At 43.7% G+C, this 112582-nt stretch overlaps 5 protein-coding genes and 1 long non-coding RNA gene across 16 annotated transcripts; 2 read left to right on the top strand and 4 right to left on the bottom strand.

Moving 5' to 3' along the window:
* The first annotated feature begins 2627 nt into the window (after positions 1-2627).
* On the top strand, positions 2628-10311 carry AP3M2 (adaptor related protein complex 3 subunit mu 2). The gene is made up of 8 exons (XM_066337361.1): positions 2628-2959; positions 4255-4426; positions 4956-5093; positions 5632-5717; positions 6253-6386; positions 7214-7421; positions 8127-8271; positions 8705-10311. Exons 1-8 carry the CDS (start codon positions 2687-2689, stop codon positions 8803-8805), a joined length of 1257 nt encoding a protein of 418 aa, XP_066193458.1. The 5' UTR covers positions 2628-2686; the 3' UTR covers positions 8806-10311.
* A 2366-nt stretch (positions 10312-12677) lies between these two features.
* PLAT (plasminogen activator, tissue type) lies at positions 12678-26033 on the bottom strand. Of its 3 annotated transcripts, XM_066337358.1 has the most exons (15): positions 25859-26033; positions 21608-21709; positions 20547-20586; positions 20019-20150; positions 19530-19643; positions 19009-19183; positions 18349-18440; positions 17927-18101; positions 17484-17569; positions 16847-17042; positions 16242-16378; positions 16014-16154; positions 14454-14602; positions 13475-13588; positions 12678-13238 (listed from the first exon to the last, which is right to left on the bottom strand). In XM_066337358.1, exons 2-15 carry the CDS (start codon positions 21668-21670, stop codon positions 13224-13226), a joined length of 1629 nt encoding a protein of 542 aa, XP_066193455.1. In that variant the 5' UTR covers positions 21671-21709; positions 25859-26033; the 3' UTR covers positions 12678-13223. The 3 variants fall into 3 exon arrangements, with proteins under 3 accessions (XP_066193455.1, XP_066193454.1, XP_066193456.1); XM_066337357.1 differs by having other exon boundaries at positions 12678-13588; positions 25859-26031; XM_066337359.1 differs by lacking the exon at positions 20019-20150 and having other exon boundaries at positions 12678-13588; positions 25859-26029.
* A 3427-nt stretch (positions 26034-29460) lies between these two features.
* IKBKB (inhibitor of nuclear factor kappa B kinase subunit beta) lies at positions 29461-39864 on the top strand. 4 transcript variants are annotated; one of them, XM_066337354.1, is made up of 21 exons: positions 29502-29623; positions 29696-29790; positions 30435-30552; positions 31302-31371; positions 31809-31897; positions 32365-32454; positions 32786-32910; positions 33221-33328; positions 33648-33777; positions 34216-34410; positions 34665-34779; positions 35130-35253; positions 35507-35658; positions 35772-35833; positions 36287-36396; positions 36638-36687; positions 37199-37298; positions 37481-37628; positions 37828-37955; positions 38674-38764; positions 39291-39864. In XM_066337354.1, exons 1-21 carry the CDS (start codon positions 29519-29521, stop codon positions 39351-39353), a joined length of 2268 nt encoding a protein of 755 aa, XP_066193451.1. In that variant the 5' UTR covers positions 29502-29518; the 3' UTR covers positions 39354-39864. The 4 variants fall into 4 exon arrangements, with proteins under 4 accessions (XP_066193452.1, XP_066193451.1, XP_066193450.1 ...); XM_066337353.1 differs by having other exon boundaries at positions 29504-29790; positions 39298-39864; XM_066337352.1 differs by having other exon boundaries at positions 29504-29790.
* A 263-nt stretch (positions 39865-40127) lies between these two features.
* Positions 40128-53518, bottom strand: VDAC3 (voltage dependent anion channel 3). 5 transcript variants are annotated; one of them, XM_066337367.1, is made up of 9 exons: positions 53459-53518; positions 50707-50778; positions 49531-49580; positions 45447-45599; positions 44324-44376; positions 42801-43028; positions 41761-41911; positions 40840-40897; positions 40128-40621 (listed from the first exon to the last, which is right to left on the bottom strand). In XM_066337367.1, the coding sequence occupies exons 2-9, from the start codon at positions 50771-50773 to the stop codon at positions 40530-40532; spliced, it is 852 nt and encodes a 283-aa protein (XP_066193464.1). In that variant the 5' UTR covers positions 50774-50778; positions 53459-53518; the 3' UTR covers positions 40128-40529. The 5 variants fall into 5 exon arrangements, with proteins under 5 accessions (XP_066193464.1, XP_066193465.1, XP_066193466.1 ...); XM_066337368.1 differs by lacking the exons at positions 49531-49580; positions 50707-50778; positions 53459-53518 and adding an exon at positions 48432-48461; XM_066337369.1 differs by lacking the exons at positions 49531-49580; positions 50707-50778; positions 53459-53518 and adding an exon at positions 47718-47859.
* On the bottom strand, positions 45753-47709 carry LOC136372653 (uncharacterized). The gene is made up of 2 exons (XR_010745520.1): positions 47314-47709; positions 45753-45876 (listed from the first exon to the last, which is right to left on the bottom strand). It is a non-coding gene; the product is annotated as an uncharacterized lncRNA (long non-coding RNA).
* A 593-nt stretch (positions 53519-54111) lies between the features above and the next one.
* On the bottom strand, positions 54112-63702 carry POLB (DNA polymerase beta). Of its 2 annotated transcripts, XM_066337364.1 has the most exons (15): positions 63554-63702; positions 63419-63476; positions 63278-63344; positions 62687-62761; positions 62119-62177; positions 61353-61402; positions 60861-60912; positions 59860-59914; positions 59705-59777; positions 59139-59209; positions 58347-58433; positions 57356-57420; positions 56722-56861; positions 56027-56137; positions 54112-54529 (listed from the first exon to the last, which is right to left on the bottom strand). In XM_066337364.1, the coding sequence occupies exons 1-14, from the start codon at positions 63612-63614 to the stop codon at positions 56043-56045; spliced, it is 1008 nt and encodes a 335-aa protein (XP_066193461.1). In that variant the 5' UTR covers positions 63615-63702; the 3' UTR covers positions 54112-54529; positions 56027-56042. The 2 variants fall into 2 exon arrangements, with proteins under 2 accessions (XP_066193461.1, XP_066193460.1); XM_066337363.1 differs by lacking the exon at positions 54112-54529 and having other exon boundaries at positions 54592-56137.
* Between the last annotated feature and the right edge of the window lie 48880 nt (positions 63703-112582).

Genomic DNA, 112582 nt, shown 5'->3' with positions numbered 1-112582 from the left:
GATATTCCTCTTTTGAGCAAGAGGAGTTATTTTGATGCTTTAACAGGAAGTTTTTCAGTGTGAAAATTAAATGTTCCCAGTGAGTTGCTTATTAGTTGAAGCAAATGGAGTTTGAGGTGCTGTTTTGCAAAGTATTGTACAGTTCAGTTTCTACCATGTAGATGGCAGAGATCTGACCTTGTCTTGTCAGACTTGGATTCTCCCAATACATTAATCTTCTCATTCCTCTTTGGATGTCTTCAAGTCTGCAAGGCTTCCAAATTATGGGGCTGTTTTAAATTACAAGGCTGTGGTGCTGTATTCAGAAAAGCTAACGGAGACAGAAATGCAATTTCCAGATGAGAAAGTAAAGCAAGACTAAGAGGATGCAGTACAGAACAGTGAAACCCAATTGCAGTCCTACAACAGTGTCAATATATAAACTATTCTGTTTCAAAATTAGCAGTAGGTTGTTATTAGCAACCTCACAAAACTAATTTGTTTTGTAGACTACTATAACTAAAAAATGGCCTCTTTTCATCAACTCTGTCTTGTATTTTCACAGCACAGGCTAATAGTTAAATCATCAGAGTTCCTGCATGTGGCAAACTACAGACGGTAAGGAATTGTTTTATCGTAAAAACATTGATGTTAATGGCAGCACCATTTTGTAGCACTTTGACTATGCATAGTTTTCTTTTGAGGTTCACATAATGAAAGTAAAGTTTTCAGGCTGTCCTTAAGTTAACCAAAATTAAAGTCTCTTCTGGCAGCATATTCTGTCATGTTTCCTTTTAAGTTCCAGTTTCTGTAAGTTTCTGAAGCTTTGTGCAGACTTTCAGAACAAAGTGTGATCTGATGGTTTGGAAGCAGCTAGGCTTCCCTCAACAACCTTTTCCACTGGTCTGCAGAAATAGTTACCATATGGTTGCTTTTGTATCAGCACCAATGTTCTTGATGGCTAAGAAAGCTGAAGCAGCTGTAGAAATAATAGGAAAGCAATAATATAATAACCCTGATAAAATAAAACTTTGATGATGGGTACAGGCAGTCAGAGGGAAATGGCAGTATTTAAATAACATAATATACTTTCAAAAACAAATTGCATTTTGTGAGACAAGAAAGAAATGCCTTTATTGAAAAGACATACCCCATGACTGTTGATTTTAAAGCTCAGGTTAAAAACTGGTGTTGCCAGTTTAACTATGTTCTGCTGCTTTCTGTATGTGATACCTATATGATTCCCAACAATACAATCTCCTCATGGACTGATATGATAATCTTTACAATGCCTTTGTGTTAAAAACTGATTATATTAAAATAGTAATTACTTTAAATTTAGAAGTGATCTAATTAAATGACAATTTGCTGCCTCTGTGTTGCTCTCAAATGTGTAATTCATCACCGTAATTTAAGTTAGATGTTAAAAAATGTAATTTGTTATTAAAAAAATTGCATTTGATAAAATAATGACCATAAAAGAAAAATTAATATATAGGTAATTTCTCCTTCATTATTGTACTTCTATAGCATAAAGCTCATCTAACCCATATAGAATTACCTAATGTTTTAAATAAGGATGTATGCATACAGTAGTATTGAAAGGTAGTGTCAAGAGTAAGTGAACTGACCTGTGCCCCATTTTGGGGAAAAAACAGCTACAATGAATCAACAGAAATGAAAGATGCCAACTTTGAACTGGGCTTTTGTTTGCGCCTGACATAATTTGTCACAACTTCCAGACTTGGGGATATCACCACTTAAAAGGTTTGCCCAGTCCTGAATCACAGTAGGGTGTGAAATCTCTGACCTCAGTCTCTCTGTGCTGGTGCAACAGTCCAATCTTCCTTGTAGGACAGGCTGTGTGCTCAGAAAGCTGTTTTAATGGCCTACAAAGGACTGCTTTTCTGTTGTTTTCATCTATTCCCAGCAGTGTAGTAGGAAAATTATTTGTCATGACATATCTTACTCAGAAGTCTAGGGATCTACTATATGAACATGAAACGCGAGTTCTAATTGTGCAAAGGAATAATTCGCTAGAGAATTTAGGTAAATTCGACATGACAATTGTTTTCACGCCAGCTGGATGTTTTCTGAGGTTTTACTCCACGGTGAACAAACGAGCAAAATAATGTAGTGAAAAACGTTCCCCTAGCTGCTCCTCCCTGCAAAAGCCAGGTTATTTTCCCATTTCACAGACTATACTCAAGTCCTCTGGCGAAGGGACTGAAGGCCGGTGAGGAGCAGGCGGGTGAGCGGCACCGCGAGCGCACCCTGCCGAATGACGGGGACCGTGCGGTGGCCTTGTGTGTGACATCCCCGAGGCGCCATGGTGCCGCCTGCCGGGGCCGCCCCGCCTAGCTGCGGGCCTGAGGGCCGGCACCGCGCCGCTCTCTGCCGTGTCAGGTGTGTAACGCGGGGGAGCGGCACACAAACATGGGCCGCGCGGTGCTCTGCCGGCCTCGGTGCGGTCCCCGCCGGGAGCCCCGTGCCGCCGCTAACGGGATGGGCGCGGAGCGGGAGCGCGCCTTTCCGCCGCGTCACGAGGCGCGGGGCCGAGTCCCGAGCGCGCCGGGGGCGGTGCTGGCGGCGGCCGTGCTGCGCGCGCGGGGGGCGGGGCCAGCGCGGGAGGGGCTGGGGGCGGGGCCTGTGTGTGGGGAGCGCTCTCGGGGGTTTCGCTCCGCCGCAGCCCGGCCCCGCTGCAGTCATGATCCACAGTCTGTTCCTGATCAACGCCTCGGGGGACATCTTCCTGGAGAAGCACTGGAAGAGCGTTGTCAGCCGCTCCGTCTGTGACTACTTCTTTGAGGCGCAGGAGCGGGCCTCGGAGGCGGAGAACGTGCCGCCGGTGATCCCCACGCCGCACCACTATCTCCTTAGTGTCTACCGCCACAAGATCTTCTTCGTTGCCGTCATCCAGAGTGAGGTGCCGCCGCTCTTCGTCATCGAGTTCCTGCACCGCGTCGTGGACACGTTCCAGGTACGGCCGAGGGGCGCGGGCCCCGCTGCCCGCAGCGCCGGCAGCAGCGGGGAAGAACGGGCGGAGAGCTCCTCTCGTTTGCAGCTGTTAGGGTTTTTTCGTTTGTTTCCTGTCACGTAATTATCAGTCCGCGTTTGTGAGGATGTAGACAGGGCTTGCCAAAGTCGGGAATTTACTGCTTAGGATTATGATGGATTCGGGATCTACCTGTGCTCACAGGATGAACCTTTCAGCAGTCAGTATTTCTGTTCTACAGGCTTGCCTGCTCTGGGAACTGTGAACTAAGACCAAGCTGGCCTTGTTGTCACAAGGAGCTTTTGCAATTCCTACCCACGTGCTTTAATAAATTAGGGACAGCCTACCCGTGCGTTTACGTCTGGTGATGCTTCTTGGAAGCTTCCTAAAGCAGTGAGTGAGTGAGCAGGGCAGGAGTTGCCCCAGAGTAGTTGTATTCCCTCTGTACTACGGTTGGCACATCTGATCAGTTCAGGAAAATGGTAAAGATGTCTGTCTTCCGCCTGCCAACAATAGGATTCTGTTGTCTGGATTTGAAATGTCTTGTGACCAGCATCTTGCCAGCATACAGGAAGTGTGTGCTTGGCCAAACAAGTAGCATGAGAGCTTTTGCTTCCAAGATGTCAGTCAGAACCTGGCTGTATTCTGAGTTATGTTTCTCTGTCTTCAGGGAGTGGATTAGCCGTTCAGGCCAGCAGTGGATCGTGTCAGACCCTTGGGTGTTGTTTTTTGTTGAGGATATGAGGCATGAGTGGGTCGTCATTGGCTTAGCTGTATATTAAAATCTGATGTGTCTGAAAAAGAGTGTTTATAAAGCACAACTAGGATTTCTCTACTGTCACAGGGTACATATACTCATTCTTTATGCAAAATGCCTGATCTCTTTAATTGCTGTAACTAGAAGCTCAGGTTTGTGTACGTGCAAGTGCACTTGCCCTCTCCTGAAAGATGCTTGAAGCCCACATAGAATAAGACTAAATAAATTAAATGTTCAGTTTTAAAATTGCTGAATTAGTTGGGGCTGCTGATACAGGAATTTGCCACCTTACTGGAGCAGTGGCTGAGGTGCACTTAGAGTTGTACATGTCTCTGTACATGTCTCTTGTACATGTGGGAGTGGTGTGTGTGGAATTTATGCTTGTTGTAATACAGGGAGTTTCAGTGGTTTTTTGCCTCCTCCAAGAAGAGGCTCAATTTATTCCTGTGTGAAAGAGCACTGGACTGAATGATCACTAAGATTCTCTTTCAGAGATCATTGAGTAATTCTTTCTTTTGCACAGGATTATTTTGGCGTCTGTTCAGAGGTGATAATCAAGGACAATGTTGTTGTGGTTTATGAGGTGCTGGAGGAGATGCTGGACAATGGCTTTCCACTGGCAACAGAGTCTAATATTCTTAAGGAACTGATAAAGCCTCCTACTATTCTGCGAACAGTCGTCAACACCATCACAGGTACAGGGCAACAAGAAGATAAACTCGGGAGTCCAGGTGGTAATACTCCTGCATAAGTAAATAAGGACATGGGTGAAGAAAATGTATGTTGTCCCATCTCATTTATGCAGCACAGTTTATTGAGGGAGTCATGTGTTAGTGCTTTGCTTTGAGGTTACTTCCAATCTCAGCACCAGCTGCACTGTGGTTTTGCATTTGGTTTTGATCTGCTTTTGGGGTTTTTAACCTAAAAGAGTCAGATTACATTTTAAGTTACAGACATGACATGACTTCCAGGATAAATGAGTTTGATGTGAGTTTACATATCCATATGTGTAGACACTTCCCCATGCATTACTGTGGTATGTTTTAGAGCTGGGTGTAAGAGAGATGTACATTTTTGAAGTACAGGGAGTCTGGGAGAGTAATTGCTCTCCTACAAAGAAACAGATATTCTCGGGCATTAATTACAATTAAGCTCTGTAAGGTGAAGGGCTGTTCTGCAGCATTGCCTAACTTCTGTGGTTGTTGATTCCTTTCCTTTTTCCAGGAAGCACTAATGTGGGTGACCAGCTTCCCACTGGACAGCTCTCAGTGGTGCCTTGGAGACGTACTGGTGTAAAATATACCAACAATGAGGCCTATTTTGATGTGATTGAGGAGATAGATGCAATCATCGACAAATCAGGTACAGAAGTTGCTCCTGGCTAAGAATAGCATAACTTGTCCTGATGGTGCCTGAAGAGAGAGTTAGGTTTTGAAATAGGTGCACCTTCATCCAAGTGTGGGAAGCTGTGTCCCTATTTGTACTTTGGAATGTTGCTAATTTGTATGTGCTATTCAGTCAAAAATTCTACAGAGGCACCAAGATTTTAATTTGTCCTTGTTCTTGAGGTCTCATAAGCAATTCTGTACTGGGAAATTAGAAGATGAGTAAAAACCGTGCATAGCATTTTCTCTTTAGTATTTGTGCTTCTTAGTCCCGTTAGAATTGGGAGCTATTGCCATTGGCCATTAAAATGGACATTGCTGGTGTCCATGGTTCTTAAATGAATGAGTCTTCTAGAGGAGTCATTGAGAATGATACCAATATTGAGCAGGCAACACAGTGAGCCATGGCATTTCATTAAGAAAATAGATTTCATTCCTCCTCACTGACAGTTTTTCCACTTTGGCATTTTTTGACCAGGTTCATCTAACCACCTGTGTTTACTTTATTGTTACAGGTTCCACGATTACTGCTGAAATCCAAGGAGTGATTGATGCTTGTGTGAAGCTGACTGGGATGCCAGACCTTACTCTCTCCTTTATGGTAAAGCTCAAAGAATGTATCTTTATTTAAGTATTTTGAAGGGGGTTTTCCCAGCCTTGCTGCTAAGATTGTGGTTTTGTGATGAGGGACCCTAGGACATCAGAAACTGGGTTTGCCAGATGAAAAGAGAAATGACAATAGGAACTTCAGCAGCTTAGAGCCTAAAAGGGCTTTTTCAGATTCTGTGTTTAAAAACACAGGTAATGTGTGCTGTGACTAAGTTTTTGAGATACAGCAGTGCTTTAAGCAGATATCCTGAAGGGCTACGTCTTTCATGAGTATGCACAAATGCAATTATGTGACGTGACTAAGTTTTCTAAAACAGGATTAAAACTATCCAAAGAAAGGAGAGAGGTTATTGAGTACTGCTTTGACATGGATATAATACCATCAGATGTGTCTGAATGTAGACATCTTCAAATGGTCTAAAGTGTGTCACATGGTAGGCTCTTCATGGATAGAAGATTTCTAAGAGGAGGAGGTCATTTTAAGTTGTGCTGCCTACACAAACCTTGTGACTTCCTTTTTGTTTCAGAACCCTCGGTTATTGGACGATGTCAGCTTTCATCCGTGTGTGCGTTTTAAGCGCTGGGAGTCAGAGAGAATACTCTCCTTCATTCCACCAGACGGAAATTTCCGCTTGCTGTCCTACCATGTCAGTGCTCAAAAGTAGGTGATGAGTCTGGTGCTGTGAATTGTGGAATTTGGATCTGTCTGGCTAGGAAGAGGATAAAAGAAGGAACTTTTAAAGATGAGGAGGCATGTTGAGCCAAGTAAAGCAGAGGTGCATGGTGACTTGGATTTTTCTTTTTTTTAAATTACATGTTGTCTCCTTGTTTGGAGCAGTGATTCTGTAATTTCTTTCTGGCCAGCCAGCATTTTTGAAATACTACTAGCAGATAAACAAACTAGATAGGGAAAGAAGTAGACAATGTGGAGTTATCAAGCTATTAATTTAATATGTTCATAAAAACGTTTTAGAATAAAACAAGATAGCTCCTGTTTGACATCTCTCTTAATGGAACCATAAGTTCTTGTCCATGTTTACACTCTTTTCGAGAAGCAGCTTGCCAAGTACTATTTGGGGTTACAGATGCTAAAGAATTTTGCTAGACCTTTGTCAGATTCATCTCTAGCAGGTGAAAAGGAGTGGCAAATGCAACCAAAAATGCAACCAAAAGTGCAACCAAAAATGCAACAAACGTGAAGTTCAAGTGCTGCTGCACTGCCAGGAGCTACTTGTCAGCCTGGTTGTGACAGGCAAAGCCATTTCTTATCTTTTGCTTGGGCCTCCTGTTTTATTGGATGTAGTTCCTTGTTCTGATAAAGAAAATTGGATACAGCAAGCTTGATTACAAAAAATGTAATTAAGACTTGAGAATGGAATCCTGACTTTCCTCTTAGGTTAAACAAATGGGTGTAGCAGTTCCTTCTCTTTTAAGCAAATATGAAGGCAAGAGATCAACAAGGACTTTCTGTTTGTGTCTTTATTCTAGTCTTGTGGCAATTCCTGTCTATGTCAAGCACAACATCAGTTTTCGTGATAGCAGCTCACTGGGACGGTTTGAGATCACAGTGGGGCCAAAGCAGACTATGGGGAAGACTGTAGAGGGAGTGATGGTCACTAGCCAGATGCCAAAAAGTGTCTTAAATATGACCCTTACACCCTCCCAGGGAACACATGTCTTCGATCCAGTTACAAAGGTAAGAGCAAAGAGAGAAATCAGATAATTTTTTTTAAAATCTTTCTTATCTATGAGAAAATGCAGTCAACCTGTTCATGCCTACATGAACACTTCCATGAACACTGCTTTGCTGAAGGCAGTATGTTGGGGTAGAACTTTTTCTGAACAACTGCATACTAGGAGTTTTCTTAATCCCCAGAACAAATACCTTGGTATCTGAGGGGACTGTAGTTCTGGCCACTTGCTGTGTGAAAATCCAAGCAGTGGTCTTGTATGATGGGACATCAGTCTGGTGGGTGGCTTACAAACTTCTGCATATTTAGTTGTCATGCCCAGTGCTGCATGTTGGTCTTTTGCAAACACTGAGGGTTGGTTAATGGTTTTGATTTGGTTTGGGAGGTTCTAATTTTATTGTTTGAACTTGAGGAGTTAACTTTTTTGTCTTCTTGCAAACTTTAATCTGATGGGCTTAGCCATGTGGCCTTTAGCAAAAATAGTGGAAATACCATTCATGGTAGGCTTTTGGGGAACCTCATGGAAAGAGAGGGAGAACAAAGGTTGTGAGGTATCTGCTCCTTAATCCTGTGTCTGGCCAATATGAAAGGCAAGGTACTAAGAAAAAGACATTTTTCATGTAGAAACATTAAAACTGTCATTGGAAGGTGAGTCTTCTTCAGGGGGTGCAGCCTTTGAGTTTCACTGCTGCATTTTCTGCTCCTTACAGTTACTGTCCTGGGATGTTGGGAAAATAAACCCCCAGAAACTGCCAAGTCTGAAGGGGAGCATGAGCCTGCAAGCCGGGACATCAAAACCAGACGAAAACCCCACCATTAACCTGCAGTTTAAAATCCAGCAGCTGGCTATATCTGGTAAGCAACTGTGAGGGAAAGAAGGGGAATGTTCTCTGCTGTGCTGGTGCTCATTCTGCATGTAGGTGAAGTAACTCTGCAAACCTTCTGAAGTACATTCCACCTGAAACATGTTCTTCGAGCACAAAAGTTGTCTGCTTTGACTAGAGATACATGGATCTGTTCTTTCTGGTGGTCTGTGAAACAACTTACCTACGTTTCTTTGCATTTTGTGCTTCCAGACCTGTGAAGACATTTAGGGTGTGGATGTGCTTGTAAAGAATCAGTCTAACAATTAGCAGTTGTCAGCTTTCCTCCATTCTGTCTACTGCTTGCTAAAACTTTGCCTGTGCTTTCTGCATCACTAGTATGATCTTCTGTCCCTTTATCCCAAAGGTCTGTCAGCTTTGTTTGTGGCAGCAGGCAGTCTTATGCTGTGTTTGTTTGCCTCTAGGACTGAAAGTGAATCGCCTGGACATGTATGGGGAGAAGTACAAGCCATTCAAGGGGATAAAATACATGACAAAGGCTGGCAAGTTCCAAGTCCGGACCTAGAGGCTCCTGATAGTGAGGAAGAGCACTTTTCCTGTTTCCCCTGTCCCTGGCTGTTGGATGCAGCCTCTTATCCCATTCATCTCTTTAGGGTTGCACCCTTGTCTGTAGTAGCATAAGCAGGAAAGCCAGTGCTTGGAGTGCTGGAAAGCAGGGAAAAGTAAGGTTGACCTGAAACCACCTCATCCCTACCTGAGTCTGAAGTATTTGGAACAATGGCAAATAGAGTTGCTCAGGTCCCCTAGGATTAGTGAGTCAGTTATCTAAGCTTGTACCACCTTCATTTTGCTGTCTTAGAGGAAATTCTAGAGATTTATGACCTTTGTAGCTCCTCTTCCTTGTATTTTGTTTGGCTTTTGTCCCTTTGTAGATGATTCAAAGTTGAATTTCCAGAACCTTCAGTGTGATGATCCAGCATCTGCCCTTCTGGAGAGCTGTGTAGTTCTTGCCAGCAGGAAGAACATCTAGCTGTTCTGCCTCAAAAGGACTGGAAGAAGTAGAAGGGTAGAGTTTTCCACCCAGGATGGGAAGTTGAGAAGCCTGAGATTGGGAATGGTGCCACAAAGGGAAGAAGGGAAGAAGTACATTGTTTCTCTAGATATGTTATAAGGATCTTGAGTCTCTGAATACAGGAAGAAATACGTTCAGATCTTTTAACTGATGGGCAGTGGTATCTCCATGTAACTCTGCTTCTCCTCTTATTTCATCAGTGTTTGAAGGTAGGATTTCTCCTACCTTCTCCTACCTATTTGGGGAATCAGAAGAGACAGATGGAGGAATTTTTGTGGAGACAGCACTGATGGAATTTGAAGCTATGGCTACATGAAGATAACCACTGTCCTAGTAACTTGTAATCTTTTTGTTTCTCCTTGCCAATTGCAAATGAAGGTGATACTGCTGTTTTCCTGCTCACTGATGTCTTTCTTTGAGATAATTGTGACCTGGTACCTTTGTAGTGTTCCTCCTGTCCTACCTCATTTTAGTTCCTGTACCAGTCAGGTGCTGTGCAGATGAATCCAAAACTATGCCAGATTTTTCACTGGGATCCTCTCTTCCTCAGGAGCTGTTGCTATATCTGCCCATTCCAGCCTGTGGTACATCCCTCTGTACAGCAGAAATAGGAAATGAGAGACTCCTGCACTGTTTATGTTGTCTGTACTAGGCTCTTTGTCCACTACATGCAAATGTGTTTTCTCTTGGTAGCAGAACTTGCACCTAAGCTTATGTACATGTGACCACATGCGTGTGGCTGTGGAGTCCAGCATGTACAGTTCATGCCTGTGAACAGAACAGGGTGACCCTCAAAGAAGGATAGCATTCATTCCACCTTGCATGTGGTGGACACTTGCAGTGGATGAGTGGCATCTTGCTTGTGGGATTGCAAGTTCCAGTGCAGCTGAAGAAGCCCACAGCAGGTGGCATTCTGCTGAGGTGACATTACTGCTGAGCATGTTCAATGCAAACAAAACCTTCAACAAGGGCATCAATAAAATTAATTTTTACATGTCATCTGTGTCCTTTCAGAGTGGTTTGTGCAGGCTTTACAAGAAATAAAGTTGGTATTTGAGGAGGAAGGTATAAATTATGCCAGTCGGGTTGTGTGTAATGGGCACCTTAGGGAGATAAATGTCTTTATGCAGTTGGCATTGTAAACTTGTGACTAAGTTGCTGTCTGAAAAACTAAAATTGCTTTCTTGGTAATTTCTCTTAGTGTTTCCCAAAAGGAGTGCTGAGCATTTCCTAGAACATCAAGTGAAAATGTCCTTAGGAGTGCAGCTGAACTATTTTTATTTACTGTGTTCAGTAGTATGTTAAGAAGCAGTGCTTTGATTATGAAGACAATTAAATACCTCATCACCCCTCTGCTCCTCAAGTATTGATACTGTCCTTTGGCTTTGTAGCTTTGATTTTTAAAGGATCTTTTATTTACTGCTGAAGTGATTCATGTTACTTGAGAGATTGAAAGGTTTCTTATATACATAAGGGTATCAGGCCCTTAAGACATACCAGTCTGAGATGGCTGCAAGTTCCTATGGAAGATGAAGCAGGGCAGAAAGGGGAAGTAGGGAATAACATCAATGATGTAAGTTGGACATAAGAAAGACTTTGGGGAGGAAACATGAAGTGCAGCCGTGCACTTCAGTTACAAAAGATGCTGATGTCGACTGGAGTTCTGAAACAACTTGAGTATGACAATATTAGCTGCTAAGTCAGATGAAAGCAAGCAGGCAGATGGCAGTCGTTATTCTAAGGCCTTGTCTCAAGATGGTGCTACTGTGTGCTAGAAGAGGACAAACAGGGATAAACTGTAAGAAGTGGAAAAGTTAATGTAAAGGTGGAAACCATCTCAGGGTTTTTTTTTTAATCAGGGAAAAATGTAATGGGTTAAGAAGCCAGAGAAAGGCAGTTAAATGCACTGAGCTAGGTGGCAGCAACTTCTGAGAAATGAAATGCAAGTTAAAGTAAGATTGGAGAATACCAGATGCTAGCTATGGGATAAGGATTTGGTAAATATCCCAGATTAAGGATCTATTACAAAATGAAGGTTAAAGAAGCATTTGTAAAACTTTGGGGTTGATTCTGGGCCATTCTTTTAGTCAGCTACAGAGAAGATGTCTCAGAAGACAGACCAGGATGACAGGAATGAACAAGTGCAGAGATGGCAGCTAGGGGTTATCCAGCATTCTTTGTCAACTTGAATATTTCATGTAATGGTATTTTCCAAGAATTGGTAATAGCTGTGAGGTAAAACTCCTCTCAGCAGCTTACCCTTTTGTAGGTTCTATTTTTCTAAAAGAAATCTGTGTTAGGTGTGGTTCAGTTACATTTTATTGGTGGCTGTTAGATCACATTTTGCTCAAATACTGTATTTAATAGACTGTTTGAAGTGCAAAACAAAAGTTGCCTTCCTGGAGACTCTGACTTGCGTTACTCAGTGAAATAATTTAGACTGTTTTACAGGCTGCAGGTATTTGGCAGGCTGGGGAATGCCAGGATAGTGAGGCACAAGAGCACCTGGAAGTGAGCTTAGGGGAAATGAAGGGAAATTATTTTGTATTTTTCTCAAGGTTAATAATAAAATAAAACTAGCAACAGCAACCAAAAAAAAAAAAATCACCAAAAACCTGAACTGTGACTTTTCATTAAAAATCATTTTCTCCTCTCACTGGCTGGAATATGAGACTTGTTGCTGAAGCTAACTGGACTTTCATCACTGTTTCTCTGAGGCCATTAGTCAAGATCTCTAAGGTCAATTTCTAAGCCAGCAGCTAGAAACAGCACCTGGACCATTTGTAAAGTTGCTATTTACAAAACCCCTTTGAGAGAGTAATGGCCATCTTGGCAAATCTCTCTTTCTATACCTGCTTAGATTCTTTATCTGAGTAGTTGTGCTAGTACCTTATCAGAGAGCTCCATTAAAAACAGAGTAAACATTTTGAGTTACAATGTTTTGAATTTCCCAAATACAACAGGCTAGTTTTCTAGCTACTGATTCATGCTAGAACTACATTCCTTTTGTACCCTCAGTACAAGGGTTTCCTTCTGTAAAGTAGTAGTTACACCTATTTTCTCTTTACAAAGCAATGGGAGAAAAGAGAAGCTCTCGGAGTGGCTTCTCTCTTAGGATGTGCACAGCTGGCACTTGGCATCATGTGGCAGTTGCAGTGCAAGGAAGTCATGCTGATTACTGGGATTCTGGTTCATGGTGACTTGGTTGTACCCTGCCCCATCTTCTGTTAAAGGACAAAGGCAGCCTTGTGATATCTGACTTGGCCTTTACTTGTGGATATAAATCTAGCAGGCACTTAAAACAGCTACCAATACACTTGTCCTTTGTTTTGCCCTGCTGCAGAGAAGAGACAGCTTTTGCATCATAGCAGATGATAATGCATAGAAATTTAATATTTGGAAATATGCATTGATTCTGTGGTAGATCAGGCAGGTGTTAAAATTCTTACACATTCCATTACCAGGAGCAAAAACAAGTGAAGGAATAAGATGTCCTAATAAGCACGACATCCTGAATTTGCTCAGAGAGTTTAAGCTCAAACTCAATTAATTGGTTCCAAACTGAAGAAGCAAGTAGTATATTAATCTGGAAATAAGCAGTCCATGCTTACAGCTTTTGTTCTTTCTATTGGAAACCAGCTTCTGTTGAAACCGACTTAAATTAGCAAAGTCAAATCGTATAAGGACAGAGCTTGATGTCTTCAATGGTACAGCCAAATAAGGAGGGAGATGAAGTTTTCAGGAAATTTAACATCCCCATCAGTTCACACTCATTCCTAAAACAATACAGCTGCTAAAGAGATGCATGATGTTCTCTCTTAGTTTATTCACTCAGGGCCAGAATTATTTTTTATTGTACTTATGTGATTTGATGCAAGGTGAAAATTTGGTATTGTTGGGGAAAAGGATGATTAGCTTCTAATAACCTGTAATAAGGAAAGGAGATTATTTTAAGAACATTCCCTTCTCACACACTGCAGTTTGTCTTCCTGTTGTACTACAAGTAACAAGCATCTGGCCAAACGGGAAGCCCTGTCAGCATACTTAAACACTCAGAAGGAAGCTGTGAGGGCATGGTCACAAGATTGCAAAAGGTTCATCTTTCTTTCTTTCTTTCTCAGAGTTTCATGGTGTCCTGAATCCAGTCAAGATAACGACTCACATTTGTATAAACACCAGGCACGTCTTTGCGGCCACAGCCTATTCCCCAGCTGATGATTCCAATCAGATACATACGATCATCCTTCATACAGATCAGAGGCCCTCCAGAGTCGCCCTACAGAGAAGCAGCAGATTAGTAACAATCTCTTTGTTTGGTTTGGCATTGCTTTTCCCACTCCCACTGGCTTTAGGGACGCACTAGTGTTTACAGAAATACCCTATGCAGTATGCTCACGAATCAAGAGCTCTTAGTAACAGTACTTTTACCTAAGTCACTTTCATGTTCCAGGCTCCCTCAATGCTCATCTTATGGGGAGAGATATAGAAAAATGTAACACTAAGGTGTCTAACTTTGTAAGGAACTAATTTATGAAATGCAGGTAAAGTGTTGAAAAGAACAAAGGGAGGAAAGCCCTTATTCAAGCTATAAAGATCCAAGGGGTTTTATACTGTTGTGTGTAACAGTAAAGCAAAATTATTAAATAGCTGTTTAAAGAGAAAGGTTGTGGATTGAATGCATGCCTTCCTTTTTCCTCATGTCATAGCTGCTTGTTCTCCACCATCTTTCAGCCTTTATTCTTCTTTTCACTACTTTTCAGTAGAGGGGCACCCCCTTCCTTCTACAGAACCTCCTGCTGAGTTTTGCATGCTCACATAACAGTAAATACTAGGAAATGCTGGGGTGGGTTTTCCTGCTCAGTTTCGTGGTATTTCCTGTATTTGGGATTTTCAGTCTGTGTTGCTCTGGTTTGATTACTTAAGTGTTCTTTGCCTTCCCCTCCATGAGGAGTGGGGGAAGAGAAATTAAAGAGGAGCCACCAGTTCTGTTCTGTTCTGTTCATCAAAAGCCTACTAGGACTGCCATGTACACAAAAAACTTATTTAAACAATTTTCTGAAGCTTTTTTGGTTAGTTAGCTCAAAGTACAGAGAAAAGAAAAGAGACAAGAAAAGTAAAAAGAAGAACAGAATAGGGTTTACCTTGCAGGCATCATCAAGGTTCCTTGTGTCTCCTGCACATAACATATTGTCTGTAACTGTCCGGTTGTCTAGATACTGTGCTGTGCACCGACTGGCTGGGAACAATCTGACATGGCCTTCCTTCAGGTGCTCTGAATAGAATGGAGAAACTGGAATAAAAATGACAATATAAATACATACATATGTCTTTGTATGTGCATATATATGTGTTTGAAAAGTTGCAATTCGGTTTCCGTAGTTTAGGGGAGAGTGAACTCAAGTAGCTCCGTGGCTAAACTAAAATTTCCTTGTGAAAGGGTCTTTTTATATCTTGGGTGTTCCACTTCAATAATCAGAACAGCTTAAATCTAGTTGAGAAAGAATATTTTTTCTTAAGCAAGTTAGAGAGGTTTTATGCAGGCTCCAAATTAAGGACTGCTGGGCTTCTTGGGTGGATAAGTCATCTTCACATAGTTACATCAATCAAAATGAAGTAACAGGAAATGTCTATGAAAATGCCTTAACTGTATGAAACAGGATCCTAACTTTTTAACATTAGACTTGTACTAACAAAAGTTAGATACTTTGTCCTACATAATACTGAGTAACTCCTATACTTATGTTGGAATAGAAGAGATTTGGGTGGTTGATTTGGACATGGGTTTTATTCTCCCTGTATAGCTGCAATTTCACAAAAACTGAAAGTTGGCAGGATTGTTGTTATTCAGTAGAGTTTTGAATTACAGTTGCAGCATCTTTTCCCTCTCAGAATTTATCTGTACTCCCTGTAAGCAATGCTGAGGACAAGCTTTAAAAGCACTTTAAAAACACTTAATGCCACACTTACATGTTTTGTCTTTAGGTCTGCTCCAAAACCCCTGTGGGTCCAAAATGTGATATTAGGTCTTGTATGATGGATGCTTCACATTTTTTCTCTTACTAAGTTTACAAGTTAGTGAATTTAAAGAAAATGGAAAAGGAAGAAAGTAAAATAAGGACTGGGTTTTTTTTTTTTGTTTGCTTTTAATACAGGTCTGCCTGTGTACACTTTCACACAGCTTTTATTTCTGTTTGTTACAGCTCACTTTAAAAGCAATTTAACCAGCCTTTTAATGTATATCTGTGATTGTTATTTCTTTAGCTTTTTTTTTTCTGCTCTCTGCATCTCTTAGAATAATGCATCAATCTGCAACTGTATGGTATATCAAGCCTTGACAGAAATGGACTTCTGTCCAAATTACAGTATCTAAATGTATTGAGTACAGCAGATGTGGCAGCCCTGATTGCAAATCTTATGTCTTTCCTACCTTACTCATTGTGCCTTTTATTTTATTTTTTATTTTTTTAGTTTTGTACTGTGGAGAGTATCAAGGAAGACTCTACTAGCCCATAGAGCTGACAGAACTAGATGAATAACTTACAGCAAAACTTGGTTTTGAGCAACTCCTACTTCTACATACATTTTGTAGTGCTTATATATGCCGATATGATACATCACACATTCTGTGATGCTAAAGGCTTGAATGCTTTGAGGGTGGAGGACTCAAGGTCTGGACATATAGACATGTATCTTCTACTTACATTCTTCATTTTTGCCATAACCAGAGATCTCACATTCAGTCCAGTCAGGCAGCTGCAGCCCTGGCATGGGGAGGCAGGCAGCACGTACAGTGCCTGTTTCAACAGCACAGTCTTCTGCATCTGACTTCAACTGCAACAGAGCTGAACAAGGAAAAATATCCCCACTTCATTAAGCACAAACTTGAGCCAACCACGACCTTCCAGTCACAAAGTCAGAAAAGTTCTTACCAATATCATTGTTGAAATTTTCTGAGTCAAATCTCTGATGCACAATGTAGTTCTTTACTTGGAAGTTCTGTTCATTTTCCTCAGGAGTTGCTCGGGAAGTCCTACCCAGTACAATCTTCAGCTGATTTGTACTAAAGCTGAAGAAAAAGAGAGTCTCTATTCCTGTGTTAACTAGAGCGGACCTTTCCCTTGAAGATGTGCTGTTGGAAAGTCTGCTCTTTTTTTTTTTTTATCTCTACTACTTTGTTACCCAGGCAGTTTGACTTCAAAGTGACCTATTTGCCTTCTTTTTTGTTCTATAGCTTGCAGCCATCAGGGCAAAGCTCCTCTGCCAGCCCCTTGCTGTTCTCAAGTTTCAGATGGTTCTGCATGTGTATTGACAACTTTGTTCTTAAGGTATCTGATACTTTCCTGTGGTACCTTAATGCCATCCTGCTAGTTTGCCCAATTAAATGCCTCTCTGCAATGCTCAGCACAATTAACTATAATCTTTACTGCAGACTTACTGGGATAAAGAGGGGTTTTTCCAAGTCTTATACCCTTCCAGTAAAGCTATACTGGATGCTTCTGTTTTCCAGACCCTTTCCCCCCAGTCCTCAACTTACCCTTCCTCAAAACAGTGAGCAGCTGACAAAACCCAGCAGGAACTGATCAGGATTCCTCCACAGAGGAAATGCTCTCCAGGTATTCGGTGATACTTCACGAAGATGGCAGCTTGCCAGGGGTGAGATGCAATGTCTGTGTAGGAACCACCTTTAATCCTGTACTGGCGTACTCTGCGCTGCCGGAGTCCGCAGGTGGCTGTGGGTGACAAACCCAGAAACAGGCTTTTTGCTCGGGCACTCTTGCTTTGAGTTAAGGTTAAGAGCCTGCTAGTCACCAGTCCATGTTGAGGCAGCTGGCCACAAACTGTTTAGTATTTGACTCATCATTGTTTCCTAGGAAACTTGTATTCTGATTTGAAAAATACAGTAAGGAAACCCTGCCTTTCCTGTCCTCCATTTCTATAATCTTCCCTTCTGGCAGAGCAAAAGGCATTTCCATGAGAGTGGAGCTACAGAATCTCTTCTCGCTCCAAACACTTTTTTTTTTGTTTGTTTGTTTAACTCCAGCTCTTTTTTTACTGGAAGATGCTTGAGTGTAATACAGCTTTTTTTCTACACATCTTATTTTAATACAGACGACATGCAGGACAGTAATGCTTCAAAGAAAGAGTAGAACCAAGAGTGCTGGTATCCTTACAGCAAGTAGACACATTGCAGTACTCCCATGTGAGCTGATTTCCTTTCAGGACGTGGCACCAGGGCATGCTGTCATTATCAGGATTCCTGCAGCATAGGAAAGAGAAGAGCTATTTGTATTATTGGATCTGCAGAGAGTTTGCAGAGACCTCAAGGTGTCAAACTGTAACCTGAGGGCATTCTTTTTGATGGTGGGGTGTGGGGGGAGGCCTAAGGGGCACTCCCTAAGTGCAAATGAAATTCCAGCTTGTGGAGTCTGATCTTGGAGAAGTACAAATAGGCCAGGTAGAATAAAATTACTATCGGAAGTGAGTTTCATTGTCACCAGTAATGTGCTTTATTAATCTGTGTAAAAGATTAGAGCCTTGCCTTAAGAGTTCTGCAAGACAATTCAGTGGGTTGGTTTTTTGGGTTTTTTTTGTTACTCTATAATCAACTACATACCTGCAGAAATTGTGACTACCAAGGCCCAGCTGGGGAGCATCTTTTCTCCAAGCAGTATATAGCCTGTTGGCAAGGATTAGAGAATTCCACTTCAAACAGGTAACTCCAGACTTGGTAACACTGTGGCTGCCACGGTAATCTGTGCCTCTTCCAGATCTGCAGTTGATGTTCCTAGCTTCAATAAGAAAGCTGCACATTAACTGATTGATGCGAAACTGTTGGTTGTTCCTAGGTGTGATTTCTGTCAAGGCATCTATATATTACCTCTGTGTATCTCATTCTCTCAGTGTCATAAATACTAAAAGCCTAAATATGAGATAACATGACAGCTTCAACTTTTTATGCTACAGAAATAGCCCAAGTTCACAGAGAACCCTTATATATGCAGCAAACAATGGAAAATCCAACGTCCCTACATATACCTTTTGAACAGGAGGGCACACTGCAGTGTTCCCAGGTGTACATTCCCCCCTTGTAGATATAGCACCAAGGTCTGGAATCCTCATCTGGGTTTCTGAAAGAGATACAGTATTATGTGTCATTATAAAGCTATTGTCAACAGTGTCATGTAGGCCATCTAATTCGCTTAGTCCTGCTCTGCACTGAAGATGTGGACTGACCCATCAGAAGTTGCTAGAATTCCTATTTTAATTATAAAACTGTGGAGTACATCGAGGTGAAGATGAGATGGCCAGTAGCTAGCAGGAGTGGACAGCATCTTTGTGCAGTTTAGGTCATGTACAGGAAGCACTATATTCTTACAGTTTTGATCAGGATTTGAAGCTGTAGAAAGCTGAGTTACAAATGATGTTTGGGGAGGACTGAGAAGGGGCAAGAGAAAGACTAGGGGGTGAGAGACTTGCGTTTTGTAGTCTGCCATAGACATCCAGTTTAGGAAGATCTGAAGTGTAGACATGTCTACAGATGTTGCAATTTCTGCTCACAGGCTGCACAGTATCTGCACCCATGCAGAGTGCTCCCTGCTTGGTCTCAGACTACGGCAAGCAGCCATTCTTTTGCTCCAGGCTCTTAGAATGGGCTAGTTCCTGTGGCTCTGACCCTGTGTGCCCACAGCCCCTCACCTGCAGTAGTTGTGATTGCCCAATCCCAGCTCTGCAGCACCCTCTCTTTGGCCACTGTACTTCCAGTCCACCAGGCCATTGCTATTCCAATTCAAACATTCAGTTCCTCTCTCTGTCATGCTCCAGGTACCCCTATATGTTACTCCAGTGTCTTCGTAGCATTTAACTTCAGTATCTGAAAAAAAGGGAACAAAATCTAAGGATGGCATCTCAATTCTTTCCCAGACAGTTTCCCCAGTCTCTGCTCTGTTTAAACTTGGCTCTCAGACGTCTTGTCTAGTAAGTCAGTGAAAATGCCCTGACAGTCTAAGTGTACATGAAGGTCTTCAGGTACAAAATTTAGACTTTTATTTAGAGACACCTAGAACAACCAAGGTGTGCTTAAAAGTTCTGTGTAGTATTAGCTTTAGAATAAAAAAAGACAACTTATTAGAAAGCCTAGCCCTACCACAGGAGCTCCTTGTGTACTGCATAGTTAACCCAAATAGCATTGTTCACAGCAGTGGATGTGGAATACTCACCTATTTCACACTGCTTCCCTGAGAAACCTTGGTGGCACTGGCAGACAAAGAGCTGTGGGGAATAATATGCCTGTGAACACCGGCCCCCATTGTAGCATTTATTTCTAGTGCAGGCTGTGGAATAAGCAAAAGCCAGTAAATACTGTTAGATTTCACAGAAGCAAGAAGCTAGCAATGTATACACATCTTTCATTTTCCTGTCAGTCTCTTTTAGCCTGTTCTTCTTTCCCTACCCATCTGTTATTGCCATGTGCTTACAGCCTTTTTGTGTAGTGCTTCAATTCTTTCTCTGTTTCATTCTCTCCACATATTCTATTAGACTTTCTCAGCCCCATGCCCACTCCCACTTAGTCCTGCCCATGACAGTGTACACTGGTATTTTCCTTTCCATCCTCCTCTATTCCCAGACTAATTTTCTGTGCAATAACTCTGGCCCTGACAGTGGATGATTAGATGGACAACCTCTCACCTTTTCTTTGTCATACTCACCTCTGACAGGCACAGTGTGGCAGCGACTCTGACCACTGTTGCACCTACAGTATTCTATTCTGCTCCCTGAAAGCCTCAGCCAGGCTCCCCTGTGTTGGTAAATTTCTGTAGATGAATTATCTGTGCAAATGGCTGCAATTGGAGAAAGGAAATCCTCTTTTAGAGATTCAGGGAAAAAACCTGGCTGAGCAAAAGGACTCCCTTCTATTTCCAGGAGAAAATTATCTGTGATGGGAGCATCTGCCTAATGGGTTGCCCTTTTTCCTTTTCAGAGCACAACTGTCCCATCTCTCTCACTGCTGTGCTGCCAAATGTAATATTCCACTATTGACTCTCTTTCCAGAAGAGCAGAGGGAGGGGAAAACTTTGTTGTGGATGATATTAACTCTCTGGTATTTTGCCTTCTGAATCTCTCATCCACATAACCATGACAAAAAGCTTTCAGGCTCTGTTTCTTCAGCATAATTTGCTTTCCCCTCCCATGTTCATAATGCTCCAGCTAACATGGTTTTAGTTAGCCTGGCTTACCTCTAGATCTGGCTCCTCGTTTGAAACGCAAGTGTAAGCCCTGCAAGCAAAGAAGGTTAATTTTGTGAGTAACTGCTCTCTTAAAAACGATGAGAGAACAAGTACCTTCGAAGAATCACTCCTTTTCTTGAGGGCATGTAAATCAGGGAAGCTCTGAGGAACTGTCTGCCCTCTTGTCAGACAGTACAGTGAAAAGTGCCTCTAGTACCTCAGCACAGGTTCCTAAGAATTGTAAATCATTTTCTAGCACGGATTACCAGGCTTGTCCTCTGAGTGAGGTGAATTTGGGATGTGCTGTACTCACGTTGTGTGTGAAGTCATTATGTGCTCTTGGGGCATTGCAAATGCTAACTAAAGCTTGTCAGCTTTCTGCTATTTGAAGGAGGTTCAAGCAAATAATTTCCAAGGTAGGTACAGTCAACAAGCAGTTACTTTTGCTCACTGACGTGCAATTTCCCCATAAGACTTTGTAGCTTGATTATCTTTAAGAGATATATCTCCTGCAGCCAATTAAGTGAAATATTTTGGATAAACTTTAATGGAGGAAACCAATTTCGAAAGCTTCTTTAATTAGGCCACAAGAGAAAGAAGATAAGAAGGAGGAAGGGTGGGATAGCAATTTTTTGAGAAAGGGAATAAACATTTTAGAATTGTGTAGCATTTACTCAAGCTGTGTGTGGTGTGAGGCTTAAAGTGAGGGCACAAGGGAACCATTGATGTGCATTTTTAAGTGAGAATAGTGATGAAGATGATGACCATAGAAAACGGAAGGCTGGTTACAGTGGAATTCTTATTAACAGTGAAAGGTGACAGTGAACAGATGCACCAAGAATACCCGGTGAAGACTTGTTTACTTGCAAGTCTTGAAATGAAAACCAGCCAGGATAACACAAAACACATCCACAATGATAAACTACTTTGTAACATTTTTCTTCCTCTGATTTGTAGTGAGCTAAGCAGATTCTTCTGTCCGATGCAGACAGCTGGAGTCAATGGTAAGGAAGTGCTGCTGAAAATACAGGAAGATGGCAAGAGAATTATTTGATGCATCAGCCTCTTACCTGGCTCTGGGCAGTCATGATTGCTCCCACCAGTGCAAGGAGACATGGAAGCTTGCCTTCCATTCTGAGTGTTTTTCACATCAGCTCTAAATATCAAATTATCTGTAGAGACAAAAATTAGATGTTGAACAAAGGAAGTTTACAGTGTGAATGGAGTTCAAGGTGTAACTTTTTAAATGAAAGTTTTAAATTATGAAAATTCTTTTTATGCATTTTCAACCTGTCTCTTCTCAGCTCTCTGGTCTAACTGTCCTGGTCTTCCTAGGGAAACTGCCAGGCTGGAGCTAGATATGCTTTTTCTTGATAAACTTAGAAACTTGATAAGCTAAAGCACACTCATTTACGTCCAGAGGGAACTGAGAGAGTGCTTCCTGGGGAATAATAGAGAAGTAAATTCCAAGTACTTTTTCCCTAAACTGCAGGATGCCAACAGTACCATGGGCACTATTAGAGAGATGGGCATATCTGATGATGCAATGTAATGGTGATTTGAATGCATTAATTGAGATTCAGATTACTGGCACCTACTTAAGAGATCTCTTGTGGAGGGTCTGCTGAAGGGTCAGTTTGTGTTAACAGTGGTTTAAGAGGATTTGCATTTCTTGTAGACCACTGCTTTGGGTGAGAGTGAAGTCTTTTCTCTTGTGTAGAGAATGTGTAGGCAAAATGACTTTGCTTGATGATAGGTGAGGTCTTATTTTCAATATTTCTACTGATTCTTCCCAACTAAGCCTTTGGTTTTTACTATTATCATATGCTTTTGTTAAAAAGGCAGAGTATGGCAATGGTCTGGCAGCCTAGCTTTTTTTCTGATAGTCTCATTTATTTGTTGCAGCATCTTTCTGTATGTCCCTTCTATGGAGTCACAACTATACATTATTCCCTCTAATGTCTTCAGCAGCTGTACACTTCAAAGCCCTCTTCAATCCACCAGGAAGAGTTTCTACTTTCTCCAAATCGATTTACATAGTCTGACTCTTCTATCAGTACTCTTGGGAGAGAATCTCCATTGATCCCTAGTGGGAGATTGTAAGGTGTAATGTAAATGTGGTGGACCCCACCTGCTTTGAACAAATCCTGCACTAAAAGTCCATTTTCTCTCTTCCTTTTAAAATATAATACCTCCTATACAAACCAAGAGCTGGGAGTAAGATGAAGTAGCAGGCACAAGATACAGGCAAGAAGATACATTTTAATTTCCAGTCTCTAGGATTGCCCTGAAGTTCCAAATACTTGAAATAATATTCAGGCACCGTTGCCCACACTATCACCTTTTTATCATCTATGTTATATGCAGACAGCTAACCCAATTATTTGAGAAAACTACTACTTCCAGAAATCATGAGCTCAGACTCTGTTTATATAAAGCCAAAGAAGGCAGCTGGATAACAGCTGGTGAAACTGGAGTATGAGAGATGAGTCATAAATTGGGATTCAAGGCTAATAGGGAGAAAGCCTGTGGTTTTTTAGTAGTTTGTCACTGGGGTTTGTTTGTTTTAAAATTTGTTCAAAGCAAAAGGTACAAATAGTCCAGTTTCTGAAGCAGAACCAGGAGTGCAGGCGGATAACTTAGGATGTGATTTCTCATCATTAGGCTGCAAAAAGAAGAGACTTGAGTTGCGAGTCAGACTGAAAATATTCACAAGAACATCTTCCAAGAACCTTAATTACTCCACGCTTTATCTCTGGGTCACATCTTGATGATAAAATCCTTATGATTCAGAGCATCTCTCAGTGACTTGTATTGGTCCATAGATTTCACAGTACACTTTTTATATACTTTCAAGTCATTTTTCAACTCTTAGGAAACATTGTATAGTGAGCCTTTTTAAAAGTGGTACAAGCGATTCTTTGTTCCTTGTTGAGGACCTAACATAGAATTTAACTTCAATTGCATCTGAACTAAATCAGCAGTGTTCCCAAAGCCAAAGTGAGTGATCTGAACCACTATCCAGTCTCATGATTTCTGCTGTAACCCTGTGTTACAGTATCCTTACTCCCTGCAGCTGTGGCTCATTATTACAGCTATGCAGGCTTGTGTTCTGAATCCCACAGTGGCAATGTTTCAACAGGCTAATTGTTGGTATCACTGGTGAACTTTGTTATCTGTGGAGAAGGCTTGAAGTTGTTAAAACTGTTAGAAACAAGATTCTGGTAGCTAAGACGCTTACAAAGAAAGCTTTGTTCAGTGAAACTACTTAGATCTGAGTTGAGCTGCCTCATTAGAATTTCTGCCTGGGAAGCTCCATAAAGAACTGTTGAGACCTTATTTCTGAGGTACCTGCTGAGATGCCCCAAAACCAAGGCAACACCAGTGAATTTTTTGGGTTTTTTTTTTTCTGGCCTAACTGATAGCTTGGAAGAAGTCCTAGCTACCTGAATCCAGCAGGAAACTGCAGATCATTTTCAGAGGGTAGCTGAATGTCCTTTTTACTTTTTCTTTGCCTGGAAGACTGTCATGAGGAGTCTCTATTTAAAAAGCACCTGCATGGCTTAATCAAGTTTATCTCATACATTCTTCTGTACAAGTAGATTCTAGCCTCACACAGCATGTGTTTATACTGCAAATGCTGTAGATAGGCTCTCTAAAGTTGTTTTGCATCAGAAGCCACATCCTGTCTTCCTGTCTTCCATGGAATTCTGCTGCCCCTCTTCAGGCTATCTTAGCTTTTAATGCTGCAGCCTTTCCCCCATCTCTCCCCTGCTCCTTATGGGCTCCCTGTCCATCCACTGATGGCTGCTGTCCCACTATGCATGGAAGACTGGTAACAGATGTTACCTTATAATTATTTTCAGTTTTGGGAAAGGTACAACTCAAGCCAGTCAACTGGAATATCTTGAATGGTAAGCCCTGTCAAATTGGAATTATATGTCTGTTTGAAAAGCAGGTTTACAAAGCTCCAAGCAGAAACCTGCAAGCAATGTGCATCTGGCAGGGCTCTCATAAACAGTGTGTGCCTTCTGATCTCAGCCTGTGCTTCCTTTTCTATCAAAAATAGTAGACAATAAGTCAAAACCCTGGATGTGATGTTCTGCCATTTTGATTCTACACTTTTAAGTACATTAGGACATAACAATGTGTGACTCCCTACATTTGTCTCTTTGTGCTGAAGCATCATCAACAGGAATGCTTAAAATCCCACATATTAACCTATTATTACTAACAGCCTCTCTAAGCAGTAATGATGTGTGCATTATCTTACCAATGTGGAATAAGACCCAAAAAAGAGCTGTAACTTACCAAGTGTGAACAAAAAGTTCTTAATCATAGAATCATTTAGGTTGGAAAAGACCTTTACGATCATTGAGTCCAGCTGTAAAACTAACATTGCCAAATCCACTAAACCATGTCCCTAAGTGCGACATCTACAGATGCAGAAATTAAAAGTAGCTCTCCTTCCTCCCAATGACATAATGCATCCATTCCAAAATACATTGTTTCTGAATCTATAGCACTAATAGCTTTCTTGATGATGATCAGCTATCCTGACTTAGTTGAAGCAACAGACAGCCTTCTGGATAAACTGTTTTTGCAATCCTTTTCTGAACTGAGCAGATGAATAGCAGATTTGAACTATTTCTCCTTAAAAATATAACAGACAGACCTCTGTTTTTGGGGAAAAGAGCTTAAAGCCCAAAATAAAACAATACTAAGATGCTGTAGTCTTTTAAGACATTGGAGGAAATGAATATTTTGAAGTCTTTGTTTTTGGAATCATTCTCAGTATTTCCTGTTGTTTTGGCCACATTAAAGGAGAAGCATATTTAGGGAGGACTGAAGATGACCCACCCTCCTCCTCCTCTGTGTCCCTCCATTATCATGCTTTGGAACTTGGGGTGAAAGGCACAGTCTGATCTCCTCCTGGGAAGATCAGATCAATTCTCCTTTTCCAGCTAGTTCTCTGTGTCTCCTTACCTTACCATCAAGATATTTGTCCACAACTCTTCTTTTAAGTTCTTCTGCTAATGTCCTTTGTGCAGGAGACTCCTCCTTGCTTAACTGGTCAGGGCCCGAGGCTGTCAGCCCTTTCCCCGGAAAGCTTCAGCTTTCCTGAAACTACTGAAAGGTAGCAGCTTTACCCACACTATGCATCTCTTCAAAAACTGGAAGGCAATAGCTCAGTTAGTTAACTATCATGGTGCTTCAGTGGGATTTATGAAATAATAATATTTAATAGTACTTAATGACAATGCCATTCATGTTGAAAAGAGGAAATGCCATTTTTGAAACAGGTGCAGAGTAGTGCCTACCTTTTTGCTTCTTCTCTTCTGTATTCTCTTGATGATTTGCTTTCCAGACCAGCCTGGGTTTGTGTTTCCTGTGTCTCTGCTCTGATCTCTGTCCTACTTGTAGCGCCGCTCGAGGGGGTGGAGACTCCCTGGACCGTGGGGCGTGCTGTCCACATCCCACCCCTTCCCGAGCATCTAGGGGATGGTCCAGGAGAGGCGGCGGGCTGGGAGGGAGCCTGTGCGGGACAGGAGGAAAGCTGCTTTGCTGCCATGCTGCTGGATTTTACAGCCAGATTGTTTTGTTCTTTCTCTTTTCCGGTCAGAGAGCAGATTCAGTCTTCAAAACAATTTTTTCCCCATTGAACACCTTACTGTTCAATGACAGAATAGTACTTAACCCTCACAATGAACTGTCCTGTCCCCTATGCTTCTAGGTGTGTGAGTGAATGCACACTGTATTATTTCTAATATAATTGGAAGTCTGCAGTATGTAGACTTAGTACTAATAACGAGAAACTCCTGTTTTACACACAAGTGTAGTGTGCTGTACTCCCAGTGAAGATGTTTGGCAGAGAGGCCCTGACCTGCCTGTGGAGCAAAGCATGCCCTGAACACAGCCATGGGAGAAGAAACAGTCAGGGGAGCTTGCAAGTTAAATGAACAAAACTTCTAATTAACTTTAGGTACAAATAAGGAACACCATGTTGAGGACCAGAGCTAAATGTTCACCGATACTGCTCATCCTAGAAAATGGGGATCTGCTAAGCAGGATGTGGTCATGAGGTATTCAGTTATCAAAGTGTGGCAGACAAACGTGATGATCAGTTTTAGAGCTGATCTTAGGGCACTGTTATGAAAACAGTCATGGTGCAATTGTTACAGTGATGAATGTGTCCTACCTACTTGGAACTGATTCACTAGCAATCAGGCTCCTGACAGAACTTAGTGTAAGACATAGGAACTAGTATGTGAGGGACTTCCATTTTCAGGAAGAAGCTGCATGGAGACCTCATTTGGAAAGCACAGCACTGGTTATTTTGCATAATGGTAAAGATGAAACACTATGTACTCTATACATTTAGCTCTTCTCTGCATGGAGATCTATGTCAAGATTATCAAATGTATTTTCCCAAGAGTCACAGTGTTGGTGATAACATTACTGCCATAAATCTGATTTAAGTGTAGCTGCATTTGACCATTTCCAGAATGGACTTCCAGTTGTTGAGATGGAACACTGCTGAGCAAACAGGGGCTAATTTATTTTATTTTTAAAGATAGCAGCCTAGATTAAAGATGCTAACAAACTAATGGCCTTGGGGGAAGATTTAAAAAAATTATTTCCTGGCTTTTCACAGCTTAAGGACAACTATAATTGTCCGCAGAGTGTGGTGCCATTTGTAGGGCTTAACATATTTTAGAAAAGCCAGCAATAAAAGTGTCTGCTTTCTCAAGCACCATCTACTGGCTTTTCCCTAAGCTGTTCCTCGGGATCATTTCAGCAGGTCTGTTTAATGTCAGTGACGAAGTGTGACATCATGACATCCCACAGCAGCCCCATGTCACCCAGACGGGACCCTCTGTGCCCGGTGGCTTTGGCAGGTCCAGTGCAGGAGATTTCAGCTGTGGTAGGTCTTGGAGCGCATTTTCCATCCCCGTACTGCTGTGCGTCTTTGCAGTGCCATTAAAGCATCTCACGCCAAGCCAGCCCAGGAGGAAGAAGTATCCAAACCCGATGTAATGCCCGGAATAGCGCTTTGGTTCGGGCGGTGCGGTGGGAAACGCAAATGATGCATCCCGGATTGGCAACTTTTGGAGATGCTGTGGGAAGAAACGGCAACTCTGCAATTTTACTTACGCAGCCCACGAGCAGTACTCTCCTCTCATCCCGAGACCCTGACTTCACGGGGTATCGCGGCCACGAAGGTCACGACTCTGCCACTCCTCGGGGAGGCGGCCCGGAGCAGGGCCAGCGCCCGCCCCGCGCGTCCCCTTTAAGGGCGGGCAGCGCTGGGCGGTCACGGTCCCTGGGCGGTCACGGTCCCTGGGCGGGCAGTAGCAGTCCCTGGGCGGGCAGTAGCAATCTTTGGGCGGGCAGTAGCAGTCCCTGGGCGGGCAGTAGCAGTCCCTGGGCGGGCAGTAGCAGTCCCTGGGCGGGCAGTAGCAGTCCCTGGGCGGGCAGTAGCAGTCGCTGGGCGGGCAGTAGCAGTCCCTGGGCGGGCAGTAGCGGTCCCTGGGCGGGCAGTAGCAGTCCCTGGGCGGGCAGTAGCAGTCCCTGGGCGGGCAGTAGCAATCTTTGGGCGGGCAGTAGCAGTCCCTGGGCGGGCAGTAGCAATCTTTGGGCGGGCAGTAGCAGTCGCTGGGCGGGCAGTAGCAATCTTTGGGCGGGCAGTAGCAGTCCCTGGGCGGGCAGTAGCAGTCGCTGGGCGGGCAGTAGCAATCTTTGGGCGGGCAGTAGCCGTCCCTGGGCGGGCAGTAGCAGGCCCTGGGCGGGCAGTAGCAGTCGCTGGGCGGGCAGTAGCAGTCGCTGGGCGGGCAGTAGCAGTCCCTGGGCGGGCAGTAGCAGTCCCTGGGCGGGCAGTAGCAATCCCTGGGCGGGCAGTAGCGGTCCCTGGGCGGGCAGTAGCAATCTTTGGGCGGGCAGTAGCAATCTTTGGGCGGGCAGTAGCAGTCCCTGGGCGGGCAGTAGCAATCTTTGGGCGGGCAGTAGCAGTCGCTGGGCGGGCAGTAGCAGTCGCTGGGCGGGCAGTAGCAGTCCCTGGGCGGGCAGTAGCAGTCCCTGGGCGGGCAGTAGCAATCTTTGGGCGGGCAGTAGCAATCTTTGGGCGGGCAGTAGCAGTCCCTGGGCGGGCAGTAGCGGTCCCTGGGCGGGCAGTAGCAGTCCCTGGGCGGGCAGTAGCAATCTTTGGGCGGGCAGTAGCAGTCACTGGGCGGGCAGTAGCAATCTTTGGGCGGGCAGTAGCAGTCCCTGGGCGGGCAGTAGCAGTCCCTGGGCGGGCAGTAGCAATCTTTGGGCGGGCAGTAGCAATCTTTGGGCGGGCAGTAGCAGTCCCTGGGCGGGCAGTAGCAATCTTTGGGCGGGCAGTAGCAGTCCCTGGGCGGGCAGTAGCAGTCCCTGGGCGGGCAGTAGCAGTCCCTGGGCGGGCAGTAGCAGTCCCTGGGCGGGCAGTAGCAATCTTTGGGCGGGCAGTAGCAGTCCCTGGGCGGGCAGTAGCAGTCCCTGGGCGGGCAGTAGCAGTCGCTGGGCGGGCAGTAGCAGTCTCTGGGCGGTCGCTGGGCGGGCAGTAGCAATCTTTGGGCGGGCAGTAGCAGTCGCTGGGCGGGCAGTAGCAATCTTTGGGCGGGCAGTAGCAGTCGCTGGGCGGGCAGTAGCAATCTTTGGGCGGGCAGTAGCAGTCGCTGGGCGGGCAGTAGCAATCTTTGGGCGGGCAGTAGCAGTCCCTGGGCGGGCAGTAGCAATCTTTGGGCGGGCAGTAGCGGTCCCTGGGCGGGCAGTAGCAATCTTTGGGCGGGCAGTAGCAGTCCCTGGGCGGGCAGTAGCAATCTTTGGGCGGGCAGTAGCGGTCCCTGGGCGGGCAGTAGCGGTCCCTGGGCGGGCAGTAGCAGTCGCCGGGCGGTCCCTGGGCGGTCGCGGCCCCGCCGGAGCCGGAAGCGCAGGGCGCACGGAGCGGAGCCGGGCCCGCCATGAGCCGCCCGCCCGCGCTGCAGGCGCTGACCTGCGGGCCCTGGGAGATGCGGGAGCGCCTCGGCACCGGCGGCTTCGGCAACGTCATCCGCTGGCACAACAAGGTAAGCGGCGGCCGGGCCCGCGGAGCCCCGACTCGGGAGCCGCGCTCAGCCCAACCTTCGCTGTGTCCGCAGGAAACCGGCGAGCAGGTGGCCATCAAGCAGTGCCGGCAGGAGCTGAGCCCGCGCAACCGCGACCGCTGGGCGCTGGAAATACAGATCATGAAGAGGTGAGGTGGGGCCGGGCCGAGGGGTCGCTGCTCGGTGTCCCGTCAGTGCCCGGGGACGGCCCTGGAGCGCTGAGGAAACGCTGGGAGAGGCTTTGGGCCGCTGGCCGCCCAGGGTTCCCCTTCCGGGAGCTGCCCGCTCGGCTGCGCCGGCGAGGGCATCGAAATTCACGCGTAAGAAAACTTCGCGTTGTGCTGCGTGAGATTCTTTGGGTCTCACACTCCTCTGCCGTGCCCTCAGCGCTACAACAATGCTGCTACCTAGCCGCTACTTTGCCTGATTTATCGTCTGTGCTGCGGCAGCCCCTTGGGGTGTTGGATTAACATTTTCGGGTGTAGCAGTCTCATTGCAGTTTGGGTCTTTTCTGGACGGTGACAACAAGACTCCCTTGCACTGCTGTGCAGGGCTCGTTGCTGTACCTTCTAGACAGATTTGTAATGTATACGTGTTGAAGAAACACACTGTCTTGCGTGTGAAGTGCCAGGAGCTAGAATGAGTCTAGATCCGTGAAAGATGGAAACCTTTATAATTCACTAATTCGGTTTCTAAAAGGATTTGTGACCATGTTGGGCTTTGAGTGATGGCCACGAGCACTGCATAGCAGTTGCAGAACACCATGTGTACTTGCCTAATTTTTGTTCTGCAGACTGAACCATCCCAACGTGGTGGCTGCCCGCGATGTCCCTGAAGGGATGCAGAAGCTTGCACCAAATGACTTGCCCTTGTTGGCCATGGAGTACTGCCAAGGTGGAGACCTCCGCAAGGTGAGGTGTCTAGGGTGGTCACCTAGGGATGGATCAGCTTCTGATCTGATCCTAGGTTTTATACTGAAGTTTTCCCTTCAAACCTTTGCTTTCACACTCTGATGTTTCCTGTTTCCAGTCATGACATCAACAAGTGTTGGTGGCTTGGTCCTTGGTATTATGTTCAGCTTTTGAAGACTTAAGTGCTTTGTGAAACTTTGTATTTTTTTAGATGCAAGTGACACTGTGAGGAGTTTGTACCTAAAGAATGAGGGCAAGTGTAGGGGATGTGCAACAGTATGGGAGTATGGCCAAGACCATTGTAGGGTAGGTGCATCTGTAGGCTGTACCCTTCCTGAAAGTGATTAACTCCTGTCTGTCATAGGAAGAGATAACACATGGTAGTTCTAATCCTAAGGCTTTTCTGACCTTTGCTATAATCTGCCCATAGCTAAAACACAGACCTTAGGCCTCAGATTGGAGTTGATACTGTCAGGCACAGGGGAAATGGCAAAGAGGGATGGAACAAATAGAAGGATGAAAATGGGCTGCCAGTGACTTCTTTCACCTGCTCCTTTATCCTCCTATGCAATTAAACCAAGGCACAAAGCTGTAATTGCTGCTACCACAGGTCAGAGTCTATAGAGTTTTGTGCTTCTGGAGAATTTAATTGCTGTTGCTGAAGCTTCTTGCATCCCTGAGAACTTGTGGGACTCAGGGCTTCACTCAGGATAGAGGGAAAGACTACAATCTGTGTTGCTTATTTGCAGTACCTGAACCAGCTGGAGAATTGCTGTGGCTTGCGGGAAGAAGCTATTCTTATCTTGTTGTCTGACATTGGTAAGTGGTGGCAGTACCTTCAGTTGTCTCAACTATGGAAACCCTTTTAGTCCTGAAACCACTCTCCAAATACAGAGTAGTGACCTTAGTGAATATACAGTAGTGACCTTAGTGACTCCATTTTAGACTGACCTTTTGTGATCTTGATCATCTACCAAAAGTGTTGGGAGTCTGGGGAGGTCCTTGCCTACTGGAAGCTAGCCAGCATTACTGCAGTTTACAGGAAGGATGTGAGGAAACACTCAGAGAGAGAACTCAATTTGTGTCCAGAGTTCTATGATGCTGACTTTACCCCTTTCACTCAGTGTTTCATTGTATGTTTGCTTGTTCAAGGTTTGATGTGAAGGCCACGCTTATTACTAGATAGAACTGAATCCTTACTGAGCTCATGCTGGGTACTGTTACTTAGCTCTAACAACTGGCTTTTTCTGTCTCAGCTTCTGCTCTCAGATACCTTCATGAGAACAGGATCATCCACAGAGACTTGAAACCAGAGAACATTGTGCTGCAGCAAGGAGAGCAAAGGGTAAGCAGGAAGCAGTTGTCTCTACCTGCACAGACAAGTAAACTTACAAGGAACATGCACGTGCTTCATGCAGTTACATGGTCCCTCTGCAAGAGCACTCAGCCCAGGATAACACCTGTCTCAGGTCACTGTGCCAGATGGTATTCTGTGTGCAGCTGAGGTGAGACACTGTGTTAGATATCTGTTAACACCTGACATTTTGACTTTCAACTATTAAGGAAAGAACCAGACTGTACTGATTGGCCAAAGATCGGAAGGAGGTAGACGCGTAACTGCTAAGTGTGCTACAACACCTTCAAATTCATTGTGGTTTTAGAAATATACAGTAGCCTCCCATTTCTGCTTCTGTCTCTTCACTGGCACCTTTCCTGAGTAGCTTTGAAGAGCTGAACCTTTTCTTTCTGCTGTATGATGTGCTTTTAACAGGACTTCAGTCTAGCATTCTTATTCTCTGTTGTGTGTTTCAGTTAATACACAAAATCATTGACCTTGGTTATGCTAAGGAGTTGGATCAAGGTAGCCTATGCACATCCTTTGTTGGGACTCTGCAGTACTTGGTAAGAAAGGAATTCAGCTAGAAGAGCAGCTACTGCTTTCTAGTGGGGTAGAATTAAGTGTTACCAAGCTTTGGGCTGGGATTAACTACTTGTGCAGTAATAGGGTGCGTTTGTGGTGCTGAAGCTACCAAAGGTGACTGCTTTTTTTGCTGACATTGGGTTTTCTGCTACCTATATCTGTTATAAATGAGCAGGAGTGCCAGTAACCTATGCTGCTCACTCCAAGAGACTTCAGTAATGTCTTTAATCACTTGTACAAATGTTGAGATGTTAAGGGATAGAGAAAACTAAGAGCTAGATGGCTTTGTCTCATGTGTGTAAACTGTATCAGGCTCCAGAGCTGCTGGAACAGCAGAAGTACACAGTGACAGTGGATTACTGGAGCTTTGGCACACTTGCCTTTGAGTGCATTACAGGCTTCCGACCATTCCTACCCAACTGGCAGCCAGTGCAGTGGTGAGTGAACCGTGGCTGGGTGGGTGATAAGTGGGCATGATGTGACTTTCCTGTTTACAGGAAGTACAAGTGTGGTCCCTTGATTCGGAGGATAATACCCCAATGTTTCTTGTCGGGTGCTTGACTCACCTGAGCAAATTCAGCATTCCTTATACGTGCTCTATGGGATAAGGGCTCACTCCTGCAGGGCAGATAACAGAAACCAAAGTGGCATCTGTATAATATCTGTCAAGAGTAGCTTTAAGAGCCTACTAGCATGCAGGCTGGCAAAGGCAGGCAATTTTTTCACCATTGTACTTGCTTATATCAGGCATACAAAAGTGCGTCAGAAGAGTGAGCTGGATATTGTTGTTTCAGAAGACTTATCCGGAGAAGTCAAGTTTTCTAGCAGTTTGCCCTGCCCCAACAATCTAAACAGGTGAGTACTAGAAATTGCTGTGCTGAGGTAAACTGACTCTTCTGCAAAAGGACCAGGTTTATATTATATGCCTTTACTGTGTTAATCTGTGAATAAACTGAGTGCATGACACAGGCAGTACTATTGTCCCTTGTCAGACTTGTGTAGTGTAGTCTTGGTTTCTGCCTTCTAAACACTGCATTTGTGATGGGGAGAGGTGGAGTGTTGGAGGGAGAAGGAGGGGGGCAGTTTTGTCAGTCCTCCCACACAGAACAGGCCATATCAGTACTGCAAATGAACTTTTACCTTTTCTGATCTCCTTCTGGTTTTTGTTGCTCAGTGTTTTGTCTGAGAGACTGGAGAAATGGCTGCAACTCATGTTAATGTGGCACCCTCGTCAGAGAGGTACAGATCCTACATATGGACCCAATGGGTGTTTCAAAGCATTGGATGACATTTTGAACCTGAAGGTAAGCAATAGATCTGTATTACCCTGAAAAGTTTTCCAGAGAGCAGTTGCCTGAGCCTATGAATAGACTTAGGAGGAAGAATGAGGCAGAAACTTGCAGAACTGTCTCCTGATAGTTAGTGACAGGTGCTTTCCTCTTCCTTCTTTGAAGACAAACACTCCCTGAGCTTGTTGGGAGTAGTGAATAGCTTCTGTGCATGCTTAGTTCCATATCCTGATAGAGGATTCTACAGCTGAAGGTATTTAACTGCCATGTGGCCTCTCTTCCACTTGATGGAGGACAAGAACTTTACCATAATGTTAGGAAGTAGCTGCAAAGTGACTTCTTGAGTCCACTTTGAACAGTTTCTTGGTGGTCATTTTATCAGTCCCTCAATCTGTGCTCTAACATGACCAGTATATTTTCAGCCTTTCTCATGCCACGCTACTCCTCTTGTAGTTGCTTCATGTTTTGAACATGGTTACGGGAACTGTGCACACCTACCCTGTGACAGAGGAAGAGACTCTGCAGAGTGTGAAGGCCAGGATTCAGTCAGATACAGGAATTCCAGAACAGGACCAGGAACTACTGCAGGAAGCAGGACTTGAACTGTTTTCTCAGAAGCTGGTCACTAAACATACAGCTGATAGCAAGGTGAGTCTCAATACTCCCTTTCTTACATTTGAGATGTAATCAGAAGATGCTGCAGTCACTTTGGGATCACAGCACTCCCTGCTGTTGTGGCATGCTTTTGTCATGGTAACTTCACAGACCTAACAGCCATTGTAGCATAGGCACCCTATTGCCTTTGGTGTTCTGTGTTTGGTTGAGCAGGACTGTTCTGTTTATGGTCTTACCAAGGCTTGCTTTTCCTGAGAAAAACTAGTTGGGTCTTTTGTCTTCTGCAGGTGAATGATACTGCAGCTGCAGACACAGACCTTCTCTTCCTCTTTGATAACAAGAAAGTTTCCTATGAGGCTCAGGTGGCCTTGCGTCCGCATCCAGAAAGTGTCGACTGCATCCGTAAGGACTTTCTCTGGCATGAACATAAAGGGGAGTGGTCTGTGCTGAGAGGGTTTTGTGTTTTGTGGTCTGTGTCATGTACAAAGAGTAGAGGGAGCTTCTGCATATTGGGACTGAAGAAGCAGTAAAATGGACTGTCATTCATTCAGTTTATCAGAATAGCTAAAAAAAAGGAAGTGTTTGATTTTGACATACTGAAGGAACTGCACGGGGGTTACGCAGCTCTAGGCTTTGCAGGCAGTAACATGCCCCTCAAAGCAGCAATGTTTTGGTCTGTTTTGTGATAACACAACTTTCCTGCTGCATGTTGATATGTACATTTCCCTTTCTCCCGCCTCTTCTGTTTTCAGTTCAGGATCCAAAGAAGAATCTCCACTTTTTCCAGCTGCGGAAAGTGTGGGGCCAGATCTGGCACACGATCCGGATGCTGAAAGAGGACTGCAACCGGCTCCAGCAGGGCCAGCGAGCAGCCATGTATGGTGCAGTTTCTCTACAATACTCATCTCTGCCTTTGTGCTCTGCTGAAAAGGAAGACAGAAATGGGACCCTGTTGGAAGGGGGAGGCCCATGATTGGAGCTTTAAGCAATTAATGAAAAGCTGAGATTTAGCCCCTTGGCACAACTACATTTGTCCTCAGCGCTATCTCAAGTATCTGCCTTTGGATGTAAATGGAAGCCTGGTGGATTTTTACTTTTGGAGGCTAATAGGACCTTCTTGTCCTTGCAGGATGAATCTGCTGCGTTACAATAGTACCCTCTCAAAGATGAAGAATTCTATGGCCTCCCTTTCTCAGCAGCTGAAAGCAAAGCTGGACTTCTTTAAAACAAGCATCCAAATCGATCTGGAAAAGTATAAAGAGCAGATTGAATTTGGAATTAGTGAGTATAGCATCTGGCAAACGGGTCTTTTCATGACTCTTATCATCACAAAAACACCTACCTCTTTCTCTGTGAACCTGAGAAAGCCAGTCACTCTTTTTTGTTTCCTGTAGCTTCTGAGAAGCTGCTGTTTGCCTGGAAAGAGATGGAGCAAGCTGTGGAACTTTGTGGGCGGGTATGTTTCTAAATCTAACTGCTAATCATAAAGAGGCTTCTTTTTATTATCTTTCTCCTCCTCCTCCTTCAGCTTCATTGTCCCTGCCTTAAATAGAAACTCCTTGTGTCTGCACTGATGCCAGATTTCACACTGCCTTGGTTTGCATGGCACATTTTTTGTCCATTATTACTACTACATGAAGCTGAAGCTCGTTCTGTTGTAAGACTTAGGGGGAAAAGAGAGATCTTGGCAAAGCCCCCAAAAATGTCTTGGAAGTTGTTCTATCCAAGAGCACCAACCTAATTTCCTTGAATTGAAATGACTCATGCTCTCATTTGTCTTTGGCCAAGGATGCTGTTTGCACCTCGTTGGTGTGTTTAGAAATACGAATGAGAAAGCAAGAACCAGTGTGAGTGGTAGTGTCTCTGAGTGTGAGACCCTTCTGTTGCTTATGTTGTACCCGGCTTTCAGGAGGATGATGTGGAGCAGTTAGTGAAGAGGATGATGGCCCTGCAGACAGACATCGTGGACCTGCAGAGAAGCCCACTAGGTCGTAAACAAGGAGGAACACTGGAGGATTTGTGAGTTGAACTACCCTGAGCTTCAGATGCAGATGTTTCTAGCTAAGCTTACTCACTAGAGGACAGTGAAAGAGCTGTTTCTTCCACCCAAATTGGGGAGCACTTTAAAGATGGTTTTTGACTCATCTGCCATTGTTCTGAAATGGCAGACAGGTATTGAAAAGATACGAGTTCTCAAACTGTTTGTTTTTTATTTTGGTTCTTTGGAAATCCTTTTTTTCCCCGTGCTTTTTTCTTCTAGAGAAGAACAAGCCAGAGAGCTGTACCGAAGACTGAGAGAGAAGCCAAGAGGTAAAAGACACTTTAGCTCAAGGTCAACTTGCTTTGTGTCTAACTTTGGAGATGTAGTAATGATCACTGAGAAAACTATGTGACTTGTAGGCCTGCCCAGACACTAGCAGCACGTGGCCTCTCCTGAATTTGCCTTTTTTTCGAGAGGGGAGTCAGGGAGTCAGTTTCACACAAGGCCAGCCTTCTTTTCTTGGTGCTTTGTAAGCTGTTCTCAAAACTTCTCTGGAGCTCTTCTCAGAGCAGGCTGTTGCCCCAAGCCCATGCTGCTGCTTCCATGAAGAAAGGATGAAAGACATGGCTGTTCCTTTGATACAGTCCCAACTCTCCTTTTCAAGTTCTTTAAATTTTGAAGAATGTGGCTAAAATTCAGTGTAATTCATCCCACTCAAACTCACGTATCCTGAACTTTGGATGTTTCAGGATTGAAGCAATAGTAGAAATGAGCCACTAAGAACCTTCTCACTCTGTCCTATAAACCTACCTTTCTGCATAATATTGACTCTCATTCCAGATCAGAGGACAAGTGGTGACAGCCAGGAAATAGTACGACTGCTTCTACAGGCAATCCAGACCTTTGAAAAGAAAGTTCGAGTCATTTATGCTCAGCTCAGGTGAGCTTCATAGATTTTATTCAGAGTTGAGAGAAGGCATTTTCTCTTCCAGCAAGAGAAAGTTTGAAACTCAGTGCATATGGCTAATGAGATCTTGCAGTGTTACAGAAAACAACTTCAGAAATGTTCTCCTACTGCAGTGGCCCGTGTGTGATCTGATTAGTTTTTTATTTTTTTCATAGTAAAACTGTAGTTTGCAAAAAGAAGGCATTGGAATTGTTCCCCAGAGTGGAGAAAGTGATGAATCTGATGAGTGAAGATGAGGAAACAGTTGTTAGGCTTCAGGAGAAACGACAGAAAGAACTGTGGAACTTGCTGAAAATTGCTTGTGTAAGTAAATAAGAACTCCCCTTTAATCTGAGAATATGGTTTGTCACACAGGCTACTAAAACAATAGTCAATTGAGTGTATCCTATGGTTCTTTTTATTTTGAATTTGTATGAAGGCCAAGTTCCAGGTTGTCTCATATTCCTGGCTGCTGAAAACTACTGGAAACAATTGCACTCTGAATATTCTGTTTTTTCTTCAGAGTAAAGTGCGTGGTCCTGTTACTGGCAGTCCAGAGAGCATGAACACATCACGTCTTGGTAGCTCAGGTCAACTGCTGCTGCAGGTCCCTTCTGGAACATTCAATTTATCAGAATCTGTAAGAAAAAGGTGAGACAAAGTCTGGAGTTCTTTGGCTGCTAATGCCACCACTACAAAGCTGGTTTCCTGCTTTGTGAAATAATGGCACACAGGGTTTCTCATATTTGACACTTTGTGTTCAGCTTGCATTGTCAGTTTTGATTTACTTAGTAGTTAGACTTCCTGGGTCCTTCAGACCTTCCATATGAAAAATGGGATATTATGTAGAGTTTCACTCCCCCCTGCCTCAGTAACAAAGGTGGTTTCCTTCCTTTAATCTGAGGTGGTTGGGCTGACTTGGAAGTACACTGCCAGCAAGAACTGTTGAAGTATTGTCATGTAAGGTTATAGTAGCTGAGCTGTGTCATTGAAACTGCTGTAACCAAGCATGTGTAGTTCTGGGTGGCTTAAATCAACTGGGTTACCACTTGGAATGAAAGACCTTGGTTTGGTTTTTTTGCATGTTACCCCATCCTTAACTTTATAGGCTTCTCAGCTTTTTCTCTAGCAACAGTGGTTCCACCTAATCAGAACCCAATTCCATCTTGGAATACATTTCCTTTCCCTTGTCCAGTAAATCAGGGGCTGCAACCAACTTTTCCAGTTGCAGTATGAATGACAAGCCTATGACCTGACTAATTTCAGTGTTCTGCAGCATATCTGCCAGAAATACTTCTTAATGATAGAGGAAGCATCTCTTCTAAACTGCCATAGAAATTATTAATAGTGTCATAATTGCCTCTTTCAGTGAGGAGCTGCTGCTGGAATCTCAGAAACTTTGTAGCCAACTAGAAAATGTGATGCATGACACAATGAAGGATCAAGAGCAGAGTTTCTTGGTAATGTATTCACTCTTCTATAAATGGACTGGGGAAGTGCATAGCTTCAAAGTTCTGCCTGTGCAACTTTGCTACCACTAACATAGCTAATTGAAATCTGCAATTTACTCTTGGACAAGGGGGAGAGTAGGAGCTGCAGAGAGCTAGGAAGCACCTAGTTCCCTCATAATCTGCCAACTGACATAACTCTGCTTGCCAGGACTGGGAGCCACATGCTGGGAACTTGATGCACTGCACAGGAAAGGATGGGGCAAAGCACTTGGCTGTTGTACAAAAATACTGCAAAACTGCACACAAATTTGGGGTGAGCGGGTGGCAGGGATGCTTAATTTAACAATGCAGAATATTAAAAAGAGAGTAAAATACTGGAGAGTGCAAGTAGGTTAAGTGTTTCCTTGACAGCAGTCATGTGGCTCATCATAAAACTGCCCAACACAGTAAATTTTTTAAAACTCTTAACATACTTGACCTTTATTCTAAAGAAAGCTCAACTGTAAGCTACTGTTGAATTTCATTTCTTCTTTAGGCTCTAGACTGGAGCTGGCTGCAGCTTCAGGTAGAAGAAACAAACAGTCCAGAACAAACCTAGATGTAAAATCACTCTGGATGCCTCTGAAGCCATGCTACTTTGGGAAGCCAACTGTGAAAAACTGCTGCCTCTGAGAAGGGAATATCAACTGCCTTCTACTGTCACCAACTGCCTTCTACTGTCACCAACTGCTTATGTGATACATATGGCTTAGCTTTTAGTATCCACTTCTCAGACACTTTTTCACAAAGATACAGTAGGGAATGCCTAACTGCTTGGAAAATGTTCTTAATTGTGCCTTAAGACAGCAGATACTCTGTCCTGATAAGTCTTCCCTTAGGCATCACCTGTGGCTGTTTTGCTGCATTTTAGGCAATTGTTCTGATTGTGTATTGTTCTAATGAACAGTGGACAAGGTATACCCAGTCACTGGTAGATGTCACCTTCCTAAGAACTGTGAACTGAATTTCTTAACTTTGCTGATTTGCACTTTTTTTTCTTTAAGTGTAATGGTTGTACTTACCTAATACTTGTTTCCTGTATGGGAACGAAATTATCGAAAACACGTAAACTTTTGGTTTGCTCTTTTTGATGCGCTCAATAACACTATAATGGAAAAAGCTGCTTTCACTGTGCAGGTCTCTAAAACATGAGAGGTGTAAGAATGTTATCCCAGACACCAAAGGAGAAGGAAATCTTCAGTGTACAGGTATGATGTAACAAAGCAGTTGCAGATTATCTATTAACCATGCTTAAAGTTGCATGAAAAGATGAAAAAAAAGACCAAAAAACCCAACTGGATGGAACCTTGGTGAGAGTCAACACACATCAACCTTGTGTTCTGACCGTGACCAATTTATTTCATTCTGTTGTAACCCCAAATTTTCACTACAGCACAGAGACCTCCTTTTATAAAAGGCTGTGAAGTATAGGACATGCAAAATGCAATACAATAATGGGGAGAGGTTGGATTTTCTTCTGGTTTTTTTGGAACAGATTTAAAATACAGGAAACTGAAATGTGGCACAAACATCACAACTTCCATGCATGCCTTCAAGTGTCTTCCTTCGTTGTGCTGGCACACTCTGGACTTCAGCATTGAGTTAAAGTCATTCTTGGGAAGAGTAGAAAATTCACACTTCTTCAAATTTCAGAGTAATATTAAGGCTGAAATGCACTGGGTACACTTTTCCTTCATCTTCCAGAGCACCACCAGTGGTTTTACTTAAAGCTGTGTTAGGCTTCCAGCTCAAATCCCAGCCCAATTTTGTGACCTCCAGCACTGAAATTCTTGCCGTCAATCAAGCCTGAGAGGGTCAGCTTCACACCTACAAAAGCAAGTCATGAGAACCATCACACACTGAGATCCCTGCACAGTGCTCTCCCTCAGGTCCTAGTTACCACAGGAATTTTCACACATAGACATCCTTTAGTTCTGAGTCTGTTCTAGCTCCTCTGTTCACCTATTCTGTTCTTGAGATGACTGTGAATTAAACCATAGTGTAGTACTTAACACTGTTTGCTGCTAGCAGTGAGAACTACTTACCAGACCGAAGGGCATGAGTATAACCAATTCCAATGAGGCTGGCATTGTTCACTTTAGCCTACAAGAAAAAAAAAAATCACAGTATTTATAAACTGTGTAAGTATTCATACAGAAGTGTCCCAGTCCCCTGAGAAGGTGGCTTATACATTAACACTCTTGAGCTACTTGGAGACCAGCCTCTATTAGAAGCACATTCCCATCTTTTCCTTTTCTCAGGAGTTTTCAGCTTAAGCAAATGGTGCAAATTCTGCCCTCACAGAATGCCATGCTGTTTTTCACTGCCTCCTCTATTATGTCTTTATAGCCTTTAAAGAGCTACTTACTGCAGTCCCTCAGGAATGATTTTCTTTTTTCTTCTAATGAGCAAGAAATACATGAAAATGCAACCCCCTTTGTGCATTACTAAGTTTTGAGCTCTTAACAATAGTATTTCTCATTTTTAATTTTGGTTCAGTGGTTCTGGAACTAACTAATTGTTGTTTGGAAACATAAATGCTTGCTACTTCAGTAGTCCTTAGTATTAAAACACACACATCAGCTGACTTTCAGGGGTTAACTTACTGTTAGGAGGCTGTGTGCTCAGGTAAACTTCCACCATTTTAATCACAATATGGTTTTATATTATGGATTTAAGAATTAAGAGGACACTTTCATTGTCTTTTAAAATACATTTTGCAGCACACTAGCATGCTATTCCAAGCACACTAGTCAGACTATTTCACTATGGACAAAATTATATTTAAGATTTCTTTTCCTCCATAATTTCACAAGTATGATGGGGAGGTTGCAATTTAAATTTGAACCACGACAGAAGCCACAGTTTCCAATCTACCATACTTCCTCTGTAACTAGTTAAAGGAACTGCTTCATTACGAATTTTAGGGGAGCTTGAAATACTCATTTCTATAACAAAATTCTTACCACAACAGAAGTCTTCTCATCCATTTGATACTTTCCAGCAATACCAAAACGTGTGTTGTTACTGCCAGCAGTCCATGCAAGATTGACTGATGTCTCAACCTTACTAGTAACCTTCTGATAAATAGACCCACCAAACTCAGTGCCATCATTCCTGTTTGTAATAGATGCAAGTGTGTCAGGCCTTGGCTTTGTTTAGTAACTCTAGATTAACCCTTCCCCACAATGATTTCACCATTATCTTCTAAAATGAACCGAGAGATCCAATACTTCCCTGAACCCAGGCTCACTACTTCCTAGCTGGAGCTGGCAGACTCCTGCTCATATATTTTTTTTACACAAAACATTTTGCTTGCAGAATGGAGTAAGACTTTCCAACAGCCAGAGAACTACAGTTTAAGGTTCTGAGAAAAAAAACAAACCCAAAACCAAAACAAACCCACCCAGATAACCTGGTTGCTTGTCTCAAGGAAGACAGTGTGCAGTAACACATAAAGGAGACTTCAGTTATGGGAATAAGACTAAAACAATGCTGTTGCATGACAATTGTTTAAACACATGATCTTCAAAGCATCTCAGGCCATCTGAATGCCAAGACTAGAGCAGTGATGACAGCTGGAAACAAACAATGCTACACATGCCTTTCTCCTTCATCTTGGGCATTCTGAGGGAGAAACTTTCTGTCTGATGGAGAGGGGAGAAGGTGCAGTAGTTTAATGGAAGGCTTTTTTTTTTTGTCTCGTGCCATAACAGAAGTTTAAGCTCAGAGCTTTTAATTACAAATTACCATAAAGTGCCTTTACATCACCATCTTACATATACAAACCCCAAAATTTCTCTAAAACAAGGGATCAAGACAGCCAAGAGCTGGGAAGTTGCACCTTATTTAGTTGTACTGGAAATGAAAACACTGAATATAAATTAATTGGAAACAAAGCAGTCTCCCCTTCCCTCCACCCACCTTTGACCTAAGGCCATTACTGCTAACTATTCCTATTTTTGACTCCTCTGATAATGTTTTTCTAGGCTCAGGTAATACTTACACATTAGTGTGCAGCTGAAAGTCTCCTGCCTTATATCCCAAGGCAAAATTATTTTGTGTAAGCTTATACTTGGCTGTATCAAAAGCCATCTGGTAGCCAGCAAGCCAGCCTTCAAAGCCCAACACTGCCCAGCCATGAATGATTGGTCCAGAGAGATCAATGTCTACGCTGCAGCCTGCATGTACATAATCCCTTTTGTAGGAAACCTTCAACTTTCCACTCTTCTTCCTGCAGACAGAAACATGCAGCTTTATCCACAATAGTATACAAGCATGCAATATATGGAGTTTTATTCCAATATGTAGGTCCCTTAAGGCCAGTTAATGAAACTACTGTAATCCCTCCTCAAAACTTAACAGCTGCTGAAGAGGGCACAGGATAACAGCAACTGTGTTACACATATTCACACGGTGCCACTTTTTCTCCCTACCATCTCAAAGTCTGTACAATCCTCAAGAAGCAAGAAAGACAAAATTCTTTTTCCTTAAACGCTTTAAAATCCATCTGGTTTCAAATTTTTTTTTTCTCTGCGAGTGTAACGCATTATGGCATCATTGTTTTCTTCCAGGAGCATCCATAACCCTGCAGCAAGAGCTGTCTTCCAATGAATTTTTGTCTGTTTGGTTCTCCTCTGTTCCTTCCTTGTGCAGTGCTTGCTTTCCTTTCTTCACTGTGGGGTACCAGTCTCGTCTACCAAAACCAGATTTCTTCATCCTCCAGGCATCACCCACTTAGTCTGCCTTTTTCTGTCCCTCTTGTGATACCTCTTCCTCTCTCCAGTGCATGCCTCTGTTGATTTTGCTACCACTTCAAACACAACTACAACAAAACTCTACCACCTCTAATTCTCTCCTCAGCCTCCTTTCTCTTCCACTCGAGACACAGCAGAACACTTTTGCTGCCTGTTGCTCACACCTAGCCCTCAGGGTCTCATCTGTCACTTAGCTTTTAATTCCTCATATCCAAGCAGTATTTCAAATGCAAGACTCTCCTGACAGGCTCTCCCCAGCAATAAATTAATACCAGTCATTATACCAGAGCAGTCTCAATCTTTGTGCATTATTCAGACATAAACACCCCTCCTTTGCTCTCCTACTTACCAAATTTAAGTACATGAGAATTGAGAAAGACATCTAAGTGCTATTCCACTGCCCTTCCTATCTCCTCAACCAACTGTGCACAGACATCTGGCCAAAAGCATCAGCAAAAAAAAATAAAATAAATTGGTTTACAGAATTGACAGCCTTAGGACTGTCAGCACCATGAAGACTAATTGTTTAAGGGGAGAGTTAGAGATCGAGTACCTACTGCAAAACAATAAATTTGCCAGTAGCCAAAAAGCTGAAGAATGCTTTCAAGCAGAACTTGTCCTCCTGAGTTAAATATTATCCACTGCTTGCAGAAGATTCTAGAGCAACTGCAGAATCTTCTGCAGTAAATGCTGAGCTTTATCACAATAAGTATATTTAGAAGTTATGGGAAATTCTGGCATTCCTTAGATAAAGGTAATAAAAAATGTTTACCCTGTGTTTGGTACAAATGTCGTGTCAACAGCCAGCTTTAACCCTTGAGCCACCTGCAAAGAAAAATACAAGTCTGCTCAAAAATCAGGTGAATCATAATTTGTTAATAATAGACCTCTACATCCTGTCTAATGAGAAAACAAAATACGACTGTAACGTCTCCCTCGTGATTTACAACGAAATCTGAAGATGCTGCATGATGAGGGATTAAAACAGGACCTTTTCTTCCCACAATGAAGGCCTTTAACAGCATAAACTTTGTAGGTATGTTTTTACATACAGGAAAATGACACATCTAGTGCTGACAACAAGAAAATTATTCACAGAATAATGACAGGAAGAAAACTACTCAGTTCACATTTACTTCTTTATAGTTTGAACAATCCACACAGTAGCTCAAAAATCTCTCACATAATCTACAGATACTCTGTTAAGACACAGTACTTCTCACAGGCTAAAGCACATACCCATCTCATTTTCCTCCACCTTTGTTATCAGCTAGACAGCCATTTCCCATTTTAAAGCACAGGTAAAAGTACAGTATAAATGGCTACACATGGCAGCAGCACCACAGCATTTTTTACTTTGAATTTTATCTTTGGCATCGTTACCTTATACTTGAGGCATTAAGTGAAAGGCATGAACTTATTAATGTCAAAAAGAACTGTGCTTTGAGAGTGCTGTATGCTAGCAACCCTTTGTGTAAGCAGTGCCAAGCTGCAAACACTCATCTTTCTCTTCAACCTCACAAAATATATTCGGTCTCAAGGCAGCCAAACTCGAGTTCTTACACATTAAAGCGTTTAAAATGATGAGACCCATCTTTGGTATCCCTGCCTGACTGCAGCAGTGACAGTTCTACAGAGCTAGGTTCATTCAACCAGCTAAGTAACTGCACATACCTGTAACTGCAGTAACTGTACCCTCAGAGGATAACCTAGCAGCACATGGCTCTGAGAATGCCAGCACCCCCCACTCCCAGCCTGTGTGCTTAGCAAATATATGTAAATTCTGATATTCCAGACACTTCCCTGCAGTTTTCATTCTCCCATGTTTCCTGTTCCAACTCAATAGTGTCTATACCATTTACAGAAACAGTTCCAAAGTTTCTCCTTGGTCTTACCTGATCCTCGACAGAAACTTCTGTTCCCAGTGTGTTATCTGTGTTCCACTTCTGGGTGAATGTAAGTCCATGGCATTTGTCCTTGTATTTGGTCTCTAGACTGCCTGAAGACTTGCCTGTGTCCGTGTTGGAAGAACCGGTTGCAGTGAATTCCTGTCAAGGAATCACAAAACAGTCTGAGTTGGGAGTGACCCCCAAGGATTATCGAGTCCAATTCTGATGTGAATGGCCCATACACAGACTGAACCCTCAACCCTGGCATTATCAGCACCATGCTCTGATCAACTGAGCTAATCACAGGGTCACGAGTTTCAGCACTCTTTATATTTAATTACACTCAGTTTTTCCACTTGTCAAGTGCCAGCACTCACACCCTTAGGCCTTTTGACAGAACCCTCAAAATCATCATCCTCCTCTTCCTTAAATCCACCTTCAATAATTTCTTTTGTGTCACAAAATGCTACTCCTTCTGGCAGCTCTGTCCTGGATGTTTCTTTTATTGAGGTGCACTGATAGAGCCTTGGAACTTGCCTAGACACAAAGACCTGACACCTTGATTTACTTTTTATCAGGAGGTTTGATTACTTGCTACCCTTCATCTTAACTTTACCACACTTTTTCCCAGGCTTATGCATTAAGAAAATATTTTTTCTGACTTCCATTGCCAAAATGGCAGTTATTTCAACATCCCACAATTTGCTCTGTACCTTCACATGACTCCATACCCAGATATAAAAAGATACTTGCTTGGGATACAAAGCTGTATATATTCCTGGATTTTTCTTCACAATCTCCTCTAATTCCCTTTATCATCTTACTACTACTGTCCCAGCTGTGGATAAAAAAGCACCTATTGCAGTCCTGGGAATCCTCTCCCCCTTAGGAAAAGCAGTCTTACATTCAAGTTAAGTGAATAACAAAAAGAAAAAAAGAATTTTTTCTCACATTTCTCCAAACATCTCGTGTGTTTCTTCATTGTAATATTTTTTTCCCCGTGTTTCAGCAGTGAAAATGTTTTCTGGAGAACTGATGCTTTTCCTACTGACTGCTGCACCCCAACATTGTGCTTCCTGCTACCATTTATGCTATTGTCACTTAGACTCTTCATAGACTGTGGTGATGACTTCAGTACCTTCCCCCACAACTTGTCTTTCATTCCCTCAGCCAGTAACCCCACTTCAGAAGGAAAGTCACCCTTCAAAAGGCACCTTTTCTCCAGAAAGTAACCTGACCTCAGCACCTTGACATCTCTCTGTCAGGCTGGTCCTTCACTGAGTAGTGTAAAGGAACTAACAACACTGAATTTTGTATAACATGTATTTTGTAATATGCTATTTGGTCAGTTCTTCACACATCAGAGCTGCCTGTTATTTAGTGGACTTGAAGTCTCAATATACATCTCTTCTGGAATAACTCAAGAGGTAATCTACTCAGTGTTTCATGCTGAATATTAAGCAGTGAACACAGTAGTAAGCTCAAGATGTATGAGTTAGGTTTTAAGAAGCATCTGAGAATTGCTCTCATTTGTTATCCTCATCTCTCAAATATTTCCCTTGAAGTAGGATAAATAATCTGTCACTACATTTACAAGTTTTGTCTCTATTGAAGTTTAAAAATTAAAAGATACAGTGCTTAAGAGATAGCAGGATCCATTCCCAACATATCCAAGCTTTGGAACCCTGACTTTGCAGATACTTCCAGGCTTGTAACCCTGGATGTACATTACTTTGACAATTCTGGTCTTTGCAGAGCATACAAGGATACAAAGACTGTAAAAATGGTTGTAAAGTGCTAGGGGCCAAGTCACACTCCTTATGCACAGTTTGGGGCAGTGAGGGATGCTGCTGGGGCAGGATGGGACACTTACTTAAGCAAATGCACTGCTGCAACTCCACAGCAGTTATAACACATCTAACCAGCTAACAAAAACACGTGGCAGAAGTCAGGATGTGTTAAGACTGCTTTAAGACATAATTGCTACACCATGTTCTAATGTCACTTCCACAAATTCAGGGTAAAGACATCTCAAACGTGCATCAGAATTCTGAAGTAACTTTCTTCTAATCTTAGCAAAGGTAACTGATTAAAAAAGCTCAGTTTCTTTCTCAGATCAAGCAAAGGACAGATTGTAAACACTTGTCTCAAAGCCAAAGGAAATAAAAACCCCTGCTCTGTCATAAGATCCAAAGCATTCTGTCAGGCATCAAGAACTCAAATCTGCTTCTGGAAGCAGAAGTCACAGAGACAGAAGTCTGCTGCATCAGTCTTTACCTGTGTAAACCAGAACATCTCACCAAATCATAATTTCTTGAATTTTTTGCTGTAAAATCAAACTCATTCTGGCTCCATGTCACACACCAGTCTTCATCAGCAGTTAAGCAGAGCTTCTCATCATCCTTTCTAGTTTATGGTGCCCGGTATCTACAGGAATGCCATGCACTTAGTTGGCAAAACCATTTGCAATCTATGAAACAGTTATAATCAACAGACACCATCATTGTGGTTTTCTAAGTGTACAGGTATCACTGCTGTTTTCTAAGTCCACGGGAAAAACCACCCAAGCATTTTGTGTCCTAACAATCAGAGGTACTGTTAGTGTCCATGCATGAATTAGATCTCATGCTTTGTTCCTAACTTCATCTCCTTCCCTGAAACTATTTTGTTGCATCAGAATCCTCATCAGAAACACTAACACGCTCAAAACCCGAAGCAACAGACAACAGCACCAATACCATATCTATCTTGTTTTCCCTCTTGCTGTTTTTACAGTGTTCTTGTTGTGGATTGGACAAAGATTGCAAATGGCTTTACATACATGGATCATAGAGCAGATCTAGTTATGGACACGGTCAAACTGTACAATGTGAATAATAACACGATTAAAGACAATTCAGCGGTTTACAAATGACTTAGCAGGCAGCACAGAAAGCCTTGTCAGACAAAGCAATAAAGGGCTAACACATCACAACAAGTCACTGTTCTTACCAACTGGATAAACATCCAAAGAAAATGGCATGGAAAAAGAAAAAAGCCCATTTTTAGAACTTCATACAGTTGTTCATGTTCCATCACAATCAGAAGACAGCATAATTGACTATTAGTGTGTTATTTGAGAATCAAAACTTCCAGCCAGGAAAACTGCCTGTCAAGAGATGTCAGTAAACAGAGGCAGCCATAGGATGGAGACCACATAGTTCCTCGTGCCCACACATTCCTGGTGCACAATGCAAGTGCTCATCAAAAACTCAACTGAGACAGAATACAGTAACACAGAAGTAATGACTTACACCATTTCACAATAAGAATGCAAGAAGAGGTGGGAGCTCAGGCAGAGTTACAAAATAGGTTGAAAAGCAGCTCATCTTACTAATCACAACAGCATTGAGAGGTATGATGTGCAGAACTCAAGAGTCTATGTAAGAAAAATATTATCTAGCAAGTAATATATGCCTGTGGTTAAAGATCAAAATTATGACACACATTCCTGGTTTTGCCACCTCTCCTGTGAAATTGTGAGGAAGCTCCACTTCTCCATCATTAAAATGGGAATCATAGGATACTCTTGTTACTTGGAATGCTGAAGTTTACTCAAACTCTCAAATTCTACATATAGGGTACTGCAGAAGGACTGTTTTCAGTTTTAATTAAGTCTTGAACTTTAAGCACAGTGGGAAATGAATGAAAACACAGTTAAATTAAACTCTGGTGCTTATTTGTCCCTGGACCTTTTGGATAAAAGTCCCTCTGGACTAAAAATCCGATGAAAACTAGTAACAGCAGGGAAATTCAACTGCATTCATGAGCAGAAATGAGAGTTATGTAAGGTGAAGAAACTTATGTGTGGAATGTGTGAATGGAACAGGGAGGAAAGGAACAACACGGCATGTGAAAATTCTTGTGCACCACAGGAAAAGAAGTACTGCTACATCAGCTTCATCCTCCTGCAGACATATCTCAGTCAGCTATGGGTTTTAAAATAAGAAATAAAAGAGAGAAGCAGCACTTGCTAGCCAATTAATGCTTGTTACCAGTTCAGGAATTTGTCCTTCCATTGCTGGTGATGCTGAAAGCCCCCAATACTTACCACCCCACTTGAAGACTTGGTCTTCAGCTCTAACTTGACCATTCCAAATCCTGAAAATAAAATAGCACACAGCACTTGTTTTACTGAAAGATACAAACAAGGCTTATTTTCAATATACCCAAGGCATGCCAGGTAGGGTATGCTGACCTGAAACAGCATATTTTCATGTTTAAACAGTTGTTGATCATACTGAGGGTTACAAGGATTGTGAGAAGAATGACTGAAGGAATTCTGATGACTCAGAGTACATTGCCTCATAATTTAGTCATAACAGACACCAACCATCAAGTATCTCCACTTTCTGTAGGTACCTGCACTCTTGGACTCATCAATACAGTTAACCATCTCTTCTGATTTACTTTGTTTAAATTTTATTTCTAATTGCAGGGCAGGAAATTTTTTTCTCCTCTACTCCAAGAAACATGTATTTCAACTTACTTCAGTCAGTGCCATATAAAGAAATACTATTGCATTCTTCCTTTTCTGTCTGCTCTGAAGCTAGAGAAATATCCAGGCCTTGCACTAAGTAGAAAAGCTTCAAGTAACTGACACTAAAGCAGAGAATTTGAGTTGATTTTTAGTAAAGGCTGAACTTCAGGATGGGAGAAACCAGACCACAGTGCATTTTAGTGTTATGTAGCATATAGATTTGGAATACAAATGAAATCTTTATTGCACACAAAATCAGATTTTAAAAAAATCAACACTTTCTAGTACTGTTTCCAGAAAAGGGACAAATGCAAATACTGTGAAAATATTTGCACTCCAGCTTTAACAAGAAGCTGTTCTGATTAACATAAAGATCACTCTTCCTCAGGAACCTGTTTACTGCCCACATATGGTCTCCTACAGCAATCTACATCAGTATCCCTGATCTAATGACCCTAAATAGAAAAATCAGAAGGTAAAAGAAGGGCACAGCATTTTTCAGAGACTGTTCTGGAGTGCATATTAAAGTCAAACTTATAACCTTTCCCTCCAACTCTTTGCCACTGCATTACTATCATAACACATGTCCAAAATTCAGAATCAGAAGGGGATAGATGGTCCAGGGCTCTGCTGATTTTCTGCCATAAGGTGTTAGGGAATCTCTGAGGTACTCATGTTCTTACAGGCATTCTCAAGATGCCTAAGGGAAATAATGAAAGGTGATCAAACCATCCTCATCTTACTTACCATATCCCTTGTTGAAAACATCCCTGGCAGACTTCCCCAAGTCACTGTATGACGGTGGGACAGCCATTGGATCTGAAACATATGGGAAGCTGTAAGAATCTTAGCTGTAACAGCATGAAGTCTAAACTTAGACTTAGTCAAAGCATTAATAGTCAAAGCATCAATAAATGCCTATGATTAGTAGTCACCAAGTACATCACCACTACAGAGCTGTCAGATCTTTGAACAGTGTTCATCAGAGTCATCCTCACAGCCTTGTTGCTTTTTCAAAAACAAGCTTTGATTCAAAGAATTTATGAAAGCTAATCCATTATTCAGAATCTCTGAATCAACTATATATGCTGGCCTCATGGTATTACGTTGCAAAAAGAACTCATGGGAAACTTAGGAGGAAACATTGCTTTTGTGACAGAACACTGTAAAAGGGTCTCCAAGTGACAAATGATGTCAACACTTAACAATCCCAAAGGAAAACAGGTCTCACTTCCATCTGCACTTGTGACTTCATAGAAAGCTTTTTCAGAGATGTGAAAAATGTAAAAGAGATCTGTGTATACTGTCCAGCAGCCATCAGTGAGTATTTCTGCACCCAGAGAGCAGCAAAACCCAAATTTGCTAAAAGAGGTACGTTTCCTAATGCTCTTACAACTACATCTGAGGATACAGCTCAAAAGGATGGGTATGTAATATTGCAGCATAGACAATACATTTTATTAGTTACCACAATTTAGGGATTTTGCATCAGAAAGCCCACAGTAAAGAAGTAGGCAAACTCTTCCCTAGTGGAAAATTAGCCTTCCTCTTCTAAAATAAGCTTGCATAAATGTAGAGGGACACTTGGTCCAGAAGAGAAGAGCTATCAAAGATGCTCCTTGCATTTGATTTTAAGGGCAATTCTTTGCCATTCCTACTGCTGATGCATTTGTTCATATTCTTCTCTGCAACACCCAACACCAGAAATCCCTGATCCCCCCATTTGGTTATACCAAACTGAAAGACTAATTTTAAAAGTAACAATGCGAACAAAACCTGTGGAAGTACTTGAGTTATCACTTGCCTTCCACCGTTTTACCAGTGTACCCAGTTTCCCTGTCATAAATGCAACACTGCTGTTCTGCTTCCAGCCAGCCAGCCCTTCCTAAAATGAAGCACTTGGGCAATTTACACAGCATACTATATAAACACTCTTTGTTCAGGGACTTAATAACTAACCTGCAATATATGTATCTATCAGTACACAGGCTCGATGGTCCTCGTGGGGTCCTTCCAATCCAGGATATTCTACGGTTCTGTGGGTTTAGAGGATCTGGAGCCCATGGAAACATTACAAAACACTCCATGATCATGGATTCCTAGCCGACCTCTAAACCACGCGGCCTGAAAGCTTCATAATGGTTGGTGGTAAGCCACAACACACTGCAGGAGTTGAGACTGACCGACTGAGAGTTTGAAAGAGATCGGTCTATTCTAACTTTCGAATTACATTGAGATTTTTACACTGAACAATAATAACCCCTCACTCCAGTTTCTGAAAGCATGCCACCTCTCTACCTCACCCACGCTTTGCCAGCTGTCTGCCAAGTCTTTCTGCCTCCTGCAGGGATGGAGAATGGGCTTTAGAGACAAATGACAACAGTGCTCAGTGGTCTGGAGTCTGCCCACAGCAGCTTCACTGAGAACACCTGAAATAAAGGAGGACCTTTCCATCCTGTTCAGCACTTTCCCAACCTAAAATCTCACCTTTTGGGGTGACAATCTGTTGTGATTACACCTCGTTTTAATAAGGCTGTTGAGACACCTTGAACATTGTGAGCCTGTTCGCTCTCTTTACACTATGCAGCTATATCTTCTGTGTGTTTAAATGTGCAGATTGAATTTTATGCAAGCATTTAAGCAGTATTAAAAAAAAAAGACATCCTCGAGTTTAGCCCATAATGAAATGGGCTAAAGAAATTCTTTGCTAACAACAAGCATCTCTACCTGCACAACAGACTTGTCTAGAGGACTCGAGCTCGGTTTCACAACTCTTAACATTAAACTTGCATCAACCAGATACAACGGCAACAGCAGAAGAAATACAACGCGAAGTGGGAAAAACCCCAGAAAAATACAAGCATCGGTCTGTGCAATAAGCGTAAAACAACAAAACCAACCAACGAACCAAAAAAACCCAAACCGAGCCCTAAACGATCCCCCTCAAAGGAACCTCGCCCAAGACACAGCAGCGCCGTGAGGCCGGTTTCACGTCTCCTGACGGCGCCTCGGGGCCTTGCCCACGGCCGGCGGCACGCTCCTTTGGCGGCGGCTGCGCGGCCCCGGGGGCGCGAGCGCGGCCCTGCCCCGGCGCTGCCGCGTTACGCAACGGGTAACGGAGCGGCCGCGCTCCGCTCCTCGCCCCGGCCAAATGCCGCCGCCGCGGGAACACTCACAGCCCGACAAATTCGTGCCTCCCGGCCCAGAAACTGCAGCGGCTGGCAAGATCCCCGGCCGCACGGGCTTAGAGACAGAACAGGCCCGCGTACCGACGCTGCCCTTTCGGCAGCCCGTGGGCCTGCTGACGAGGAATTGCCCCCGGAGCGAGCGGCCGGTGCCCCCTCGGGCCCAGCGCCGCCGCGGCAAGGTGACTCCGGGGACACCCGCCTCGGCGAGGCCCAGAGGACACCACCGCGCCGCGGTCCGACAGCACCGACAGAGCCGAGCCAAGCCCAGCCGGGCCGGCGCGGCCCTGGCCCCGCCGCGCTCCCGCCGCTACCTGCCGCCGGCGCTGCCTCCGGTGCGGCTCTCGGCGGCCCCAGGTCCGCATGCGCGGCAACACCGCTGCGCACGCGCCCTGCGCCTGGCCCCGCCCACCCGGGGGCCTGACCACGCCCACCCGGGGGCCTGACCACGCCCACCCCGACCCGACCACGCCCACCCGGGGCCCGACCACGCCCACCCGGGGGCCGGCCGCCGCCGCGCGCCTGCGCCCCGCCCCGCGCGCGCTCACGGCATGGCGGCGGCTCGGGAGCGCGCACGGGAGCTGCCCTCAGCCTCCCCAAAAAGGTGCCGCTGCAGCCGGAGCCGCTTCCGCTGCCGGTGGCCGCTGCAAAGTTGTGCTTCGGAAGAACGGAGGAGGCCTGTGACGGTATTCAGTGCCGCGGGCCCCGCCCTGCCTCACCCGGCCTGTCAGAGGCGGTACTCCGTGACTCCGGCGGGCACTAAAGGTGCTCTCAAACCCTTCACTTATGTTATCAACAAAATCTCCTGTCAGTCATCGTCAGCCCCGTTTGGAACTTTTCCACAGATAAACCCCTTAGGGCCACTATGGCCCTGAATCAAAGGAAGGAGACAGCCACACGGAATCTTAAGGCAAGACTCGGCTACTGGGACAAAACCAACCACGGACAGAATGCTGCAGCCAGCATCGTTTACAAAGCCCAACTGTTATTGTGCATGTAAATGAGGTTGTCTGCACCCAAACAAGAGTACAGCAGATGGCAAATTACACAGCTTCCCTGTGACAAGGTTCACAGCTATTGCTTCCCATGATTACCAGACACCTTGCAGTCCAGTACCAGTCCAGAAGAGCCAGCCAACTGAGATGTAGGGAGTGAAAGTAGAGGGAAAAAAACACACACGCAATGTATATTTTTATCATTCATAAAAAACAAGCAAGCTCTCCGAAGGAGCTTTTTTTTTCACACAGAATTCACAGTATTACTAAGTGAGACTGCAAAGCCAACAAATTCTGTCTCAAGGTCAAAGACAAAGTAGTCTTGTGGGTGACCCTTTGAAGATGATGGAGAATGCATCAGTGTAATGCTGTGTGCTGCCCAGGAAACATCTGTAAACATGGTAAACGTGTTACTGCTTTTTAAATAATAATCAAACGCCGTTACACATTCATGATGGAATACTCCATTTCTTTATTCCTACTGACTACTGAAGAAAATACTAAATATACCAGCTATATATATTTTACAATAAGGCATCAAAATACTTCACATAGTGCCAAGTTAATTTCTAGTTTCCTTACATACTACTGCATGCATTAGCACTAGGGAACAATCCCAGAAAATAATTAAAGCTCCTAGCAAGAAAAATGGAAGAAAATAAATGGATAAGTAAGAGCATCAGCCTATAATCTCCATTACTAAGATGGATCAACTCTTCTTGTATAAGAACAAATTTAAAATGTAGCTGTTCTGCAGGCTTAAGTGAGATAAACATAAGAAATAGCATTATGTCTCTTTCATGATTCAGGTCAAGTTAAGTAGTGACTATACAAAATCCTCTCTGCCCTCACAGAGGCCGACAGAGAACCTGAGCATTAACAAACCAAGAGAAGTCTTATATAGTTAGCAATAGTTAATTTGATGTGTACAAAAGTCTAATCTTTTGAAGCTTTCAGTTCTGTAATACAGTTGCTTTACTGCTACAAGGTATTCAAATACAGTATCAGCAACACATTCCATGCTCACGCTCTGTAACACGTGAAAACTAGTAGTTTACTACTTTGAAAAGTTTTAAGTTAACCAACAGAGAATCCCTGTCCCAAATACAGCTAGTAATGCATTCTTGAAGAGACCTAGACCTTGTCTCACATCCAAAATCCTCATTACCTTTCCCAGCAATTAAAGGGGAAGTTTAAAATAAGATTTGAGAGGTCTGCATATAAAAAAGGGCAGACTGAATCTACAGGAGTGGCAGTAGTGCATCAATTCATCACACTCAGCTGAACAAAACACAGAGCACTTCAATCAATAGTACTACAACATGTCTAGGAACAAAATTCACAGGTCACATGCAACAGGAGAATGGCTATCTTAGCCCATATTGAAAGATTTTAGTAGTAAATACACAGGAACAACTCATCATGAGCTTCAACACTGCACCAAGACACTCAACACGAGTATGAGGAGATACAGACAGCAGTTGAAAATGGTATTCTTTAGGAGTCCTTCATGATATAGCCCGCTTTTTCATTCTGGTATCAATATATGTATGAGACCAAAACAGATGCTGGATGCCCCATGCTTGGAATCATTCAAGGTCAGACAGGACTGTGCTCTAAGCAATCTTCTCTAGTCAAAAATGGCCCTGCTCATGGCAGGAGGACTGGACTGCATGACATTTAGGGGTCCCTACCAACCCAAATTATTCTGTGACTATATGAAAATGAAACCTGACAGGATTTATCTTCGTGACACATTCTGTTCAAGTGTCATGGACTTGCTTTAAGCATCAATAATAGACAGTTTTTCAAGTAACATCCAAAGTAAGACTATGCACTTTCACATGTTCATAAGAAGCTATGAAAACATCTCTCTAGGCTACAAACCTAGACAAGCAGTTAGTTATTCACTCCGATCCTTTGGCTCTCGGTATTTCCACTGGATATAGTCAAAGATGTCTTTTTCACATTCTACTGGCAGGGCCTCTCCAGCAACTCCTGCAAAGCAAATCACACAGGCTCTTTGAAAGGTGCACAGTCTGTACCATTCAGAAATGCCAAATGCATTGCAAAATTAACACAAAACTGCTGTAGGTAAAAGACCTAAAAAACCCACCCACAAAATTTTCATAGTGTTCATGTACTGATTCTTATTAGTGTCAAAGGAAATAAGGTAATGAATTAACTTTGGAGCCATGTGGTTATGCAGTTAAATAAATTTATAATTTTGTATGGGTATATATATCCTCAGCTCTCCTTCAAAGCAAAGCAACTGAAGGACATGACATACCCTATGAAAAGAGTAGGAAACCAAATATGTACTGTGCATGGCAGAGAGAAAATCTTTAAATCATTAAGACTTTAAGTAGATTAGGAGGCCCAAAGAGGTAACTGTGCCACAGAGCTGTAAGTAGGCTGCCCATTCTCGCTGTAATGGTGCCCAACACCAAAAAGGACACTGTGAAAAATTCTACAAACTATAGCATATATCAGAAGTATTTCCAAAACACTGCAACCAAATGAAGGAGATCAAACAAAGTGCATAACTAGAAAGAACACTCTGTGAAAAGGCCCAAACTGACCAGTTACACCCAAGCGGCGTATTGTATATTCATTGATTGTGAAGCCCATTTCCAGAGCATGAGTTCTCATGTTCTTATTGAATATATCACTTCCTGTGAAATACAGTACACCACAGTAGTACTGATCTTTTGGGATAAGCCTAGAATAAAAAGTAGAAGTGAAGACTTAGTACAAATACATAACAAAGTAACAAGCCATTTAGAATTCAATCATTCCTACACTCGTAGGCTTACTTTGTATTTATGTGTCTACATTCTGCAACTCAGTACACTTAATTTTCCCACATGCCATAGTGAAATAACTGCATATGAAAGAAAGGTTCAGCATATCTACCCTTACCCAGAAGTTACTGGTTATGGTGCTTGCACTCCTGCCAAGAATCAATGGCAAAGCAGGACGATGAAACAGGACACAATTCTGAATGTGATTTGAAGCACAACATTATTGCTAATAACCTGCTGTAATTACTGGCAGTTGTCCAGAGGCTGCCACACTGCAAAGGCATCAGAAACCTAGTAAATGCCACGTTCTGAACGTGGAAGTAGACATTTGAATGCAAAAACTGATGCAAATGCCTACTCTGTAGCAGACAGCTAAACTGGGGGTGTGGGTGGGGGGGTTTGATGTGTGTACCTGATATCAATTCTCCGGTGTGGATAGGCTGTTCCATCTTCTTTATCTGGCAGCTGACAGACACCCTGTGAGGAAGAAAGGCAAGTGAGAAATTCAAAGGAAATAAAACAGATTTAAGAACTATCTTTACCTCCACACCCCTAAACAACTTCAAAATAATCCTCAGTCATCCTGGAAAGCAAAGTTAAATCCCTGCTCAATTGAATAAATATTTTACTAGAACAGCCAGATATCAGAATACTGAAAATGACTACTTTACACTTTATGAGAACTGTTGTTCAATGTAGCATAAAACTGCTTCTTAAATTTTTAGTGCACCAGGAAGGATTACAGGACTCCTCATTTCCCTGTCCTAATTATTAACAGGCTTTTTGGTATGCACAATAATCAGCAGGTAAAGAAAAGAAAAAACGCCCTCCACTGTCAGCATGGGATCTAAAAAAATGAATGTTCTTGTAATTCATTACTTGCTTTAGGCATCCTGCATAATCCCTATTATATCCTAAGTCTAGTAGCTTGTCCATTAAATCTGTTCTGGAGGAAAAGTGACACAAAATAAGACAGAAGTATATTATGTATTAGACAAAATCAGGTAAATGTAGTTCTGAGATCAAAGCTAAATGATTCCAAGATCCTGAGGACACAATTACAGACGTGGTCACTGGTGCAACTAAAGAAGTGATGTTGTGCTGAGGTTCCAGGAAACATTGAGCAATACAGACACAATTGGCATTACATGATGAAGATTATGCCAGCAGGATTCAGAACTACACAAATATCTGTACACTTTCTAATGCTGAAATCTGACCCTAAGGTATTCCCTAAGAGTTAACTGCAGGAAATTCTTATGAGCTGCAAGCAGGAGAATTAAACCAACATCACTCCCACCCCCAATTCCAGCAGTCCATGCAATATATCTTGTATTCATCCTAGCTTCTGTCAGGAAAAGTAATCCTCCCACATCATCCTTCACCACCAAAAAAGCTCTTACCATGAATTTTGTGTCACCTTTAGACAGCATATCTGTGACAAAGTGGACTTTTTCTAGTTGTTCAACAACCTGACGCAAAAGTTTTGGCTAGGAACAATGAGAAGAAGAGAAAGAAGAAATTACTTCACAAATAAGAAGAATATCTTACCTATTTACTGGACAGAGGCTCCTATAAGTACAGCACATTATCATAATTATATGTACTATTCCACATGAAATTTGACCCAAACAGGAAAAAATGTAACTACAATACCGGGAAAAAGCTAATAAAATGACAGTTGGGCAACATAAAAACAATTTCCACCTGAGATTTCCTCTAGTTGGAAATTACAAACCTAAGTCAGCTTTAAGACAATGAATCTATAAAAGCAACACAAGAAAAAAACCACTGTCATTAATTCTGCTTCAGAGTTAGTTCTAAAAATTACAAGGGCAGCAGGATGGTTTCCTATCATCTAAATGATTATGGCTACATAAAAAGACACTCAGTTTATCTTTAATCCAGCTAGCTTTACAGGTCTAGATTATAAAAGCACATACATTCAAGGGGGTGGGGGAATATGTGTGACAGGAAGAGGAAGTAAAAAGATGGGTAAAAATAAGCATACTGACTAGTTCTGCAAGAGAAACACAGTATGTGGACCTGAGAAGTAATTGTAACTCCTCAAAATAAACGTGGTGATCCAAGAAAAAAGTTTAACATTACAGTAAATACAAAACCACAAAAAGCTGCAATATAAGTCTGAGACTATATGGAATGTACAGTACTGATCCACAGCATCTGAGAAAAACCTGTTTGGATGATTCAGATGTGAAACTGGGATGGGTTAGGAGAACATCCATATCACCACTTGACTCTGCACCTGGGCAAGAAAGAAGCAAAGAAAAATCCTTCTTTGTGTGGCAAAGTATGTTGGTGAACATACAACTTACCTTTACTTTTTGTAAAGGTGATTTTCTTTACAAATGCAGAAAATGGTCACTATTTGAGATATTAGCAAAACAAAAAAATAATCCTAGAGTGAAAAGAACCTTCTGCTGTCCTCAAAAAGTTTATATTCCCCATACCTAAGACAATATCCAAGAATTTCTTGCTGTGCTCTATAGCAATGAAGCACAAATGTTGCTAATGTAAAAACAAAGCACACAATTCATGTTACAACAGACTACTCTTTATGGGGGCAGGGTGGAGAAGCAAAGATTTATGTGGATGTCTCATCACTGAACAAGTTAGTCCAGACAATACTAACAGGAAAGGCAAGGTTCCAGCACAGACTCTGTCAAGAAGAACAACCTACATAGTAACTTGTCTTGCTTCTTATCCCAAAATCAAGATTATGAGGTCACAGAGTACCAACCTCGCCTAAAACTGCCACAGACTGTAGCAATATAGTTTGAGTCCAGCTTCTTTATCTCTTTCAGCACAATTTCCTATGTAAAAGGAAAGAAGTGTGTTTAGAGGTGTCATTCACTGGCCATCAGTACCTTACTTTCTCAACAAAGAGATTCTTACCTGCATTTGCAGCATTTCTTCCCTAGGAATTCTTTTCTCAAAATCTTCAAAGTATCTGCAAATATAAAAATAGAAGTATCTGAAAGAGTGGCAGGGACAGCAACTTAAAATTTTAGTCAATTAAATGCGTATCAGAGGAAAGAGTACTAACTTACACTACTGAGACATCACAAAAAGCTCCTGACTCTCATCAAACATCTTGCAAGGTGACACTAAAATACCCCAACAGCGAGTTTGACAAGGCTCCAAACATGGATTCAGTATGTCCACTGTATACAAAGAGCCACTATGAGGTAGGAGAAGTACTACCATATAACAATTGCTTAACATTTACATGGCCCTCTGAAAACATGAAAGGTTCCTGACAAAACCCAGCCCTCCAGGGAGCAGGAGGAACAGGTCCCTCACCCATGGTCAGAGGTGACCTACGTTGGAAGGAGCTAAATGGAAGCTCACAACTCAAATCCAGCTCCAGATATATTTGCCTTCAACTGTAAAACTCAGATTGTCAGCATGCTGCTCGACTGTGGACAAAAAGAGGGCAAGTGAAACTCCATTTGGCTTTATTTGGTTCACTCACAGCTGCTGACAAATACAGCTGTAGTTCTTCCAGAACCACCATGCTGAAGAGGCACTCAACAAGCAGCATTCAAGCTGATGAATACAGAGGGACAAACACATTCTGTACAGCATTCTCAAGTTCAGCTATAACATAACAAAACAGCCTGGGCCACACTTCTATGCAGATTGTGAAGAAATCTTCACAACACCATCACCTCGCTAAATTCTCCATGAGCTGAGGAAGTCACTTGATATCCCCTTCCCTCTGAATGGAGACAAAGCCATCCAACCCGAGTGAAACAAAAGCTCTAAATAACTGCTGAAAAGCTGTAGAGCACAGAGCAAAGAGAACCTCACTTGGCATCTGTAACCTTCCATTACACCCTGGTGTCTGAAGGAGTTATTAAAAACACCCAGCACTTATACCCAAGAAAGCTTACTTCAACCCAACTCGCTGGTGATGGGTCAACTTGTGCTCGATTTTTCTTAGATCTAGAAGAAAAAAAAAAATCCAAACAAAATAGTTAACTGAGAATTAAACATCTTACAGTAAGTTTCCACCAATGCAAAGACGATGCACATAAAGAATACATAAGGGGGATACAACCTCCAAGGAGGGAATTTCAAACTACCTACAAAACAGAGGATAGGCTGACCACAAATGCACAGAGCACTTCTGATAATGACTTAACAGACCACCAAAGTGCCAAAATCCTTGTTACCTTCCATATAACCTGCACATATTTACTTTGAATATGTGTACATATTTTGTATACATGAAATACCTAAAGCCTGTGTACTAGCTTCAGCATCTTACACACCCTCCTCAAAGCACAGGGCATACCTGCTACCACAGTACCACTGGAGAACAGGGAGCTCCACAGAAAAAAAGATGACTGGAATGTGAATAGATGCCCTGTATTAACACTTACCTTCTAAAGTCTTAATTCCTTCCTCAACAAACTTCCTAGCAGCAGCAGGACTGCAAAGAGACAAGGCAATCTGGCATCAGGATCAGCAAGAATCTTACCACACTGGACAGGACATTTGAATAATTTATAACTGTCTAGGTTCTTAAAGGACAAGACTGAGGTTGCTTGTGATGCTTACATCTTTTCAGCATACTCATTTTCAGTTTATGCTTTTGGTAAGCAGAGATCCAAAGCTTGGCCTGCACATTTTTTAGCAATGACATAACTGTACAGTGATGTATGATTGTAAAACATTAAATAAATCACACCAAATAGGCAATACTGCTTCAGAGAATAATACCAAATGCATGAGAACATTTCAGCAGAGTTCTGATGGGCTTTTTTATTTGCTTGTTTTTGTTTTGGTGCCTGCTTCAAGGCTCTGCTTCTCCTTTTACAAAAACCCCGAGGCCAAAGTCTCACTTCCACTTTTGCTGGACTTTCCTGGTTCCATTCTTGACTCACATCTCTCTCTCAGCCTGCACACAGGAGCTTCCCACTTCCACTCCTGTACCACAAAGTCGTGATCCTACACCCTTTTGTCTCATTCAATGCCACAGTCACGACTGCAGTGTGTCAGTGTGGGCATTACATCATCAGCTCACGCTCATTCTCTTCATTATGTGCAATCACACAAATTCTGCTTATAAGTCTATCAAATGAAAAAAAAAAAAAAAAAGGTTAAAAAAACCCCAACAACCCTAAAACCATCCCAAGAAACTTTTACCCAATGCCAGTGACTCGTGTCAGGAGATTGATAGAAGCACTTGTATCATCTTGTCGAATCTACAAAATCAAAACAATGCCATCCAAATCCTTCTTTACTCCATTTGCAATAATCAACCAAACAAAAAGAAGCCTTGAGAAGATAAAACAGCTTAGTTAGACTCTGGTTTGGAGGTTCTCTATAAGTCACAGCAAAAACCAAGGGCACCAAGGGTAGTATGGCACATCACAGTAACATAACTTGCCTGAAAACCACAACAAGCCATGGTAAGGCACACAGCAGGGCTAAAGCACAAAACTCCACAGCCTTCCAGTGACACAATTCCACTTCTGACATTAAAACTGCATGTGCTGATTATGTTAGCTAAAATATTTTCATAAATAGACAGTTTTGACGCTTTGGCTGAGCTTCTCAATCTTTTGATTTCTACTTACTGAACACTCATGTGTTCACCACTCCTAAGAGTCTCCAGGGACAACAACAGAAATGTGCAAAGCAAGCAGGCCACTTTGCAAGTTACCAAGGAAAGCAACTATTGAGAAACAGAGAACACAGGAAAGAAACCCACCTTTTCCAATTTGCGTAGTTTTCCGGTGGATAAGAACTCATCTATCTTCTCAGCTATTTTAGCACCTACTCCATCCTAAATATTGAGGGGTGAATACAAACAAGTTAACGTCAAAGCCACTTAAAGTGGCTTTTAAAGTGGGAAGCAAGGAAAACTCCCTAAAATTTAGAGTCCAGAAAGAATTATGGCACACCCAAGACCACAATAAAAAACTAGACCATAAAAGAGCACAAGAACTCAAGGGTACAACACAAACGGCATTAAAACTGTAATGCAAGGGCTATATCAAGCTTCCCCGAAGCTGCAAGTTTGAAGAAGGCTTTGATTGTTACTGCTCAAGATCTCTGAATTAACACAGGAGTAAGAGAGCAAAGGAGAAAGATAATTTTACAGGCAGAGACTCAGATGAGATGTCCAGTTCCAGCTCTGAAACCCGCACAGTGACCACACCTCGCCCCGGTGTGATTCGGGCACAGGAAACCGGCGCTGGCAGAAGCCGGGCTGCCTCCTGCTTCCCAGGAACCTCCGGTACCTCGCCCCCGCTCCGCCTGCCCCCATCCTCCCGCCGGCAACCCGGCCACGGGCACCTACCAGCTTCTTGGCTTCGGCCCCGCTCTGTATCTTGCTCGGATAGCGAGAAATGACCGAGGCCGCTTTCCTGCGGAACAGTGGCGGTCAGCGCCCGAACGGGCCGGGGCCGGGGCCGGGGCCGCGGCGGGTGGGAGGCGGTACCTGTACGCGTTGTACTTGTGGATGGCCCGGTTCACGTTGCGCTCGTAGTTGGCCAGTTCTGCGGGAGAAGTGCGGTGAGAGCGGCCGGGCCGCGGCCCGTCGCCCCCACGGAACCGCCCGAGCGCACACACGTACCGGTGAGGAAGTCGGTGATGCCCTCGTTGGGGCTCTCCTGAGGAGCTTTGCGTTTGCTCATGGCCGGTACCGGCACCGGGAGCCCGCCGCAGCTTCGGGCAGCGAGCAGCTTCCGGTAGTGACGTCACGGCACTTCCGGTAGTGACGCCACGGAACTTCCGGTCTCGGGGCGGGGCCGCGAATGCCGAGGGCATTTAACATTGTTCTACCGTTCTAAAATAAATACAGGTTTTAGACCTCCCTCAGTCTCCTCAGCCTACAAACAAGGGAATTGATTTTTGATCTTCTTTCTTTTGTTTTCTGTGGCTTTTTAAGCTGCACAGAGAAGGTGTCTGTGGACTTGGCACCCAGGGAATGGTGCTGGGAAGGAGCTGCTCAGCAATCCACAACCAGCAGTGGACTGGGAGCTGGTGCTCCTGTCTCACTCACACCCTCCTGGTGAGGACCCCCAGCCGACACTGACAGGACCCGAAGCAGAACGGCCGGTCCCATTCCCGGCCGCGCCTGGCGCAGGGCTGGGAGCAGCTCGGCTCGGCTCAGCCGTGAGGCGCGGCCGGCGATGGTTCCGCCCCCATCCCGGGCAGCGCGGGGCGCCGGGGCGGAGCCGGGGCTCTGTGAGGCGGCCGGGGGCGGGGCCGGGCAGCGCCGGGGGCGCGGCTTCAGGGGCGTGGGGCGGGTCCCAAGTGCACGGCCGCAGGACCGGAGAGCTCCTCACCGAGCCCGTAGAGCAGTAGCTACTTCCGGAATTCCTTTGAATCCGGCTCGCGATTGGCGGGCTCACTGAGGCATCGGCAGCGCTGATTGGACAGCGGGCCCTGGGAACCGCCCTGGCCCCGGCCCCGCGGCCCGAGGGTTCCGCCCCTAGACCGGCCCCGGCCCCGAGACCGGCCCCGCCCCGGGGGGACAGTGTCCACAGTGCTGCCGCCGTGTGGTCACAGGCGGTACTGCAGCTCTCGCCCCTGCCAGCCTCGGGCTGCGCTCAGGGCAGTGCTGCCGCCGTGTGGTCACAGGCGGTACTGCAGCTCTCGCCCCTGGCAGCCCTGGGCTGCTCTCAACGCAGTGCTGCCGCCGTGTGGACACAATGCGGTACTGCAGCTCTAGGCCCTGCCAGGCCCGGGCCGGTCTGTGCGGCAGTGCTGCCGCCGTGTGGACACAGAGCGGTACTGCAGCTCTCGCCCCTGGCAGCCCTGGGCTGTGCGGCAGTGCTGCCGCCGTGTGGACACACCGCGGTACTGCAGCTCTCGCCCCTGCCAGCCCCGGGCGGGGAGCTCGGGGGCAGTGCTGCCCCCGTGTGGACACAATGCGGTATTGCAGCTCTAGGCCCTGCCAGCCTCGGGACGGGCTGTGCGGCAGTGCTGCCGCCGTGTGGTCACAGAGCGGTACTGCAGCTCTAGCTCCTGGCAGCCCCAGGCTGCGCTCAGGGCAGTGCTGCCGCCGTGTGGACACAATGCGGTACTGCAGCTCTCGCCCCTGCCAGCCCCGGGCGGTGAGCTCGGGGGCAGTGCTGCCGCCCGACCGCCCAAAGATCACGGCCAAAATGGCAATAAAATCTGTGGGGCAGAGAAATCTGTGAGGTGAGAATGCGTTGGGCAAGGAACATCATTTCCTACACATTCCCTGCCGCACAGATCGCAAAGCAGGCCTCACATCCCTGACACCGTTCCCCGCCCCACATTTCTGCCCTTCACCTTCCTGCCCCAGAGATTTCCTGAGCCCTTTTCTCTGCTCAGCTCTGCCCCACACATTCGTGACCCCATTCCTGCCTCATCGATCTCTGCCCTGTGGATTTCCCTGCCCCATTCCTTAAGGCAGAGAAAAGGGGTCAGGAAATCTCTGGGGCAGGGATCTGGGGCGGGTTCAGATTCCTTACACCTAGTTCTGGGTTTTTGGATTTAGCCTGAACTTGTCAGCTAAGTCATAAACAAGCCACATAACACAGCTCCTGAACCCTCAGTGAATGTTTGAAACACTCCCACAGAAAGACAAGGTAGTAATGATTCCAAAGGAAAAATTGTAAATGAAGGGTAACAATTACTGGGGGATTATGAACCTCACACTTAGAGGATTTTGAAGGTGGAATCCCTTGGGCACCTGCGGGAGAAGAGGGCTCCTTATCCAGAGCAAGGAAAGCCCCAGTGGGTCAGGGACAATGGACTGTCCAGGGAATGAGCAGCAAGTTCTATGTGCCCCTGCCTCACACTCGGAGCGGCAGCAGCTGCAGGTGAGAGATGTCACAGGGTGGTGAGGGGACACACGGCCCCAGGTGACAGCTGTCACAGGATGGTGAGGGGACCACAAATGGGAATCCTGGCTGGCCTGGGAGTGCCAAAGGTCTCCTGCAAAATGACACCAGAACCTGGGGTGTGAGTTCAGTTTCCCAGGTTAAAGGGCCACCGTTCGTCCCCAAGACGCCGTGTCCGCGGACAGTCTGCCCCGGCTGGAATTCGAGACGGATCAGGATTTCTCCCAGAGCCAATGTACCACCCATGGGAATCTTGGCTGCCCTGGGAGTGTTGCACACTGAACCTTCAGCCAGCAGCAGGAATATCTGTAGCATCCACTTGTTTCTAACCTGGCCACATCCATCCCTATCCCATGCCATGCCCTCCTTGCTGGAGCAGGGGCAATAATTCCATGGATTTACGTGCCCTTCACCATCCCTGTTTGTCCCTCAGCCTGTTTTCTATTTTTACTGCGACACTAAAATTCCATTTTCTGCCCAAGCTTGTGTGGAGCTGCCTGATGACAAATAAATACAATCTCACTTGACTGGATTGGCAGGACACCAAACCCCAAAGCTTTTATTTTCATTAAGCATTGTTAGCAGTGGCATGTCTTTTATCAAAGCTGCCTCTGACACTTTATTAAAAGAGTCCATCAGCCCCAGACTGCTTAATTCAATCTGCAAGGAAAGACAGGGAATCTGTATTAAACCCCTGAGCAGGTGGGGATAGAACCTCCTGAAAAATAAATATATTCCTCCCTTCTTGGGAAAGGAACTCGAAAGGACACGAAGAGGAATTAATTCAAAATGTGTGGGGCTTTTTTTTTTTTTTTTTTTTTTTTGAGTAAGAAAAAAATGTCATATTTTAGCTACCAAACAAAATTCTAGGATCTTACAAAATCCAAATCAAAGGAGTCAGGATGATTCATTATATTTATGATGGAATTTAATCATTTAGATGTTTTGGAATGCTTGACCTCAGCCAGGAGAGTTCAGTTTGGGAAAGCAGCACCTACGAACAGGCACAGCCCAGGGCCACAGGGATTTCTTGGGGAGTTATGGAAATATGGGAATTAAAAGGGTTTATTTACTTTAAACTGAACTCAAGTTTGGAGGGTTTAAACTGAGGGCAGGAAAGGAATGAATTTAGGACTGTGGGGGAATTTGGGATTGCTCGTGAATTGGGGTTGTGCATGAATTTGGGGTTGTGCGTGAATTTGGGATTGTTCATGAACAATTTTGGGACTGTGTGGGAATTTAAGACTGTGGGAATTTGAGACTGTGGAAATTTAGGATTGAGCGAATTTGAGATTGCACACGAAATGAGATTGCACATAAATCGGGATTGCACACGAATTATGTGTGAATTAGGGGTAGCACCTGAATTTTAGGAGTGTCAGTGAGTCGGGGCAGGGGCAGGGCAGGCACTGGCTGCTCTCCAGGCTGGATTCAGAGTTATTCCCATTAACCTTTGTGCAATCCCTCCCCCTGCCTGGCCAGGCAGAAGTGCTGAGCTGGCCTTTGCCTGGTATTGTGTTCACCTGCACAGGAGGAGTTTTTCTTTCAGCTCAGCTTTTCTGGGAATTGCTGACCTGCAGCAGGCTCCTGTGTCATTTTTGCAGCCATCCCTGCAACAAGCCTCGAGGGAAAAGGGGGAATTTCTGCACCACCAGCTACTTGAGGAAGAGAAATTCTGGGAAGGTTTGTGGAGCTGCTCTAAAAATGCCTAAAATCCACCCGAAAGCTGCAGTGAGGGAAAGGGAAAGGAAGGAAAGGAACCCCAGCACGAGCTTTGTTTTCCAACCAGTGACCCCAAGGAGCTGCAGGGATGGATTTATTTGATGGGATATCAGGGAGATATGGGGAGCTGATATCCACAGGCACTGGTAAATATTGTGATTTCCACAAGGATTTTATTATTCCTGTATTTCAATCCAAACACAATAAGGAGCCCTTTTTGATCTGCAGCGAGGGGAGCCTGCAGAGGAAATCCTGGGAAACCAAAGCTGAGTTTCCCCATCTGGCCCAGGCAGGGAATTATCTAACCAGCAGCAGCTCCAGCGTTCCTGATTGTCTTCTGCTCAAAAAAAACCCACTGTTGGTTTATTTATTGAGTTGTTTCAGTCCAGGTCTGGATCCTCCCAAATAGAGCCCAGCATCAACCATTTCTTCTTCACATAAAATTCAGGATTTAAGGTGAAACCTTTGATTATTCCACAAGGTTATTATTATTATTATTGTCACTATTATTATTCCTAGCCCTTATTATCACTTAAGAAACAAAAATTAGACTCAACGAACCAATCAATTCTTTAAGATGATTTTCTTTTCGAGGCACACGGGGAAGGATTCAGGATTTCAAGGCAATCTTGTCCTTCCTACAAAAAAAAAACCACCAAAAAACCAACCTCAAAAAAAACCCAACAAACCAAACCCATCCAATGTGACCTCCAGGCACGCTCCTCTCCTGTTCACCTCGAGATCTGCTTTTATTTTCAGAAAGGCTGACTCTGCAGAAAGTTCTGCTGGAACGTGCCCAGAGGGAATTGGAGATTACACCGGGGCAGCAGAAACGTCCTGCTGCCAAGACAGGCAATTAGGGAAAAAAAAAAAAAAAAAAAGCCATGGAAGGGGAAAAAGCATCATCCAGAAACTTCATGTCAAGGTTAAAAAAATCATGGCAGGATTAAATGGAAGCAGACTCCAATTACCTCCCAGGAAAATTAAATTTATGGCGCTTGATTCCAGGGGAGATGGATGACAAAAAAAAAACCCACTCAGCCGGGCAAAGGCAGCAGGAATGTTCTGCCCTGATATTTGCTTTGTTTGATGCCTTCATCAAAGGCCTGTGGGTGCTGAGGGGACAAAGGGAAACGTTTCCCAAAATTCCCATTGAACAGAGCCTGTGAATTGGCTGGAATTGCCTCCCTCCTCTCCACTTATTTATTTTTTCATGATTATTTTATTTTTTATTTCTATTTTTACTTCTGTTTTTACTTCTGTTCTTATTGTTTATGATGCTGCCTATCTCCTGTATATATAATGTATAATATACATCATATATTTACATATCTTATTATAATACATAATAATAAGCATTTACATTATAATATTTTATCCATAAAGATTATATATTATTAACACTTATAACAAGTATAATACTTTATATAACATTTATTTTTATATCATATATATTATTGTATATATACTATATTATAATATTATATATATTTAAGTATTTAAAAATATTTTTTCTTTGGGTTTTTTTTTTGTGACTAGAGATGAGACCGAATTCTGAATAAAATATCAATCTGGGATCCCCCTCCACTGAATTTTCTTGTTCAGCACTGCAGCTGAATCCTTGCTACAACTCATTACACTGCAACTCCAGCTGTTCCTTTAATTATTAACATCCTTAATGGCATCTAGAGGCAACATTTCAATTAGGAGTCAGCCACCAACGGCCAAACGTTAATTCTGAAATACATACAAAAATATTTTAAAGTTCGTGTGATAAATTCCAGAAATAACAGCGAGGTCTGCTGGGCAAAAAATCAACATTTACCTTTGAAATGCTCTAAGCAGGGCTTGAACATTTTCCCTCTGAGCAGGGCAGGGTCCTACTAAATAAAAGTGGCTGTGCACTCGAATTTCTCTTGCTTGAGACAGAAATTATTCCAAATTCGGTGTGTTCATCAAATCTTTACACCTCCAGCCCCTATTTGAATATTTCCTCCAGTCCAGGCTCCTTTCCTGTTGCAGCTTCCATGTGTGCATCATCAAATTCTCATCGATATTTACCCTGCTGGAAATAAAGGATCCAGGGCTTTGGATTGCAAGTGACAGTGCTGAATAGATGGGAGAGGTTGGGAGGAAAAAATGGGAAATAACAAAGGAGGAAATCTCATTCTGGAAATTATCTGGATGGGTCTGATGGCACCAGCCAGGTCTGGACAGGGAGGAGATGTCACCACTTTTCTTACATGGAAATGTAGAAAATCTAAGTTTTCCTACATCAAGAAACTTGGAAAAATCTTCTCAGTTTCCCAGATTTCTCCTGCTGATTTGGAGACCCTGGTTTTTGCCAAATCTGCAAATCCCCATCGGGTGAAAACTTGGGATTTCAGCAGGTCAAGGTGGAGTTGGTTCAGCCTTGCGAGAACCTCTTCGTTCTGGCACAAATATTGAAATGTTAACACAGCAGTCTGGAGCTGCCATGTGCATCCAAAAATTCCCATTTGCCCACTGATTTTGGGATCAAACCCCTGTATTCTGCAGAAAAACAGGAGGAGGGAAAAAAAAAATCCTGTTTGGCAGGGGGATGGAGACTGAGCCTCAAGGATGAGCTGAGCCTCAAGGATGGATTGATGCAAGTGGGAATTTTGTCACTTTGTTGGCTTTTTCCCCCCTTTTTTTTTTTTTTTTCTTTCATTAAAGAGATTGAGCAGGTCCTCAGGAAGAGGCAAAAAAATACAAAGCCATGCTTTGCACGAAGGAACAGCAGGATTTGGAGAAGTGGACAAATAAGACATCTTCCCCCCCCAGCGTTTTTTCATCCCAAAAGGAATTTGAAAAGGAGAACAAATTTCCTGCAGTGGAGATTTTTTCAGTTCCTGCTCCAGCTGAAATTCCCAAAAACTAAACAGTTCCTGGCTGAAAATTTCCCTCAATCCCAAACTTAGCTGGCAGATTTTTGCTCTCCCCCCACAAAAAAAAAACCCCAAAAAACCCCACCTGGGCTGAAAATTCCCCTCAATCCCAAACTTGGCTGGCAGATTTTGCAGATTTTGCCTCTCTGAGGCAGCAGAATGTCAGCTCTGCACCCTTTGATCCTGCTGAATTTGAGCCTCCTGGAAAGAGAATCCAGCAGGGACTTTTATAAAACAAAATTCCAAAGAAATTCCCTGGATTTCTGTGAGTTTACAGGGCGAAAGGGAAAATCAGGAATCAAACCCTGGCAGGGGCAGATGAACACAGAAGCTGCCGGTTGGAAATGCCGAAAAATCAAATTATAGCCAGGAATTCAAGCAAATTATTTCCTTATTTTCTCAGGTTTATAGCTCTCAAAATTATTGCAGCACTGATGGACTTCAGCATTTAGAGCTGAAATTGGGGTTTTTTTTTTGCTTTTTGTCCTGGTGTCTTCCTGGGCATCCCCAGAGCCCTTTCCCTTCCTGACTCCAGACACGCTCCCACAGCTTTATTTTTTCATTAGATTATTTTCATTTAATTTCCTTCAATTTCATTTTCATGTCATTTTTTTTTTTTTTTAGAAACCCTTCTCTCGCATTAAAAACTCCTTATCTCCATTAAAACTCCTTATCTTGCATTAAAACTCCTCCCACTGACACTTGGATCTCACAGAATCGTGAAGGCTGAAAAAAACCTCCAAGACCCAAACCCAACCTTTGCCCAAAATCCCATTTTTTTAAAAAAACCAGACCAGGGCCCTGAGTACCACATCCAGAAAGCTCCTTGAACAAATCCACTGGAAAAAAAAAAATAAAATAAATTCCATCACAAACATTTACACCAAAGAATACTCCTGAACTACACCTGGAATTTCCCAGCAGTTCTGAGTCCACCAAAACTCAGATAAAATGATTTTTTTTCCCCTCTCAGCTGCTGCTGGAATTTCAATTTGTGCCCATTTAATAAGAGGACAGCGATGCCTTAGAGATGGGCTTCAGTTGCCTGTCATTAGTTATGTATTGATTTACTCCGAGGAGTAGCAGCACATGAGGAATGAGGACTTTTGGAGTTCCACTGGGCCATAAAATTGCCGTGATCATCTAAACCAACATCCCTCAGCGTTCTTTGGAGGCTCCTTTGGTCGATGAGGAGTTGAAAAGGTGACAAATTCCCATTTATCGCCCTCTTAGCGGCTGCCAATGAAAATTAACCGGGATTAACAAACCTTCACTAGCTCCTGTTACAGGAAACCCAAAATTAATTTTGATGATGGTCCAATCTCACTCTGAAGTAAAGCTTCTTTACTCCTTTAAAAAAAAATAAAAATATTTCAAGCTCTTTTCTCAAGCAAAGGCGCTTTGCTCTAATTTCGACCATAAACTGGATGGTGCAAAATTAAATCTGGTTTTATTGTGGGGCAAACTCACTCCAGGCCTGAGAGCCCCAAGATTCCTATTTGAACTTAAAAAAAAAAACCAAAAACAAAAACCAAACTATTTTTACAATAGTATTCAAAGCTTTTACTTCTCCCCCTTAAACCATAATCAGGGGGGAAAAAAAAAAAACCCCAAAAAACCCCAACAAAAACAACAACAACAACAACAACAAAAACAAACAAAAAAACCCACCAAAAACAAACCAAATCAACAAAACAAAACAAAACCAGGTAGAAGGTTTGGAATAATTTCTAACTGATTTACACCCTGGAGTTTCAGCTCCACTGGCTTGGGATAATTAATCCATGTCCTGGAGTCCTGCTAACAAGAGCTGCCACAGCAACCTGAGTGAGAAAAATGGGAACAAATCAATCAGGAGGAAAAATAAAATAAATCATAAATTCAGCTGCTAAGGAAAGCTGGGAATTGCACAGGGAGTTCTGAAAATCCAGAGGAATCATTCCCAGCCCTCATCCAAAGGCAGAGAGAATTTGGGAATCGTTCCAAATGCCACATCCAAGGCTGGACTGGGAATGTTCAGTGTGGAGAAGAGGAACTTGGAGGTGACACAATTGTGGCCTGAAGGAGGGACAGGAAATGTGGAGAGAGATTTTGGGTATGGGATGGGAGGCCAGGGAAAGGGAGAATGGGTTTAAAGGGAAGGGTTAGGTGGGAATTTGGGCAGGAATTCCTCCCTGGGAGGGGCTGGGCTGGAATTCCCAGAGGAGCCCCTGGATCTCTGGAATGTCCCAGGCCAGGTTGGGATAATCTGGGACCATGGGAGGTGTCCCTGCCCATGGCAGGGGTGACATGGCATTTAAGTTCCCTTCCTACCCAAACCATCCTGGAATTTGATGATTATTGTATTTTGATGTGCGCCTTTTTTTTCCTTCTGATCTTTAATTTAACCCGTTTCCCATCAATTTATCCAACTGCCACCTTGGGAACACAAATGTTTGTGAGCAGGGGTGGGGTTCAACGGCCACAACCACTTAATCCTGCCCAGTCACTTTGTTAATGTTGATCTTTGACAAGGGTCACACTGAAATCTCCAGCCCAGACAGCCCCAGATCTCCTCAGACTTTGGCTGAACCTCCCAAACAAAAAAAATTTATTTAGTGCTGGATGGAACTCAGGTTGATTTGCCACCCATGTGACAGCCAAAGGCCTGGAAGTGACAGTGGCTGGGAGGCGATTTGATCTTGCCTTTGAATCCACCAGGCAGAGGCCAAGTTTTACATCCACTATTTCATTTCCACTCCCAACCCCTTCCAAGCCCTGCGCTGATGAAATCAGAGTGTGACGCAACCACAAATTAATGTCACGTTTTCCTCCCCCGGGGGGGGGGATTTTTGCTGCTTTTGTGTTAATTCTGGCCTCATTTTCAAAGCTATTTCAGAAGTTTTGAGCTACCAGGGGCTCAGGCCAGAGAGGGAAAAAAAAAAAATATTCTTCCAAACTGATTCATTTTCAGCTCCGAAAATGCAAATGGACCTTGCACTCAAAGTCTTCTTGGCTGCAATGAAAACATAAAAACCTCAACTCTGCTACGGAGGAACGGAGCAGGAGCAGCCACAGCTGGGTGCTGGTGATGCCTCAAGTTTTAATTCCATGTATTCCAGGTTCTGTGGTGCCCAGGGCTCAGCTCTGAGCTCACAGTCAGTGTCACTCAGCTCTGCACACAGCAGGGACACAAAACAAATCCTTCTCCTGCTCCACACCAAGGACAACTTTCAGCCCCAAAGCACAAACAAGGGTGGGCTGGAGGAGGGACAAGAAGGATGGGACCTCACAGCCTGGGGCTGGAATGGGACAATTCAACCCCAAGGTGCAAATGGACCAAAACTTATAAAAGTGTGAGACCTCCTGACCAGGGGTCCATTTTGTGACCATTTTGGATCTATTTTGTGTCCATTTTGTGCCCATTTTGTGCCCATTTTGGGTCCATTTTGTGCCCATTTTGGGTCCACCTTGGGTGCAGCCCTGGCCAGGCTCTTGTCCTGCCCAAGGTTTACCCTTAAAGGTCTTTTAAAAACTATTTACTTTATTCTCCAGTCTCTGCTCCAGCTCAGCCTCCCCAAGGCATCAGTGTCAGTCCCTCCTCACTCTGCAGGGTTTTGGGAATTCATCCCTTGGGAATATCAGGAATATTCCAGGGGTGGCCTGGGCTCTCTCCACACCTTCCAGGTGGTGTGAAGGATATCTGGGACACTTTGGAGTGCTCTGAGCTCCCTGCTGCTGCTCTGGGCAGTTTTAATTGAATTTCCTGACTTCTGAGCCAAAGAAAGAACAATCCCGTGGATTCCAGGCTAATTTATTTTATTTTTTTTTTAATGGAAAACTGCTTATGTTAAACAGCTCTTGAAAGAAAAAGGGTTCAGCTGCAGAGGTGAGGGGAGAGGTGTGATGGTTCTGGGGACTGAGTTGATGCTGCTGGGGCTGAAGTGATGTTCTTGGGGTAGAATTGATGTTCTTGAGGTTGAATTTATGTTCTTGGGGCTGAATTGATGTTCTTGGGGCAGAATTGATTCTCCTGGGGCTGGTTTGATTCTCTTGGGGCTGAACTGATGCTTCTGGGGCTGAGTTGATGTTCTTGGGGCTGATTTGATGCTCCTGGAGCTAAATTGATATTTTTTGGGCTGAATTGAGGCTGCTAGAGCTGGTTTGATGTTTTTGGGGCTGAATTGATGCTCCTTTCTTCCCAGTGAAGCATCCAGAGGCTGCTGGAGTTCAGGAAAGGCTGCTGGGATCAGCCCCATGGCAGAAACCCCTCAGTGGTGGGGATAATTACAGTTGCAGCTCAATAATTGGGAGAAAATTACTAATTAATACCCTAATCAGGTGCTTAGTGTTGTGTCTGTCCATGGAGCACCTTTTTGGGCAGATTCAGTCCTTTAAGGGCACGAATTTCTTTGCATTCTCACATAAAAAAAAAAAAAAAAAAAAAAAAAGAGCTTGAAATAATTAAGATTCAGGATGTGGGAATGGAAAAAAAAAGAATTAAAAGTGAAATAAAATCAATTAGGAAAGCAAACACAAAAGTTTCCTAGCAGGGCTTGAAGCTCCAGGTGAGCTCAGGCACTTTGCTCTAATTTCAGCCATAAACTGGCCGCTGCAAAATGAAGTGGGGTGTTTTTATTGTGAGGCAAACTCACCCCAGGCCTGAGAGCCCCAGGATTCGGATTGGAATAATAAAAAAAAACCAACCCCAACACCACAAAACTCTTTTACAACGATATTCAAAGCTTTTTTTTTTACTTCCCCCTCCTTAAACCACAATCAGAAAATCAAAGGAGGTAGAAGGTTTGGAATAATTTCCACCTGATCTTTGCTTTCCACCTTTCTCAGGTCACGCTGCAGTTTCTGGAAAAGAAACCACTGCCAAAATCAGTTTATCTCATTTATAGACACCGAGCAACTTTATCATATTTGTGCGCTCACAGCAGCGAAATTTTATGGCTTTTAAAAGAACTTTTAATCATTTTTATTTTTTTTTTTCACCCTGCCTTTCCACAGAGCTCCAGGAGAGACTTCAGAACCTCAGAGTTATGTCCCAATTTGCTTCCTAAATGTCATTTTTTTGCTGCATTGGAGCGCTGGAAGGGCTTCAAACCAGGCAAACAAGAAAGGGAAACACTCAGAGGCATCTCCAGGAGGAAAATAAAGCTGCAGGTTTTTTTTTTTATTATTTTCTCTCCTCCCAGACAGAATGTTCTGCCCACGGGGAGTTAATGGGACTCTGCAGGGGACAAAAGTCCTTCTGGCTGTGTCCCCTGCAGGTGACACCAGGGCGGTGGCCTTTGATTAACAAATCCACCCCCTGGGAAAAGCATGGTTTGGTTTTTGTTAAAATTTTAACAGTATAATAATAATAATAATAATAACATAATAATAACTTATAATATATTGTTGTTATTATTAAGTTACTATTAACTTATTAATAATAGCTTAATTAAAAAAATAAGGCAATAAGAGGCATAATAAAAACAATAAGGGGCATAAAAAAAAGCAAAATTACAGGCGTCCACCCAAGGCACAGCTTGCTGACAAAAGATCTTTCCTTTAAATACCAGAGGTTATTTTGCATATTCCTAAATTTCACATTTGATTTAAACATTCCTTTTGACTTCAGGTGTTTCTGCTCAGTTGTAACTTTTCTCCCTCTACTACTCTTCAATTTTTTCGTGGCTCCTCAAAGTCGCAGATCACTTGATAACGAGGGCAATAATTAATTTAATAATAATTAGTAATAAACTAGTATTGATAAAAATATAATAAAAAAATAATAAATAGAAATAATTTTTTTGGAGCTCTTGGTGTCCTAGCTGTTATCTCTGCTCATGTAGGATGATGGGAAGAATTTCTTAATTGTCTTTTCCATTTCTTGACCTGGTTCAGATGTTACTGGAGAGCCTCTTACATCACATAGGAGCTATTTGAATATTATTTAATGCTATTAAATAATATTAATAATATTAAATATTATTTAATGTATTTTAATATTATGCCAGAGCCTAAAAAAATATTTATGACACTATTATTAAAAACCCCTATATTACTACAACATAACTTTCTAATGACACACATAGTATTCATCTTAATATTTGCAAAAAGCCAATCATATAGTTAATATTTATAACACCTCTGTGGGGTTGATTTATTCCTGTGGGTTTGATTTATTCCTGTGGATTGGATTTATTCCTGTGGGTTTGATTTTTCCTTGTCCTTTACCCACTGTCCCTGCAGCTCTGCTGGTGCCTTTTGGGGCTACCTAAAAAACAGAGGCCAGACAGAATGAAGGGAATAAAAACCAGTTGTATTTATTTATTGTATTTAATATATTTATTTCTACGTAAGAAAATACATATAAATATAGAGACATATATAATTTTATTCTATACATTATCGATATGAATGATAGATAATAAATATATCGCATTTATTATATATAATTTACATTTATATTTGTTTTAAATTTATATATTTACCTATATACTGGATATCATATCTAAAAATTACATACGATATACTGTTATTAATATTTCTATTTGCATTAATATTCTATTTATTTATATTGTATATCATAATACAACCACAGAGAACACAGAAATTGGAAAGGTTTTTCCACCTCACTTCAAAGCTGCGCAAAACCTTCTCCTGCAGCTTTGACACCATCCCCAGGGACATTTTTCCCTCTCTGTCCCAAAGCAGAGTGTGAGAAATTTGGGTTCATTCCAGGGAATTTCACCCAATGTCTAATTGGGGCTGGAGCCGGAGTTCAGCTTTACCCCAGGACACATCAGGAGGAATTCCAGCGGGCTCAGAATAATTGGAGTGGTGTAAAAATAGCCCAAGGAGGCAGGAGACAGCCCCGAGGTGGGGAAAACACAATAAATTGGAGAATTCAGATTATATCTTAATACAGAGGGTTGGGAGGAAGAGAAAATTCAAATGTGAGCAGGGTGTGCTTGGCAGAGAGAGAACCAGGAGTGGGGCGGATTTGGGGGGATCTGTGCTGGGAGGAGCAGAGCAGGGCTGGGGCTGGGGGGATCCCAGCAGCAGGAAAAGCCCCAAAACTCGGGGTCTGGCCTGGTTCTGCTGAAAATTCTGATTATCCTCTCTTCTTCCTCCCTGCATCCTCCTCATCACCATCCTCATCCCTCCTCTTCCACATGTGTTATCAGCTTTGTTCTTCCTCTCTGCATCCTCCTCCTCATCCTCAGCTTCTATTTCCTTCCTCTTCCACCCCTGAATGATCAGCTTTGTTATTCTTTCTTTTTTTCTTTCAAACCAAGGTTTGGTTTGGGTTTTTTTTTTTTTTTTTTTTTTTTTTTTTTGTTTTTTGTTTGTTTGTTTGTTTGGTTTTTTTTTTCTTTCAGACCAGGATTTGGTTTTTCTTGGTTTTTTTTTTTTTTTTTTTTTTTTTTTTTTTCCCCTTGGTTTTTTTTTCTTCTTTTTTTTTTTCCTTGGTTTTTTTTTTTCTTCTTCTTCTTTCTTTCTTTCTTTCTTTCTTTCTTTCTTTCTTTCTTTCTTTCTTTCTTTCTTTCTTTCTTTCTTTCTTTCTTTCCAGGCTTTGGTCTGGGTTTGTTTTTCTCTTTTTCTCTTTCAAACCAGAGTTTGGTTTTTCTTTCTTTCTTTCTTCTTCTTTTTCCTTTTTTTTTTTTTTTTTTTTTTCCTTTCTTTCTTTCAAACCAGGCTTTGGTTTGGCTTTGGCTTTTTTTTTTTTTTTTTTTTTTTCTTTCAAACCAGGGTTTGGTTTTTCTTTCTCTTTTTTTTTTCTTTCAAACCAGGGTTTGATTTTTTTTTTTTTTTCCTGGTACAAAGAGGGGGAGGAAAGAAAAACAACTGCAGCACTGCTGGTCGTGGGCATCATCTGCAGGCTGATGTCAGATCTGCTCATGCTGACCTAGATGTCCCCATGGACTCTCTAATTCATGCTGCAGATACTGCAGAGAGATGGGTGGGGTTTTGGGATGGGGGGGGGAAATAAATCCTGGTGGATAATAAAGAGATTTAAAGATATAATCACACCCTGCCCAGCCAGAGAGAGGCTTTGGGGAAATGTGCTCGAGTGAGAGAAGATGCAGATTAGTTTTTTTTTTTTTTTTTTTGTTATGTAGATGAATATTAAAAGTCATTCTGTAGACACTTTTCTGTTTCACAGAGAATTCCAAACTGAATTCAGCAACCCCCAAAATGTTCTTCCCACAAAAGAAAAAAAAACTTATTTCCAGCTTCAACACAATTTCCTTTCACCATTCATGAATTTTTAGCTTTTTTTTTTGTTTGTTTTAGAACAAATGAGGCTTCTTGAGGCAAATCCCCATTTCTTATTCCCTGCTTTGGGGTGCCCAGAAGGATTTCTCTCTCCTTTTACCCTTCCACTGGCGCCTCACCCCAAAAATGAGAGGATTTACCCCAAAATTCACAGCAGAAATCCCCCCCTACCTGCAGAAACAGCACCTGGCCCCAAGCTGGGCTTGATTTCACCAAAAAACCCCAAATTTCTTGCTGACCCTGGGGACCCAGCTCAGCCCACGAGGGTTTCCTGGCAGGCTTCTGCAGTGCTAATTAAGATAATTAATGAGCTGCCACCACCCTGCCCATTAATTATAGAATAATACAAAAAATATTAGAATATAGAAGAATATAAAACCAAAAATAGAATAATATATGAATATAGAGCCTCTGTGTTCCTACTCTACCCTACCCCTACTGGGTGCTTTAACATAAATATATATATATATAAAAATAAATATATTTCTATTTATTTATGCTTATTTATAGAAATGCTCATGCTGGAGTTTGGCCTCAAAAAAACCAAAAAACGTGAGCAGAGAAACAGGCCCAGGCTGAGCTGGGATCGGGGGGAATTTAGAGAGAGAATTTAAATATTCATTTAAATACTCATTTAAATATTCATGCCAAGCAGCAGCACAAGCTGCAAACAGGAGCAGGGTGGGGATCGAGGTTTTCCTTGTTCCACTGCAGGAGAAAACTCTGCTGTTGTTGCTGCTGCTGCAGCTGGAGGGATGCAGCAGCTGCAGGACAGAATGCACCAGGCTGCAGCTGCTCCCCTGCAGCTCCTCCTGCAGCCGCCTCGGAGAAATCCCAGCAATTATTAATCATTAATGAATTAATAATGAATTATTATTATTAATCCTGGCAATTATTAATTATTGCGATTAATGCGGCTGGGCTGGGGGCTGTGAAATGCCTGGGTGTGCTCGTGGAGGAGGAGAGGTTTGGGTGGGATTTTGGGAAGGAATTCCTGCCTGGGAGGGTGAGGAGAGGCTGGGATGGAATTCCCAGAGGAGCTGTGGCTGTCCCTGGATCCCTGGAAGTGCCCAAGGCCAGGCTGGGACACCCTGGGACAGCAGGGGATGTCCCTGTCATGGCAGAGGTGGGAATGGATGGGATTTAAATCCCTTCTAACCCAAACCATTCCATCATAAATGTGTGAAAAAACCAGGCAGACACATGAAAAAACCACCAAGCTGCCTTTTTTTTTTTTTTCCTGTTTTTTTGGGGGGTTTTTTGTTTTGTTTGGGGGGTTTTTTTGGTGTTTTTGTTTTTTTTTTTTTTTTTTTTGTGGTTTTTGTTTTGTTTTTTTTATAATTTCAACACCATGTCCCAACACGTCCCCACGTTCTAGCCCAGCGTGCAAATTGCCATCCACAACATATGGAGAGAACAGATGGGAGGGAACTTCCTGTAAGCCATGGGGAAGAGGGGAGAAAACGAGAAAAAAAAATAAAATTAAAAAGCACTTGGTGACAATTTACACTTAGAAACCAGTGGGAAAAAAAAATATAAAAAATGTATTTAAGATACATATTTTAAAAATATAAAAAAATATAGGAGCAGGCAAGGAGACATCGATATGTGGCTTTGCAAAGAGACACTGTAGGTGCTACAGGAGATTGGATTCAGGAAGGACATGGAGGGTCTGGAGCGAATCCAGGGCAGGGAACGGAGCTGGGAAGGGGCTGGAGCCCCAGGAGAGGCTGAGGGAGCTGGGAAGGGGCTCAGCTGGAGAAAAGGAGCTCAGGGGGGACCCTGTGACTCTGCACAAGTCCCTGCCAGGAGGGGACAGCCGCGGGATTTGGGATCTGCTCCCAGGGCACAGGGACAGGAGCAGAGGGAACGGCCTCAGGCTGGGCCAGGGGAGCCTCAGGGGGGACAGCAGCAGGAATTTCCCCATGGAAAAGGTGCTCAGGAATGGGAACTGCCCAGGGAGGTTTGGATCCCCATCCTGGAGGTGTCCAAGGAGCTCCTGGATGTGACACTCAGTGACAAGGTCGGGATCAGGCACAGGTTGGGTTCTGTGGTCTGGAAGGGCTTTTCCAACCTGAATTGTGTGATTCCATGAGAACCAGCCATGGCCACGCTGCATCTGCTGCTGTCCAGAGGAGGAGGTTCCTGGAATTTGGCACTCCCACAGCCCCAGCACTGAGCAGAGCAGCAGAGCTCCTCTGACACAAACAGCTGCCTCCAACCTTTGTGGTTTCCATCCTCTCTTGCTTTCTCTGGTCCTAAACTTCAGCTGGATAAAAAAAACCTCAAGGTTCTTCTTCAGATTTTTCATCCCTGCTGTTGGCTGATCCCCTGAAACACCCAAAGCTCCGTGAGCCCAGCCCTGCCCCCAGAACAAACTGAATTAATTGTGCAAGAGCTCAGGAAAGCTCTCCACGCTGGGCCAGGACAAGTGCCAGGACTCAAGGACACGGTTTAGGACCACTGCTGCCTCTCCAGGGGGTTTTATTACATCCCAGGGACAGGGAAAGAGCAAAAAGTGAGGTAATCAGAAAGAAGGTGACTTCCCCAAGTGCCAGGACTGGGAAGGAAAATAAAATTCCCTCATCCCTGAAGCCCCTGCTCCAGTCAGAGTTCCCCAAACTCAGGTTCACTTATTGGCACACCCAAATCAGCAAAAAAACCTCCACCTTTGAACCCAAGGACTGACAGATCTCCTGACAATTCACAAATAGGATTTCTAAAGATACACACACACACGTGATAGATGGAGAGAGTCTGCCTTACCACAAAGTAAAACCAGGCTTAAAAAAACCTGCTGGGGAGCATTTCCACGTCTCTTCCTCTTGGCAGCTCTCATCCAGGAGAGGATGACATCATCTGTCTGGGTTCTGCAGCCATCAGGATGCAAAAGCATCCCAAAGCCTGCAATGCCTCCCCCCAAAAAAAAGTGCCTGGATGTTCATCCTGTTCCCTGGGCCCGAGATGAATAAAGCCTCGTTGGCAGGATGACTCAGGGAGCTGGAACTGGGCTCAGGCTCCGCTCCCTGCATTGGCAATGAGACTCCCCTGATTTATTTTATCTGCAGTAATTAAGGCAGCCTCTCCCCGGCTGCCGCGACACCGGGAAGATTTTAAAAATAACACCCCAGAAACAGCAGCAGGGAATCAGCAAGAAAAGTGCTCTGCGTGGGTAAAATTTCACTGGGATGTACATGTACAATGGAACAGTTTCTGCTGCTCAAGAGCCCAGCCTGCAGGAGAAAACTGCTTTTATTTTGGGGTTTCACCCTCAGAATGTGCCAGCAACAGCAAAGCCCGAACCTTGTCTGCAGCAATTGCAGAACGGACGGGAAAGTCCAAGGTTTTCCTCCTGAAAGGAGCAGCTGCCAGGCTGCAATTCCTGCAGCTCTGCAGGATTTCTGTCCCTGCACACACCCGAGTCACTGCCTGGGGCAGCTGCAGGGGCTGCAATCCATGATGTGTCCTGGGATTTGAGGGAAAAATCCTGTCAGAGGACCCCCAGCCCTGCCTGGGATGGGGAAAGGGCTGGCTGCAGCATCCCTGGGGATAAAGGGATCAGGAACAACCCTGGAGTGAGAACTGGGCTGGCTGCAGCATCCCTGGGGATCAGGACCAGCTCTGGGATGGGAACTGGGCTGGCTGCAGCATTCCCAAGGCTCAGGAACAGCTCTGGGATGGGAACTGGGCTGGCTGCAGCATTCCCGAGGCTCAGGACCAGCTCCAGCCCTGCAGGATTCTCCTTCTCCAGAGCCTCTCTCAGCTCAACCCAGTCCCAGGGGGGAAATGGAGATTCAGCTGCCCCCTCCCAGATTTCCAGGAGAAGGAGGAAAAGCAAACCAGTGCAAGGTCCTCAGGCTCAGGGTACCGGACTTGGGCTAAATTTTGCACTTCCAGCAGGAATTTTAGCCCTCCCTGTGATTCCATGGGCTCATGGCTGTGGCTGCAGAGGTGTTTTCTTCCCAAATCCCCTGGAAATCCACTCCTCTTGCAGCTGCACCAGGCTCTGGACAAACCAGATATTGTAAATAACCTAATTTATAACTAAACTAACACCCAATGTCACAAAAACCCAATCACCGCCTCTGGGATTCACTCCTTCTGCTGCATTCATTGCAATAATCACCAAATTAATTTTATTTTTTTTTTAAATGCCTCATCTGAGGGCACAAAGAGCAGAGGAGGAGGAGCTGCAGATTGTCCTGAAGATGTTGTGGAGCTGCTGCATCACCCCAGCAGCACCTCTGAGCACAAAACCATCAACCACCACCAGCAGAGCTCCTCCTGGGCTGGATTTCATCCAACAATTCATTGTACACGTCGAGATTATTCTGTCCCTTTAGACTGATGATTCTGGGGGTTTGTTAAAGGTATTTCTTGTGTATTTTTTTACCTTTTCACACCTCAGTGTGAGGAGCCTTGGAAAAGCTCCATCCCGCCGGTTCTGCCCTGGAGATCAGAGCTTCTTTCTGTGCCTTTCCCCCTTTTAATTCGTATTTTCTGCTCCTTCTTTTACTCCAAATCATCTCAGGCACTTAACAACCGAGCTAATTAATGGAAGGCTCCACCCTGCAGCCTCTCATGCTAATGAAGGGCTCGGTAATTCTCTGGGGCTCTGCTGAGGGTGAGGCAGCATCACTGAAAAATTCCCATTTTCCTGGGTGAACCCAGCCTGGAGCCCGAAATTACCCAGAAAAAAAAAAAAAAAAAAAGGGGAATTTTCAAGGTTAGGCAGGCTGGAGTGAAAAAAGCAGCAGGAATTGAACAATAAATACGAGCTGTGATGCTGCAGGCTCATGAATGACATTTTCTCCGGGGTTTTGTGTCCCAGAATAAACCACGGCCGTGGTTCAAACAACACTCCCAAAACACCCCCCGAAAAAACCCAAAACAAAAACAACAAGCACAAAAAAACCCCAAACCCAAAACAACAAAACAACAAAAAACCCCCCCAAAAACCCAAACCCCAAACAAAATAACCCAAAAAACTCCAAACGGAACAGGAACTGGAGAATCAATGGTTTTTCTGGGGGAAATTATCCCAATGAAAGGATCAGACACAGAACTCTGGATTGTGTCTCATTTCTCATCATCTCAACGTGGATTAAAGCCGTGGCAAACTGAAGGATGCCCAAAGTGTCAGCAGGCAACATTTGTGTCTCCAATTTTCATGCATATGAAGGATAAAATGGTTTTGTTCATTGATGGGCCTCAAGAAAACCCCACCAAGAGATAAAGACATCTCTGACATTTGGTCGTGTTTCTTTTCCCAACCAAAATGAAATCATGCTGCAATTCCTATTTATTTCCAGGATGTGCTTTATCCACAGCAGCTATTTATTATCAGAACAGCAGCAGGGCAGGGCATTATTAAAGCCTTGAGGTTTTAGTATTAAAGCAATTTCCATGGGTAAACATCATCCCAGGGAAGAGCAGGGACACCCTTTGGGATGATGCCACCACACTTTGAAACCAGATAAAAAACCCAGTGGATCAGCAGCTTTGAAAATCTGAGGAGGTGGAGAAGAAGAAGATGAAGAAGAAAGAAGAAAAAGAAAGAAGAAGAAAAGAAGAAAGAAGAAAGAAGAAAGAAAGAAGAAGAAGAAAGAAGAAGAAGGAGAAAGAAGAAGAAGAAGAAAAAGAGGAAGAAAGAAGAAGAAAGAAAGAAGAAGAAGAAAGAAGAAAGAAGAAAGAAGAAGAAAGAAGGAGAAAGAAGAAGAAGAAGAAAAAGAGGAAGAAAAAAAGAAAAAAGAAAAAAAGAAAAAAAAAAGAAAAAAAGGGAAAAAAATTATGCAAATTCACAATTTCCATTAGGAAATATCTGCTTTTTAGAGGTGTTTATTTGTCTTACAAATGCCCCCAGTGGGGTTTGGGAAGGGTAAAAATGACCCCAAAGCCTCCAGTCCCTGCTCTGTGGCCCCCTGGGGATGCTGTTAATGGGTTTTTGAGAGGTGAGGGTCAGAGCACCCCAGAGAGGATCCTAGAAGGTTGTGAAAGATGCATTGAAAGCATCAAAACCTCCCCCAAACGCCTCAGCCAGGGAATAAAATCCCATTTTTGCAGAATTATGGACAGGAAAGGAAGGGCTGAGCTCGGGGTCTGGCACCCAGCACCATCCAGGTGGAAGAGAAAGTGTTTTAATAACCAGAGAACAGAGGGGAAATGGAGCATGAGACAGAGAAAAGCAGGATTTAAACACAAACTCAATTAATTTCCTTTAGATTGCTCTGAGAAATTCCAGGCCAATGCAAACTTAGATCTGCACCAAAACCCAACATTTTCCTGCGTTTTTCGTAGGAGAATTCAACATGATCTTGGATTATAAATAAAGCAAATGAAATATGGATGATCACAGAAAGGAAAGTGTTTTTAGCCGTTAAATTTACATTTACGTTTACGTTTACATTTACATTTACATGTGTGTTTGTATTTTTACCAATATTATTGTGGTTTTCCCTTTTAAATAAAGCTGTTTTGAGGAGCCCTGACAATCAGCACTGGCCACATTTTGGGGCTCCTCTGTGAAGTGCCAGAGCTGATCTCCTAAAAAAAAATCCCAAAGAGAACAGAACAAAAGCAGATTAAACCTCGATTTTATTTTTTTCCTCCCCTTTAAAATCCAATTTGACCCAAAGACCCACAGTTTTCTGTGAATTCCAGGCACAACTGAGCCATCCAAGGGGGGGTTGGATCCAGCCCTTTGCTCTCTGTGCCTCTGAGCTCCTCCAGGAATTCCTGCTTGGATCCATTTGGAATTTCTTGTCACATTTCAGCGTTTCAATAGCGTTGATTGTGTTTGCTTTGGTTTAATGAGCCCTCAGCTGGGATAAAGGGGTGGAAAAGCCCAGCTGAATATTGATATTTCACAGAGCCCAGGGGCCAAGTGGGTTTAGAAATGAGTGTGATGAGCTTCACATCTGAGCAGAACTTAAAAAAAAAAAAATTAAAACAAATCTACATTTTCTTATTTCTGGGATAAACTGAGAGATTAGAAAAAACCCACATTTTTTATGTGTTGTGGCTGCTGTCAGATTTCCCTGCCATAATCAGGTTTTTGCATCCTCCAATTTCCCACCCATCTCTGCCTAAAATTGCAAGATTTTATCAACAAAAATACAGCCCCTCAGTGGGAAAAGAGATTCATTCTTCTTCCTGGATGGAAATATCAGTGGAGGATCAAATGCTCAGCACCCCGAAAACCAAATCACAAATAAATCAGTTAATTTATGGCAGCATCCACAACTTTCCCTCCCTAACGGTAATTGGATCGATACAGGAACATTGGAGGGTTGTTTTTAGTTTTTTTTTTTTTTTCTTTCCCAATGATCAGATCATCAGCAAAACATTCATCAATAGCTGACATTTGCTTCAGCAGAAGGAAATGGCTCCAGGAGATAATTAAACCTCGCAGGTCTCTGATTTGGGGGAGCCCATTGCCTCCTCTGAGGAGCCTTCTCTAGCACTGATCCAATTAATAAATTCCTCATGTAATCAGCTGGAATTTCCTGCTGGTGGATGAGAAATAATGAGATTTTTTGGAGAAATCCCAGCTCTGCCACTGGAGGATCAGAGGGACCAGCCCCAGGTAACCTCTTTTTGGGCAGTACCCCCAAATTTTAGTGTAGTGCCCTCAAGTTTTTCTGCAGCGGCTTCAAATTTTTGTCCATTCGTCCCAAATTTTTGTGCAATGCCTCCAAATTTTTGTCCAGTGCCCCCCAAATTTTTTGTGCAGTGCCCCCAAATTTTTCTGCGATGTCCCCAAATTTTTATGTAGCACCCCCAATTCCCGACCCCTGAGCTCCTGCAGGGACTTTGTCCCCAGGTTTCAGCCCGAGGACAACTGGATCTGCTCCATTTCTCCTTTAACGTTGCAGCTCCTGGCACAGCCACAGCTCCACAGGGAGGTTCAGGTCCCAAACTCCAGAAGGACAGGATGGGTTTGGGAGCTCCAAATGCTCCAGTTCCATGGGCAGGAACACATCCCCTGCCCCAGATTGCTTCAAACCTGGATCTTGAGGACAGGACCCTTCCCTCGTGCCCTGCTCCTTCTCCTCCCTTCCCTGGGTCAGCAGCCTCCTTCCTTCCCTCCTCCCTCCCTCTCCATTCTGTTCCATTCCATTCTTTCCCCTCTTTCTCCCATTTCCTCACTGTGCTCTTCTTGCTCCTCACACATCCCCCAGCAACAACCCAAAAGCTGTTCTACCACAGAGAGCAAGAGAAAAGCTCCCTCCCATTCCCCTGGAGCACAAACGTGTCCCAGAAGAGCTGAGAGGACAGATTTACTCCTCACACAGGGCTGGGAAGGGGCTGCATTAACGTGGGGGATGTTGGAGCAGCACCTGGACCATCAAAAAACCCCATCCCTGAGATTTCTCAGGTGTCCCCGTGGAACATCACAAACACAGAGCTGCGTTTTCTACCCGAGCAGCCTCGCTCCAGGCCGGGCCAGCAGCGGCTGCTGCTGTGGGCCATCAATATTTCAGGGCAGGGAGGAGTGGGAGCTGCAGGCAGAGGCAGTCACGCAATGTGTCAGAGGCACTTAGTGCAGGGCAGCTGCCCGCACTCACCCGAGGAGACCCCGCTGCTGCCAAGGGGTTTGGAGCAGATTTCTCTGTGGGTCCAAGGGTTTGTCCCCGAGGTAGCTCTGCCTCAACCTTGGAAGTGCAGGAGATCAGGACCTCTGAACACACAGCCAAAAAAATTGAAACAGAAGGCTGCGGGAAATGGATTTGTAGAGGATTCTCAAAGACTGACAGAAAGTTCACATGATATGCATCTGTATCAAACCTTGAGATAAGAAATGCTGACTTAAAAATGCCACGGAATAGGATAGACATTGTTGAGAGAGAAGTGGAACTGGAAACAAGTTTTGAATGATGGCCTTACAAATGAGACTGGATACTCTGGAGAAATAGAACCATGAAAGGCGAATATATGGAACACATAAATATGAGAATAGAACCTTGAAAGGTGCATTGCAGTAGGACCCACCAGGGGTGATTTTAGATGATTGGCTTTAAGGCATTAACAGCATTGTGTGGCAAAAGCTGATTGGCCAAGAAAGGCTTATAATGGATTACAATTAAGAAATAATTTGGTTTCTGGTTGTGATGGTGTGAATTGTAACTTTTGTGCTGTCTCACCCTTCACATGAGACTGAAAATTGAATAAAAGTTTTTAAAACCCTCTCAGTTGCCCCATCTCTGGGTCAGAAAAGGGATAATGTCAGAGAAGCCCATTTACATTAAACTATAATTGTAGATTCTAAGCTGCTTGTTCACATGTTCATGCATCATCTCATTGACTGCCTCACCTCATCCACATGTCCAGCACCAACCCTTCAGGACACCTCATTGGTCAGAGTCCATCATCACGTTGTACAGCCTTTATCTAGGGTTTTTGTTGTTGTCTCAGTAACCTTGACGAATTCCTGGGGGTTCTGATAACAAAAACTCTGGGTGGCGTCTGAAGGTTACTTACAAAGGGTTTGGCTGTGCAGATACACCACTGCATGGAAGGACAGAGGCAAACGGGGAAAGATTCCCTTTGACATCACGGAAATGAAAACCTCCCTCCCACAGTTCTTTGCAGCCACGTGTTAATATTTCTCAGGTTTTGGTGGTTCCATTGGTTTCTTAAGTTTATGTCACCCAGTTCACCATATAAGCCTAGAGTATATTCATTCACCACTTTCTAGACTGTTCTTCCTTCCCTTGGACCCCTTGGGTTAATTGGGAATTAATTAATGCTGCTGTGACATTGGAACTCCTTTCTCCAAAGGAGCACCCTGGGGACAATGGGAGGTGTCCCTGCCCATGGCAGGGGTGACACTGGGTGGCTTTAAGGTCCCTCCCAACCCATCCCATATTTCCATGATCCTGAGTTCAGGGAAGAGCTGCTGGCATTCCACAGGGCAGGAACTGGCACAGGGAAGTGACGGAGGCAAAACCAAGCCCAGAACATGCCAAAGTCATCAGAAAACCAGCTCCAGAGCCAAGAGCTGGCAAGAGCAGCCACATCCACCCGAGGAGGAGCTCCTCCAAGAGCAATCTCCATTTGTGTTATTAATAAAAACCCCCTCAGCCAACAACCAGGAGAAAAATTGATCCCATCCTCAGCAGAGTAACATCCAATCAAGCTCCACAAGGTGAACTCTCCAAAAGCTTTCATTAAGAGGATGATTTTTAATTAAAGGCCTGTGCACTGCAACTGGAAGAAGCAGCTCCTGATTAGGACGAAATAATGTCACTTTTGGGGACATTGCTCCTGAGAGAAACACAAACTGCTCATCATGGAAACCATGGGGAAGGACGGAGAGTTCAGGGAACCTCCGGCTTTGTTTCCATCTGGAAAACCTTAAAAATCTCTGCTCAGAAACCAAGTGAGAGGATCTGGGAGTGTTTGATTCATGACAAGGGCTGTCCTGTACCTGTCATTACAGCACCCAGGTATGCAGGCTGTGGGATGGGAGAGGAAACATCCAGTGCTCCTTCCCAAAATATCACCCACCAACACAATGGAGGGATGAGGTTTTTTTTTTTTTTTATTCATCTAAAAAGCAGCAAAAAAATGAAGTTACAAGAAAAAACCCACAAGATTTGTACTGTTTTATCTCATGCTCCACATCCAAGGAATGAGTCTTGTGGGTTTGGAAGATCAGGGATCGTTGTGGCAAAGACATTTTGCTGTTCCCAGCTCAGGAGGATGAGGAGGAGGATCAGCACTGGATTTTTCCCCACCACACCCCAGGGAGCTCCTTGTCTGAGCAGGGAAAAGAGAAAAACTCCCCAGAATTGGATTTGTCTCCACAATACACTTGGAAAAAACCATTATCACGGCTCCTCTGAAGAAAAAAAAATAAGATGAAACAAAGGATGAGGGAAACCTTTCCCAACAGCAGCAGCAGGACCAGGATTGCTCAGCTCTGAGTGGGCATCGGATCCCTCGGGATGGGAAATCAAAGGCAGCCAAAAACAGCCCCAACCTCATCCCTGGCAGCTATAAAAAGCCCTGTGCTTTAATCAGCTTCCCCAAAGATTGCTTCTCCATTGGAGAGCTCCAAACCTTTTGATCAAAACCAAAAAAAAAAATACCCCAACCAGAGTCTTACGGAAAAAAACCTCGAGGCTGCCTCGGTTCTGCCTCAGCTGTGACATCTTGACCCAAATAATCCCTTCCCTGTGGAATTCACCAGGATTTCATTTCATCCTGGGCAGAGGCACCAGAGTGAGGCAGAAATTCCTGGCCCCAGGCTGGAGCTGATGCAGGGAATGGCTCCTAGGGGCTGGATATGGATTTTTTTTTTTTTTTTTTTGGTTGTATGAGTAATGCTAAGTTTCTCCAATGATTCCTCCCAAAGGTTGAGACCAAAAGCAGCATTTCCTCTGGAACTAAAGCAGCAGAGCAGGTTTGGATTGGAAATATAGAAACATGAAGTGGTTTGGGTTGGAAAGGAGCTGAAAATCATCTTTTTTCCACCGCTTCCAGAGGCAGGAACACGTCGCACTATCCCAGGGTTTTCCAGCCTTGGGCACTTCAGGGATCCAGGGGCAGCTACAGCTCCTCTGGGAAAACCTCATTAATCCAGGTGTTAATTAGGGTAGCAGAATGTTCCTTCATCCTTCCCCAGCTGAGGCTGCAGGGATGGACGGACCCAGCACTTCTGGCTGCCCCCAAAACCCTTTTTTAGGGTGACAAGGAAATCCTGACCCCATGTCCTCAGGGGAACACTCGCAGCTTTACCACCCCTGTGACCTGCAACAAGCCAAATCCCAATGAAATGGAAAAAAAATTACAGCCTGGATAAGAAATTTTGAACCTTTCTGGTCCTGGAGCGCCTCAAACCCGCTTTCTTCTTATGTGTTTATTTCAGATAACCCAGAAATATCCTTTTGTTCCAGGAGAAAAAAAAAAAAAAAAAAAAAAAAAATAAGCACCCATGACTTTCTTCTTGTGTTTTCCTCTCAAATAACAAGAAAAACATTTCCTTCAAAGGCTCCCCTCTGCAAAACATCCAGTTTCTCCCCACAACGATGCTCTTTGGTGGTTTAAAAGCCAAATTTCAGTGAGTGACACGTTTTGAGACTTGTATGGCAGAAAGTGAATTTTCATAAAACCCACTTTGAAATGAAATTTCTCTTCAGCTGCACCTGAAGCTTCCTGAATTCTGAACTTACCGAAACAACAAACCTCAAAATAACATCTGGAAAATATGGGAAGCAACTTCCAGGACTGGAGGAGATGGAATAATTACTCAGAGTATTTCATATCAATATTTCACAGGATTAAACACTGAGATTAATGAGTCTTTGTCTAGGAAAAGGTAAATTACAGCATTCACTGAAACGGGCAATAACAGCATTTCTGCAACTCCACAAAGTCCAATGGAATTAGAAATTAATTGGCTGTAAATCAGAATTAATAAACGTTGCGATGAGCACAGGGGAAACACAAAGAGTGAGGATGTCATAGAGCTTGAAAAGTCACCACAGAAACATCTTTCCAAGTGTTAATCTCTCAAAGCCTGACTCAGCTGGGCAGTTAATCTTCCTAAATTCCACTTCTTTACAACAATGGGGCGCTGTGAAATGTGTGTTTGGGTTGTTGTTTTTGTTATAACAAGATGGAGCTGCTGACAAACATAATTTGTGGTTTTTCCAAGTGGGAATCGGATAAATTCTGAAAACAGCATCCTGTAAACAACATTTTCTGTTACTAGAGCTCCTGATCACCACATCAGTCACAATGAAAACAGCAGAGAGATATTCAAGGAGAAGGAATTGAGGAAGTTTTTGTTCTCGTTTTTTTTTCTCCCCTTTCCCACATCCCAGACTTTGTTTAAAAGGATTTTTCACCAGACTCTGATTTCAGAAGGCTGAAAATGTCTCCTTTATTTCTGGGATGTGTCTCCCTTTTATACCATTTCACACAGACCAATGGGATTGGTGACACAAAGGCAAAACCTCTTCACTGCCATTGGTCAGAGCAGAGGGACATCAAGGAGAAGTCCCTCCTGGGGAAAGGAATGAATAACAGAGTTACAGCTACAAAAACATTTCTCCTGTTTCCAGGAAATCCCCTGGGAAAGGAATTTCAGAAAACCAAAACACCTCAGGCACAGAACCAGGGCTACAGACACCTCTGTGTTCCTGTTGGTTAAACCAGAGAAACAGCAAAGCACCACGCGGAGAAAGATTGTTTGGAGAAAGGAGAGTTTTTTCCCCAAGATTGTTTTGAGAAGAAACTTTCTTGAGAAAATTTTTCCTGGGGAAGAAGCAGCTGCTGGCGGGTTAAAATCTCTCAAACCCAGAAATATCAAGCCCACGGCCGTGCACACTCAGTGCTGGTTGTCAGGTGGTATCCATGGGTTTGGGCAGCTGGAAAAAGCTGCTGGGCCTAAAGGAAGCTGCAGAGGAGCTTTTTGCAAGGGCAAATTCCCAAAATTTCATTTAAACTCTGTCTCTCTTTGGCTCTAAAGCCATTCCATGGTGATAGGACAAGAGGGAAGGGCTTTAAACTGAGGGAGGGGAGGTTTAAATTGGATGTTTGGGAAGGAATTCCTTCCTCTGAGGGGCTGGGATGGAATTCCCAGAGGAGCTGTGGCTGCCCCTGGATCCCTGGCAGTGTCCAAGGCCAGGGTTGGAGCACCCTGGGGACAGTGGGAGGTGTTCCCTGCCATGGCAGGGGTGACACTGGATGGGATTTAGGTTCCTCCTCAGTCCAAACCATTCAGGACCCCAAGGGTCCTGCACTTCCAGAGCCACATTCCTGCCCCAAATCCCCTCTGGAGGTGCTGCTGTGACATTGGAGCTCCTTTCTCCAAAGGTCAGCAGAGCTGCCTGAGAATTCCTCCCACTCTGAGGCACTGCAGATCCTAATTATTATTTGGAAGGAGTGATATTCTCATTTTTCAGATGATGCAAGGAAATAAATCATTCTGATGCCTCTCTAGGGGAAAAAAAAAGTACCATAATTGAGCTGCTTTTGAAATTCTGCTTTAATTATCTTAAGTGGCTCGTCTGACTGGGAGAATCTGTGGATCTCATCTTCCAAACTGCTCTGGTCCTTCTAGAATTGCCCAAAGAAAAAGGATTTTGTCTAAACCCCTCTCCTGCACTTGTGTGATGACAGGATTTTGCTGCAGCTGGGATGTTCAGCATCCCACATTTCCCAGGCCAAGGAGTGGGAGGAATCAGGATTGTCCCTCCCTCTACACAACCCAAACCTTCCCCTGGTGCTCAGGAGCAGCAAAATTGTATTTTACCCCCCTAATTACTGTGGATGGGGGGAATCACCCAATTAATTTAAGGGAGAGGGCAAAGCACATTTCCCACAGGAGGTGCTGGGCACCAGCAGCACCCAGAACAATATTTAGTTAAAGGAATTTAATGAGGGCTAATGAATGATTAATGAGCCTGTGCCGGGATGGAGAAACAATTTGTGGATCACGTACAAATCCTCTATGAGGACACAGCCCCAGCTCACAGGACGCCAACGAGTGACTGCTTTTTCCTCCTCATCAGCAAAACCTGCTCCTGCAGCTCTGGCTCCTCATGCACTTTTAAAAAGCTTCCTCTCTGTCTGTCCTCTCGTGCTCCACACATGAAAAATCGCTTTCCAAACGCCATTAACACGTGCATTAATTGAGCTGTTATTGTGATTGTTCAGCGCTTTCTCAGGGCTGTAAACCGACAGGGTTTTTGTGGTCCCCAAAACCAGTCTGCGCTCTGCTCTGCTCCCACCTCCCGCCCTGAGCAGAGCAAAGAAGGAAAATAAGAAATTCCTGCTCTTTTTTTTTTTTTTTCCCCTTTGTTTTGTCTTTCTCCGAAGGTGATTAGCAGCCCTGAAGATCTTTAATTTCTTCTCCTGATTTATAGTAGTGGCTGCAAAAGCAGAAATGCACAAAATTCTTGTTCAGGTTCTACAACAGCCACATTGACTTAAAAAAAAAAAATCATTTTTTCCTGTCATATCCATGCCAATCTCCTCTGGGGATAACTGGGATCATTTCCTACAGGTCAGAAATATTTTGGTTAAGCTGACCCGGGTGCTGAAATGCAGCAGGTCCAAACTTCAGGTACTAAAATGTGATGATTTTTTTGGAAATAACTCTGTTTTCTCACCTCAATTTAGGTATTTTCCCACTTTTGAGGGACTGAGTGTGCCGCAAAGGAAAATCCAACTTGAGCTGGGTCTTCATGGGACCCAAAGTTGAGCTCAGGTTGTTCCCTCTGCTGGGAGAGTGACTCACACAGAGAAAAACTCCTTCCCCCGAGTCCTCTCTGGTTTTGGGCTGCCGTGAAAGGTTTTTCTTTGTAATTAAAGAAAAAAAAAAAAAAAAAGAGCAGTTTACAGCTGCCTTGCAAGATCACACAGCTCTCATGTCCTCACCTTTGATTTTCCCTTTTGCTCTTTCCCAGCCTGGATAATGTTCAGGATTAAGTTCCTTCCCTTGCTGCTGACACACGCTCCAGGCTTGAAAACACAAAATCCATCTCCAGCCCTGCTTAAGCCCTGCTTTATCCTTCCTGAGGGCACTGCAAAGCCTTGCCCAGGTGTAGGGGCATCCGTGGAGGGCAGGGAGCAGGAACTCTGCAGCCCTGAGATATTCCAGAAACACGTGGTTTATTGCAGGGCTCTGGGTAAAGAGGGGCTGATTTCAGCCCCCAGCCTCGGCTGGAGGGGAGCCCCAAAGAGAGAGGGACAGAGGGGGGATGAGGGGAGGGAGGTGACAAAGCTCAGAGGGGTGAGAGAGGTGAGAAGAGTGCCGGGGTCAGGGCAGGAGGAGAGAGGGAGGGAGAAGAGAAGAGGGAGAGAGCGGGTGAGAGAAGGGGTGGAGAGGTAAGAGAGGAAAAAGGGGGAAGAGAAGAGAAGAGAAGAGAAGAGAAGAGAAGAGAAGAGAAGAGAAGAGAAGAGAAGAGAAGAGAAGAGAAGAGAAGAGAAGAGAAGAGAAGAGAAGAGAAGAGAAGAGAAGAGAAGAGAAGAGAAGAGAAGAGAAGAAGAGAAGAGAAGAGGTAAGCGGTAAGAGAGTAAGAGGTAAGAGCAGGGAAAAGGAGAGTGGTGAGAGGGAAAGGAGCAAGAGAGAAGAGTAAGTAGGGCCAGGACCTTGTTACAATCCATTATATCTCCTTTTGTGTTTGAATATTCTAATTTACAGGTGACCAACCAGCATAAGATACAAAACCTACAAACTTTGCATGCACCTCTGAGAACTACCAAATTACCATATCATCCTATATTCCTAAACTCTAAAGATACTCTTCTTATCCAGTTTTTCCTTGATACCTTGGCAGCGTAGAGATGGCCTACATTCTTGGGTCCTTTTGTTTTCTGTCCTTCAGCCTCTCTTCAGCTAATCACCGTCCTCCTGCCTGCCATGCTGTGGGTGGTTTGCCTGAATGTGAAAGGTTTTTTTTCCTTACAGAAGTTCTAACATCCATTGACAGCTTGGCTGACGAAGGGAGTGTTCTCTGTGCCTCTGGAAACCCAGTCTTGGATCACAAATCTCAGGTGACTTTATAATAATAGGAGGCTGGACAGAGGAACGACATGTTCCAGACTGTTGCAGTCATCATGTCCTTCTCCCCTTTATTGCTTATCACAACGACTTTTATACCTTAACAACAGAGTTGACATTACAGGTTACACAAAATACGTGAACAATCCTTGCCTTAAGGTGGTTAAAGTATCAGAGCCACAATTCTGCTATCAAACCTCATTATTGCCCGGAACACCTTCATGTCAGAAATTAAGAATTTCTTCTGCCCCACAGAGGGCCTGCACACCAAAGGGCTCAGTCTGGAATTGCTCAGCCTCCAATAAATCATGTCTTTATTCCTGCAACAGACTTGGCCTTTTTATTTTTGGCTGGAAGCAGCTAACATCACCTGGTAAGTCAGAAGTTTGGGCTGGATCCCCTTCACCCCTGCCAAGCCAGGTCTGGGGATAGTCCTGCCTGTACGAGAGAGGGTTGAGGCTGGTTGTGTCCCCTCTTTTCCCCCTCTGGCTCCTCTGATGGAGAGAGGAAGAAGAAACTGCAAATTGGCAGTGCTTGGCCCTGCACCAGGACCACCACCACGTCTCTTGAGCTTCCAGTCCAGAAAAAGAGAGATTTTTATAAAACTTTGCCCCAGAGCTACCAGGGAGCTGATCCAAGTTTGACCAAACCCAGTCCCGATTGCCAGGAATGTGGCATTCCCAATTTCAGGTCCCTGCCCAGCCAAGCCCCACGCCATGACTTCATCAGCAGGGACAGATTTCCCTTCTGTTTTCAGCCATGGAATTCTCCACCACACAACTCCCCAACGCATCCAGGACAGTTTTTCCATGATTTTTGAAAAGGAATCTGCTCTGTTTCCCAGCAAACAAACCCCGTTGCTGATGGTAACAGGTATTGTTTTGTCAGCTCTCAAACTGGGGCTGAGATTTCGGTGGGCAAAACTCCAAGTGCTGACACTTCCAGGCAAAGGCAGCACTCAGCAGAGTGAGGAACAACTCCTAGAATCCTGAACTTGGTTCCTTTTTTTAATGCTAAATTGCTGCATTTAAGGCTTTTTTTTTTTTTTTTTTTTTTAATAATCTCTCAAGTTTGTGTTCTTCCCCCCAAATCTGTGACAAAACCCTGAACTCTGCTCACTCTGGTGCAGATGGGGAGCAGGAGGCTGCAATTGCCATTGGAAGCTGTAAAGTCACATTTATTTTCAGCTGACTCTGGCCTTTCTGCAATTAAACCTACTTTTTTTTTTTTTTTTTTTTTTCTTCTTCTTTTTTTTCTGGTTTTAATACTTGGTGGCTGAGCTTTTATTATCAATAATTCAAAAGGTGTGAGGGAAACAGGAGCTGGCTAAGAGCTGATGGAGGAAATCTGGAGATTTGCTGCGCCCCTGACACTCACACACACCACCTTTTACAAACATTTCCTGGGCTTAGGTAAAAAAAAAAAATAAAAAAAGGGGGGATATAAAAATTGTTTTCAGTGGGAGGGGAATGAAAGCTGGACAAAGCAAGCCCTAAATTGAGAATAATTGGAATAATAGGAAGTGTTAATGTTCAAAAAGGGATTTAAAATGGTCATTTCAACAAAATGAAGTGGAGAGGACTGGAATTTCCACTCAGCATCATTCCCAAATCCACCCCTTTAAAATGCTGGGAAGATTATTTTGCCCAGGTCCCTTCTGGGATAACTCTACTCTTACATTTAAATCCCACCTCACTTTCGGGAAAATTTACAACAAGCTCCTGCACAAATGATAATTTTCTATTCTTAAATGAAACAGCATTTTCGTTTTTGCTGGGCATCTGGAGAAGAACTAAACCCACAAAATCGTCCCCAATTCCATCAGTCTTCACATCCAATATTCCCAGAGAGTTCCAGAAGCCTCCTGGAAGTTCTGGGCAGGGAAATGCTGATGAAAAAACCCTTGGCCATCACTGTCCCCTGTCCCTCAAGGTCAGTGTCACTCAGGGACAAAGCTGCTGCTCTCATTAACTAAATTCGCTTTCCCTGGCCAGATGATTGCAGATTATCTCCTTCCAAAAGTGCAGAATTTGGCTTTGTTTCCACTTCCTTCAGCTTTTTTAATCTCCCAGTGGAATTTTTTTTTTTTTTTTTCCGTGGCTCGCTTTTGAAAGTGTGCAAATAAACTCTAAAATGAGTGGCAAACCCCTGGGAAATGCTCTCCCCTCCCAGTAAGAAATGTTTCACTGGTGCCAGTTTGTCTCATGTGAGAGATCTTTTCCAGTTGCTGTTTCCACCCTCGGGAAATCTCTGATCCTGGGTTCTTATTAAAAGAAAATAGAATACTACATAAAAACCAAAAAACCGACCAACCAGGCAACCAAAAAACCCACCCCAAACAACAACAACACAACAAAAACTCCTCCAAAAAAACCCAACCAATATTTACCATTTCTACTTTTTATCTGAAATCTCTGAATTCCGCCCGTTTTGTCAGCCAGAGCCCACCTGAACCCCTTTTACCATCCACCTGAACCCCCTTTCCCATCACCTCAACCCTCCTTTTCCAGCCCTGAACCCCCTTTCCACCACCTGCACCTCTTTTTTCCATCACCTAAACCCCCCTTGCCATCACCTGCACTCCTTTTCCCATCATCTGCATTCCTTTCCCGGCTCCTGAACCCCCTTTCCATCACCTGCACCCCATTTCCCAGCACTGCACCCCTTTTCCAGCACTTTCCACACCTTCCATCACCTGAAACCCCCCTTTCCCTCACATCAACCCTCCTTTCCAGCACCTGAACCCCTTTTCCATCACCTGAAACCCCTTTTTCCATCACCTGAACCCATTTCCCAGCACCTGCATCCCTTTTCCATCACCTGAACCCTTTTCCATCACCTGACCTCCCTTTCCCATTACCTGAACCCCTTTTTCCGTCACCCCCATCCCTTTCCATCACCTGAACCCCTTTCCATCACCCTTTCCCAGCTCCTGCACCCGTTTTCCATCACTTGAACCCCCCTTTTCCAGCACCTCCACCCCTTTCCCAGCTCCTGCACCCCTTTCCCAGCTCCCCCGGCCCCGCTGGTGGCTGCAGGAGGATCTGAGACAGTGCCATCTACTGCCACCAGCTCAGCTCTTCCCGCAGCCAAAGGGACAAACTGAGACAAAACCGAAATCGGGAGAGTCCCAGGGCAGGAACAGACAATGCCGGGAGCTCCAGCGGTGCAGGAGGCTGCTCAGCACAGAGGATTCCAGGAGGAACTCCAACAAAACTGAGGGAAGAGTGGAGCAAAAGCAATTTTTGTGGTAGGGAGGCTGAATAAGAGAAATAAGTGGAATGCTGGTTTGTGGCAGGAGCAATCTGAATTTCCCAAATCCAGGGTTTGGGGTTTTCTTTCCTTGCCCAGGTAAAGGAACAAAAGCCAGGTGAGATCAGAAAGCAAAAGGATGGAAAGAGACTTTGGACAAGGGATGGAGGGCAGGACACAGGGATGGCTTCTCAGGGTTAGGTGAGATATCGGGAAGGAAGTCCTGGCTGGGAGGGGCTGGATGGAATTCCCAGAGGAGCTGTGGCTGCCCCTGGATCCCTGGGAGTGTCCAAGGCCATGTTGGAACAACCTGGGACAATGGGAGGTGTCCCTGCCCATGGCAGGAGTGGGATTTAAATTCCCTTCCAACCCAACTATTCCAGGATTCTGTGAAACTCACAAAGCAGAAGCCAAACCAGTCCCAGGACTGCCCAGATCATCAGTCCTCACTGAGCCTCCCACAGAGGTGGACTAGACAGAAATGAGCTGAGCCTGAACTGGGATTTGGGATCCACATCCAGGGCACTGATGAGTCTCCAAAGCCTGAACATGGAAACATGGAATGCTTTGGGTGGGAAGGGGACCTTAAATCCCATCCAGTGCCAGCCCTGCCACGGCAGGGAACACCTCCCACTGCCCCAGGCTGCTCCAAGCCACCCAGCCTGGATTTGACACATTCCAGATTAATCCACCCATTCAAAGCCAACTTCCCAAAGGTTTCATCTGTATTTTTAGGATGCCACAACAAACCCGGCGCATCCCAGAGCCAGGCTCTGTGCAAACATCCCCAAGACGTTTCGCAGCTGCCTTGTGCTGGTTTGGAGCTTGAAGGGCAGAGAAATGCATCATCCCCCTCTGTCTGGGCCTCACTTCACCTCCTCTGCTCCCACTCAGGGACAGAGCGTCAGTCACAACCCGTTAGGCAGCACAGCCCTGATGAGCCGTGTCCCCAAAAATGGTCCTCCTGGCCCCAAATGAACCTGTCCTGCTCAGAGGGGACGGCAGGCCAGGCATGAACAGCTCTGCTCCCGCTTCCTGCTGCAGCTGCTCCCTGTCCTGATCCACGGGATCCAGGGAGGGCCAGAGGATTCTCTGCTTCCTTGTCCTGATCCATGGAATCCAGGATGGACTGGAGGATTCTCTGCTCCCTGTCCTGCTTCATGGATCCAGGGTGGGGCAGGAGGATTCCCTGTTCCCATTCCTGCTCATGGGATCCAGGGAGGGCCAGAGGCTCTGCTCCCATTCCTGCTCCATGGAATCCAGGGAGAACTGGAGGATTTTCCCTCCCTGTCCTGCTCCATGGAATTCAGGGAGAACTGGAGGATTTTTCCTCCCTGTCCTGATCCATGAGATCCAGGGAGAACTGGATTATTCTCTGCTCCCATTCCTGCTCCATGGGATCCAGGGAGAGCTGGAGGATTCTCTGCTCCCTGTCCTGGTGCAGCTGCTCCCATTCCTGCTCCATGGAACCCAGTGGCGGCTGGAGGATTCTCTGCTGCCAGCCCCAAAATGAGCTGCAAAACGCCCAGCAAAGGGTCCCAATTCTGGCTTCATTCCTGACAGAATTCCCAGGAAAACAGGATCAGCTACGAGATTCCGCAGCAGCAGCACATCCAACACCCTCCACATCCACACCTTTCCCTCTTCCTCCAAGAGAGAAAAAACAGGGTTAAGGTGGCAGAGCTCTGAGGAGCCTGACTGGGAACTGGCTTTAATTCTGGCTATTGATTTGTGCATTAATGTGCCATTATCTCCACAGTCTATGGCAGCTGAAACCCAGACAATGTTCAAATTATTGCTGCTTCTCTTTTTCCCCCCCTCTTGTTAAATCACTTTTATTGTTTCTTCCATCTCCAGAGATGTCTCATGAACAACCTTCAGTCAGACATTAAGGCTTCCAGTCAGGAAAAACGCAAAGTGTGCAAAAAGCACATTTTTAAATACATCATGCCTTATACATCTTCATAATCTTAAATGGTTTTGTTCTTCAGGGTTCTTTACCAATAATTCCAGTTTGGCTTTGAGAAGGAGGCCATGGGATGTTTTCATAGGGAATTGCTTCCTCCTAAAGTGGCGTTTTTGGAAATACCACTGTCCATGTGTCAGCAGAAAAATATTTTAAAATATATAAAATATTTTAAAATATATTTTATATAGATGTATATAATATATATTAAATACGAAAAAATTAAGACTTAAAATAAAAAAAAAAAGGAAATTTCAAATGCTCCAAGTGAAAGTATCTTCATCAGGAGAATTTACACCCCTTTTGGGATATTCCCCCTTGAACAGATCCAATTATCTGTAATAATTTCCAAGTCACCCTTGACACTGAAATATCACTTGGAAACCTGCAGAAGCTACAAAATCCATTAAATTAACCCAAACTTATTCCAGATTTATCCACCTGAAACTCACCCAGCCTTGAGCACAGGGAGACAACATTGCTCAGGGCTTGCAGGAGTTTTTTTTCCACCTTCCAGGCTCTGTAGGATTCGATTTGGTTGGAATCCTTTTTAATTAAACCTCCTTCACACTAATTTAGCTGAATTTTTCTAAAAGACTGAGTTTTGAAAAGCAGCAGCAGAAGGGGATTGGGACTGCCAGGGAAAATTTTGCTACTCCAATTTGTGTTGAAAAGCAAAAGCTTTCGACAAACCTCAGGATTCCACACGCGAATTTAAATCTATCATCAGTTATTTCAGCTGAGATATAAATCCAAATTGTAACTAGCAAACCACAGAGGCAGCTCATGACTGCAGCTTTTACTGATAAATCTTTATGACTCTTATCATTTTTGCTTGTAAAAAACAGGATTCTGCCTCGATTTCCTCACTTAGCCTGGAAGAGCTTTTAGGAACAGCCCTAAAATTGTTCATTTATTCAGAGAAATGAACCCCAAGAGGGCACAGGATGGGAAAGGACAACACCTGCTGAAACCCTGAATGCAACTCCTGCAGCTTGATGGGGATTTTCAGCACAGCCACAGCCCATCTGACCAAAAAAACACCCCAAAAATCGTGTCCCAAACGCTCCAATACTGCTGTAGACAAAAGATTTCTCCCTTTATACACCCAAGAGTTTTTTATCTCACTTGTTTTATCTCTTTCTTTATTCTGCACCACAAAATGATCAGATTCGTTAAAGGCCAAGGTAAATCCTGGACTGGGAACATTTATAAAAGAGGAATCTTAAAAATCTCAGGAAATGTAGCAGGGCCACAAATTCCGTGACCCTGGAAGATTGAGCCTCTACCTGCCCATATACACTGAATTTTCTGGGCTTAAAAATCTTAAAAACCCATTGAGTTTTTCCTGGGCCTAAAAAACCTTTAAACGATTCCATTTTCTACGCTTAAAAATCTTAAAATTGTTCAGTTTTCTGGGCTTAAAAACCTTAAAAACCGTTGAGTTTTATAGGCCTAAAAAAAAAATCTTTAAAAACCATTGAGTTTTATAAGCTGCAAAAAATCTTACAATAACTGAATTTTTGGATATCGAAATCTTATCATTGAAATCTTACGAATCTTTGAATAATTTGAATCATCTTTTGAATATTTAAAATCTTATGAATAATTGAATTTTCTAGGCTTGAAAAATCTTACAAACAATTGTTTGCTGGCCTTAAAGAAAATCTTTAAAAAATCTTTCTACATTTGAACAGTCTCCTCAGGTCTGTTGTAATTTGAATTTACCTCAGCACGGAGAGTTTTTTTTTTGGGTTTAGGAGTGCATCCTTTGGTTTTCCTGAGCAGCCATCCAAGGGTTACAGGGAATGCAGCACCTGGCTGGTGAGGCTGCATCTCTGCACAGGCCACAGGAATTGTGCCAAAAAAAAAAAAAAAAAAAAAGGTGCACAAACTCCTGATGCATTGCAGATAAAATGTAGATCAGGCTGGCACGAGCTGGAGCAGAGTGCTGGCTCCAGGGTGGGAACACACATGTCCTTCCTTCGCCTTCCTTAGCCCAGGAAAAGCCTTTTCATTAAAAAAAAACCAGCAACAACAAAACAAAAAACCACCACCCACAAAAAAAAAAAAAACAAAAAAAACAAAAAAAAAAAACCACCAAAAAACAAAAAAAACAACCCCAAAAAAAAAAAAAAAAAAACCAAAAAAAAAAAAAAACCCCCAAAAAAAAAAAAAAAAAAAAAAAAAAAAAAAACAACCAAAAAAAAAAAAAAAAAAACCCCCCAAAAGAAAAAAACAAACAAAAAAACCAACCAAAAAAAACCACCCAAAACAAAACAAAAAATAAAACCCAAAAAGAAAAAACAAACCAAAAAAAACACCAAAAAAAAAAAAAACCACTAAAATTTTGCCTTAAAAAGTGCATCAATGCATTATCCCGTAATAATCCACAAACCTCAAGGGGTTTGCCTGTTCCACCCAGCTTTGCTTTCACATAATGTAAATAATCCACATTTAGAAGCGATAGGATCGTTTCATTAGGCAGCGCTCTCGTGTCATTACATTAATTGTTCATTTTGCTGTTGATACAGCAGCTAATTGTGGGCCGTAATTTAATTGTGCAGTGGGTATTCTGTGATTTCACCTCAGGAAAAGGTGGGAAATCATTTGGGACACGAGGGAAAAGGCAAGAGACACCAGAGGTCAGGCACAGCCTGGCCCTGCTGCCCCTCCATCCAAAGGCAAAATTAATGGATAAATTAATGGATATTAATTGGGATAAGGTGACAGCAATGAGTGGGAGACACAGGAAAACCCACAGCAGCTTCCCCATAAAATCTCGGGTAAAATAAAATAAAATAATCAGTGCCCTGCCCAGCTGAGCTTTTGGGAAGGAAAATGCTGATCCAGCTTTTCCAGGGAAAAACTATTGTTTTCAGCTTCTATAGGAACTAAGACTCAGTATCTACAGCTCAAAATCAGCTTTAATTTCTGTTTGATTATAGTTTCATATTTTCAGAATCTTTTGCTAAGCGATATATTTATAAGGTTTCCCTGATTCATCTTCCTCAACATTTCACTTGAGTATTTTTACCCTTTTCTCTAATTTTTGTTACCTCCTTTTTTGCACGTGATTTTTCCTACTTTTCCTGGTCAGAGTTCGTCCTACAAAACTTCAAGTTAAAGAAAATGAATGTTTCCCTGGAAAAGATCAATGTTTGTTACTGGTTTTTTTTCAATGAATTCAGTGAAATTCCCAATCCTGGGGTCAAGTCTGCATTTCACCAGCACTGCTGTGCTGAAACAAACTGAGGATCTGAAAAGAGAAATATTTCTCATTTACAGCCAGAAATGTTTTCTCTGAGAAAAAGAAAAAAAAATAATACTTTCCTCACTTTTTACTTGTTTTTTTTTGCCTCATGATTTTTAAAATTTGTTCAAATTGGGAGCTCTTTTACATGCAGAGGATTTAGTGATTGATATAGAAATTAAAAAAAAAAAAAAAAAAAACAAAAAACTGAGAATAAAATCTGAAAGAAGTTAAAATATTGTTATTAATGAAATTACAGCAAAATTTAAATATTATTCCTGCTTTTACACTCTTAGGAGCTCAGTGGCAGCTCAGGAAAGGATCCAGCTCCTCCTGTGGACTCTTTGCTCCATGGATTTGATTCTCTTTGTGTGATTCTCACTTGAGTTCTCTTTAAAAACGCAAAAATTTGCAACATCAGCCCTTCAGCCTTTTTTCCCCCCAGCAACTCTTTGTGTCAGATCCACTGTCAGAAAAAAAAAACAAACCTTTAAATGTTATTTATGTGAATTCCTTGATGCCACCAACTTGTGTTGAAGGTTTCTTGCAGCAGGCAGAGCTCAGGTTTAAGGTGAAAAAAAAACCCCGTGGCTCAGCAAAATGAGTTTTCCTTGAATCACTTTGGCTGGGATGAATTTCACTTTGCTGCACCAGCAATCAATAAATCCCCATCCCCAGCTCTGGCATCCACAGGGTGACAAAACGTTGGGCTCAGCAGAGGGATGGAGCAGAAGTGTGGAGTCACTGCTGCTGCAGTGCATTCATTACACAGAATCCCAGCTCCAAAAAAACTCCTTTTTTTTTTTTTTTTTTTTGCACAAAAAATTCTCCTTATCCAGGGAGGAAAAGTGACCTCCAGGCTTCATGGATCTGATAAAAATCCCACACAGGGATAATTCAGCTGCTGAGCCTTGGGATGCTGCTGAGGAACAGCACTGGGTGGCCCTGGAGGATAAATTCTTACAAGAAAGGGATTTTCACTCCTAAACTGGTGGAAAAGCCCCTCTGATCTGTAGGAATAATTGTTTTCCCAAAGGAAAGCCAGGTTTGACAGGTCAGGGAGGTGGGTGGGACGGTGGGACTGGGGATGATTTTACAGATAAATTAAGGACAGATAGAACTAAATATAGGACTAACTAAATATACACTTACTAAATATAGCACTTACTAAATATAGGGGTCATGAAATATGGGACTAGCTAAATATAGGACTAAACTTGCAGCCCCAAAAATCCTTTGGCTCAGAAGTGCCTGGATGTCAAGTTGAAAATAAGAATTCACCCCCCCAAAATACAGAACTCCACAGCCACCACAACCCCAGTGAAAGACAAAAACCTCTCTGCTCCATAGTTTGTAAATTTAGATTGAAGTCGCTCAGGATCCAAAGGAAAGATTCCAGGAGAGCTGAATTCCACTGCTGCACCTTTGAAGCATTTGAAGGACTCCAAACATTTGCTTTGTAGCCAAAAAAAAAACAAACCCAAATTGCTGATGATGTCTGGATAAAGAAGAAGAGCCCAGGTCTCGTTAATGGACTCCAGCTCTGTGCAAAGGCAGAGTCACTGCTGTGCAGGGAATTTGGCAGCTCCCTGGGGATGTGACATGGATCCTGCTAAATAAGTGACATTTATGAGGCCTTAAAGCAACCAAGGTGGGATGGCAGGAGTTAAATCAATTTTGGAAGGTTTTTTTTTTTTTTTTTTTCATCCTCCATCCTATTCTGCATCTCTCCAGGGGTGTTGTCACCCCTCTGGAGCTGCCTCTCAGTCTGTTTGGGGCACAAGGACACACACAAGGAGAATTTCAGCGGAGGGAGATGCTGAACAAAGGCTGGGGTACCCCAGGAACATCCCCACACGCAAACCAGCCCCTCATCCCTGCACACCAGGAACACAGACAGGGCTGGGAATATTTCCAGAGCCACAGAAACTCTTCCAACACATCCTGAGTCTGGTTTTATTCTCCTAGGTGTCCAAATTAACCTCCCGAAGAACATCCCAGCCTCTGCCTGAACTTGTGTGCTGAGGGTCACCTGTGACAGGGAAAAGGTACAAAAAGGGACCAGGGGTTGAGACCTCTGTGTCTCATCCAAGATTTGCTGGCCAGGGCAGGAATTCAGGCCAGACAAAGAGCTGCAGTTTGTTCCTGGCATTTCCATCACCGGAATTAATCAGGATTAAATTCCTGCTCTCCTTACAGGGACAGAGCCAAGAGGACAGGACAAGTGGGAAGGACTTAAAAACGAACAGAGAACAAGGTTAGATGGGATATTGAGAAGGAAATTTCTCCCTGTGAGGGGGAGGGGCTGGGATGGAATTTCCAGAGGAGCTGTAGCTGCTCCTGGATCCCTGGAAATGCCCAAGGCAAATTTGGGATAATCCGGGATAATGGGAGGAGTCCAGGAGATGGGACTGCGTGGGATTTAAAGTCCTTTCCAACCAAACTATTCTGGGGATTCATGGCACTGATTTTAGTGGATCCACCTCGTTTTTGATGGTTTAGGGACAGGTTCCCATTGAAATCCAGCCCAGCTCCCCTGAGGAGATGCTTTTGCAAAATTCCCCAGTTTTGCACCAGCTGAGGATTTTCCCCGAAGAGCCACAAGGGATGGGAGCAGCTGGCCAATTCCTGGGCCTATTAACAGTGCTGGAAATCAGGGTTTAAAATATTCCTGATCAGTAACAGCGAGTTTGCTTTGACTCAGACTCTTCCTTATCGGTATTGAAGTACAAATAGTGAATAAACCCCAGAGTTTTGTGTCAGTAAAAGACCCAGAGTTTGTGTCAGTCCTTTCAGCACTGACAGAAAGAAGAGTTTTCCTCCTAAGATTCCCTCCCTCCCTCCCCAGTCTTGAGAAAATTGGTGCTTTGGTTATTCCCCAAACCACACAAATTCTCTAATCCTGTTGTATTGTCTCTCCAGGATTTCTTCTGGCTGCTCAGAGTCCTTCAGCAGGACACGAGTGCAGCTGAGAATCTGAGTTTGGAATTACACATCCCGGCTGATTTCACCAGCCTCCCCCTCAGCACTAACTCATTCTGGCCACATTCTCCCCAAAGTATTAAAGCACCAAATCCAGTGGAGAAAATCCTTCCAGCTCCTTCAAGGGAAACTTCTGTGAGTCACAGTGTGGGCTGGCCTGGGCAAAACCCAGCTCTGAGGAGAATAACAACGGGATTTCTCTGGTTTTTACCTTCCTACTCCTCTTTTGTGCCTGATCCTCTGCTGCTCCCCCCGGCCACAACCTGCACAGGGCTTCTACACCTGCACATTCGGCTCATTCCTTGTTTACACATCTGAAAGGTCCCTCCAGGGCCACAACATCCCGACAGGGGATGTCTCAACCCTCCTCCCGGGCTAAATATTAAACTCCACTAAACATTCAACTCCGCAGACAGTTGGATGATGCCTGGTTCTCCAGAAATGTCACTTTTGGCAGCTCTGACAGGCAGGGCAGGAGCAGGCAGTGCACGTTCCAGCTGCAGGCAGGCACTGGGAACTGGATTTTCCCCATTTCACCTCTTGCAGCCCTCTGCTCACAGGTCAGAACTTTCCAGAGCAGCTCGGAAAATCGCAGGGAACAAAAGGAAACCCAGGGAGGTTGTTTCATTTTTCAGCCTTCAGGCAAGCAGGGGTGCAATGAAAGAAATGACATGACAGGCAGGGGCTGCCCTCCAGTCTCTGAGCCTTTGCCATCCGCACAATGAGGAAAATCCAGGGAAAAAGTTGGTTTTTCAAACCTCATCCAGGCTAGGACTAAAATGAGACAGCTCAGACCAATTAGAGCAGGAACTGCCCTTTCCCTCATTTTCTTATTTGGGAATTAAGGGGCGATTAAAGCCTTAAACAGCAATTTTTAATTGCAGGAGTGTGGGAGGGGCTGCTGGGCTTTTTGGACTCACCAAATCAGGTGAGTGCACAGTGGCTGAACTCCCCAAACCACTCCCAACAGCTGCCACTTGTCCCCCCAACTGCAGGAGGTGAATCCAGGGAGATCCATCAGCAGAGCGTGTTCTGCCCATCACTAACTCCTCCTGATGGAGTTTATCTGGCTGAATAAATTACCAGGGCAATGTTTGCCTTTCTGGCCGTTTAATTAAAGGTTATTTTGTGATTTGTGAGCTTTGTCACAGCGGCTTTGGCAGGAATTCCTTCCAGAGGGAGGCAGGGATGGCTGGGGGAACAGGGCAGCCTGGCCAAGGTGGGCAGTGCTGAGGGAAAAAGTGGGAAAAAACTTCGGGAACAGGGAGGAGAGAGGAGGGAGCGCTCCAAAAATCTCATCTGGGACCCTTCAGCTCCTGGAAAAGGTGTGAGGAGGGAGAGGAGCAGAGAGGGGCTGGCAGGAACGGCTTTTCCCTGATTCCTGCAGCTCTTGGATGGGGAGAGGGTTGGCAATAAAGTGAATTCCACACCCAAGGAGAGACGGAAGGTATTTCAGTGTTGCCTCTGCTTCCCACCATCCAAAGCTATAAAATCCATCCATTTTTTCCAGGCTGAGCCCGTTTGCCCCCCAGCACTGCTGCCTCAAGGATCTCCCTGCCTTCAGCTCCATCTCCAAGGTTTTTTCCCCGTCGTATTTTTACCTCTCCCCTTTATCTCACACCTTCCCCAGGTCTAGGGTCATGGCTCCAGTTCCCACCTCGACAGAAATTTTTTTTGTGTGGTGATTTGGTTTTAAATCCCTTTGGACGAGAACCTCCCAGCTGAGCTGATCCATTTCACATCTGAGTCGTCTTCCAGCCAAGTTAAAAAGCAAATTAATCCCCTTGTACATGGATTTTTAATTTTTTTAATTTCAAGCTGACAACTCCATCACCTTGTTTATATGAGGCCTTTGCTAATTTATCCCCAGTATAAACAAATCCATCGAGTTTAAGGGGTGGTGCAATACACATCAATCTGCTTTGCTTCTGTTATTAACACAAAAAACCCATTAGGCACTGCAGGATCACAGGAATTGGATCAATTACCTTTTATTCCCTCCTATTTTTAGAATCAAGACTGAGCAGGCAAATGAAGATGCTTTAGGGTATTTCTTTCTAACAAGGGGTTTTATTTAATGGCCTTAAGAACAATTACAGGTTTTTTGGATGGCTCATCCCACTCACCCCCAGATCCAAAATCTGCTGTGGTTCTGTGTCCTCATTAAATATTGAAATAACCCCTGAAATATGAGTTTCACTGTTCATTCATCAAACCTCTCTAGAGCAGTCCAGATATTAATGTTATTTTCCTGGGTGCAGCACATCAATCTGGATTTCCATTTGATTTTGGTGAGTGCAGCACATCCCTTGTTGGAATCTCTGCGATTCCAATCTCCTCTCTAGAACCCAGCAAGACTTTGGAGACTTTTCTCCTCCTGACAATAAATTCTGAGGGTAAATAAATTGCTTTTGGAGCACACAATTGCATCCACCTCTCCAGCATGTGTTCCAGGTGGATGCTGAAATCCTAAAAAAGATCTTAATCCCCTTCCATCACTTGGAATATTTAACTGGAATTTTAAAGGGCTGTTTGAGAAATTCGATCCCATTTGGGTGTCTGATCTGGCTCAAATATTTTAAAAAAATTTGCATTGGTGAAGGAGGTTTGATCCTGGTTTGATCCACAGATCCCATGTGGATAATGGGACAGGTCCAATAAAATCAAGGTGTTCTCCTCTTCATGGGTTTTTTTTTACTGTATTTTTCCTTAGGTTTTATATTTAGTCTCATAGCTCATGCTTGGCTTGCTCTGGTATTTATAGATGCTCTTACACAGATAATTTGGGAAAGAAAAAAACCAAATGGAGACATAATAAAAAAAGGGTTTTATTTAACAGCGCTCTTCAAATCCTTGAATTCTACGTAGGGAAAAAAAGCAAGGAGAAAAAAAAAAAAAAAAAAAAAAAAAAAAAGCAAAAAGAGCAGGTTTGATTTAAAAGTGCTCCTGACAGCCTTGAATTCCACCCACAATAAAACCAGGGAGAAACAAACCAGGTTTAAGCGTTCTTTAAATCCTTGAATTGTACACAGAACAAAATAAAAGGAGATACAAAGAAGATAAATGCAATTCTGGAGAGAAATATCACCCATGAATAAAAAGACAATAAAATATAAAATATCGAGAAAGAAGTTTCGGTTTAATGGCTCAAATGAGGAAATTCTGTTTTCACTGGCTTTTAACAAAAGATATAAAAATTGTAAAAATCTTTGCATCAAATTCTTCACAGAAGAAATAAAAAAAAAAAAGCCAATTAAGTTAGTAGAGGTAGATGAGATATTGGCAATAAATTCCTCCCTGTGAGGGTGGGAGGGGTTGGGATGGAATTCCCAGAGGAGCTGTGGCTGCCCCTGGATCCCTGGAAGTGCCCAAGGCTGGGTGGGACAAGATGGACAGGATCAATTTATGAGAAAACAGTGGAAATTTTGAAATCTCCTATTTTCCAGAACAATCCAACTGCAGCACACAAAGCAGACATTCGAGAGTTAAATCATTCTGGTTTTATTAATCTGACTTTTCTGGCTCTGCAGTCCCTGCAAGCAAAAGGAGCCAAAATACACATTTTTTTTTTCTCAGAAGGACTTTGCCAACTTCTCATTTTCAATCCTTTCAGCAGCAATTCTGTGTCCAGCCCCAGTAAAAATTATTTGGCAGAAATTTGGCATCTGAGCACCATCAAACATTTTGTGTTTGCACCCCAATTCTCTGTCAAAAAGAGAGAAAAGTGATGGGATTTGTAGCACTAAATCTTCCAGATCCCCAGAACAAAGCCTTCAAGATGGATCCTATAAAGTAAAAGAAAATAAAACAATTTCTGTCATAAAACAACACAATTTCAAATTTTATGTCTTTTAGAATTTGGGTTCGCCACAGTTGCTCATGTTAGACTTAAACTGACTTTTTAAGTTGAAAATCACCACAACAAACCCAAGGTTTATGCTGATATTTTCATTTTCCCAACAAATATTTGGTCTTTTGTGTCCATTTAGAAGTTACATCATTTGCTGAAAATAAAAAAATAAATAAAGCAAGATTTATTCCTCTCAGGCTCTTTCAAATATCTCCAAATCAAATTTTGCTTTGCTAACCAGAGCCATTTTTAGCAGCAGACTCAGGGTTTTTATTTCATCTCAAGGTTGCAAAGGGTTTCTTTTTTCCTTCCTGTAAATTTGTCCTGGAGATTTCTCAGGTTGAGTCCCCAAAGCCTCCTCCTCACATCCCATGGGGGACCCTGCCCCACCCATGCTCAGCTTTGGAGAGAAATCCTCAAAAACCAGAATATTCCATTGGAAAACAACTGCAAAATTACTCCTGACTTGATAAAAAAATTAATCTTTCTCTAAAATTATAAATTCAGCACCATTTTTTTGCTGCTTTCAGCTATTAATCTGATAGATTTGGATGTTAATATCTGTTTTAAGGCAGGAAAAACTCCTGGATTTAAAAGCATCTTCTGTCTTTCCTTCTGAGCAACTCCCAGAGGCACCATTTGCCTCTCGTTATTTACAATTTATTCCTTCTCTTCTCTCTGTTCCGTTCCAGGGCTTTTACCAGCCCTGATCAGACACAGCAAGCCACGGGCACGCGGGGGTGGGGTTTTGGAAATCTGAGATTTGGAGATCGCGCCAAACATCTGGAGATTGAGTGCGTCGAAATCTGAGATTTGAGATTGAACAGAATCTGAGATTTGAGATTTGCCAAAATCTAATTTGATCGTGGTCAGAATCTGAGATTTGATCCTGGCCAAAATCTGAGATTTGAGATTGATCAAATCTGAGATTTGATCATGGTCAGAATTTGGAATTTGATACTGGCCAAATCTGAGATTTGATTATGGTCCAATATGTCACTTTAACACACACAGCACCACCCGGAGTTTAAATCTTGGCCAGACCCTGTGTCCTCCTCTTTTCCATACACTGATCGTTTTAGGGAGGAACAATTATTTTTCCTACCCGAATTGAGGCTTTTTGCCCTTAATGAAGTTTTCCCCACTGATCTCCCCAGCTCAAACACTGAGCTCACAACCTTCCAAAGCCGCCAAACACCTGAGAAAATGTCCAAACTCTTCACCCCTATGGGTGAAATTCCACATTTCACCCCAATTAACAGGGATATCAACTCCCTTTCCCAGCTCCTGCCTGACAATTTTCTGTGGATTTTCTCTCTGTTTATGATTTTCCTCACGGGATTTACCTTTGCCCCGCCGTGGCAGAGCAGCTTCCAGGCCCTGCTCCAAATCCACGAGTTTACTTCAACCTTTTCCTTTTCCCCCCTCTCCTGGCTGGATTTTCCTGGTGTTTAGTGTCTCCCTGCTGCTCTCCACGTTCCTGCAGGAGGGAAGAAAGGATTGAGGCAGGAGCCAGACAAACCCAGATTGTGTCCTGGCAGCGGGAAGGATTCCATCAAATCGCGATTTGCGCCAACGCTGGGGCCCGCGCCAGGTCTGAGCTGTGCTGGCCTCTGCTGCTGGGCTGGAGACGGGTTTTATGGACGAGAGAATGATTTCCCTCAGGATTTGAGGTTGATCATGATGCCTTGAGTTTTAGTTTTTGTGTTTTTTTCCTGTGGTGCCCAGGGGCGCAGCTCTGAGCTCACAGTCAGTGTCACTCAGCTCTGCACACAGCAGGGACACAAAACAAATCCTTCTCCTGCTGCACACCAAGGACAACTTTCAGCCAAAGCACAACAAGGGTGGGCTGGAGGGAGGGCAAGGATGGGACCTCACAGCCTGGGGCTGGAATGGGACAATTCAACCCCAAGGTGCAAATGGACCAAAACTTAAAAAAGTGTGACCTTGTGATGGTCAGTCATTTGTGACCATTTTGCGTCCATTTTCTGACCATTTTGGGTCCATTTGTGACCATTTCAGATCTATTTTGTGACCATTTTGGGTCCATTTTGTGCCCATTTTGGGTCCACCTTGGGTGC

The sequence above is a fragment of the Sylvia atricapilla genome, chromosome 28, assembly GCF_009819655.1.
Source record: "Sylvia atricapilla isolate bSylAtr1 chromosome 28, bSylAtr1.pri, whole genome shotgun sequence".
Taxonomy (NCBI): domain Eukaryota; kingdom Metazoa; phylum Chordata; class Aves; order Passeriformes; family Sylviidae; genus Sylvia; species Sylvia atricapilla.
This window is presented reverse-complemented; position numbering and strand designations above follow the sequence as displayed.

Coding starts and splice junctions, on each gene's coding strand:
- AP3M2 (XM_066337361.1), top strand. CDS start 2,687: ATGATCCACAGTCTGTTCCTGATCAACGCCTCGGGGGACATCTTCCTG. Junction 5,718..6,252: donor ACCTTACTCTCTCCTTTATG/GTAAAGCTCAAA, acceptor TTTTTGTTTCAG/AACCCTCGGTTATTGGACGA. Junction 7,422..8,126: donor TCTTCGATCCAGTTACAAAG/GTAAGAGCAAAG, acceptor TGCTCCTTACAG/TTACTGTCCTGGGATGTTGG.
- PLAT (XM_066337357.1), bottom strand. CDS start 21,670: ATGGAAGGCAAGCTTCCATGTCTCCTTGCACTGGTGGGAGCAATCATG. Junction 20,587..21,607: donor TCATGACTGCCCAGAGCCAG/GTAAGAGGCTGA, acceptor CTTTGCTTGCAG/GGCTTACACTTGCGTTTCAA. Junction 19,184..19,529: donor AGGGAAGCAGTGTGAAATAG/GTGAGTATTCCA, acceptor CCTTTTTTTCAG/ATACTGAAGTTAAATGCTAC.
- IKBKB (XM_066337352.1), top strand. CDS start 29,519: ATGAGCCGCCCGCCCGCGCTGCAGGCGCTGACCTGCGGGCCCTGGGAG. Junction 30,553..31,301: donor AAGGTGGAGACCTCCGCAAG/GTGAGGTGTCTA, acceptor GCTTATTTGCAG/TACCTGAACCAGCTGGAGAA. Junction 36,397..36,637: donor GGAGGAACACTGGAGGATTT/GTGAGTTGAACT, acceptor TTTTTCTTCTAG/AGAAGAACAAGCCAGAGAGC.
- VDAC3 (XM_066337367.1), bottom strand. CDS start 50,773: ATGGCTGTCCCACCGTCATACAGTGACTTGGGGAAGTCTGCCAGGGAT. Junction 49,581..50,706: donor TGTTTTCAACAAGGGATATG/GTAAGTAAGATG, acceptor TTTTATTTTCAG/GATTTGGAATGGTCAAGTTA. Junction 44,377..45,446: donor AAGTTTCTGTCGAGGATCAG/GTAAGACCAAGG, acceptor TTTTCTTTGCAG/GTGGCTCAAGGGTTAAAGCT.
- POLB (XM_066337364.1), bottom strand. CDS start 63,614: ATGAGCAAACGCAAAGCTCCTCAGGAGAGCCCCAACGAGGGCATCACC. Junction 63,345..63,418: donor CACAAGTACAACGCGTACAG/GTACCGCCTCCC, acceptor ACTGTTCCGCAG/GAAAGCGGCCTCGGTCATTT. Junction 62,178..62,686: donor AACTACGCAAATTGGAAAAG/GTGGGTTTCTTT, acceptor TTGATTTTGTAG/ATTCGACAAGATGATACAAG.